The following is a 144,179-nucleotide window of genomic DNA, read 5'->3' as shown; positions in this document are numbered from 1 at the left end:
GTCACCCAATGTACATGTAGGGATCTTCTAGTTTTATCCAGAGCTCAAAATCTCTGTGTAGGAATATGCTGCAATCTCTGCTCATCAATAAAAGTGCTTCTAGACCACAGACTGGAGAAAATGTAGTGCCTTAATATCAAAAATCAGTTGTTTAAATCCTAAAAATATTCTTCAAAAATTTACAGTCCCAAAACACACTCTTAGAGTGACCTGCTTTTAGCTGCTTGGATTTTTGTGTGTATATGTGTACAGTTGTCTGTTTGCCATTCTTGCACAAATACCTGTAGAATACATAAACTAATGCATTATTTTTTCTGCAGTGAAATTCAAAACACACAAAAGATCTACATAAACTTCCCAGAAATCAGCTCTGAAGTTTCAGGCAGTTCTTCCACTTGTAAATGGACTGCCAGTATTCTTCCAGAAAAGCTTTCAAGTTCATCAAAATGTTACAGCCCTTCATCGCTGATTACTACTCGTGTGTTCTGCTGGTGTTAAATTCTGTATATCTACTTCTGTCAGTTCTGCACTAATAATGGCTGATTCAGAAGGTAATGGGATTTTTCTTTTTTTTCCAGGTCAGTAAACATAAACTTAGGATTCAGCATGCACACTAGTGATGCTGAAGGAACAGATTCATGCATACAATGCCAAAACAGAAAAGTCAGGTTCTTATCTAAGTGAGGATGGAAATAGGAGACTGATAGGTAAAGCATTGTCCAAGCTTTTCTTCAAAAACTTTTGAGAAACTCACTTGTATTTTGAGTTTCATAACTGACATTTGGGACATTCCAGATCTCTGCTTTTTCCACTTTCTTGCCATGTTGAACTTCAGAATTAAGATTATAGATACTTCCCATAGACAATGATGCATTTGTTTTGTTCTCTCCTTCTGGAACTTTAAAAATACTGTACTCAGGTGGCTACTGGCCAGTAAATCTTATAGGACGGAGGAATATTTTCATGTATAAACTTAAGCGAATCTTGGAGAAAAAAAAGAAGTACAATCATGTCTCTGAAGGCTTAGACTGCCATCCTAACTACTAGAGCATCATTCCTATGCATAATTAAAGGGATCTTGTTTGAATAAAGCTTCATGAGAAATGCAAATTTGAGAGACATTGCCTGAATTCTGTGATGCTGAGGCTTTCTGTGCAGTAGAACCAGATGCCAAGAAAGAAGCAAGAGGGAAGTGTGAACCCAAACCTGCTTCTCAACAGCAAAGAATGAAAGAGAGCTTGTTTCTCTCTGTTTCATGTGCAGGGGCAGCTTCAGTCCTGGGGTGACTGTGAGGCAAATAAATGTAAATGATTAAAAAATGTGTGACATCCTCATTTTCTGCTCACCACCCAAACCTTCACAGAAACAAAGAGACCACATAAATATCAGGCAGAAAAAAATGGGTATTTCAAAATAATGTGAAAGGTAGAAGAACTATAACTTCTTCCTTACTTCCCTTTTATTGTGAAGGATGCAAGGAAATGGGTTAGGAAAGCTGGAGTTCTCCAGGCTGTTTCCTTTCTTAGGCAGCTCTTGATGCTGTTCTAAGCGGCCCCTTCTGAGCTATTAGCTTCCTAATTTGGCCATTCATTTTGTTGACAACATGCATAGATGCACTTACAAGGAGCAACACTGAGAACCAGGGAACAGGTGGACAGAATGGAGGAAAGTATGAGCGGCTGAAGAAAGCGTAATCTCTTCCCAGGTGATTACTGCCATGGCAGGGGGTGTTTGGAGGAGAATTTATAGTCTGGCATCTTTCCTTTCTTTATATGTAAGGATCATCAGGGGAACATGCTGAGGAACTCAGAGCAGGCACAGGAGCTGCAGGACCTGGTTCTGAGCTTCTGACTGGGTAAGCACTGAGAGCAAAGCCCTGTGAAAGCAAGGAAAGGAAACCAAACATGGGTGAAGCTGGGAGCACTAAGTGGGGAAGATGAGCAGAGGAAGGGCAGCTTACATGTGCTTAAAGGAGAAAGGATCAGTACAGCAAAAATATTATTCAAGTTGTTTACAGACACAAAAGGAAACATTATTTTTACCTCTCTGCATCTTCATAATGATTGATAATTGGCTGCAATTTGGAATTATAAAGCAGAGAAGAGAGAAAAGTGAAGTTCGGGTGTGCTTGAGGACACCTATTTTTAAAGTTACTTGCTTAAAATCCTGTAGGAGTATTTGGAATTCATGTTTTTACATTTCCAGGAGTGGCTTTTTTTTTTTTTTTTTTTTTTTTTTTTTTTTTTCCATTTAAACCATGTATTTTAACAAGACATCCCAACAAAATCTACATGGACAGTATGGGTGTATGATACATTGTTTATTACCCTGCATTAGTAAGATGTGATATCAGTAGCTTCAGGCCAAAAAGATAAACACCTCCCAAAACAAAGGGATAGAACCCATTATTAGCAGATACTGTAAAACATTCACGATGGACACTTCCCTGAGCATCATGAAGTCAGCTACAGTGCTAAGGAGGTTACAGCAGGGCAGAAGATATTTCTCTGATTATTGTATATTGTAGAGCAGTGGATGCAAGGATGGCATCCTTGCAATACAAGAAGCTTAAGATATATGCTAATGAATTATTATTATTACTCGTGAATATTTTTTTATTACAGACCTTGTATAATAGTCGTTAGTAATAATGAATTGATACTGCCTCAAGGAGCATACTTGCTTCAAGGAACTTCTCTTTGCTCCTCATCTAATAGAAGCATACTCTCCTGCCATACATAAATATGTTTGGTGAACTGCAGGCTTTGCCTGCAGACATGACACACAAAATTAATGTCAAAACTGATAGAAAGATACAAAACTTGTTAATTCTCCATCCCAACTTATTTCTTTAATTGTAATCCAAAATCAGAATACTAACTGTGCCTAATATGATTACAGGAAATCCTTTCCATCAGTCCTTCATTTCGGTATGAAATGCAACTCAGGGCTGACACAAGATCATGTCCTTAAATTCCATTCACTAATGTCATATATGGATGCATACTTCTGCTTACTCTGACTTACTGAAAGTACATGATTTGCTGTACTTTTTAAAATATCCTCGAGTTCTCACCAAGTTGTACCTCATGGAGAATTTGGTATCGGGAATGTAGAGCTGAGTCAACTCACTAGTGAGTCTGGGAAGTGCTCCCAAATAGCAGAGACAGGAGGAGGGCCCCATTGAAGTATAAGGAGCTTCACACAAATGACCTATTTTGATTTGAAACAATTTAAGATCACGTTTGGACTTTTTTCTATTTAAATCGTAAGGGAAAGAGCCTATCAAAGGAAAAAAAACATGAATCTGAAAATGGATGTGCATTCAGTTGAGGGAAGAAAGGGCTTACATTTCACATACTCTCTATTTTCAGTGTGAGGAATACATCCTGAATAACCAGAAATATCTGTTTTTTGAGTGTGTTCGTAATTCAGCATTTTGACATTGAGAACAACCCATGACTGTTGGCAGATTGTGTTACTTATTGCTTGAAAGTTTTTATACAGAGGTTGGAATTTAGTAAGGAAAAATATGACAAAATACACATTGATAGAAAATTCAGCTTTTTTTTTTTTTTTCAAAACAAGATTTTAATTTTTACTGTGAATTGTTGAATAGTTATTATCAAATCTATTTTGGGAAAATTATTCCATAATGAAATACTATAATGTGATAATATGTATGATAACATATATCATGACAAATTATTGTGTATTTTCTAAGCATCTCAGATTTCGGTTCTTTTGAAAGTAGTTGTATTTACAGTTTCTCTATTACACAGTTAGAGGCAAAAACTTGCTAATTAAAACTGGCTTTTTTTCTCCCCCAAAAAACCTACGCATATACTTTTGACTTTTAATGCTGAATTGCCTATGTGGTAGAACTGCAGTGATTTGTATGAACAGTAAAATTGCTCCATAAGGATGCATCATTACCTTATTGCATTTATTGAACTGTATAAAAAAAATGTTTAGATCAAAATAAAACCTCTCAAAGCATGATGTATGTGACCTGAAAAAGATAAATGATTAAACTAAATCATAGAACTATGAAAATAGTCTTTGAATTTCATGTGTAGTGATGGTAGTTGCAATGCTTTCTTATTAATGTAGGAAAATCATAGAATCATAGAATTGCTCAGGTTGGAAAAGACCTTCAAGATCATCAAGTCCAATAGCAAAAAGAAAGTCTTATATCTGTAAAGACTTATTTCTGCCTATTGGTCATACCCTACTGCCACAATTTAATAGAAATAGGGCTGTAATTCCAACCCACTGTGAATATATTTGCAGAGTCTTAACAAGAAAAATAAAGAACAACTATATCTTTTTTAAATGGTTGATTTAAAGAGTAATGTTTTGATATTTTATCATTCGCTATTTCATCTTTGCAAGGGTTTTACACACTGTAAAAAAGTTGAGGAATACAGCTGAAGTTATAATTTCTTTATCTTATATTCTGAAATATTTTAAATTGTATGATAAGGAAAACTAAGCTTCTGTTCCATCAAAGTTCTGATAAAAAGACCCACAAGATTTTCAGGTAGAATTCTAAAAAGAACTTAAATAATTGTGGTATTTTTTCTTGTTGGCTAGAAAAACATGCTGCAAAAAAACAAATAAATAAATAAATAAATAAACTCAGCAGCGCTCTCAGAAGTTGTTCTGCAATATAGTTTATATATATTTTTCTTCAGAGGTTACCAATTCATTCTTTTCTTCAGAAGCTCCAATTCTTTAACCACTTAAACTAGTAATGCGAATAATTTCAGGCTCAGGGTTTTAAATGCTTCTGAAAGGGAATTAATGGTTGAGTCTGACCTGCAAGCAGAAATATGAGGGTGTAAAATTCGGGATCAAATACTTCATTCTTTTATGATTGCAAATTGTATTTGGGTTCTATAAACTTGACTAAAAGTAAAGTCTCGGGTAATTAATTTGGTTCAGTTAGAGCTATCAGACTATTTTTTATAGAATATTTTTTAAAGAATAAAAGATGGATGTTTTCTTCCTTCCTTCCTTCCTTTCTTCCTTCCTTCCTTCCTTCCTTCCTTCCTTCCTTCCTTCCTTCCTTCCTTCCTTCCTTCCTTCCTTCCAGGCTGAACATACGACAAAATACCGCATAAGAATAAAATCATTTAACTTCTTGTAAATCAATTCTGTAATGGAAATTCTTATAACAAACCTTCCACAATAGATAAGAAATAAATTCTAGTAACATATTGTAATAGAATTTTCGTAGATGTCGTTGTGGTTTTGATTATTAAAAAGAACTGCTGTAGAAGAATGAAGCCATCCAAAACACAGTAACAGATTAATAAATACCTACATGTTGAAAAAAAGAAATCTGATGTGACAAGCCTATCCCAAGCCCGACTTTATTTAAAAAAGAAGGAAGTATACTTCTCATACATTCAATCAAATGTCAGGCATCTGTTCTCCATGGGGTTTGTTGTATGGACTTCTGCATTTTCAGCTTCTTAAAATGCAGCTTGATTTGCATCTCTTGAGGAGGGTGTTTCTTTTATTCATCAGCCAGCCTTGCAAATCTCCTTCACTTTTTTTGGCTTGTTGGTTTATTTTTTTGTTTGCTTTTTTTTTTTCCTTCTGTTTTTACTAAATTTCTACTACTTCTCAGGCTTTCGGTCTTTTGGGCAAGAAAGTGATGAAATAATAGCTTTAAACTAATTTCTCAAAACCCCAGTGAAATTCTCCTGCTTTCAGTCCCCAGCTGCCCAGGTCTCAGACCTCTGACTCCAGGAGGCAGTGGCACGTCCCATTTTCCATCAGCATGGCCAGCACTGTTAGCTTTTGGCTTAACTGATCCATCAACATTTCATGGTGTTGCATTTGTGTTATCGGCCTGGTGCAAACCCTGTCTCATCTGCACTTCTCTTTCACCCTGGAATGCATCAGAATTTTCTTTCTTTTTTCCTTGTTTATTTTAAATGAAAATGGCTAAAGGTTCTTCCTGACCTTTTTATTTTATTTTATTTTATTTTATTTTATTTTATTTTATTTTATTTTATTTTATTTTATTTTATTTTATTTTAATTTATTTTATTTTAATTTATTTTTTGTTTTTTTTAATCTCATCAGCAACGCCACTACTTTTATATTAATAACAGGCTTTGGGGAGTGTTTTGTCTGCACTGGCAGCAGAACTGTTATTTCTTACTCAGTTTGGTGTCTGCAATAACAGTACTTTTCTGAAGTGCAGAAGATGTCTATAAAAATCAAATCCATTTCCCTGCTTAAAATCAGACACAGTGCAGCAACTCACTGCTGCTTCTAGCTAGCATTATGCTTTCCGTCCTTTTGTTGAAGCCCTGCCTGCAGTGATTGTCGGCAAGCATTTGCCATCAGTGAAGGTGAAGGCCACTCACTGAAGAGGCAAGAATAATGCGCTTTATCAAAGAGTGTGTTAAGCTTGTTTGGCTTGGATGTTTACTGATTTCTTGGGCAAGACCTTCAGCTCCTAACAACATCTCATCGTGCCATGGCAGCTGTGTAGATGGGAACTGTCCTTGAAGGCAACGCTGTGGAAAACCAGAGGAGGGAAGAGAGATATGTAATTTCTTAGGAGAGCTTAACTTCTTCCTTTCAGATGGACAGTGTCAGTGAGGCTGCTTCCATGTGCATTATGCCCGCACGGTCTGTACAGCACCTGAGACAACACTAAAAACCTCTGACTTTCCTAGACAGAATTCATTGTGTCATATTGTTATACTTATGTTAGAAATGACCTATGAGGTCATCAAGTCCAACCACCATATAACACTACAAACCCCTTACTAAATCATGTCGCTACACACCATGTCCACTCATCTCTTAAATACTTCCAGAAATGGGGACTCCACTCTTTCCCTGGACATACCACTCCAATGCTTGGCCACCATGTGTGTAAAGAAATTCTTCCTAATATCCTATATAAACATCCACTATTGACATTTGATGCCATTTCATTGCATCCTATCACTTGCCACCTGATAAATATGTATTAATGAGGTGATTTAAAAAGGAGGAAGTTCCTTTTAGTGCATACATGCGAAAAATTTACACAGACTACGTGGTGCCTTTACAAATTGATTTTGTATGTGGAAGACCATAGTGGTTTCCACAGAAGAATGGAGGTCCTGGCCAGCCAAGTGTCCCTAGGTACAAGCAGGCAGTGTTAACGGGTCCCCAAGCATCTCCAGTACTTCCCAACCCAGTGTTTGACCTGAGAACCTGATGCTTGCTAGGTCCTTCTTACCCCAGTCATGGACCTCTTCTCCCAGCCCTGTCCCTACTGACCACTCTCCCATTGGTCAGGAGCTATATTTGTGGATGTCAGCAAGGTGATAACTTATATGGATAGTTTGTTTTTTATCCCCACTAGTCTTGTGTTTTCTTCCATGAGCCTGCATCACCTCTTGTGTTTCACCTTCCCTGGCAAGTCTGTTTCTCCCCATGAGATGTAACTTTCCCCGCAGGCCAGTTATGTAAGGTATTGCTGATCGGTGTTTATCCAGACCTACATCTCGATCCCCTGTAGAGAGCACATTGTGTATCCTACTGGCAGCAAACAAAAGCTGCTTCCTATACAAAATACACAAGCCCTGCTTCTGTGCTTGCATGTTTAGGCAAACACCCATCTGCCTTTTGGGACACAAAGGAAGAACACAATCCGTGCCCACTTTCCTGGTGACGCGTAGTTCTGAATGGCAGAAAAAAGGAAAGAGTGCTCCTAATAAGGAGAAAAAAGCCTGCTACACTTGTGTGTGCCTTGTATACATCTTTCCCACTTCATGCAGTCACACCATTTTAAATGCAAACAGCTCTTGCAGCCAGCAGCGTCACAGTCGACTCAGAGGCAAACACATTTGTTTTGCCTTTACAGCAGAGGGGCTCCCTCTTTCTCAGGAGGCTCCTTAGGTTTCAGCTGTGGAGATGGAGTAACGCTGTCTCTAAAAGGGGGAAAAACAGACAGAAAATCCCACCCCCCAGAGCCCAGGTTCTGGCTGATAGGAATTTTTGACACTCCTGTTGTGGGCAAGGTGTAGGTGTTCTTGCAGGGAAAAAAAAAGAAGTTATAAATACCCACTTTCCTCATTATCTTTTCCTCTCTGAGCCTGAATGATTTGTTTCTTCCCCTGTTCTGCCATCCCTGTTCACAAGCTGTATTTTACATAGCTGCAGTTTGTTCCTTACAGGCTCCAGACCCAGTAATAGAGCCCAACCTACAGCTATCAGACCCTGACCATCAGATTTGCCTGGGCTGGAGGCTGTCCTGCAAGCTGTCATGACTCAGCACTGGGGGCCACTTGAGAGGCCACCAGCCTCAGAGAAGCCTAGCTGCATCCTCTGGGTAAGGGCATCCCTGATGTCTGCCCCTGCATCAGCTTCTGGCTTATCAGGCTGACCTGATAAATCATGGGCAGAGAGTTTTCTGCTGCTTCCTTCAACCTATGGCCAGCAGCATAAATAAAGTGGTTTCTGAACTTGGTGCAGTGGGTGATGGGAACGGGGGGAGAATTCTGGGTGGCGTACCATAGCAAAGGAAGGTCCAGTCCTGAGGCTGGCTGGCTGGTGGATTTCCCTGGGGAAGGTTAGGAAGAAATGGCCCAGGCTGGTTGGAGGCTTGTTTGCACTCAAATGGGATTCCTAAGTGAGCTGAAGCTGGATTGTACTTGGAAAAGCTCTGAGCACAGGAGGGAAGGCCAGGGCTGGCAAGGATGAGTGCAAAGGAAATAATTAATCTTTAATGAACGTATGAGTGGGAGGCATAAGGGGATGGCTGAGGAGGAATGGAGCAATACCGGAGAGGGAGAGGTTGGGAATTGAATGAAATAGCAAAAGAGTTACACGGAGTAAAAAGCAAAGCAAAACAAACCAAACCAAACCTTCCCTTGCTATTGCTGCAAATTGCTCCATTCTTTCACTGTTCTTTCAAACTGTAATACTTCCTGTATCAGCTCCTCACCTACCTTCCAGTTTCAACCCTGCAGCAATGTTTCCCAGAATGTGAGGAGCACCCCTCCAGAGGAAGAACAGAAGAGTCTATGGAGGGAACAAGAGATGCACAAAGTGTATGAGTGGCTTCTGCCTCCCCATTCAGGCTCCTTGTCCCTGAAACCAGGTTCCTGGCAGAAAAAATTTCCAGCCACTCCCTTTTATTCTTTAGCTAAATCTGAATGACCAACAAATCATATAGATGGCTTTAATGTAGGCAGCTAGAGACCCTTATGGCCAGCCTAGCCACTACACCTACCCACAGCCTGTGCTGTGGACCACCTGATGATGAGCTGTGAGTGCTGGGGGGTGTTCTGGTTCCTCAAGCATGAATCTGTCAACAGGGCTTCACCCCTCTCCATCTGTAGTCCTCAGCAGCTCTGCATCAGGACATCTTCATCTGAGGGTGACATTGGTTGCCCCAGCCACCCCCAAAGTCTCGTTTTCATACATTTGAATTGCATTCCCCCCTCCAGCCCATGTTACGAGCCCAGACATTAGATCAATAATCCCTTCTTCCTTTTCCTACCTTTGTTACAAATGTCTTTCATGTGTCTTTGCGATGGGAGTGTGGGACTGCTAAATTTCTGCGATGCACTGTGAAGCTGTCTTCCTCTCCTGAGAAAAGTGGGAGCTGTTAAACACATCAAAGGTATTAGTTCCTGTTACTGTCAGGAGTGAGATCTGAGTCCTTTCGTACTAGCACTCATTGCTTAAGACTCAAAAAGAAATACGGTTTACATTTTTCCCAGTTGTCTCCCATATTTGAACAGTGTCAGATCTGATGGAGCTTTTAGTCAACCTGTTTTTCCACTTCTTTTTTTTTCCCCCCTCTTCTTTAAACTCAGTTCAGTCCCAATACTGTGAGATATTAAAAGGTTTTTGAGGATCCACAGCCAGAAAGATCATTCTCTCTGCCTACCTCTGCCCAAACCAGCCAAGTTCCATCAGCCCCTCCATAAATGGCACACTTCCAGACATAAAGCCCCACGGAGGGATGGCTCCTCAAGAGCAGCAGGACCTGCAGATCAGGACCAGCAGCAGCCACTGCTGCTTCACCATGCATTGCAGAGGAAGCTGTGATGCTTCCTTCACACAACTGAAATCTGCAGGGTGGAGAAGAAAAAACATAACTTCGCAAAAGCACTGTTGGGAACAACCCAGAATAGGAATCAAGTAGCTCTAATCCATTGCAGACTTTCTTTTTAAAATACATGTAAAATTTCCACAGAACCGTGTGTGATCTCCCACCTGCTAATTACAGATTTCTTATGTGGGCGGGGTGCAGATTCCAGTTATATCAGTACTAATCTGGAGCAACTGCATTGATGAGCTTACAGCAAAGGTTGATCTGCTTTCTTTTTCTTTTTTCCCGTCCATCTTAAATGTCATTTTAGAGGGACATTTTCTTTGTGGATTTAGGATTTTTTCAATACATTTAAGGGAATGCTGACTACCCACTGCAGATAAATGAAATCCAGGAGCTGAACTTATTCAAAAAGATCTGTCAGATTAGCAAAGAAGCTTCTCTGACATTTGCCTCAAGTCACAGGTGAGCTGCTAACACAGTGAGAGCTTGGAGGTGTGAAGTGCGGTAACACCTCCAGGATCAGCTCACCCAAGGTTGGCCCTGATGTCCATCACCTGGTGGTGTTCCCTCCATTTAACAGAGATGCACAGCGATAGGAGCTTGTTGTCCAGTGGATGAAGGATGATTTAAACAAGTGAATTTTTAGGTCTTGAATGTCTGTTTTATTACCTGAAGTAGTTAACCTGCTTAAGCCATCCATGAGTTACTTTCCTATTCAAGTTCAGCTCAGTGGTGAAACACAGTTTTCAGAATTATTAAATTGAAAAGGAGAAGGTTTTTTTCTTGGTAAGATATCATTTATTTGTATTATTATTTTGCTATTTCTCTAAACCATACTGTCATCTGAAATAACTGGCCAGAACAACTATCTTCTGTTTTTATCTCCTTTTGCATTTTTATGCAAGGGGATTCAAAGGGCATCACTAGTTGTAATAACTTGTTTGTGAATTAATTCTTTAGGTGATCTTGTCATCTTTTTTGCACAGCTTGAGACAGAATTGAACTTCTGTTTTAGAAGAGTGTCTGTGGTTATTCAGACTCCATGACTGACCAGGTGATGAGACCTCACCACAGTCATGGAAAGCTTGGATGTAGATCAGGGCTCTAGGTCCACCTATAACAGGCTGCCCAGAGAAGCTGTGGTGCCACGTCCCTGTAGGTGCTCAGGGCCAGATTGGATGGGGCCCTAGGCAGCCTGAGCTGGTGGGGGCAGCCCTGCTCATGACAGGGGACTGAAAATAGATGACCTTTGAGGTCCCTTCCAACCCAAACCATTATGTGATTCTACAGTCCTGTAGCAATGCTTATTTATTTTGGTAACCTAAAATGAGGACCACAGGCTTTCTCTCTTCCATTGGCATCAGCCACCAACAGCTGGACACCTCCAACTTATGCTTGGGTATCTGAGACATTCTCCTTCCTATTTGCCTTGCATTTGGCACATTTCCGCACTTCTTCTGCTCACATGGAAGCTGGATATTAGTATTAGGTTTTTGTGTTTTTTTTTTCTCTCTTAGGCACTGGCAACTTGGGCAAAGATCTAAAGAGGAGAAATCTTCTGAGTGTCCCCTACATAGGCATGCAGATGCAACCTCAGAAATAAATGATGAGCAAAGATTTTGTGTTGAATTTTGACTGACAGTTAGACGTGATTATCTTAATGGCCTTTTCTAACCTTAATGACTCTATCACTCTATGATTGACCAGGATTATTCCTAGTGTTTAGAATGACATTTTATGAAGCTCCAGTTTGAGTGACTCTGTAAGCAAGCGACACACTGAGAGGGAGACTTCTGAAGTAAAACAAATAAAGTGGGATAAAAGAAATACAAAGTAAAATGGCAGTGGATAAACCTCTCCTCACCCCTATCTGCAGAGGTGCATTCTGAGACTGGAAAGCAGTGTCACAGGTCTACTCTGAGTCCCCTTTCTCTGAGAATAAGCTTTCACCCCAACACCACCGAGGTGTTCCAGTGATATACCTAATACGTTACGTGGAAAATCCATTTCATTTATCAGCTGCAAAAATACATAGTCAATGTTCTGGTTTTGCTCATGGGTAGCACCACTGACTTTAGGTATCTCAGTACCCAGAGATAAACCCAGGATCTCATGCACACACAGACACAAAATAAATAAATAAATCTGATTTTCAGTGTACAACAGGCTATATTTTCTTGGATTTCTTTGCGTGGAAACTAAATACTTAATAGTTTTAAAAAGGAGGTGTGGGTAGAGATAATCTCCAAGCTCTGGAGAAAGGGCTGTGAGATGCTGTGAGATGTCCCCTTCAAGGATCATAAGAAACCTCAGAGGTGGCAAGAACACCTCTTTGGTGTGACATCCAGAGGGAGGAGAAAGCAGTTGCCAGGGTGACACTGAACAGGGAGCTTGGCCTACTCCTACCAAAAGAGAGATTCTTGTGGGTTGGATACCCTGGGAGGGGTATATAGTAGAAAATAACACGCTGCTGTTGCATTTGGGAGAGCCCAGATATCATGGAGAATTTCCTTCATATGGAAACTTGCATTTTGGACTTGGAAAGTAACTGGCAGAAAAGCTCTTGTCCTCTCCTGCCACCCAGCACCCACATGCATCCCACACATCCTTGTGGTCTCTGAGCAACAGAAACATTTGTGTTCAAATGTAGAAATGTGTTTCAAGCTTTAAATCTGTGGAAACATTTGGTTAATCGTGTGCAATCTTCAGCAATTCAGTTAGATATATCCCATGAAGATTTTCACTGGAGTCTTTCTCTCGGACAGCCATATTACTAAACATTTTAATACTTTGACTAAAACTAAGAGGATGGCATTTTTCTTGTTTTCTTCTTTTTTACTGAAAAATCTTGATGTATGTTTTCTTCTTGAAAGTTATTCCTTGGCTTTTAGCTCTGCTTTTGTTGAAATTCCTTAGAAAAGAGGCTGCCCTGCCTGCGAGGTGATTTGTGCTGAGAAGAATGTTAAAGAATTACAGATGACTGCTGGTAACATACCTGCGTAACATTACAATCAGGTTAATTGCTTACATTTCACTGGATGTTATGGATTGCTGCAGAGCTTAGGGCTTCAGCAGATACTTGTACAGCAGGAGGGGGGGTTTATTGATAGTTAAATAGCAGTAGAAGTTGTCTGTGCTCGGAAGGGACCTCTTTGAGGGAGGACAGAGCATTTCTCAAAGCTTCATATTTTCCCAAAGGGATTTTTCTAGCAGAACATGCCTGCTGTTCAAAGGAAATATTCACTGTATGAGCAAATGAATGAAAAAGTTCAGTATACAATAGACACCCTATTAAACTTTAAGGGGGCTGAAGTGAAGGAGCCCAGCTCCATGTGTTTTCAGAAAGCTAATAAAAACCAGAAAATTATCTGTAGTGCTTTGCGAGGCAGCGTACGTAGAACTGGCTGCTGCAAAACCTGCAGAGGGGAGCAGGACCGAGGCACTGAAAGAACATAAGCAGCAAGTGATACAGCAAAATCCATAGTAGTGAATCTTTGCAGATTTAATTGACAAATCTAAATGCCAGTTTGCAATACCGTCTCTCTCTCTCTCTCCCACTCATTTTCTTTTCAAGTGAGATCTCAAATGGTTCACAAACCAGGGGACGGGAGTGCTGTGTGTGTATGTGGAGAGGAGGCTGGTGCTATCAAAGCTCTTTGTGAACACTGGGCTCTGGGCCAGGTGGCAGCCCCCTGCTCCTAGCCTGGTGTGGCCATTTGGTGGGGAAGGGAATCTGTTCCTCAGGTTCCATTTCCATTTCTCCCAACAAACCCACCAGCTTTGTGGTGGGTGCTTGGGGAAAATAGAGAGTATGCCTTCAGCTGGGCTGAGGGGGCTGCTTTGGAGCTTCTTCTCAGCCTTCGTGTCTGCTCAAGTTTGCATATGCAGAAGGGTGACTTTGACTTTCTCTGCCCAATCTGTCAGCACCACAGATATCTCATGTTAATTACACAAGACATGCTGACTGGTTTATTGTACCATAATCGCTGCTCTTACAGGACAGCCACCCACTCAACTGTGAGTAGAGGCTCCAGTCTTCTCTCAAAACATCTGAGTTTATCTAAAGATTTAGCATCTGATTTTTACAATATTTCTTAGTGCAGATCAGGAGGGATCAGGTCAGCTTTCCCTGCCCTGCCCCAAACTCATTCTGATTCTGTTAGGAACTGCAGAAAACAGTAAAGAAACCCATGAATACAAAATTGAAGATTGCAATCAGGAAGGGGCCAGCTCTCCTAATGAGGCTTAATTTTACCAGTGATAATAAGCTGATAAAACTAGAGGAAATAGGTCAGCTAAAAAACCTGGTGCTACAAATGCCTACTGTAATTTTTCCCTTCTAAAATGGATTTCCTTCCAAAAGGGCTGGTTCAGCAATGGTCCTCTGAAGCCCTGCAGCTAATTTGTGAGCAGTGGATGACAGTTAGGGCTGAAGACAAGTTATGTGACAGATCCATGGTAAGACGGACTCACACAGCAGAGTTTAATGAGGAGACACCTGAGCTGGCTCAGCAATCAGCAGGGTCAGTACCCTTACCTGTTCCAACACTCACAAACTAGTTAACCCCTCCTTGGTGCCACAATGACATGATTACCTTAAAACTGAAATTAGCCAGGAGAAAGGATGTTCCCTTGTCACAGTGAGTTTTTTGTCTGATGCCACCTCCTTCCTTAAGTAAAAGCAATTGCACAATGAACTGAAGTAGGGCAGTGGACAGATGTAAAATGAAGCATATTTTTGGGTTCCTCTTGAGTTGGTTGCTTCTCCAGCAGTTTTCATACATGGGTGCATGTCAACTCAAGAAAAAGGAGAGTGTGAAGAAGGCAGAGTTTCTGGGGAATGGTAGAACCACTTCATTAATGACAGTGCTACTCTATGTAGGTAGAAGACAATACTGAAATTGTGAGAAAGGACTTCTCTCCTCAGCCCCAGTACTGTATAGCATGGTGCTGTACAGACATGGCTGTACACTTTCCAAGATGTGATCTTGGCAGCTTCACATAGACGTGCATTATATCACTCTCAGAGAAAGATCTACACACCAGATCACTTAAAGCTCTGTTGCTGCTTCAAAATTAATGGTCATTCTTGTGTCTGATCTCAGGTAAAGCTGAGCTATAAGCTCACACCAATGGTTCTCTTGGCATGTTTACATGACATAGAGCTGTTGATGTACAGGTTTTTATACAATGTAAGGATAGTATTAAAGGAAGGATTTTCTCTGAGTTCAGATACTGCTTTTCAAGTACCTAGAGAGTCTGCATCATCACAGTGTATTGCCAAGGATGAGATATCTTACTAATTACTTAATATATGGACCAATAAAAACTTCATCGGACCATCCCCAAGAAATATTTTTATTGTTAAGATGGAGAGGACAAATAAGGGCCTGGTTAAAGGAAGAGTCTCATTTTCTCACCAATTAAGGAATCCTTCTCGGCTACGAAAAAAATCCGAATAAATCTCCAAAGATGGATCTCAGCTATGCATGGAAAACAGAGTGCCCAAAACCGAGAATTCGTGTAGTGCAGATAGAATGAAAACTCATCAGTTTTCATAAAAGAGGTCTTCATCTAGAAAGCCCAGGACAGAAAAGCCTCTAAAGCCTAGATCTCTGTCTGTGCTTTTAGGTGGCTTTGTGTCATGGGCCTGCCTGAGCGTTGATACTTTACTTCAGCTCTTTATAAATACTTCATGGGCACTGCATTGCTCCAATGTATCCAAAGATAATGAAGTTTAACTCCTTTAAGCAGACTACTCGCTCTCTTTGCAGAAGAAGGGTCTCCCATTGACCACTCTGACAGAAAATGCAGACAGCAAAGGAGTGAACAAGATCTGAATGGGTTCCAAAGGATGATTTAATGCGCAGCCTCCAGCATGCCAGGATGCCCAGTGGTTATGTCCTGACATGTGCCAGCACTGGCTGAGACACTGAATCACAGCAGCTAATACAGTAAGAAATACCCTTCTCATCAGATATCACCAAAACAAGGAGCTTAGAAATCAAGGTCTAAAGAAAAGACAGCCTCATTGAAAAGGAGAACCTGACCCTAGCCACTCTACACATTGGATGGCCAGGCTAATGGATCTCTTAGTTATTCAATCAGGTTAATTCACTCTAGGAGGCTACAGACTAAAGTGTGCGGCAGTAGCAACAGATGCTTAGATACCATGGTGATGGGTGCTATAGAAAACCTTGCATAGCTATGGAAACCACATTGCATTTATCCATCAGAACTGAATCTCTGGCAGCCCATGTCTATCCTACATGTTCTGGAAGATCGTGAAAAAAAAGTACTTGTACACAGCGTTATATTTCACAGCTTTCTTTTCACTTGGCAACGCACACTTATATCTATTTGATAATAATAATGGTACATATATTTTTAGACTAACATTATGTGATGGTAATTCTGCTCTTGTCCAATGTAATACAGGCTGGAAAGAAACCTTTACAAAGAAGAACTGAGGAAATCAAACCATATTTAACCTGGTGGCAGATGGGCAGGATTTATCTTTGAGTTTAAATAAACACTTTTTTTCATTAAAAAAATCATATTAAACAACAACAACAACAACAGCCAGCCATGCCTGGGTTATTCAGCCCTCACTTTTCATGTTCAAAGAGTCTTCTTAATTGTCTGATTTTTCTGTGCTGGGTGTAAGAACATAATATGCACTATATCTGTCATATCTTTGTAACCCAGGGGAATGAGAATAAGACTAAGAGCAAGGTATTTGGAGCCCCCCTCATGGATTTGACAATAGATGGATCATCAGAGACAAGTGACATTTCTTCCCTGCTCTGCTTTCTCGTTGCCAAAATTAAAAGGATAACATGAAGCTGCAGATACCTGCATTAGAAGAAAAGTTGAATGGGGGTGATAAAGTTACTTTTCATTAGCAGTAACTAGCTTTATCCAAAACTAAAAAATCTGGAACAAACAGTGTTAGTATCACAGTGTCTTTTGTTTAACCTGTCCTATTTTCACACGTCAGCAGGTCAGGCTGCATTACCAGGGAGTCACGAAGGCTGAGCTGGTGGCAGCATCCCCTTGGCTGGACAAACATGTTCCAAAAACACCAAGTCCACCAGCAAAAGAAAGCATGACTGACCATGCTGGTTCCAAGTGAAATCTGTGGTTAACCTTCTATAGATTTGGGCAGATTCCTTTCTGACCTATTGGCTTTCTGGGTTAGCAGAGTGTCACTAGAAAATATTCTCCCTCTCTTCTTCTTGTGCTGTCAGCTCTGAATCTCACTTCAGAAGCAGAGCCATTTGAAGCAGAAACTTTAGGCATGGCAGAGAAACATACAGAGGTGTTGGTTCTTTGTATGGGTGCTCCAAAAACACAGTGAGAATTTCTACATGCCTTTGTTAATTATTTATCTGGAAATTAACTTTGATCTGAAGTTCAGTAAAGATATATTTTGTTGAAAGAAATCTGGATCAGGTAACAAGAATTACAAAGGTTTACAAAGAAGTGGATAACAGGCAAATAAAAGGAAATTGCATTTGTTTTCTTCCAAGGAACTCACAAGGCCTTCCTGGCAAAGCATGCTAACCTTTATTTGCACTGCGTTCCTCTGGTGCCTCCTACAGTTTTCTTTCAAATTTCAACCTTCTTGCCCCCTCCCCAAAGGCTGTTAATCTCTAACTTAATTTAAGAGGTGGTTTCAACACCTTCCCACAGAGAATTGACAGCTCTCTTTTCTCCATAAATGGCATTAGCACTTCAGTTCACCTAGAGTTCTGTGATGGAGTTGGCTGGACAATTAGCAAAACGTTCATATGGCAAGGAGCAGAGCTTCTCCTTTCTCCATCTTGCCAACTTCTGACAAACCAGCAGGTCTCATCAGGAGGCTGCTTGGTACTTAAATTTCATCATCTCTCCACACGAAAATGGAAGTATCTCTTGCTACAGGCATGTGAAAGAGATTCACAGGAATCTTGTTTCTGGCCCCTGACTGAGACCAAGCGTAGCAAGAATGGGGTTGAGCCCATTGCACCTCAGTCCCCGGTTTCAAAGGATGCTATGACAATGAGAATGGCAGGAAAAAAAAAAGAGAAAGAGTTCTATCTCTTCCTTTATATTTTTATTTGAAAAATGATCATCGTCCAAGTCAGTTCCTGAGGGTAAGGAGTAACATATTCCTTTTGATAAACTCTATCTGAGGTTACTGCTTCCAAACTCAGCCCCTAATAGCAATTTAACTCAGAATCTACCATGGCTTCTGGCAGAGGTAGAAAAAAATACTAAAATAAAATGGCACAGCTACCTATTCATCTTTGTTGGGGAAAATCTTCAGGTATAGGCTGGAGCTCTGGAGATCATGTGTCTTTCACAGCTTGAAACTCTGGCAAAAAGGAACTTGAGGAATTCCAGCTATTCCACATGACACCAGGCTTGCCTTGTTACTTCCTTCAGAGTAACCTGCTCCCCGAAAGAAATGCAGGATGGCATTTGTACAGAGAGAACTTTTTGCAGCTGAGAGTTGCTCCTTGCTTACAGCACAGTACACAGTGCCTTTTTCCAGCCAAGCAGGACAGCACACAGTCTGCAGGAGAAAAGCAATAGCCTAGCATGACTGTTTTTGCTGGGAAAACAGCATACCCAAGATCTTCACTACTTTTATTCTCTTCACAGATACATCTGCCTCCATCAAAGTGGACACTCTGGTCCAAATCCAACAGGCTTGGCTTGCAATGTGGACAGAAAATGTCTCACAGCTTGAAGCATTTCATTTTGCTGCTTCCCCCCGCACACACCAGAGACCCATCCGGGAGGGAGTGCAGCCAGAGGTGAGAAGGCCCTGGCTCAGGGCCTGTGTCTGTTTTCTCCTGGAAAGTTCAGAAATTCACCTGCCAAGCAGCAGTCAAGGAGGATGCCCATTGGGAGCTGCCTGGTGGGCTGCATGGATGTGGCCATGCCACAGGCCTAAGCCAGCTCAATGTGGAGGATGACACCTGTCTTTGCACTGTGCAGCCAGGTGCCATCTCAAAGCCACCAAAATGAGCAAATCCACACTTGTCCTTCTCCTTGATGTTTCCAGCATGCGGCTTATGGCAGGAAGGGGCTTAATGGTGGTGATTCCTATTGGGGACATGGCATTCCAATGGATACATGTTGGCTTTTTTCAGATCTCACCCACAGGCTGATGCTTTTCACTTCAGCCACCCCAGTCTGGCTTTCCAGACCGGAAAGGTCAAAGTCAGGCTGGACAGGGTTCTAAGCAACCTGTTGTAGCTGTAGGTGTCCCTGTTCATTGCAGGGGAGTTGGACTAGATGGCCTTTAAAGGTCTAAGACATACAATTCCATGACATATTCACTTTGGTGATTTGAGTTATCCACTGAGCGCCTTGGAGTGACCAGAACCTGTGGGCTGATACCTGAGAATTTCTGTGCCCTCCTCTCTGCAGCTCCTCAGTTTTTCAGTCAGTGGCTGAGCACTCACGCAGGTTGTAAGGCACTAGGTCTCCTTTTTAATAGCAGTTTTCAAACACAGAGGTGGGATATTTCAGCTGAAAATGGCCTTTCCTCTCTCTCCTTAAGGTTTTCTTTGTCTTCATGGAAAGACATTCTGTGGCCAGTCCCATCTCTGGGGGGATGGAGATACTTATTTTACCAAGGTGTAAAACAAGAGCTGTTGAGGTTTTATTGGATTCTTTACTGAGCACTCTATAATTTGTCTTGGATACGGTTGTTATCAGAGCTGAGCTGTTCCCTGTGTCAAGGAAGGTGCCTGGGTAAATATAACACAGCAGAAAAACAAGCTCTTAAGTAAGAAAGAGATGCTTGACCCCAGTAGAAGTCTGGTTCAAGGATTCTAATGCTGGAAAAGCTTCATCCTCACTCCCTGCCCTTCCCTTCCTCCTCAAAACACCCAAAAGGATTTTTCAGCCTTCTGGTTTTCAAACGGAAGGCACATGTCCAAAAATGTGTCCAGGTGTAACATGAGTGAAGTTTCATATGGAGATGACTTCAGAGTACATGAACATCTCAGCTTTTGTTATCTAGGCTTCCTCTAAGCCAGTAGAGGCTCCTCCAGAGAGTGAAGGAAACACAACCCAGCCCAGATGCATAGGTTACGTGGGGCTCAGAGATGTTTCCCCTGAACCACCAAAGACATACAGGACTGAACACGGAGTTTTTCTGTGATTCTCATCAGCACAGCACAGAGAGCTTCTCTTCCTTTCTCTTCCCACTAGTTTCTCTGTTACATGTAAGCCAAATGAATCCCTGTATGACCTGATGGTTTGAACTGATTTTGAAAACTAGACTTTTAATGATGCTCTTTCAGTCACAGGCCTTTTTGTCTTAGGAAACGTCATTTGCTTCAGTCTTGCCACATTCACTTGCTGTTACCCAAAATACCAAATTAATGATTTTTTTCTTTTCTTTTTTTTTTTTTTCTTTTCCTTTATTTATTTTCCTCTATTAAGAGGAACAAAAAGTTACATCATGTCAAGGTTTTCAGAAGGTAAGGTCCATAACTAGGACTAGATTTTTAGGGGTAACTATGTTTTGGTTTGCTCTGTATTTCAAAGCTTCAGTGATCTAGTCACTTTCCAGAAGTGATACACACCTGCAGCAGCAGTCTCAGGGAAAATCACTTCTGCTTTCTTCAGCTGAGCTGAGCACTTCTGACCTATTTCTAGAATCCTAGGCTTTAATTCATCAAGACAAACAATTACATACTTATCTCCAAGTGAGGTGCAGCCCATCTGAAGCCAATGAAACTAAGTGCCTGCTTTGGTTCTCTGCTGAGCCAACATCAGGGCACAACTACATCTCCCGTGCCAGCAGTCAAAGCAAACATGGCCTGACTGTCTCAGGTAACAATTATCTAAAAGAGCCTTTCAGTCTGCTGTAAGAAAAATTTAACAGTGAATCTATTCTCTCCTTTAAAAAGAACCAACACACAAAATACACATTTTTGAAAGAATGCTGGATAACCCTGTGAGGCTCTTACAGTCAATTTTCCTCCTCTTGTGCTGTTTGGAGTCTTAATTGCCTCTTTGGGGAGGTTCTAGTAGCTGCAGGAAAGTACAGTCAGAATTTAGCAATTTGGCACACGTGACAGCTCCAAATATGGGAGCAATTAGCAAAGCGCGATATGGTGAATGGTAGTATAAGCACTGGCTTCTGAACAGCATTCAGACAAGAAATCTAAACCAGAGAGCAGAGCAGACGGAAATCCAAACAAGCCTTCCCAGAAATAAAACGCATCAGCTATACTTAGACGATGAGAATTTCACATGAGAAGAGCCACCATCGTGCTCCAAAACCTCACTGACTGAACAGGCTGTGGCATGCAGTACAAGGTCACAAAGCAGCTTGTGAGAAAGAAAATATCCTCAATGTTGAGCATAAGTAGCTTTCAAGACTTCAGGGAGAACTAAACAAGCCCAGATTGGGTAAGGAGCACACCAGCTCTCAATAGAACAAATTGTGTTCTAGGCATTATTTATTTATTTAAGATTGTAAAGATTTGGGTATACCCATAGGATCTAATTTCCCAGATCATTTTTGCTGTATTGTGCAGATAGCATTGTTTTCAGCAACCTGCAGGAAGGGCATGAAGTGTGGATGGCAGTTTGAAGACTGCAGCCAATTAAGCAAACAAGAGGAGGAGTGAAAATTGGGAAGATATGAAAAGAGCTGGTACAAATAGAGTAGAGAATAAACATGGCAGCCAGAAAAGCAAGAGAAGACGCAAGCAGCTGATCAATGCAAGGGATAACTAATTAGCGAGAAAATCAGGAGGACAATGAAATTAAATAATTAATTGTGCAATGGAGCAAACAAAGAGCAAATCAATTAAATGTATGGGGATCTACCAGATACTCTGATTAGTTTAGGCAGAACATGGTTAGTGAAACTATTTATTCTTTGGTATTTCAATTATTCATGGTATCTCTGGCCACAGAGATTACTGCCTGCTTAAATGCAAGGTCTGACCATGTGCCTTTAAAAAGCATTTATCTTGGTAGTGTAAGTGAGAGGGGCAAAACACTGGTGGAAAAGCAGTAGGAATCACAACTGCTTTGAATAAAACGCCTTAAGAGAAGATGCTACAAAAAGATAAGATGTACAATGTAGCATTCTTTATTTTTGTGAATACTTGGTTTGAGTTATTGCAGCTGAGAATGGAAGACAGCAGCGTTAGGCTCTTGCTACAGGAGACAACAGAGGATCTGCTGTGTCAGAAGCAAGGTAATTTGGATATATTCAGATACTTTTTCTTTAATTAAACTTCTGGAGGAAGTCAGGACTTTCAAAAATTAATAGTTAACAAAGCTACAATAATTTCTACTTCTTAAAATATTTCCTATTCTGCTTATAAGCACTGATATCCTCTCTCTGGTAATGGTGACGGGGCCTGCGGGAACGGGATGGAGCTGTGTCAGGGGAGGGGCAGCTGGGGGTCAGGAAAAGGGTCCGCACTAGAGGGCGGTGGGCATGGAACGGGATGCACAGGACTGTGGGCACGGCCCCCATTGCAAGAGTTCTGGGAGCATCTGGACAGTGCTTTCAGTCATAGGGTTTGACTTTTGGGTGGTCCTGTGTGGAAGCAGGAGCTGGACTTGATGATCCTTATGGGTCCTTACCAACTTGGGATGTTCTATGATGATTCTACAGATGAAGTCTTTCTTCATAAACACATTGTACCTTCTCTATTTGGGTTAGTTTGTAATTTCACTTTTCAGGCATGGCAACGCCCTCCTATGGTCCAATCCACTTTCACTGCCTGTTTTTTGTTGGTTTTATTTTTTTTTTCACTGGGAGCTTTCTATTTATTTCTAGATTTTTAATTCTGTAATTATTTTCTCACTTTCTCTCTGTGAAGTAGGCTCAGGTATGATGATCTCAGGTATGATGACATTAAACTGAAGTGATTCCTTTCTTCTTATTAAATATGCTTGATGATCGTAATCAGTCTATGATCATTCCTGAAAACATTTTTATGAGCAATGAAAGTTTTATTTGCATGAAGATCCAATGGCAGATACTCTGAATACTCTGAGGACTTAATCAGGTGCTCATCATGCTATTTAATGGCAGTTTTCAGAGCTAGAAGTTAAGGGGCAGCACTTGTAAGTGTTTGGAAAGAAGTAACAAATGTACAATTGCATGGATCACTCATTCATTCTAGTGACTTGAGCATAAAAGTCCTCCTCACCTAATTATTGATTTTGAGGACACATTTATCATTACACTTGAAAGCTACAGCAGGATAGAGGCTTAAGTAAACCACTGCTATGAAAAAAATCCAACTATCAACTTCATACTAAACACCAAGAAATGTAAAAAGACACTTGTCAGAGCTGGAAGGAGTAGTTTGATTAAGTCAGCCCAGACATGTTGGGCCTTATCCTCCTCTCCCACCAGATGACTCATGCGAAGCGTGGGCAAGTGTGCTGCTGCAAGACTGGTGGGGTGGCACTTGGACTCCAGAGCTCTAATTATGTCTGTCTGACACCACAGAGCTAAAATGTGCAGCTAAACAGATTTATGGTGCCGCACTCATCTGAGGTGAACTGCTGCTCCTACTCATGGTTTGGGGTCAATAAATTAAAGCAAAGAGAATTTTAGTGGCCAACATTGCTCCAGTGCCCACGCTACTGGTGAGACAGAAAACAAGAGATGGATCCTTTCTAAATGGTGTTTTTCTTACTGCCAGCTGCAGGGAGTTGCCAGTGTGGATCATATGCGAGGTACTGCAGTTGGAAACACTGTGGCCATCAAATTTTATGGTCCTAGCCTCTGCTTTCTGGTGCCTGTCCCCACCTCACATCTCCTCCTGGCTCACAGAAGCTCCAGGAACACATACCTCCTGCCTGTATCCCCCTCACCCCTTTGTTCCCTTAGGGGAGAGAAGGTAATGACAGCTGCATTAGGTAAGTCAAGTATGTGCTCCGGTGAGCAGGCTGACAGCCTCTTCCTTCCCCTTAGAGGCATCTTTTAAAGACCGTGACAAAGGAGGATGACCAATGCAACAGTGCTTTTCATCCCTATCTTCTTCGCCTGGCTGGAGAAAGCTGCACTGCTGCTCAGTAGGAGAAGCATGACCAGGAGATGCAGGAAAAGAAGTGGGTTTTGTTTGCTTGTTTTTAAGTCTGAAATGCACAATTGCAATACTACTAACTTCTCTGAAACATGTCAGTATGAAAATGTAGCGTGGCATTACTTTGAGTGCTACTGAGAAAAGTGTTAGACGTTGGGCTGTGCCACATTAGTGAAAGCCACATGATTCACTTTGTTCTTAAGCTGATATTAATGTACTTAAAACAGACAATTTGCAAATGACTTGCTGTTTTATAAAAGCCTATGTATTCGGATTCACAGCAGGTACTAATATTGTGTGCATCTGCTTAGTTGTGCATGGCATCAACCTGTTTTTAATTAAACCTGAATGCCAGACTCAGAATATATCTGTGAACAGGAAAGATGAAAAGTAGGCAGAACGGGATGTTACGTATTTCCCATCACCTTCCATTGGCTGGCTGCCCACAGAAGCAAGAAGAAATTCCACTCTTCCATAGTGAAAATGCAAAGATTTACTAAGCTCAGCACTGGCAACAATAAGGTGTAATCACCACTTCCATACGGAAGCACACACGTGTTAACAGGGGTGAGCAGGGAGCTGTGAATATCTTTCCACACCTTCTTCATCACTGATCAGCAAGAGGCCACAAGTTAGCTCTTGCTTTGTTATATTTTATTTGCACTGAAATGCAGGAGTTGGTCAATGCAATATCCCCATTACACTGTAAAATAAAATCTGTGGAAGTGAGAGTGAGCAGGTTGCTTTTCTTTTTTGAAGCCAGGAATAATAAAGGCAAAGTTGAACAATGCTCCTGTCTTTCATCATTTCAACCAAGAATAAAATAAATGAATAAAATTACACAGTTATACAAATAGGATAATTCAAACTACAGCTAGGAATGTCCATGAGGCTTGAAATTCTGGACGGTGGTTCACAGGTTCTTTGAAAGTTAGAAGAAATGTTTTTCCTTGGTATGTGCCTGTGGATGAAAAGTAATAAGGTGTTGGTAGTTGTACCCTTAAGCCTTTCCTTTAGTTTATTCCTGTCATTTGAATTTTGTTTCTTTTTCTAATTGCATTAAAATTTGTGTACTGTAAAAATGGCTGTATGTGCCTAGAATCTGTTTGTGTGGTCAGCATATAACATGAGGACAGAGGCATGCCTGCCCAGAGAGAACAAGAAAGGAATCCCTGAGCCCATTCTACTCTACACTACGTAAAATCTGTTGAAACATTCAGATTCTTGGTATTTTATAGAGTTGTGTATTTCTATCACATTTTGCAGATTTTTGGAGTCTTTCAGCAGGACCTAGGCAAATTAGCCAGTGATAACTCATGAAATCAGCTCTCCTGGCAGGAATTTGTGCACAGGTTGTCCTGAACCCCTGGCACAGGTAACCCGTCCTGTGCCCTGCATATTGCAGATCAGTGCAGGCCAGCAGCCCAAGGCTGAGGGCACTCCCTGGCCTTTGCCAGAGCTCAAGGGGCTGAGGGGATGATGGCCAGCACACCTCACTGCTTAATGTTTCTGTCCAAGCTTTAATGAGTTTAGTCAGAGGCCTTGGAGACCGTGGTGCTGAACTTCTGCTTTCCTCAGCTGGGCACTGATCCAGCAGAAGCTGTGGTTGTAGCTGCCCTGGCACTATCTTTGGTCTCCTGGATTGTGATACAAAAAATGCAAAAAAGACTCTTGTGAAGTAGAGTGAAGGGCCATTTGGTTTAGTTCAGCCTTGAGGAAAAGAAAAATAAACCAGAAGTAAGGTTGAGATAGGTGTCCCTGTTTATGGGGAGTTGGACTAAATGACCTTTAAGAAACCCTTACAACTCAAATGATTCTGTGATTTTAGGACTCCTGAATGCCCTTGAGATTTCCTTCCTTTGTAGCCCCTTGAACCAAATATTCCTTTAATTTTTTTACATGCCCGTTAAATTTAAGCCATCAGCAGGAATTTAGGTTTCATGAGCATCATCTTGCTCCTTTGAGCCAAGCCCTGCCAGCCTCTGGTCATGAGACCTGAAGGGTCCAGAGGTGGCACCTTTACATCTGCCAGTATATGCAGATGCATTTGCTTCTGAAGGTTAAATGTATATTGCTGTTTTTTGAGTTTTATTCTATTTACATACTCATTTTGTCAGTGGATATGTCCTATGTAACACTTCTTTTTTTCCTATTTAAATGAGCACTTTCATATAGCTGTTTCTTTGTCACCTGAATACACTTTAGTACACTTTTGTTCAGGCAGCGGGAATCCAGACAAACTAGAGTTAATTCCCCATGATGTTTTCCAGCTGACAGGCCTAATTGATTTGATTTCCACTGTTTTCACAAGTGACCCCCCTCAACCCGTCATCACCACTTCTTTTTGATACCTGAGCTTTACTTTCTGTTCTCACATTCCACTTCAACAAGTAATAAAGAGCTGATTAGGAAGGAAGAACCTCATTACTTGTTTTCTAAAATACGCTCCATGCGCAGCATATTCGTCAGGTCATGGCTGTGCCTTGTTAATCAATAAAAACATGTGCTTCTATTAGGTTACCAGTGCCTTTTATCATCAGAATGAAGTTAGGAACCTGTTACTTTGTGTTCTGCTACCCACGCTCCAGCTAGGCTAGACAGAGATAAAAGACAGCTGAGTAATATTTTCCTGAGATCCCTGATGATGCACACAGATGGTCTGTAACAAATGAAATATGCAAGGTGACGGCTGGAGTTCTCCTCACACCGAGTTCAACTTTTACGGCTTAAAGAGTGTCTCAGTCCTCATGCCACAGTTGTGTCATCGGGTGAGTTTTATTTTCTTATTGGCAAAAGGATTTGTGAAACTTTGCCTATCAGAGCTATTAATGGTTGTAATCAGAAGGAGCTTAGTAGTCTCACAGTGCTTCTTCCTTCATTCATTAAAAACAACAACAACAACAACAAAACCCCAACAGAACAGTTGGAAAAATGATATTTTAATAAGGGCAAGAAGGCCACGTGTGACTTTATAAAATCTTCAAAGAGAAACTGGGGATATTTGTTGTCAGCAGGAAATGAGCGACAGGACTGAAGAATCCCATTAAGGCTTTTAGCATATGTAAAAACAAACAAACAAACAAACAAAATCCACACACTTATTAAGTCAAGTGAAAGATTACATGTTGATAGCACAGGAAAACAAAAACAAAAACACTTTGGAGCAGAGTAAACACAGATCTGTTTACACTTACAGAAAGAAATGAGTATATTTGTTCTGCCCTATTACTGTGTCCTCTCTGAGACAGCTTTATCAGATCACAGTCCAGCTGGTGACTGTATCCATCAAATTCACTTTTGCTAATGTACTAAATAATCTGTCCATAATGCCTGGCTGTGGATCGTTGTCTGGTGAGCAGGAATTCATCCAATTTGAAATGAGCATAGGTTTGAACATCAGAATCCTAGCCTTCGTAACCCCTGGTCTCTCAGCCTGGTGATGAAACATCTTGTAACAATCCATTTATCTTCTGCAAGAAGATACAGAGTCAAAAAGTAACTCCGATCCGTGCTGTATTGGTGAAGCAGAGGGTCCTAAGTTCTTAAGCTGCCCCTCCAGAACACTGGGAGCAGCTCACCATCATGCCTACATCCACATACTTTGGAAACCGTATATGCAAATAGAAAAAAAACAACACAAATTTGAGCTGCCACCTGGGTAGTGTCAGCCTCCCAAGAAAGTGAATTTTTGTGCTCCTTCACTGGGAAAAGTGTGCCCATGAACAACATGTAGCCCTGTAGAAGAAGGCTCTGCTATGGAGATGCTCCCGAGAAATGCAGGGGAGGTTTCTTCAGATCCTAGGAGTGAAGAGGCCAGTGGCATTCCCATATAGAAGGAATGTGAGACAGCTGAGGTGAATGAGACCAAGGACTTTCACAGTTCTAAGGTAAATCTGATCCTGGATTCAGTCCCACTGATTGCAGTACCAATAAGAATGGAGCACTGGTGACCCGTGAGGAGCTGAGGAATAGAATCATTAAGGTTGGAAAGACAACTAAGATCACATAGTCCACCCACCAGCCCATCACACCATGCCCATTGCCCTCATCCCTTAGTACCACATCCACCCAGCTCTTGAACACCTCCCTGGGCAGCCCATGCCAATGCCTCACTTCTTTCTGAGGAGGTTTCCTAATGTCCAACCTGAACCTTCCCTGGTGCAATTTTAGGCCATTACCTCTTGTTACCAGGGAGAAGAGGCCAACACCACCTCAGTACGACCTCATTTCGTACCTTTGAGGAGATCTTGTCAAAACCAGGTGGGACCATATGCTATGACTTGCAGATGCTGAGCAGAGAAGATCCGTTTGCTCTGAGTGACTGCTGAGAGGTATATGACTCCCATGCCTTCCATGCCACACCCTGTGATGACCTTCATGCCACATTTTCTGATGGGAAGAGATCTCCCTTAAAGTTATCAGATTGGTCTTTTCTGGGCTGTATTAAAATATTTACATAGGTGTTTATTAATTTTGCAGCTTCAACCAACTATACAGTCATCGTTTTTAAATAAATCAATCCATAATTATGCGTATAAAATATGCTGTATTTCTATATATAAACCTAAGCCATTTCCTGTCTATATGGAAAGTGTGAGTATTGTCTGCTGTGTAAAAAAAGGATATGTTCCACTTTTTCCATTTATCGTCCAGAACATACCCTCATATCAAATGGTGTCTGATTGAAAACAGCCTCTTAATGCATTACAAGTAAAAATAACCCATTATTGTGTAATATATGATATACCCTTTTCTCCTTAAGGCAAAGCAGTGCTTGCAAATATGTCTAGACAGCATGATGGAAAAGCACAAATTGGCCTCTAACTATTGCCAGCCACTTATCAGGCAAACCTGGAATAAAATTTAAGATACTACAGTCTCACTCTTTGCATGACATCTGTAAGGGGGTGTGTATCTCTGAGACACAAAGGCCTCATTGCTTACTGAACAGTAGAGATGCTGAAAACTTTGTTTATAAGAGCATGACTAACATACCCTCATGACCTGATGAGAATTGCCAAGTGACTGAAGTATGCCAGTGTTTCCTGTGAGCAGTGGTATGTCTTATGTGTGGACATAATTAAAAGGTCTTCTTTCCATGCTGCTGATGAATTAGTCACCTGCCGACTCTCCAGACATGATCAGAACTCAGAATCTATTCGCCACATTTAGAAGGAATGCTTTTAAGTCCCGTCTTCATCCTTCTGTCCTGCACCTGACCATTTTTAAATAACTTAACTCCCTGAGTTTGTGTCTGGTAATAAAATTGTCTTTGACAAGGTTCTTTTTGCAAAGAGATCTTTTTCTTCCTCTACCACACCTCCTTGATACCTTGCCATGACAGAGACATCAACTTAGCTTTTACTTGTGCTGAGGAATCTCAGAATGTAAGATTTTTATTGTACTCCTGTTCTGGTCCTCACCATTAGACAATAATGACAGGGGGAAAATGGTAATGGAACGGAAGAGCGGCAGAAAGATAAGAGAAATCTGTTGTTCAGCTGAGTTATTACCCAACGCCATTAATTTTCCACTTGCAAAATTCTTTGTATCCTTCAGAAAATGTCAGTCTTACTTGTGATGAAAGGAGAAACAGTGAATCAGCAAAGAAGTGGGTGAGTTTTGTTTGAAGGATGTCTCAGATGGTGTATGATTTATATGGTTTCCAAGCATTTGCATATTTGCATCTGTGTATGTATGGGTGTTGGGGAGCAGAAGTGATTGACCCTGATCCTAGACCAGGTACAGAAGCCTTGCCATGTGTTCTGCTCAGACACTGGTGATGAACGGCCGACATGGGTTAGGATGCAAAAACTTTGGGAAGCTGTAATAGAGAGTAACCACATCAATTAACTGTGATCTGTGGGTCAGGGCAGATTTAATTCCCATTCACTTCTGAAGGAAAGTCTCTCCTACACACATGTATCTTCCTCACAGAGAGCGGAGGCAGCTCTGCTCTATGTGACAGCGACAGGGCCCGAGGGAACGGCATGGAGCTGTGCCAGGGGAGGGGCAGCTGGGGGTCAGGGAAAGGGGCTGCACCACAGGGCGGTGGGCATGGAACGGGATGCACAGGGCTGTGGGCACGGCCCCCAGTGCTGGAGTTCAAAGGGTGTTCAGACAGTGCTCTCAGAAATACAGTTTGATTTTGGGTGGTGCTTTGAGGAGCCAGAAGTTGACCTCGATGATCCTTGTGGGTCTCTTCCAGCTCAGAATATTGTATGATTGTATGATGTGCACACACATATATATGTACATATACACATGTACAGTTGAGAGGTAACCTAAACAGGATCTTTTTTTCATTCTGTTTTGGAAAGTTAGAATAAAACTGCTTCTAACAAGGAAAATGGCGCATACACAACTCTTGTCTCCTCACATACAAGTAAATCGACAACTGACTTTGAAAACATCACAGTGACTTTAACACAGATGCCCATGTGAATCGAGCTAGAAAGCTGATCACTATGCACCAGAAATGCACTCATGTTTGAGCTCCGAATTCACCCAGTTCTGTAAGTGAGGTTGCAGCTGTTGGGACAGGCAGAAAAACAACCTGAGGAATGATGTGCAAGGCAATCATCAAAAGGAGGAACTTTCCAGTTAAATTTTGAAGTTACATGCAGTCTGCCAATGTGTTTTGGATTTTCTCTTCTATTTTTAAAGCTAGAAGAAATGTCCAAGCTTCTGCCCAGCCCTCCCTCCTTATGTTTGGTGCTGTTATCGTAGTTGGCCTCCTGTCTGAGGCAGAAGATCAGTCAGGAAGTTAACCAGAGGGCCAGATGCTGCTCTTGGAAATGCTCATGCCAGAGCCAGGCTTCCACATTTCAGCTGCCAAATTCCTTCCACACAAATGTCCATGGTTTCTGGCTCTTGCACTGGGGTAGTTAGAAGAAAAGCCTGAAGAAGAACGTTTTCTACTCTACAGTTATCAGGGAGAAGCAGTGCCAAGGGAATAATACTGCTGACATATGCTGGCATGCTCCATGTTACCAGTTACTGCTTTCCAGCCAGATAAAGTTCTTGTCTGATGATGAAGATTTGCACATGTGATAGAACAGGCAGTACAGCTGGCAAGCTATGCCCTGATGAAGGCAATTTGGTTAGGCTGTTTCCCACTTACAGGTAACAGTGAAACATTGATGTCTACACACATTTACGTGTTTATTAGATAAATTCTGCAAACTCTAGCCCTCCTTCCCAGAAAAGACACTGATACTACAGTAACTACTTAAAATGTAGATCTTGGTTGCTACCAATCTAGCAATTTATTTCCCTTCAGGCTCCCATATCTTGAAAAGTTGAAAGCGCTTTGTGACACTGAAAAAATTTTGTATTTGAAAAATCATACGTGTATTTTTAAAGAGGGCCATGATTCTACATAGACTTGACTATGAGGGTCCTGCTGATGTATCTGGTGTGTGTGGAATTACTGCCCTTTGCTGAAAGTCCAGCTCTGCATGTACTGAAATGTTATTCCTTCAGTCACAGTGCTAGAATGTTGGTTTTTTTTCAGTTGAGCATGCACCATAGAACATAGTCATGAAAGGAAAAAGAGCAGTTGAAAGGCCAAATTTGAATATCTGTCTCCTTGAGATGACTTCAAGCTATGGTTCATCATAATGCTTCAACTTATTTGCTCTGAGTTCCCTGACACAAAGGTATCCAAGACTCAGTGTCTACAAACACCATCAGAATGGGGCATTGTTTCCTCAGACAAAACCTAGGAGGCTATCAGGGCACACACATACATTTGCTCTTCTTGGATAAGGAAATCTGAGATTTCAAATCCACAGCTACATTAGCACTTTCTAGAACATCAATATTTTTAACAGTCTGAACTGACTTTTCTTCCAATTCAAGATTACTCACTTGATATCTCTATTACAACTGCAGACTTTGAGCACGTATAAGGTGATGTGGGCAGTGAATCCTGAGAGATCCAGCTGTTACCTGAGGCCTAATTCCTCTAGGGTGTCTAGTTTGTTAGCTCTGAGCTATGCCTGATCTGTATGTCAAATTAGAGCTGAAGGCTATTTGCATAATTAAAAAAAAAAAAAAAAGTTTATTCTATCTAGCATGGTTCTTCTTAATCAGAATCATAGAATCATAGAATTACTCAGGTTGGAAAAGACCTCAAAGATCATCAAGTCCAACCTCAGCCTAACCATAGTACCCTAACTCTTAACAACTCTCTGCTAAAATCATATCCACCACATCCAAATGGCTCTTAAACACATCCAGGGACTCAACCACCTCCCTGGGGAGCCTATTCCAGTGTCTAACAACCCTTTCTGTAAAGAAGTGTTTCCTAATGTCCAACCTAAACTTACCTTGGTGCAACTTGAAGCCATTTCCCCTTGTCCTGTCAATTCCAGCAACTTCTGGTGTAACAGATGATGTGACAAGTTTAATCACAAATGGAATTGTGTCCAGAAGTTCTGAGCAGCTCAATATGTAGTAGCAAGGAGATGAAGGTAGGAACTAGGACAGAAGGTGGAATTCAGCCTTAAATATAACAATATCTACACTACCTTAAGATCTTCTCATCAGAAGTATGTGCTAAAAATCCCAGTGCACATAGGAAATACTGTCCCCCCCTTTAAGTGGCTTTATTTAAAGCCTGTTTCACTCAGTGCACCCATAGGTAAGAAATGGTGGCAGGACCCACTTATTGCTCCTATCTTAATATGCAGTGGCAGCACTTCTTCTAAATGCCAGTAAAGACTAGGGAATTTCATCAAAGATTTTGTCTTTTGTTTAGTGGCATTTTGGCTTTAGTTTCACCATCCTGCTGACAAAATCACTTGAGTGTTTTTATTGATTCAGAAATCTGGGCATTAAGACTCGTCGTTATAGTTCTCCAAACAGTAAATGTTTTGAAATGCAAAACTCACACAGCTTTTAAACTTTATAAGCTGAACACTGAGTGCTGTAAAGTGATCTTATTTATTTATTTATTTATTTATTTTCAATAATGGAAGCAGAAAATGGTAGCAGTTAATTCTACTTGCTAAAATGAAATGAGCAAAATCAGAGCTGCTCTATGGGACTTCAGGATTTGGTCATCGTAATAAAAATACAATATTTTCACATCCTCTGTTTTCAGAAGCTTCATTCTACAGGTTTTATCGTACAGTTATACATTAACAGAGGAGTGATTTCGTGCATGTTAATGTAGTGGGAATGAGAACTAATGTAAGCAGGAATAGGAACAAATGAATGGCACCTTGGAAAATAGATTTTCTCTCTTCTTCCCTGTAGTAGTTATGTATTACCTAGAAGGAATTCACAGGGTTACCTGTGTTGGCATCAGCTACATCCTTGTCCTTCCTGGCTTGTTTTTCTACTCTTATAGGCATCTAGTGCAGGAGACTCCAGAAGTTCTCCTGAAAATCTATTACAGGTCTTAGCAGTCTGACTATAATTAAGGTTGTTGGGTTTTTTTAATTTGTTTTCCCTTGGTCTAACAAGCATCTTCTATCTTTCTGTTTAAGTTTTTTTCCTACCTCTCGAGCTCACCATAGACTGAGCACAAATGTATTCTTTTGCTATTTGCAGTAAATGTTTAGATATTTAAAGGCATTCTTACTATCTCCTCCATCTTTTTTTTTTTTTTCATTACAGAAATTAAATACCATATTTCCAATCTTACCCTTACAGGTAGTTTGCTGTAGCTGTGGTGATAGCTACAATGCTCTGGACCATCCCCAGATGGTCTGCTTTTTTCTTCTGCACTACGATGAAACTAAACCCAGTGGGGTGAGATTCATGGAGAGACAAAATATCACCTAGTGTGTGGCAGCCCCTGAATTTCTTTTCTAGCATTAGTAGTGGGCACATCACAACCCTCAGACTTCATGATCTGTATATAGTACCCGTATGATGCTCAGACATGCTCCAACAGCTTCTAGCACATACATAGCACACCCTTATAAGGGGCTATAGGTATCTGGCCTCTACTTCTTACAATTACAGTGCTTCAGTAAAAAAGCTGTCCCCACACTAATCTTGCTTTCATCTCAACTAGTTCATTTATCTATCATCTTCCCCTTTTTGCTTCCAAGACTCAAAACCATAGAGGACAGGATGTTGCACCCTGTTGTTCATTGAGCTGTCCTTGCCTATACAGAAAAAAATTTTCATGTGAGGGAACTGTATATGGGAGAGAGTGAGAATTCAGCAGTTTCTTTTCTCATAAATCATATAACCTCTCACCCAGCGCCCTTCGATTTCTTGAGAGCTTATTCCCCGTTTTGCTATACTGCATGCAAATTCTGAGGCATTCTTGAGAATCATATCTGTTCCGAACATCTACAGAAGAGCTAGTTGGTCACTTGTTCCCTTCTTTGCAGAGCATTACATCCTCACCGTTTCAAGCAGTTTTGGGGAAACTGGTTTTCAACAGTGGCTTTTTAGCAGACCCAGATCTCATCACAAAAGAGAACGACTTCAAAATTGCACCTGTAAACCAGGCATGTGCAGTTACTAGAGGAAGGGAAAACAGTTGTGCGCTTTCCTCTAATTACTGCTTTCCACATATATCTATCCCACTTTTGTAGCTATACCTACTGCTGACTGGCCTGGACTCGGCCTCTATCTGACAGGCAGGCTGTTCCTCATTTTGTCCAAGACCTGAAGGTATCTCTCATCAGTCCAGACATCCTTTGATTTTGCTTTATCCTGAAGGTTTAAACAATGAGTTGTCCAGAGCAGTCCATGGCTGGCTGAGTATATACATAAACATACAATAGACATCTTCACACTTGTTAGCTAAGCAGTGTTAACCAAAAAGCCACAAAAAGGACAGGGCTGGGGTGGATTGCCTATGGGCTTACTCAGAGTGCTGGCTGGATTTTCAGCCCTTGATGCTATTACTGATGCTCACATAGTTGAGTGTATTGCTAGCTCAGAAATTTCTTCCTGAGCATTATTCACACCTTTGACTGAGCTATGGATATATTTTGGGAGGGAGTAAGCTATTTGATGGGTATCTCCCTCCTGGTCCCTTGGGTTGCACTAGCAGCTTTCCCCATCACTCACCCTTCTAAGATGGAGGTGGTCATTCCAATTCTGCTGCAGGAAAGCAATTCAAAGCCAACAGTTCCCTCAAAAGATAATAAGAGAAAAAGAGGAGTAAGTTACCTTATATCTAAACTCCCTAAAATAAGGGCAACATGAGTTAGAAAGCAACTGCCTGGCCTGTGCATGTCTGCCGAGGTGTGTGGGCTTGTGGGAAAGCTGACTGACACAGATGTGCACCTCCCTTCCTTGCCCACCCTAGAGAGTCACCCCAAGGATCGCCCCCGTCGCCCACTCCCAACAGGATGATATTCTCCTGTGAAGGAGTGATCACATTACCCCGGCCCCTTGTGTAATTCTGGTTCCCAGCGATTGTTTTCTGGTGACCTTTTATTGTTAACAGTTAGTGCTCAGAGCTGGAGCGTTAGTGGTGTAAGCATATTTTACATCCTCCTCAAGCAAACAAAAAAGCTGGGTGGGCACGGGCCCATTTCCTGGTTCACGCCCATGACTCCTTTGTGTCTCGGATCTCCTCCCACCGTGTGTCATAGTCAGCAAACCCACTCCCTTACCTTTTGGCTCACAGAGAGAGTGACGTCTTTGAGGGATGCGTAGGCACGCTCCGTGTATCCCATTCTCCTTTCACATCCTATAGGAACTCCGCCTCCCTCTGATACTCAGCCCTTCCTTATCCACAAAGCCAGAAACACTAAGTCCCTGTGCAACAGAGGGCAAAGGGCAAAGATGAAGGATGGCTTTTAATAATTTAAATGTGCAGGCCATATACACCGCCCTCCAGTACTATGCTCTGGGTGCTTGTGTATACTTCTGTACATTAAATACCTTAACAGCCTGCTCAGCCTCAGTCATATACACGTGCTTCCAGAGATACAGACAAACCAGCCATCTGTAGATCATCACATACAATAACACAGACTTCTTTCTCCCCCCTTACTACTAAATTACCCCTGAGGAGAGAAGGTGTATCTAGCTGCATGCTCCCTTATGGACAGTCCTGCAGACCTGTGGTAGACCGCAACCAGGCTGTTTCCGAGCTGAGGACCTTTCACAGATGTACAGCACATTGCCAGTAAGTCTTCATCTTTCCTGTGGGGGAAAATGGAAAGCAGAGAGGCAAAAGAGCTGGGGAAGATACTCCAGTCTAATCCTGATTTGCAATATGGCATGTGTGTATGAGGGTGTGTGTGTGGGGGGAACAACATTAATCAAATTGTGATCCTTGTAAGGTACAATGGCAATTAAAAGCAGCAGTGCAGATTTGTCCTGCAGCCTGCTGGCAGCTAGTACATAACTCCTCTTTCTGTGGAGAGCTTAACTTAGCAGGTCTGTGCCATGACTAATGGAGCCATCTCTCCGCTAGTGCGCTAATTCCAGACCTTTTGGGAAAGAGCCCAGCTCCGCTCACTGCACGGCCCTCCCTTTGCAGGCTCCTTATGGCCACCCGCAGGTCCCTCCCACTGCCTGCACTGTGCTGGGAAAAAAGTGTGAGAAAATATTTCTCCTTTAAATCTGCTTCAGGGGACTGCTTTGCGATGACATTTAAGAATAGATTTTCTGGGGTTCTTTTCATTTTGCCTGAAATATTTGAAAGCTGTTTCCTTGGCACTCATCTTGCTACCAGAACCTGATCTTGCCGTACCCACTGGGCACGGGGAGAGGCACGAATCTCCCTGGTAAAGTCATAGTTAAACTAAACATTAAACTGTCCAAGAACTGACTTCCTCGACAGCTCTGATTCAGGCTCCCAAAAATGCTCTGCACAGTGAATCATGCTTCCTTCTGGAAATGACAGAACTTCCTCATCATGGTGTTCTAACTTGCCCTCTCCTTGTGTCCGGTGCTATCAGGAAAGGATTGAATTGCATGCCACATTTTTTCCGTGGTCAGTAGGGAGATACATCCTTTTTGAAGAGGAAGAATTTCTATGAGTCAAAGGATGAAGAACTGAATATTAGTACCAGCCCCAAAAGTAAATTACAAATGACAACATAAAACCCCACAGAGGTGGTCATTGGGTGTGTTTTGGATATTCGCCTTTCTGGCAACTTGACTTGCTCATTACAAGGCAAACTTGCTCTTCACCACTGCAAGAAGCAATGAAGTTGCAAATACTAGTATCATCTGTATGTCTTTCTTTCCTGAGCCTGGTTTGAAAAGTCTTGTTTGCTTGCAGTTCAGGCAGGGCAACGTTGTCTGGGCCAGGTTTGAAGGACGATTTCTTTTGCCATCTGTGCAGCAAAGGTGTGAGGAGGGGGCGGAAAAAGGGCAGTGCTTCTGGTGACTTCTTCCAGTAAGACTTACAGATCAGGCAGTTTCACAGCCATTGCAATGACAGCAATTTACAGAGACAGTCTGCAGTACAAACTTTCAAATGAAAACAGTCTCTTTCTTTCTACCCCACCCCCCGCAAAACCTTGTGATTTACTGAACAACATGTAGTTGGGATAAATACCTTACCATATGGTAAAGGATGACTTGCACTGGAAATCAGATTTTAAGCAGCTCTTTTTTCTTCTTTGTGTACAAATTTTTAACTCCCTCAGAGCCGGGGCAGTTGTAAGCCCCAGATGCAAATTGTGTAGTCATTATTAGCTGTCAGACTTTGGGCATCCTTGGGATGACATCCTATTCCTGACCAAATCGGAAGTAAAATCCCCAAAGGAATAGATTTTAACCTCATTTAACTGTAATAAAATAAGAGGAGTTGGATGTCAAAGAAAAATGGAAAGTGTTCGAGTGGAAATGTAGGGGAAACAACTCTGACTTCCATAGGGCAAACTTAATTGCCTTACCTAGCTAAATCCCATCATCAGCAACACACTATGTACTTATTAGGAGACAATTGTAAGTAATACTAAAATCAGTAACTTTTCATGGATTTAAGTTAGATGAAATGCATTGTTTCAAGGCTAGTTTTACAAAACTCCAAGCAGTCAGATTCAAGTTTGTATTTCTGCTCTTTACACTGTCCCTGAGAGCAGGCATTTCTACATTAGCATTTCTGTCTTTCAGACATGGTTCACAGTTGCTGCCCGTAGCAGATGAAGAACTTTGTATGGGACCATGAAGACAAAATGCAAAAAAAAAGAACAAACCCAAACAAACAACTGCAACAACAACAAACAACCAAACAAAAAGAGGTCCAGTCTCTAAAGAGGTAAGGTGATTTGTTGCTTCTTGAAAGACCAGCTCAGATCTTCCCCCTTCAAGTTGTTATCTTCTGATTTCTTTCACAACCTTCTCTGTGGCCAGAACAATGTTTGCAGTATCTGTTTTAAAACACAAGGATCATCAACCTATTACCTAAATTTAATGCTGCTGGGTAGCAGTTGATTTGATCACTGGAGTAATAAATATTCTTAAAAATGATCAACAAGCAGCTCCTAAAATTCATAAATAGGACTGTGCTGGAATAGTATACATAATGCAAAATACCTGCTTATTCCCGTTCCTGAAACAGACTGATCTGGAGCTGCAAGGCATGAGGATAGATACTGAATCACAAGAACTGACAATGCTCAGCAGTTTTGCAATCAGACCAGACCTTGCCAGTCTGCTGACTCATTTCCTCTGGTCCCTCAGATGTAAATATGAAAGGTCTTAATCCCACTGCCACTGTTCAGGGAATGCCTCATCAGTGGTGTCCAAACCAAAGTAATTTGAATCTAACGGGGAGATTCACACATCCGAAGTATGTACAGTCATGGAAATGTAATTGAAACAACACTCAGAAGGAACACTTGTTTTTTTTTTTAGTTTTCTTTTTTTGAAAAGCATACTCTTAATTGAAGGAAGCCTTAATTTAAACTACCAAGAGAGATCTGTGGGAATTAGCAATTATCTGTTTTTAGCAGCAATATCTGTTACTCTTTTATTCATCTGTCTTTCATATGAAAGTTTGAGCCCAATTTTTGTACAGCTGTTGGCAAATCCCCACTTGACTACAGTGGAAGAAACTGATTGTTCATCTTCGGAAGATGCTTCACATGTCTTCTGCCATACAATAGAAACTCATATGAACTTTTGTCACCGCGACTGCAGCCAAAGATTAGGACATGTAGGCAAGCAGCTGTGGCCAGAAGGGGATTTCAAGCTGGGAAAGTGTTGGCTGGAATGAAAAGTGGAGGACATACTCCTGTCACCGAAATGTCTCCTTATAACTGTGATGGGTCATATAAAAATGCTCTGTGTTTAGGTTACGTTTGATTGGTTACATAACACTCAGTACTTATCAATGGTGATATTCATTAATGTAACTGCATACAGTGACTATGGATTTAGAGGGCCTGCTCACTCCTACCTCCCTTAAGATCTGTGAATACCACAACTAGTAGAAAAATACCATTAAAATTCACAGAAAGGTTTTTCTCAGTGTGCTACCTTGGAAAAGAAATAATTCAGCTACTCTGCAAACTGGTTAAGGAGTGAGGTATCTTCAGAAAAAATATTGTTGAAATCAAAATCTCAGAACATTTCTGTCAGTTCTAATGAGCAAGCTGTTCTCTCTCTTCTTCTATGGATCCACACGTAAATAAATATATAGCCATGGTTGGAACTAGATGATCTTTGAGGTCCCTTCTAACCCAAATGATTCTGTGGTTTTAATGGTTATGAAGTCTGTTCTCACCTAGAAATAACCCCTCCCCAGCTCAGTCCCCAGCCAGCTGCTGTCACTCACAGAACACCAGAGCAGAAGTTATGTCAAGTTGTGGCCCTTCCTAGCTAACCTTGTGCTGTTGACCCCATGACTGTGGAACTCATCCGCTGTGATTCCATGGGACCCCACCAGCTATGCAGGGCTCAAGCAGGTCAGCACATGGCTAAGATGCCTCCAGAGCATTAATTGCAGCATGTACTCCTGGTGACTCACTAGGAGTTCACTAAACAACCAGACACCAAGCACTGGGCAGCTCTGTTGGTTGTGTGCAAATGAAATTAAAGGTCCAAACAAAGTGTTGGGTTTTTTTTAATTTTTTTTATTATTATTATTATTAATTTTTAATTTCTATTTTTCATGATGATTAATACCAAGTCCAGAAAGGGCTCCAAGACGAGGAAGCAAAAAAAACACTGCAGGGCTCTCAGGTCTGTGCAGTTCCTCAGCAGCAGCTGCTAGTGCCTGCTTGTCTCTGGAAATTGCTGTCACCCCTGCAGTACTATCATCTCATTATAAAAAAGACACTGAGGCCATGGAGTTCAGAGAAGAGCAAAAGAACTCTGAAGGGTTGGGTGCACAAGTCTTATGGGGAGTGTCTGAGGGAACTGGGATTGTTCAGTCTGGGAAAAAGAAGGCTCAGGGGAGACCTTATTGCTATCTACAACCACCTGAAAGGAGGATGTGGTGAAGTGGGAGTCAGCCTCTTCTCCCAGGTAACAGTGTTAAGATGAGAGGGAATAGCTTCAGGTTGTACCAGAGAAGGTTCAGGTTGGATATTAGGAGATATTTCTACTTGAAAATAGCAGTGAGGCAGTGGCACAAGCTGCCCAGGGAGGCAGTGGAGTCACCATCCTTGGAGGTGTTCAAGAACCATGTGGACATGCACTGAGGGACATGGTTAGTTGGCACAGAATTATGGGAATCATAGAATTGCAAGGGTTGGAAGGGACTTCAAAAGATCATTGAGTACAACCCTCCTGCTAAAGCAGGTACCCTACAATAGGTCACACAGGTAGGCGTCCAAATGGGTCTTGAATATCTTCATAGAAGGAGACTCCACAGTCTCTCTGGGCAGCCTCTTACTGTGCTTCATTACCCTTACTGTAAAGAAGTTCTTCTACATATTAATACAGAACCTCCTGTGTTCAAGTTTTAGGCCATTATTCCTTGTCCTATCACTACACATCACTAAGAACAGACAGGCCTTAGATATTTATAAACATTTATCAGATTCCCTCTCAGTCTTCTTTTCCTCAGGCTGAACAGAACCAGATTACTCAGCCTTTCCTCATACGGGAGATGCGCCAAGCCCTATAACATCTTTGTGGCTCTTTCCTGGACTCCTAGGAGATTCCTGTCTTTTCTGAACTGGGGAGCCCAGAACTGGACACAGTAGTCTAAATACATCCTCCCCAGGGCAGAGTAGAGATGGAGGATAAACTTTCTTGGCCTGCTGGCCAGGCTCTTTTTAATGCACCTTTCTTGGCCACAAAGGCACACCGGTGGCTCATGGCCAATCTGCTGCCCACAGGACCTCCAGGTCCTTCTCTGCAGAGCTCCTCTCCAGCAGGTCATCTCCTAACCTGTACTGATGCGTGTGGTTATTCCTCCCCAGGTGCAAGACTTGCACTTGCTCTTGTTAAGCCTCATCAGGTTCCTCCCTGCCCAGCTCTCCAGTCTGTCCAGGTCTTGTTGAATGGTATCACAGCCTACAGGTGTGTCAGCCAATCCTCTCAGCTTCATATCATCAACAAGCTTGCTGAGGGTAGACTGTATCCCTTCATTCAGGTTGCTGATGATTTTGAACAAGATCAGACCCAGCACCAACCCCTGGGGAACACCAGTGGTTACAGGCCTCCAACCAAACTCTGCACTGCTGATGACTACTCTCTGAGCTCTGTCAGCCAGCCAGTTCTCAATCCACATCACCATCCACTCATTTATCCCACATGTTCTAAGTTTCATAACAAGGATGTTGTGGGAGACAGTGTCAAATGCCGTGCTGGGGTCAAGGCACACAACATCCACTGCTGTCCCCAATCCACCCAGTGAATTATGACATGATAGAAGGCAATTAGGCTGGTCAAGCATGATTTCCCCTGGTGAATCCATGTTGACTACTCCTGGTAATTTCTCTTCAAACTGCTTGGAGATGGCATCCAGAACAAGTTGTTCCATCACCTTTCTAGGGACAGAGGTGAGGCTGACTGGCCTGTAGTTTCCCAGATCCTCCTTGCCCTTTTTGGAGGCTTGGAATGACACTGGCTATCCTCCAGTCTTCTGGCGCCTCTTCTGCTTGCCAGGAATTTTCAAAGGTATAAAGAGTGGTACCTATTATTCTATCAATTAAACAAAAAAGAAAAACAATAAAGTCCCCTAGGGAGCCTTGGAGGAACAATGGGAAATAAAGCCACATGAGATACTATGATGTATTTACTGAAGCAAGATGGCTGGAAGAACATCAGAGAAGGGTGTGAACAGTGGTTAGTGATTGTCTTTACTGCAAGTGAAAGGGTGTCAAAACAGCAGTACAGTGAGACATGAAGAAAAGAGAACAGAGCTGTGCAGAAAGCTACAGTAAGAGCTGGTTCATGATTTTGGATGAACTAAGCAGCATAAGAGAGCACTACCAGTGCCCACCATAATAATGAACATCTGTTACCAGAGGAGAAAGTAAGGACCTAAGCCAGAAGATGAGTCTCAGAAGAACATCTGTTCTGAAGTGCCACTTGGCATACATAAACTGTCTCACCTTGTTCTATGACATGTGAAGAGTAGTTGGGCCAGGCGTTTGCAAAGCAAAATATGATGTGCTTTTCTTTCATCCTGCTCCCTCTTCATCCCACTACTCATTTTCTGGACACTGATGGAGAAGGTCACACTGGGCAGGCCTCTCAAATCTACCATCCATAAGAAATGCCTCCTAGTCAAAGAGGATTATTTAGGTTTTAGATGATTCAGCTGAATGACAGTTTGACTAGATGATCTTGGTGGTTTTTTCCAACCTTAATGATTCTAGGCTGCCTTCAGTGAGCCCCTTCATGGCCATTTGTATTGACACAGTGAAGGCAAGAATGCTGGCCAAAGTTGCTGATCATAGTGTTTCCCAGAACAGCCAGAGCCAAAGCTCAGATAGACTGCAGGTTTTGGTAAATCTGTAGTCCTTCTCTGAGGTAAAGCTGTCAGGTTTTATGCATTAGCATCCAAAAGAAATAAATTTAGGATAGCACGGTAGCACTTCTAATAATGCATGCTGACTGCTTTACTGGAAAAGTGAGCTGTTGCAAAATTACAAATTGTCTACAGCCTGCATAGTTTTTCACATAGGAAGCAAGATACACTGGCATTATATAGGATGTTCAGCAATTCTAATAATAAATCAAATATGTCCCAGAAGTTAGTTTTTGAGATGTTTGCATTTTGGGAAAGAATCCTTTCAAAATATTTCCTTAGGCAACCAGTAGCTTAGGAGGGAGGAATTTATCTTGGTTAATTCTGACTGTTTCAAAAGGAGAAAGACTGTGGGGATCAGATCCTTAGCTGTTGCAAGCTGGCCCCAGTCCACCAACCTATATCAATTTTTGAGTTTGTATACTGAGAATCTGGCCCTATGCTTCACTTAATCCTACAAATTTTCACTGTATTGGCAAATCCAGTTTTATTGAAACAAAAAAAAAGTATTAAATGTTTTCAGCTCTGTCTTACTGTCAAGTTGAGAGCACCAATGTATAGGTCTAAGCACTACTTGTGATCCTGTGTATGATCAGTGTTTCGTCATCTCAATGCAAATAACTGAGACTGATGTAGAAATGATAAATTTTGTGTCTGATATTATGCAAAAAATTGTGAAATTCAAATACCTATTGAATAAATGAATTGCTTTACAACAGCTCACAAGGAGTGATGACTTCTGCTTGGCTCTATCTATATTATCTAGGTATATTATCTTTTGTACATTTTTCAAATCCATTAATAAAGTGAAAACTATATGTCCTTGGCTCCAAAGAATGTGTTGTTTTGACTATGTTTCCTTTCATTGCAAAGGAAAGGAAAAGTGGGATAAAGAGCTGCTAGTAAAACAATTTCCAGGATTGCCTATTTTTCTTGCTTGTAAACGGTTCACTTCAATTTAACGCTAAGTCACTAATGAATGTCTGGCAGAGGGGACTAGTGATTTATGCCTCCTTGTGATGTACTTCTGGCAATTATCCAAACTGCTTTTTCCTTTGTACTTCACTGACTAGTGCAAGGACGCAAACTGGTAAATACTTAGTAGTACTGGGAACTGAGAAATTCTGGTTCTTGCGTATTCAATGTGGATGTGTAAATTTGTCATCCTGAAATCTCTCTTCTTTTTAAAAGTCAGCCCTGCTAAGACTGTATTTACAAATGTTAATGATAATAGAGGCAAAGCTCATAACTTTATAGCTTGGTGCAAATTTAATTCTAAAAACAGGAATCAAACCACTTTGAAGCAAAGATAACAGACTTCCAAAACACTGAAGCATTTACTTATTACATACAGAATGAATTTCCTGAAAATGGATGTGGCAATGTGGGAAATAGTCTGACTTTAAAAGAAATCCAAAAGCACTTACTAAAGACATCTTTTATTATTTTTTTCTACCCGTTAGCCTACAAGATCCCAATTTATCTTAAAATTCAGATTAGAATTCCCATTTAGCTACAACTCTCTAAAAATTCATTAGTCCTCTTATGTGAGTGTTCCTCCTGCAAAAGAGTTAAATATGATATTCCAGGGATTGCCACAAATAACTCTCCTCTTTGCAAATAGCTGTTGCTGCTATTATTATCAATGCCAGCACAGCTTAGGAAAAAATACCCTCTGTCAGAATGATTCCTATTCCCAGTCCAGTGGGAATGAAACCCAAACTGTCCTGTGATGATGCTGTCATCAGGGACCACATTCTTGAAAAGACAAAAATGGTGCACTTTTCTGGAGTTACGCGAAACAAAGACATAGACATCTTATGCATAGTCCAGTATACGTGTGTAAGTGCAGTTGAGGGGACAGCTGGCTGCTTAGGCCAGAAAAGAATTCTGGAATTATGCTGAAAATGACAGTACAATAAGGGCAACAGCAAAGTTACAGGACACTCTTGCATGATGATTTCCTTGGCAATGAGGAATGGGCACAGAAGAGAATGTCTTTGTGAAGTGGGTTACGTGCCCTTAGATGCTTGGACTCTTCATAGTGTTGTTTTTATTTTCAGTTTTTATGCTGTGGCACATATAGAATGATTTTTACATACAACATAAGAATTTTTATTTGTCTGAATTATAATGCACCATATGTGAATGCATCTGTTCTTCAGTGTGTTACATTTATTATTTGTGCTATGGTGGGGCCTCAAGTTTCCACCTCAGATCAGGGTTCCAGCTTGCTAGGCAATGCGCAAATACATAATGGGAAACATTCTCTGCCTTGAGAAAAACATGCTCTAAATTGTCAAAAACAGCTCAGGGTGGGAAAGGAAAACCGAGTCAGAATAACGTTCCATGGTAGCTCAGCCTCTTCCAAACTGAAGCCACCATGGTCCCACACCTCCAATCCAGTCTTCTGATTGCCCAGAGGCGGCTAGGACCAGATCATGGCTTGAGAGATGCATCACAACAAAGAAAAGAGAAAGGTAGATGAGAAACCAACCACCTTTTTGGGTAAGGTTAGTTTAGCAGAGGTTACTCTCAGTGCTGCAATACAAGTGCCAATGCTGGCATGAGGAAAGGGCCATGGCAGGACACTGGGAGCACAATAGCCCTGCCGTAGGCTGGCAAAAACTGCAGTAGAAGCATGTGTGGAGAAGCTGCATCTGTTCCACATCTACAAGCTTAGTGCTGAGCAAGACAAAGCATCACAGCTCCACACAAGCACATCACTCTCCATACTACCCCTCACTCTGCTGTGCTGCAGACCTCACCTGCTCCCGCTGCCCGGTGACAGCAAAATGCACTGGGAAGGACTCTGCCACCAGAATCAGGCCCTTGAATTAATAGGGCTGGAAAGACCACTAAGTTCACCTTGTTCAACTGTCAGCCCATCATCACCACACCCACTAACCACATTCCTCAGTACCACATCTACATGGTTCTTGAAAACCTCCAGGAACAATGACTCCTCCACCTCCCTGGGCAACCTGTTCCATTGTCTCACCTTGCCCAAAACAAGTAGGATATTTGGGCAGCAAAGGCACAGAATAAATGTGTTGACATGCAGTAGCAGTTTGCTCAGGAACACAGTTTGTTCCACTCTTCATCACCTGTATGCACACACACATACACACACGCCCACATGATGGCTGGAGAGTGGCATGGGATGGTCAGCATTTCTGGATCTTCAGAACAGGAGCTAAAGGCTCCTGTTATCAGAGGTTGTGCTCAGTTCACTTGGCCATGGTCAGTAGGTACCACTTACGAAGCCTTTGATGTTACATGCTGCGTTAGTAACGAAACTGTGCATTGCATATATTAATGCCATAAAAAAGGGCCAGAATGGTTTCTATCCTCAGATCTTTCTGTTCTTTCTACTCCTTTCATTTTCAGTTCACACTGTTGTTTTTAAAAGTCCACTGGGGCTTACTCCATCTTAGCATTTGGTTTCTTTGTCCTCCTACTGCAATCTGTTACCTCTTGTTATCTAACATTATCCCCATCATTGCTGCTTTATGTGGTCTTGCACAGTTGCTGCTGCCTCTAGGAAAAGGCTGCCTTCCTCTGAGGGCATATCTTTTTTAGGTTTGTTGTTTTTTTTAATTCTTATTTTAAAACACGTTTTTCCAGCATTTCTGATGCAAAATTGGTCTGTCCTTCTCTGCTATGGGCCATGAAGCATGCTTGCTTTAATTTACCCTACATGCTGTGCCTTTGCATTCTTTTTGTCTGTAATTTATGCCACATACTGTGCACTCCCTTGTTTTATACAACATAAAGTTGCCAGATGGGTGAGTGCAACGCATGCTTTAAAATGAAGGCTTGAAGGCAACTGCTTAGTACGAAGCCATAGAACAAGCCAACACCAAAAAGGAAAGAGCATTTGAAAATATATCTAAATGGGTCAGTAGTTATTATGTGGGGCTAACACTCTCAGAAACACCTCCTAATTAGCAAAACATGCTATTAATTTTTCCTTAAGATTTACTTTTTCCTGCTTGCTTTTCATGTTATACGGTGGTAAATGTTGGAGCCAACAACGGAGCATTAAGAGGAAAGAGGGATATTTGGGCCTAAACAAGGAGCAGTCATTTTGCAGAATGAATTGGTGCCTAATGATGGGAGATTTGTTTGGCTGTGTCTGGTGGGTCAGTTCAGGAATGCGCTATGCTGAGCTGTAGGAGATATCTAGCATATAGAGGATTTCTTGTTATTGATCTCCTCCTTTCCTTTCCTTTCCTAGCAAAGGTCATTTTACATGTTGCCAGGGTTTATTTTACGCTGTGTGGGCTGAATAACTGAGGAGCCCTAGCTCTCAGTTAGCACTGTTTGGTGCACTGCATGCTTCCTTGGGCACATGTCACAGCAGCTGCACAGCCCTCATCTTCCATCACCCCCATCTCACAAACAGGATGGCTACATCCAGCTTTGATGCAACTGCTGATCTGCACCATTTGCTCTGGTGTTGCTGCCCTAAACCATACTATGCAAGATGTGTCTACATTACTGTAGTACATGTAGTCTGCCTTGGGGCTACAGAAAGCAGATGTGGTCACAGAATCCTTCTGCACTAACCAGTCCTTCATTCACTTTGGGGCTTCTGCAGTACTTCCTAGAGGAAGAAGGCAGTAAGCATGGTGGTTGGCTTGGCCACTGCTCCAGCAAAAGGAAAGGCTGGGAATAACCATGCATTTCAGGTTGGCAGTTAGAAACCAGGCTGGGACTGCTAAACAGATGGTGTCACACTAAGCATCAGCACCTTCACTCTGGTATGAGAGTTTTTGAGGAAAAACGTGAAGATGATAGGGAGAAAAAGCATGTGAAAAATCCTACTGCCTTGTGGAAGGGCCAGTGGGAGGAAGAAAGATGAAGAAAGAAATCATCTACATGCAAAATGAAAGGATATCATATCTGTGCTAACGCTGACAAATACTTAGCTCTGAGAGAAGAAGTCAAGATACAAGACTAAGTATTTTGCCTTCTTTTTTTGCCCTCTTTTACCTATCCTCTTTAATACCAAAAATGTAGTTGGTAAATGGTCCTACTGCATCACCCTTAGTTAGACTGGTTTTGGAATGCTCCCTGTTCTCCCATCCACTGTAGTCTTAATTGCTTTAACTCTGAAACCAGCTGATGAAATTTCCTCATCAGAAAGATGAGGAATGAAAAACAATCCTGTTACTCATTGTTAGAGAGTGAGTCTGCAACAATGGGGTAGGGTTGGTGCTATAAAAGCCTTTTGTGCTCTCCTACACTGACTGATATACACAAAGTATCTTCTATGGAAACAGAAGTCATTGGTGATATCTCAAGACCATCTTCATCATCATTAACCTGCAGATGCTTTAATTGTAAGTCATAGACCAGAGTTAGCTAATGCAGGCATTTCGCATTTCAAGTTTCCTTCTCAATTTTTTTCATTTCTTCAGTACCATGAATGGAGATGGATTATGCTTTTGATGGAGATTATGTCAGAAAAACATAAAAGGTTTGTATCTGATAAGATGAATTTCTTCTTGACGTTAAATTGGTGGAGTAATGGGACAGAGAAATATATTTCACACTTAGTTTAATATGCCTTTAAGCAATCAGGTTAAAGGACTGAGAGTAAGTAAGGAAGAATAACATCCAAAATAGCTGCTGATATATTTCCTTTGTTTTCTATAGGGCTGGACTTTTTAATAATCAATCCATTTATCTCATGCATTCTCATATATTTGAGTACATTGGACACAGTCCAGGCATTGATTGACTGTCCTTTGCAGCTCCTACTGTGTTTCTTTTTCTTCTGAAGAAAAAAGAAACTCAAGAAAGAGAAACTTAATGTGACAGTGCCTGAAAAAAATTTTTCTTTCCAGGCCTGAAAATAACTACTATGTTCTTGTTTGTCATGGGTATATTTCCTGTTTCTGTATGACAGCCATTAGAAGAGACATGTCAGTGCATCAGTGTAGAGTAGCTTCTTTTCTAAGAACATCTATGCAAGCACATAGAGATACAGACAACTTCTATTCAGGGCTTGATCTCCATCACCATCTAACTTTCAGTTGCACTTCAACCCTGTAATTCAGGAGGCTGATTTATTAGTGAACCTCTGACCCCAGTCCCATAGAACAGTGTTCTAAGAGTGAGAAATCAGAGCACAATTTGCCAAATCCCAAAATTACAATCTCATTTTCAGGGCTTCTCTCTCTCTCTCTCTTTTTTTTTTACCACCTACCACTGGCAAAAATTCTGCACTGGCTCAGGTACAGCTGAGCTGGTGATTCCCAGAGGGCAACACAGTGAAAGGGCCCAAACTCTCTCACTGGGGTGGGGAGGACAGAGCCTTCTTTTGGGAGTTCTCAGTACCCTTCCTGAGGCCAACTGACATCTCATGTGATGCTCTGCTTCTTTGTTGTAGTGGTTTGAGGACAACGCATCTCTGCCAACTTTTCATTCTTTTGGTTTGAGTGTTTGGATTGTCATCAGAAAAGACTGAGGCTGATACGCTGAATTTCATACCACTAGGATTTAGTTTTCAAGAGAGCAATCTATCAAACGTTGACAGAAGGAAGGACATACTGACTTACTCAAGATGAAAAAAACTTCTGTTTACATGACTAAGATTTAGTCACATACCTGTGACAGGGCTCTGTATTGGCTCTGAAACTGATGTGAAGAGCACATCCCCTCTTTTTGGCAGGGGTGGAAGTTCAGCGCATTTTTCAGGGATGAAACTCAGAAGAACAGAGAAGGTCAGTTTAACCTTGTGGTTGTGGTTATGAATGAGCAAGGAAGTTTAAATTACACTGGAGGACAGCTCCTTTAGTCACAGGAGCCTGTAGTGCACTCTAGGGCTTTTATAAATAAATATAAGCACTTTGTGTTTTTACAGCAATAAGCAAACTGTTAAGGCACAATGACTAGGTTGTTCTTATTTAGCTTTGCTGATGATGAAGTTCCTTATTGGTTGCTCAAGATTACAGCTACAAAGCGGGCTATAAACTGAACAGCCGTGCATTTTTCACAAGTGCAATACAGTAGTTTTTCAGAACTCTTTCTTGCTTCCTTGTTATTTTAAATGATAAGCATCAAGTGGAAGTGCTAATTAAATTTGTGTTTAATCAGTCCAAGAGTTCATTCCAAATCTGATGGATTGTTTCGCACGCTAGGCTGAATATAACAAAAGCATTAGTTTTCTTCCTAGGCACCTCAGCCATTACACATATGGTTGTGTGAACACTCTCAACAGCTTTCCCTTAGAACTCTTCTGTTCCAGACTTGCACTCTCTGATGGTTGAGATCTGCATGGTTCGTTTCACCTTGTGATCAGCTGCCCCTTGGACTGATTACTCATGCTCTTCTCAAAACACCTGTCTTGTGCCACAGGCAACACAGCACTTCTGTCTCACAAAACGTCTCTTCAGAGAAATCTCCCAACGTGGTTCAGGGCCCATCCCTGCCACCCGTTTTGCTGGCAGATGCTGGCTGGGCTTATGCGCTTGCTCAGCAGCTCTGGGTGCAGCCAATCCTCCCCAGGTCCTTCACTCAACTTTGCCCAAATTGTCACAGCAGCGGCAGCTTTTCACTGACTTGCCAAATCCCTATTAACTGAACTACAGAACGTCTCCAACTGTTTTACCTGGCATCTGCCTTCGCTAAGTAATATTGAAGTTTGCATTAATAACGTAATCAGAAGTAAATAAAAGCCTGAAGTCAGTATGCTCCAACTGCTGTGACATCAATCATAAGAAAGATCTGAATCAGACCTTTAGTGTTTATTAGCCAGGTGATTAAATATGAATTGAATTTCTGAGAGTGAGAACAGATGTCCAAGATGCATTTACCAAAACCTAGGTAGAAACTGCACTTGCACTTCAAATGGCATCTCATAATAGGTGGCATTTACAAAACCATGTAACTGTACAGTGCCCGAGTGATGGGGCAGCTCTTTAATAAATCTTGTGCAAAAAGGCCTTTTGTGAAGAGAAGCCGTACTTCACCATATTCTTCTTATTACCTAAGTCTAGAGTCAACTGAGAGGGAAACCTCTCCTTGCCAGCTGTGTCAGCCTTGCAGCACTAACAGGAAGGCTATTTTAATGCTGAACTGAGAACTGAATTACTCAAACAGTAGTTTCCAAACTGCAAAATGATGATCTTGTTCCTTTTGCAGTGTGCTCCTAACAGCATCCCTTGCGCTGACCAATTTCAAAAGACTGCGCCTTTGCCTTACACACACACAGAGCATTTTGCTTTCTGAAATTGTTCTCCCCAGCTGATTTGAGCAGCCACTTTTCCCATACATCTATTTCAGTAACTCTTCAGCAGCTGACAGCCTGACTAGGCTTCAAACCAGCCTCCAGAACAGCTGGGTGGAAAAAAATGCTGTATTTTCAAGCTCCAGGTGGACATGTTTGTCATGAAAGTTACAGTTCATGTTCATACTGCTGCACTCTAGATACCTGCAGTAATTTGTGTGCACTTCGATTTTCACTCTTGTGTGCTGAAGCCTTCAGGAATTCTGTCACTGACTACATAACAAGCGCTTGTACCTTTAACTGTCAGATATCCCTCCTGTTGTAGAGAATGAAAGCATCCAGCCAATGAAGAAGATCCTTTTACTAAAGGAAATAAACGCAAATATATTGCAATAGTACATAAAAAAATCAGTAGGGAGAGGGAGGGGATTCTCCCCCTCTGCTCAGCCCTGAGGAGGTCACAGCTGGAGCGCTGCAAGTCCCTTCCAACCTAAACCACTATGATTCAGTGAATTTAGACTAGGCTTTGAGAGGCAAATGTTAAGAGTGCTTTTGCAATCTGAGCTTCAGCGACCAGAGCTGAAAGGCTACTGAGGTATCTTTTGTGAGGGCAGGGGGCCTGGATCCCCACTGAAAGTCTCAGATAGGAAGGGCAGCCAGCCAGTCCTTCCTGCTGCCAGAGCTGTAGGCCTTCTCTTTCCATAGAGAGGATATATTCTCCCCTATCAGGAGGCAGCTGATTGTGTCCTTAAAGAGTAACAGAGGAATTTCCCCGTGTTTCACAGCATGTTACAGAGAAGGCTAACTGCACGTGAATGTTGGTATCGATAGGTCAGTGAGCCTGGACACTCCTGGTATCATGGAAACCATCTGCTGAGGGGTCCACAGGAGCTTTCCAAAACTCTCGTCAGCTTCCTGCTGCCCTGCCTTGTGACAGCAGGCCTTAGGGAAAACCTCTGCAGCTTCTAAGTGAAACTTGACTTGCACATTACTTGTTCAAACAAGCTATGAGTACATATGACTCATCATTTCCCTACTTTGTTTTGCCTGTTAAGCAGCCATCAGCATTTACATCACAATTGATCATAAAAGAGCAAAAACCGTGTAACAGTTCCAGCCTCACCCCATGTGAGTTACTACAAGAAATCAGCAGTCCTCCCTCAACTCTCCACCTTAACTGATATCATTTTGCTTCTTAGAACTTACTCCCACAGCTTTTTTGGGGGAAAATGAATATGATCTGTTGCGATCTGCAGACTAGTACAAACAAACCAACAAGTTTATGGCCTAAACAACCTGGTTACAAATCTCAGTGTACAGGAACAGAGGCGCTTTCTTGCTCCTTCAGGCTGACCCAACCTGGGATGGTCAGAGCCCTGTCCAGACTGACACCTTGAGCATCCCCAGAGATGGAGCTTCTACCGCCTCTATGGGAAACCTGTTCCAGTGGCTCACCACCCTTACTGCAAAAAAAAAACAACAAAACAACTTTATTATATCCAATCTGAATCTCCCCTCTTTTACTTGAAACTATTTCCCCTTGTCCTATCACAACAGACCATCTAAACAGCCCAACCCCTTTCTTCTTAACAGCCTTCCTTCAGATACTGAAAAGGCAGCTTTCAGGTTGCTCCAGAGCCTTCTGTTCTCCAGGCATATTTGTTCTATACAATTTCAAGGCCTCAAAGCCTATTTTTCTTTACAAGATTCACTTTACGGTGGACTTAATTTTAAGCAGACTATAGGGGGTGGGATTTTAAGGCACACAATATACAGGACTTGAGTGCTAATTATCCTGGGCACATGTGCCACAGCTTCATCTGTCCCAAAGGAGACATGCATTAAGTGATGGATAAAGCACATCTATACAACTGGAGCATTGTACTTGCTTTTCCTGAAAGCATCCAATTTGTCAAAGAACCCAGGGGAAGCAGCCGTAGTGGCAGCATCTTGCTATAAGCAGTGGCTAGGGAGGAAAAGAGAAATTTAAATCATGAATGGGAAATCCCAGCAGCAGCTTTCCTTCCTGATGACAGCAAATTCCTTAAGAGGAACTTATTTCTCTCTCTGCAGGGAAAAAGATTAGACATACAGAAAGCATCAAACCTAGAAGAGAAATAGATATCATGGAAAGCGATGATGTCTGCAAAGCATATGGCTTTATTGTGTTAATTAAAGCAAGCCAAAGGCAGAATTTAGGCTACTAGGCCCTTTTAGTCAATTGATTATGCTGTAGTCCACGCCAGTGTGAGAACCGAGACTTAGAAAAACCCACTTGACGGTCATCTCTTTTTGAGGCACCTGTCTCAGTACACTCCTACAGTTCAAGGTCCATACATGCCATCTCCCTCACCTTGGTCATAACCCAGCACTTCTCCCTCCACACATGGTATCCCCTGAGAGTCCTGAGGGCTATCTTATGTTGGTATAAGAACAAAGTGCGATGGCATAATAGAAACAAAACAGAGGTGCAAACCATCTTTGAAGAACATGCTTTCGATTTCAGTGATCAGCAGAATACAATACTTCTGGTGACATCGCCTTTCTGGTGATGCGTTACAGTATTTTTTTCTTAATTGAACAGAACTAGTTAATTGCCTTCTAATTTACTTAATCAACTCATTTTCCATTGCAAGTTTATCACTGGCTCAAGTGAGTAGCTTTTACATATAAGCCACAAAAGAAAAGAAAAAAAAATGTTTCCGCATGGGGAACATTTTAATATTCCATCCCTGGTTTTGCTTCCTTTTTTTCTGAAGAGCAGAAATTCAGCGTTTTCTTTTTCTTTAAATAATCCTTCTTGCTGTTGGGACAACTCCCTTTTAAGGCCAAGTTTTGCTCAGAGGGAATGTTGACTGCATTTATAAACACCCACTTCCTAGGGTTTATAATAGTAACAGCAACATAACCTGAACTATAGTTTCAGCAACACGAGGCAAACGCATTCAGGCAGCCGACCAGCTTCGTTGGAAAAAAATTTGGAGGTGTTGGCTATGCCACTATGGTTTTAATTTTCTCTGCTCATACAATCGCATCTTTAAAAATCCCCTTCCTTTTTTGTTGCCTCTTTGAAAGCGTAAACTGGTGCTTCCTTGCTGCAATATTCATAGTGAGAGTATTCAGTGCAGCAATCATGGAAGCAGGAAAATGCCACCTTCTTTATAACTCCACATTCTTTATAAATCAGGAATTTTAGTTGGGTGCAAACTGTGATGGTGGACAGAGTTTCCAAGAACTTCAGCGAAGACCAGATTTCACTGTATGCATTATCCAGCTCAAAATATCCCCTTTAACTCTGGAGAAATCTGCCAAAGGAAAACAAACACACACCCTAGTGTGGGCCATTTGTAGTGTAACTTATTGTAATCTGGCTAATTAGCTCAGTACCTTGAAAAAGACCTGATGTAATAGAGCAAGAAGAATTTCCACTTAGTAAGAGTTACACACTTCCCAAAGGATGTGCATACAAACCACAACCTCCAGAAGCAACACTGACTTCTAGATGTATCCTGCACTGACATCATCATCACTGAGCCAGAAAGGGATACTGGTGTCTGGTCTTTAATGCTGTCTGCTACTACAGCTACCTCAGGTTTGGAATTGCTACCTTGTATAAAAGGTATTGCGTATGTGCTTGTGTCACCATAATATTTTGCATCATGCACACTCTTTGCCTGGAGCAGGATGCGTAACTTCAGTGTGGTACTAGGAGAACAGTTCCCAAGGGCCTGGTGCTGAATATGCTCAGGTGACCATAAATTAGGAACAACTCCACTGCTGGTGGTGACATAGAAACATGCAAGCCTGGACTCGGGTTTCTCATACCTGTTGCATGGTTTCTAAATGAATGGCCGGGGGGCTGAAAGTAAAATGATCTGTCTCCACCCTCCTAGAAAAAAAAAATACGATAACACCAAAACACACTAAAACAAAACCCCAACAAATGGAAGCACATCAGAAACATGTAAGGATAGTGGTGGTGGGGAAATTCCTGCTGCAAACATAACAATCCTGAGCCAATGAGTTGTTGTGGCTTATATGTAACATTCCCACGAAGAGGAGCAGAACTTTTCTTTATTGTGAAATCTTAGTTGTGAGCCTTGCTGCTCCTGGGAAAAGTCATATGTCAGAATAGAACAGTGTTTCCAAATATGACTAGTCTGAGCAGATAAACAATGAATGTCAACAGAGCATTCAAGGAAGTCTGTATCTGTGGTTAAATCCCTTTCTGAAGGAGCGTATATTCTTGTTTTGGTAGTGTTACACATCAGAAGTACCTTACCTTTGTGCAAAACACCCCATTGGACTGGGGTCACAGTTATCTGCAGTCAAAGCATCAGCTGTACCGAAGAATACACTATAGCAATACTGTATGCTATGTTCAAAAGTTTCATTACACCATATTTTTTGATGTCATTGTGTGTAAGGCACTGACAAAATGAACACTGTAACTCACTTAGTTCTTTCAGTTGAATCCAAACCAGTCCAAATTTTGAAGGTTCTCTCTCTTGTATCTCCGAAATCTTGGAGATGATCCCACTTTGCTACTTCATGTCCAGAAAGCTCTGAGGACCATAAGGAGGCAGAAGTCCCAGTTCTGACCACTGTATTCTTACAAATACTGTGACCAAGCACATCTTCTCCTTCTACAGAGGTGAAAATGAAGTGTGCTACTAGGAATGAGGGATCCTTTAGAAGCCAAATGCTCTTGCAACTATGCTGCCTCTATGGATCCTAACAATCCTGGGGAAGGTTTCTACCTCAAGTCAACATCCATTTCAATCACATTTACTTTGACCACCAAACCACAGCCAAATTTTTATTCTTTGGATGTATCAATCTCTGTTTTTTAGAGGTAGAGCAACACCACTACATTGAAGTGCCCTGCTACTACCAAGCAGTCTAAAAACTAGAGGTCATGCCAACCTGCAGATAATGCAAAGAGGAAACAATTTGGGTCTCCCACTCCTTCAGGTTGTACCCCAATTTAAACAGGCAGTATGACTGAAGGTAAGAATTCTCTCTTCTGGTCAGCATCCAAAGTCTTCAAGAACTCAGATCCTCTCCTTTTCCTTCCAGCTTCATTATTGACAACAAACTCACTTTCAGTTCTCCAGAAATTTTGTCCAAGCGTTTTGGACAACCCCAGCATTTTACATACTTCCATTTAAAACCGATTTTAATCTGGGGACAGGCTAGCTCTTAATTTCACTAAGCCTCAACATCCCTCTTTTGTGGATGGGGAATTAGAGAGCAGATGGATATAACACACTTAGAACACATTCAAGACAGCAACTTTCTTTTGTGGCCCCACAACACAGCAGAATCTTGGATCCAAGAAAGCACATTAAATCACACTGTCCTTGTTAAGGGAAAGCTGGAGGGAGTTTGGTCACTGGGAGTGTTTTGTTTTTTTAACACCACTAAACACAAAGAAACCCAGAAGCTTGGCAGCCTATCCCACCATGTAAATTCACGTCTTTCTACATTATTAGGAAGTTCAGTTGAGGTGAAAATTCTCTGTGAAAATTTGGATTCTGAAATGCCTTCTAATCACTGCCTGAAATTTTTTTCTTTTTTTTTTTTCCTTTTTAAATCATTATTCACTGCAAGTAAGTTCTAAAAAGTAGGGTACCACTGGCCTTGGGAGAAGACTAGTTTCAGGGGACTGATTACGTGGCCAGTAGGATATATTGTGCATGACTGACATCACACACTGCTCAGGGAACTTCAGTGAATTTCACGTTGCTGTCATGAATAGCACTCTAGGATTTTAGTTGTTCATCTTGTTGCATCACTTAAGCTACATGACGTTAACCAAGTATAGCTGCACATTTGCACTAGTTTGGTTTCACAGCTTCATAGAATGAAACATAGAATGGCCTGGGTTGAAAAGGACCACAATGCTCACCTAGTTTCAACCCCCCTGCTATATGCAGGGTCACCAACCACCAGACCAGGCTGCCCAGAGCCACATTCAGCCTGGCCTTGAATGTCTCCAGGGATGGGGCATCCACAGCCTCCTTGGGTAACCTGTTCCAGTGCATCACCACCCTGTGTGAAAAACTTCCTCCTAATATCTAACCTGAACCTCCCTGTCTCAGTTTAAAACCATTCTTAAAACTTAACATGCCTTGGTCTAAAAGTCAATAGCTCCAGTCAGTAAGAAAGCAAAATCTTAAGATAACCCCCAAAATATATGATACAGCATGGGCATAAAATATGACAATAACTGTTTATGTGCTCTCAGATATTAGCAGAACAGTCACACCCCTCAGGAAGCTGCCAGGCCCAGGACTACCTGGTAGAAAGGACGGAGAGCCTTCTGCAAAGGTGCAGAGATTGGCCTTTCAGCAATTCATACAATTTGCTTTCACACCTCTCTTCCAGTATACATATATAGAAAAGTAAACAAATGGAGACATTAGAAAGAGTTGTCACAACTCCTAGCCTTACAGTTAATGAATCAGCCCTGCAGTAACCATGACAAACCCCACCGCTGTGTGTTGCAGTAGCTGCTGAGGCTAACCACAGACAAAAAGGCAGCACTGGGGCTTGTTTACTTTTACATTCATTCACTTTTTGAATACTGGAAAGGCTGCAGCTACAGAGCGGAGGTATTCTTGGCTGTGCTGCTGTGGTCGTAATGACTTTTACATGGACATTTTGGAAAGACTGCAATTATACACAGCACTGATATAACTCTGGATGAGTCTACAAAACAGCTTCCTCTGAGCATGTACTTCTCTAAGTGAGAATCATGAGACAAAGAAGGCATGCTCAGGGAAAATAACAGCAACTGCTGCTCTCGGTAGAGATGGTACCCTGTTCAGCTTCTTATCCTGCTCTCAAAGCAGCCCCAGCTTATCCATCTATACTATGGGAACAACTAGGGAACAAGCACACACATTCAGAGGAAGCAAATATCCAAAAAGCCTGGTATAAAAAATATGCTTAACTGAACAGTATACCAAGTTTCTAGCTATTTGGAAGGGATTGATCCCTCTTCTGGTAAAGCAAATCTAAATGAAATTTTTATTACAACTACTCTCCACTAACTTGTCCCCTGGCACCTCCTTAGTGCTCAACCTCTCACTAAGAACTGCAGCATCTATAGCAGCATCTATAGCTATGTAAATATTAGTTGGCCAGCCTTGAGATATGTGAGAACTCCCATACTCAGTCATCTATCCCACCATTCTGCAAGTTATTTCAAAGCTGTGCTTTACCTTAGATATGAAGATGAGTAAGCTGATGTTAGAGGTGAGCCCCATTTCTATCCAGAATTAGTGTTTAAGTGTCTCAGAAGATGCTGCTATCTTGTAGCTATAAAGAATCAGATTCACTGTATTAATGATTCTGTAAGTGTCTTCAGATGGGAGAATTAACACCTACTGCAGGCAACATGATTGACTTGAATTGCAGTACCACTACCTTTCAGGATCTTGACAGACACTAATTTTGGAACGGTGTTTTGCATGGAAGACTGGCGTTCAAAGCAAATGGAAGATTCAGTGTGTTCAGGTGTTACTTAGCAACCCGCAGGAAAAAAAACTTTAGTTGCAGATAGATAAAACAATTTTAAAAGGACAACACTGGCTAACTGTTAGGGACAGCAACAATTCAGCAAAGCCTTCTGAAACAAAACTCATACTGCTGTATACACAGACAACAAGCATCACATTAGCCATATTGCATGCCACTTTCTTAAGACGAAGTGCAGTTCTCTTGTCTCCCTTAACTACCACTAGAAGACGCATACTGTTGAAACGACACTCCTGGGGAGAAGTAACAGTGGTATAAGTTGAAGAACTACCTTTTCTTCTACTCAGCCTGAGCAAGCCTGTGCTGAAGGGTTTTCTAACAGAATGTTCCCAAACCCTCATTCTGCCCCTTCTGATCTGCCCTTCCACAGGCACCTCCCTCAGGGGTTTCCTCTGTGTTAAGAAGAGCTTAGAAAAAAGCTACAACACAGTCCCCATCAGCAAACAGCCTCAGAAAGGAGATTTGTACAGGGCATAATTAGCCTGCAATTAAGCTGTAGAAACCTTCCAGATTTCAGAAATCTGCTCAATCCAGTTGGGAACATCTATGCACATTTTTGAGCAACTGAAATAACCCACTCATTTCTGCACACTAAAACAAACGTATTTTCATTTTGTTATTGCAGTATTAGGAGCTTCATGACTCTAGTTTTGCTTGAAGAACATCAGAGAGAATGTATGTGTCACTTACTGTGTATTGATATGGCAGCACGTGCTGGAAGTGCGTCAAGGTCAGACTAGATATGTCCTTTCAGTTCTTTGAAGTTGATTTGTGCAGAAACAGTGTGCATAGGCAAGAAAACAGTGCTTGAAGAGTTCAGAGGTATTCTTTACAGAGCAGAAACAGTAAGCAGTGAGGCCTTCCTAGCAGTTATCTGGAGCCAGAACATAAAAACATTGTTCTTCCTGGTATCAAGATTTAAACAGATATAAAGTCAAATTAAGAGTCAAGACAGGAAGAAGTATCAGTGTGGGAAGGTATTACGTGAACAGAGACAGAAGAAAACACAAGATGAAAGTACCGAGATCTTTCTCCAACCTACTATTCCAGCAAACAGATCCAAGTGGCACAGTTCTAGCTCCCATTATCTGCTTAATGAATTGTGCAGGGGAAAAAAGAGTAAAAAAAAAAAATAAAAAAAATCAAGCTCGAATTCCCAACTCCACACTCTGCCTTCTGGAGAAGGAATATGGCTGAGTAATTCAGTAGTTATCAACACCTACTGCATTGATCTGGCTTCAGAGATGCTGCAATGAGATGGACAGCTCTAGACTGTCTCAGTCCCATATTCCCCTCTTTGGGCACGAGTCATTCTGTTTCTGTGCTGACTGCAAGCCTTGCACTTCTGAAATCTATACAGAATAGGAAAAAGGAGGAGTAACCATTTTTACATGCTTCCATTAGCTATGCTAGACACTGAAAATTACAGAAAAAAAAATTCAGAATAAGGTAATAGTTTTTGTTTTGTTTTAAAAGGTGCATGTATATAAAACAAACAGCATGACAGAAAAAAAAAATAAAATAAGAGGAACCAGAAGTACCTGCCCACAAAGGGGATTTCAACATCATAAGTTTAACTGAAACAGTGGGGAAGTGAAACTGAATAGGAGAGGGGGCTTAATACTGAACACTGCAGTGATGTTTTAATTGCTATACAGCATTTGCTATATAGTCAGTTGGGACAGAATTACCTTATTCTGATATGAAGCCTGAAAAGCTGAACAACTATAGGCACAGGAACAAAGCAACACCAGAAGAACAGCTGTTATCTTAGTTCCAACTAAAGCTACATGAGCCTCAAACACCACATACAGGAATATATTGCCATTTTTATGAATGCCATAAGTATGCTAGTCAAGATTCAGAAGGAGGCTATATGGAAAGAAACATCAGAAACACAACCAAGAAAGTGCCAATTAATTTAAACAATGAACATGATGTCTAAATCTTCAACAATTTCATGCAGAGATATAGATGCTAACAGATTAGCATTGAAGAAATCATGTAAAGGAAAAGACAAACACTTGCTAAACATTAACAAGCAGTTTTCAAAGATATATGGATAAGCCAGTTCCTTCAATGTAGAATCAATGTGCTCCAGATACTGTCAGTATGCAACTGTCCGTACAATTCTACAGAAAACACAAATGCAAAAGGTGAATTGCGGGACTGTCTACATTGGATGTGTTAATTAACATTATGTTCCTTAGTTCCTGCAACACCCTGTGGAAACCTAGTTCAGTACAGTAAACAGAATGACACAGTTCTTTCCGCTAGAAGTTTTATTTGTTTTTAAACAGAAGCAAATTTTTAAATACAAGCACACACTTAGGAACCCTTCTTCTTTAAGTATGCTATTCAAATGAAGTTCTGGATGCCTGCTGATCTGTAACAACCTGTAGATAATCAGAGAACACAGGCTTAACAAAACTACACATTTCCTCATTGTTTGGATGTCATAGCTCTTCCAACATCCATGGTCAAAGTGCATATGATACCAACACTGAAGAGATAACAGTACAGCCACATGCTGTACAAGCTCAAGCTGAGCAAGCTTCCCCATTCACTACTATGGCCACAGTTCAAGTCTGAATGGACAGTCTCCTGCTATTCCAGGCTTAATTTTCTCAAACTGAAACCGCCTGTTTTGTCACAGCTCAGCTAAATTTAGTACACAAGTGAAACATCCTAGTTTTGGTGAAGCTTAAGAGACCCAGCTGGTGCCAGCAACTCAAGACATTAGCTTACTCCTCCCCACTTATTTCTAGGCACTTTGTTTATAAGCCATACAATGTGTAGCACTCCTTTAAAAATACATTTATCAGAACTATCATAGCATTACCTACTGAAGTCTCCCAGTACTCCCTTCTCCAAAAGGATTTCCTAACCATACAGCACACACACAGATCTCTCTGAAGTTTAAAGAAAAACAAGACCATCACCAAGGCAAGGTAATGGCTATGTATGCAGCATGCATTAGCTTCCACGTGAGAGCTGCTCAAGTTCCGATGCCTGCAACACTTTGGACTCTTGTACCACCTTCCTCCTAACTAGCTTCAGATCCACCCTGGCTGCCAGCTCTGCAGACACCAGCTGGATCACTTAAGTTGGAACAAGGAGTGAGGAAGCCCACAGACCTCAATCACATTATTTTCCTTATTTAAGATTGGCAGACAGGCAACTTGACCAAAAAAAAATTGTCGACAACCCTCCACTTTGTATTTCCAGGCAGCTGGAAACCCAGCAGACAATGTAGCTGTTGCTTAACAAACACAGAAATCTACATTGTATGCCAGGTTCATGCCCCAAACCTGGACAGTCTTCCCACACAACTGATTAACAGCAGCTGTGTGCACCGCAGTCCACAGTTCACAGTATATTTCCTCCCATGATATGTAATAGCCACACAATCAGACATTATCTTCCAGCACCTACCCTTTGGTTAGGGTAGGCTGAAGATTCTTCACTGACTAAGTGCTATCAATTTTATAGTTGAAATTTATAGATAGCAGTTAAACTACAGCTCCCAAAACAGGCTATGGAAAACAGTTCTGCTTCCCAATATAAAACATCCAGATATTTAATCTGATTCCCACTGTAAAGTAGATCCAACATCCAATATATCCAATTCTTTACTTGAGGCCACACCTCTGATGTTCGCTTGTTAGCACTGTGAACTTGCTCTGCACTGAATAGAGAACGCTGAAATCCAGTCTAGATGGAAGATATGAGATGTCATCAGAGACCCAGTAGCCAGATGTAGCTGCTGATTGTAAAGACAGAATCTACACTGACTACTGAGCGACTGATGGGCAACTACTAGTTTCTGGGCTGAATGATCCACATCATTTGTCCAACACCACCTGCAGAAACAATTAGAAAAAACATTAGTGTAAGGAACATTTGTGTAGCCGCATTACAGAAAGAATCATCCACAGTTAATGTTCTACAAGAAAAGAGCATTGTCAGAACAATGTCACTTCAGTTACACACTTATTAGTTGTTATAATGAACAGGTATTCACAAGGTGTTCCTGAAAGTTTAATCTGAAATAACCTGTTTTTATTTTCCTGTAGCAGTAAAGAGTCAAAAGTAGCTAATATGAAATGCTCATAAATCTGAAGCATTCTAATATCAGAACAAAAGCCAACTGAAGTCTCCCCTTAATCCTCACTGTAGTTTGAAAAGTTCTCAGCTTCTCATACAACAGGCTATTCTCACACTGTCCAGGCATTAAATCAAATTGAGTGTAAAGGCACAGAGGTAATCCTGAAATGGTGAAACATATCCCGCATCGCAGTGAGAGAAGTACAACCAATGCATTATTTAGTAGGGAAGGAAAGGAGCTGCTTAGTTTGCTATTGGATAACAGCATTGAGTCTTTGCATAAAAAACTCCTGAACACAGTGATCAGAAATACTTTGACTCAGATATCAATTGAAAGAATTTCAATTCATCTCTGCACTGAACCTATAATTCTTCTGTGTAGAACATCCAAGAAAAACATGAATAGACACACATCTAGCTTGTCCTTTCAATGCTGACTTAGTATAACTTCCTGAATTCTTCAAATAGAGCTTAAGTGCTAAGACTTGGATGCTGACTTCTTGCTACATAAAAACAAACAAACAAGGCCAAACTGCTAATATGTCAAATACTGAATTAAAACACTTTGGAACCAATGAGATTTTCAACTTTCACAACAATACTTTCAACACTGACACTGACCTGCAAGTGATTTACTGCTTTTTATTTTTTTCAAACAGAACCTTAACTGACTGTAAGGGTATTTCTACACTTTTTTTTTTTCTTTAATGATTTGTTTACAACAGTTCTATCATTTATGCTTGACAGATTATAGCCATAGCATCAGATTAAGGACAGATCTACTGGAAAGCCAATAACTGTAACAGATTGCTATAAAGCACTTCTGGAAAGGAGCGACTGCTGTTACACCCCCCAGTTTGCCTGAACTTCTCTATAGTGCCATTTCACAAGCAGTATTTAATCAGGAATTGACATTACCTGATCTCTATATAGTATCACTGCTAGCCTGTACTTCTGACAGCACTTCACCAGTATTTAGTGCTACTGGAAGTGCAAGAGCAGCAGAGCTGAAGCTGAGAAACAGATACTAAGATTTCTGCTGGAAAACTGATCTGCACAATTTATTTACCGCAACCCATCCACTTCCCCTCCTTTTGCAGGCAATGCTTTCTTTACACTTCCCTGTCTCCTCAAGACAAATCACCATCCTGCTGTTGCTGCAAGAAAAAAGCCTGCTAACTCTCTACTAGATTACTACCATGTCCCAGTCTAGGGGTGGCAAGTGCACCCAGTACAGAAAGTCAAGCATCCCAAAATTCGCAGTTTAAGTCACTTTCAGCAGGAGCTTGGGCTCTTAAAGGCAAAAAATAATCATAATTCATGGAATGGCCTGGGAAAAGGACCACAACAATCATCCAGTATCAACAACCCTTCTATATGCAGGGTAGCCAGCCACCAGACCAGGCTGCCCAGAGCCACATCCAGCCTGGCCTTGAATGCCTGCAGGGATGGGGCATCCACAGCCTCCTTGGGAAACCTGTTCCAGTGCATCACCACCCGTGACTGAAAAGCTTCCTCCTAATATCCTACCTAAATCTCTCTTGTCTCAGTTTAAAACCCATTCTCCCCTGTCCTATCACTATCCACCCTTGCAAACAGGTGCTCCCCCCGATTTAATACATTCTCTTCAAGTACTGGAAGGCCACAACATGGCCTCCCCAGAGCATTCTCCTCTCCAAGTTAAACAACCCCAGTTCCCTCCAACTTTCTTCACAGGAAAGATGCTCCAGCCCTCTGATCATCTTAGTGGCCCTCCTATGGACCTGCTCCATGTCCTTCTTGTACTACTGGGAGCCCCAGGCCTGGATGCAGTACTCCAAATGGGGCCTCAAATAAAGGTTCACAAAGGTCTGAGATACAGAGAGCTCTTTTCTGTAGCACAGTGGACCTGCTCTGCACATACACAATATGAAGTCTTAAGCTGTACCAATAGCCTCGGTCATCCAACCCTCATTTCAAATCAAGTAGTACACTGGTTTGATATGTTTGTAAAGTAGATTCTCACTGCCATGTGAAAGGAAAACAGATGACGTGTGGTAGGTTCTTTAATATAGACACATGATGCTTTGGCATTGGTGAACTCTAACAGAGATTTATCACCAAAAAAAATGCAAGAGGGATCTGAGCTGTATCACCAGACCAAGATAAAATTGGAAAAGCACTACTGGATGTTGCTATGTACCAAATACAAAGACAGCAGATTAGAACATCTGTGAATCACTGCTTAACATACTCCTACCTTTACTTGCTGAATCAAGACAGGTTTGATGTGTTTTAAAGTTAGGTAGCTCAAAGCAAGAATGACATACACAGATACAGTACCTTTTTCCATATATATGAACAAAGTCAATAACTACTTCTCAGTCAAAATCCTATCTGTTGGATTGACAGGGAACAGAACAGGCAGGTTGCCATCAATCAGTTTTGTAGTGGAAGAGATTCACATCATGGGATATTATGAGAACAGGGATGGCATTGACTTGTTAAATTCTGTCATGAGCAGAGGAAATAGCTATTCAGTATAAAGATCACAGAAGTGAAGGCTACAGGGTGTGGGGGGGAAGTAACATCAACTGTATCAGTTTGAACTGCAGTTTTTCCCATGATGTCACTAAATTTGGGAAGAACACTGTGCTTTGGACAACACTGCCACAGGTGACTGAACAAAAAGCAAGTGCTGCTTTACTAGTTTTACTATCTTGCCTAAGATCCATGTTACAATATTTAAAATTGAGGCAAGGAGTATTTTCAGTACTTCCTAAACAGAAAACAAGCTATTGCCTCGCCAGGTTCAGAGCTGAAAGTTTAAGCAGGTTTTATTAAAATCCTCACCAGGGACAGCCAAAAGCCTCCAAGTCAGTGCACTGGACTGCAAGTTAAGAAACATTTTTCCACACCTAATGCCTAATACAACAGAATTTCAGCACTCACCAAGCATGCCGGGAACTTCTAATTACCTAATATGAACTTAGGCAAATAGCCATTATGTCTCAAGCTCAGAATTCAGTGAAACAGCTCAGCGCATTGTTTCAAATGAGCAGACATATGCTTTACAAAGAGTGTGTGTAATTGTGGAGTTCAGCTATGCACAGCAATTTGCCCTACTTAATGAAAAAGTTAGCCAAGGCACTGACTGTAGAGAACTATTGCACAATTTTTAAAACCCAAGGTAATGATACAGAAGGTGAAACCCACATTAAATACAGGTGTCTAATTAAAAACACATTCTTACGCACAAATTCCTCTGCAGTTACCTAATTACACCAGAGCCAGGATATCTCTGCAGCAAAGCATGTTTCCAGCGATCCCAGATCCTGCATACCTCAGACCCTGTGACTGTATTGGTCAAACTCATTCAGACCAGCTGATGGTCACTTGACTCTCTGCACTATTTATACATCGCTCCATTAACTAAGGCTTCTGATTGGGCTAAGAGCATTTACAAAAACCCTGCCCAAGACATTTTTTGAATTGCTCCACCAGAGAATACTAGTATGAGCAAGCCTAAGGAGGTATAGAGTTGGCACAGTCTCCTAAAACAACTTCCTAGAGGCAAAACCACTTGCATTCTCAGAGGCCAAGTAATGAGCTTGTTTGTAAAGTTGCATTTATCAGCAATTAAAACACGGTTACCCTTAACCAGGACCTATTTCTGAGTTGATTTTCATGGACAGTCTTTGAAATATTTAATATAAATAGACAAACTGGCTTCACTGTAAAACTCAAAGGATACTGTAAAGAGTCTGTGTGTGTATATGTGTGTGTGTGTGTGTGTGTGTGTGTGTGTAAGAAAGATGAACACAAAATATTCAGCCACACACGCATAAACAGAATCAGTTTTATAGGAAATTAAATGTCCGCTGAACTTACCTAAGCCTATACTTTATGAAGAGAAGCCTAAAGCTGCCAGGGGAGCATATAAGAATGAATTAAGGTTCCTAAAAGCTATCTGCATAGCAGAAAGGAATAATCTTCCTTTTCACAGTGTATCAGGACAACACTCACACAAGTAAGCAGCATGCAGTTAACAGCTATAGTTTGTCAATACTTGCACACCAGTACATTATAACTGTCCACTGGATGGTAATAATAGGAAAAAACTGACTACAAAAACTGCAATTTGGTGACTAAGTTATGAGCATTAAGTTAATGTAAAAGCAGCAAACACTGCCCACGAGGGCTCTGTTTCCGCAGAGCATCAGACAGCTTGCCAGAGGATTTCAGCTTGGCTCCTCATGAGAAGTGCAGAAGGCAGCTCTCCACACACCAGCAGCAGATGCAACATCACAGAAGCACCACCAGCTCACTCTGCCTGTGTGGACACAAACCCAGCATCTCACTGCATAAGGCGTGCTCACAGCACAGGAGATTGCCAAAGCAGGAAAACATCAGGATAGGAAAGTGAAATGAAAGCCCCCCCCGTATCCCCCCAAGCTCACATCCCTAAGCCAGACCTACGTAAGGTGTGAGTCAGACTGCATGCAGCCCCCGTGTCTGCTCCATATATTTGCCAGACGCAGCATGTGTGCGTACATCAGGGTGTACTGCTTGTATAGGAGAGGCCAGCCCAGCCATTAAGAGGCAAATAGCTAGTGCTCACAGCACATCACTGTTGTTGTAGCAGAGATACTAAGTGAGATTCAACAATATCAGAGAATTACTTAATCAGATTGTTAGCTCACTTAAATATTTTTTACAGCATGCACCTTGCAACAGCACATCCAACGTGCCATGTATTAATCTAACTAGCAATCCAACTGAAACATGAGTAAAAACTAAACAGGTTAAGCACAACATACCATTTTTAGTGCTGATAGATATGATTCAACTGAAATTTTAAAAGACCAACTAGTAGAGAACTCTGATGGTGACTGAATTTATCCAGACAAGTCTCTCCCCTACAGCACAGTCAGGTTTTTAGAGTCCAGCCATCAATGTTCCCACTATGCAATTCAATTTATGCTACCATGTGGTTCAAGCGTGCCTAGCATGTAGTCCTAAAGGAAAATAGGGGGCTTCATCTTTCATTCCACTGTCATTTATTCAAGGCAGATACCGCTGCACACAGAACACCAGCAGAAGAAAATACCACACTGAAATGGCAACCCAGTGAATTAGTGAAAGCACACCAGGGATGAGACAAGTTTCTGAATGGCAACAATTCCTAAGATTAAATTCCCAGCTCTGACAGTATGATCCCCATGTATAGTCCTTGAGGACCTATTTTAAAGTTAATTACTCTTCCAAGCGCAGTTAGTACTTCAGGAGAACAACACCATTCATGTGTCACTTGAACTTTGCAATAAAGGCACTTGATTATTCAATTATGGAGATGACGTGACAAAGCTCCTGCATCACACCCTAATACGCAATAGGAGGCTGGTGAATATGAATTCTTTACCCACCCTCTCCTCCTAATTACCTTACTGTATGATAAACTCATCTGGAGGAGGTAACTCCTCCAGCATCTCCAGCCAACTGCAATGTGAAGTTTATCACATTTATGCTTTAAACCAACCTAAACTGTTTCCGATCACCTTATTACTCTACAGAAAAACAACTGTCCCCCAAGCAGACCTGGCTCAGCTTTGGAAAGAGAATACAATGACTGCTTAGTTATGAATTCCAGTCCAATTAGTTGTGAGCCTCTAAGATGGGGAAGCTGAACTGCTGGCATAGTTTGGGCACTGTCATGCCTTATGACTCAGACGGACACACTTTCTCCCCAAGACAGTCACCATCCTTTCCCCTACTAAGTGCTAAAACAATCCTACTTGAATGAAAAAGAGAACAAGTCCACACAAAATTTCACACCTGTTATCTTATGCAACAGCAAGCTTGCTTTTTTTTTTCCCCTGGAAATACAGGAGGCAAGTTACACAACACACCAGGAAGGGCTGAATGCTATGTTACCCACATATATGCTTAGAAAATACAAAGTCTGTACTTCAACAAATAGCCCAATTGTCTCAGGTAGACAATGTTAAAGAAAAAGACATGTACAAAGAATACCAAGAAACATTAAAGAACTCAGATGGCTGGAAATCAGAGAGTTGCTCCAGATAACAGCACAGATGTATCCAGTTAAGGTCTCCAGAAATTCTAAAATGAATGTTGTTCTGACCAATACGTGTTCTCAACAGCTCCTGCTCTGAACAGTAAGTACTCTTTGAACTATTTACAACATCAGGCCCATCACAATAATAATAAAAATAATCACGGTTTTTAAGTGTTAATAAAAACTATTATGAAAGAAATGTGAAAGTCAGGGACATACTTTATCTTGCCTAAAGATAATCACATGACAACAGCATGCTACTATGCCTCAAAGACCTTAATGTGCATGTCTACCCCACAGCTCACATGACTGCTTCCTTTAGACCACAGATAGAAGTACACATCACAGAAGAGCAACAGGTACAATGTTTTGAGAAGCTTCTTAGTACAAGGACTGGTTCTGTAGAATAAGTCAATATATTTACCCGTAATAAATCTTCTCTAACTAATACATACAAGCAGGTCACCTCATTCAAACACAAACTTGCACAGCTGTCTATGCACAGCATTCCTTGTTTAACTTGCATGAAGGCATAAGCAGCCATGTGTAAAAAGGGACGTAGCAGTGTCAAAGGCAGTAAGTGAATCTAAAGTTACTAAATTTCTCACCATAAGTTAGTATTCCCAGGCACACTGTGGTAGAAATCCTTGCTCCAGTTCTCAAAGTTAACCAGCAGGGGAGTTTTAAAATACAGACAGAGGCTCCGTAAGGAAAACAGGAAAGCTACATCTTACTGAAACAACCACATAAATGAAGATCTCTCTACATAAATATACACACACTTGCACTGGAGCAATGAGATTAGGTAAACAGATAGATAAGCACACTGGCAGGAGAAAGTGATGGATGTCAGCACTACCCTAGCTTCTCTGTGTAGTTAAACAGAAGGACCTGTTTGGATCTGGGTCTGTACTACATAGGCAATCAGCTGAGTTATTTAATGATGTTATTAACATTTGAGTAACACGTGCAAGTTAAAGCCAGAATGACCTCTCATGCTTGGCATCATAAAAATAATGAAGAGGTCAGCAAATAAGTGGCTGCTTCCATCAGTGCAAAAGCACTCTGTACATACTGATTGCTAATCAGGAAGTTTCTAAAAAGAGTCACAATAATTAAGGTAAAAAGGCAAGAAAGTCCAGAATAGGTCTTAAGGATGCAAGAGATGCTGACAATGCTACTACTACTGCTGTTAAATTAAAGGTTACTTGTGACATGCAACGACAACTCTGGCATAGTTTAGCAACCCAACACTAGGGGAGGGAGCTGAATGGGATACTGAAGAAAAACCATAAAGCCACAAACTTAATAGGTCAAAAAAGTATATATGACCACATTGTAATAAGAGGCAGAGACACCAGGGATTTAACTTTTACTTTATCCCTTTCTCAGAATGGGAAATACAGAACTTAGGAGAAAACAATGAACTTGTGGATACAGTGTTTTGTCTGAGTGATCTAGCTGCCATGAAACAGAAGAGAGACCAGCTGGAGAATCATCTTCTCCCCCAGTAGATGTAATCTCCAGGCTGCTTTATCAATTCAGAGTCTTGCCAAGATTATCTTCCAGTTTTTCCACAGCATGAGCCACTTTTAGACCACCTCCAGCAAAACCAAGAAAAAACTAAAGGCCAGTGTATAAAATATAGCTAGAAAGAACCAAGAAACAGCTCTTGAGAGGACAGACTTCCAGAACTACAGGAATACAGTCCCGAAAGTAACACAGACAAATAGAAAGCAATATATTTTTGGCTGAGGTGATCTTACAATCAAGATAATTAGTTTATTCAGGTTAGACAAAGACGGTGGTGAGGAATTAACAGCACTGAAGAATGAATGAGAACTAGGATAGGCTCTTGAAGTGACATTCTTAGCAGTATAAAATATCAACAATATACAAGATTAAATATGACTCTTGTTAGATTCTGGCATTATCCTCCATTCTGTCATAACCAATCTTAAGTTCTAAACTGCATGACCATGTATTAAGCAATATATATGAATCAAACTCTGAGATTAACACTCTAATACTAGGACGTACGATGGCAGACAATGAGTTAATTCATTCTGCAATATGAAAAGCTGCTTTGGGAATTACTAGAACTATAAGAATAGTTCTTACTGCAGCTTCTCATGAGGACTCCCAGTCTGGTCCAAATAAGCACCACTGTAAGGGTGGGTGTGATGCCCATTATGCGTACATATAACTTCAGTTCTCAACTTGAAACCATCAAGAGCTCTTCTGGGAAGCCATTATTCCTGGTTCCTAACACATACTTAGGAAAAACTCAAAACAGACTGTGACTACAGGCTGCATTACAGAAATGTAGGCTATACCTGACCTACTTCATCCCACCTGAATTACTGCAGTGCACACTCATTAGATATTGAACAGCTGAGTTCAACAGTACTTGCATTTTAAAGTAAGATCTTATTATGAATCCTTACTTCCAAGAATACCATCACAGAGAGCAAGAGCAAGAACAATCTTAGGTGCTCCATCTAGGAGAGGTTTTATGAGTCTTGCAGAATTGTTTGCTTTTTCAAATCCAAGTTTTTTTTGTTTTTTTTTTTTTAAACACATTCAAAGCATATCTGCATTGTCTATGGAAATCTCAAGTAAACAAGAAAAGCCTTTTTTGAGCCAGGCCTGAACTAACTCACTAACTTTCTATCTGAAGGTTTCCTTATTTACTATCCTTGGTAATAGCAAAATAAAGATGATGGCAGAGAACACTCCAGTGATTTAGTGTCCAAATAAAGCAGTAAGTACAATCAAGCAAACATCCCACTGGGAATGCCATAAGCACTTGAAAAGCACAAAAAGCTCAGATGAAGTTTAAGAGCAAATATGGATTCAAAAGCAGAGGATACAGACCAACCACTTAATGGTTGGTTCCTATCAGAATTACTAACAGAGGGTTTTAATCCAGAACAGAGGCATCTCCATGAGTGAGGCCTCCATCTCTACAACTGCAAGACGAACTGACATAGGCATACACACATGCATTTTGTTCTTTTAAAAGTCAGCGATGATCTCTGTATTAAGACAAACAGATTTCCATATTCACTCACAGTGAAGTAGTTAACTAAAAGCAAGGTTATCTGAATAAATAAAGTGAAGTGAAATTCACTGCAAAACAAACCATAGAACAGAAGAATGCATCAGATCCTTTACTGCAATTAAATTTAAGCTCTGAAGCAAACAAAATTAGCGCTAACCTCCTATTATGGGTCAAGATGACAACAAGACAACTTAGACATGGCCATATGAAAATTCAGATCTCACCCTGTACACTTTTATTCTTAATATCAACATGAAGAGAATAAAAAGATGTCTTTGTAGTATAATAGCAGTATACAATTCTAACTATTAAAGCAGAACTAAAAACCACCAAAGCCCAAAAACCAACAATCAAAATAGTCCTGATAACCCACCCAATAAGATTTAGATATACCCGACATTTTGCAATGCATTGCAATAACATGAGTCATTATCAGATTGCCAGTGCCATTAATCCTCAGTTTTCTACAGATGGGGAAAATCCCCAAATAAAAACAAACACATGAATATTTTTGATATGCAGTAAGGAAGTAGAGTACCCTTGACTCTCTATTGTGCCTGTAAACAGCACAATCAACTTCAGCTCAAGACTTATTTCTCCTCTTCATTTCCCCATCCATAACAGATTCACAAGTATTGCTGTGAACATGTGAAATAAGGCATGAAACAATCTCTTTGCTGTAGCCTGTCAAAAAGCACTTCCAGTCCCACAGAGTCATTTGTTTACTGCTTTTCAAGTTATCCATAACACCTTCCAGATACGAGACCAGGGACTCATGCTCCAACACATTTCAAATATTTTCCTATTATCTGCATAGTAGTATTTTCTCTTAAAGGAAGAGTACAGCGGCACTTACAGACCTATTTGATTCACCATGCCACTCCAGTAGCCTTTGAAAGGCTCTTAGAGGAAGGTTCTTTGTTTTGCTGGCAGAATGCTTCATGCAACATCACTGGGTAACTGATGGGGAAAAACACAATCACCTACATGAATACAAACAGCACAAGATAACAACCCAATAATAGATGTATACATGTCAGTCACTGGAATAAGTGTACTGAAAGTCTTTTTTGAGATAACTTTAGAGCCTAGATCACAATGTATTCATATCATGCATGACATACAAGTACTACATGTACAAATATCTACTGCAGTAATCAGACAACAGGAAAATTGTTTAAAATGAAGGCATTCAAAATAAGCAAAGCTTCAGAGTAAAGAACAAGCAGTTCCAGTGAAAATAATCCATATGATACCTCAAAAGAAAAAAATACATTCTAATAATTGGTGCCTTCAGAAGAATTTACACTGTTAAAACTATGTATTAAATCCCGGGAGGTACAGTGGGGAGTGAAGTGTTCCATACTACATCTTGCAATAACAACAGGGAAATAACTCTTTAGATCCTAGTGGGTTTAAGCACTTTTGGCATTATGTAAACATATGCTGAACAATTAGATGTGGCTTCAAATTTGCCAGAAGCTGCTTTTAATTACTTATCTAGCTGACATACCACCACGGAGCACTGAGTCAGTCACATACAGAAGCATCACTGGAAGTTCTTCTGAAAAACTGCTGAGCACATGAGGGCAAGAAGCACAAGCTGTAAGTGAAGGTGTAAACCAAAGCAAAAAAGCAATTCCAACCAGCGCAGCTCTAGGCTTGTTAGTGACAGGACAGGGGAGTTCAAAGTTCACTTTTCAGTTGATGTGAGTTTCCTTTAAGATGCCTGGAAAATGACTACATTGACCACATCCACATTCTGAAATACTTTTTTGAGAACTCCTAACGAAGCTTCAGCCAAAGGAACAGGAACTGACTCATTTGTACAGTACCCATCCACTGCACAGTCACTCTGAAGCGTGTGCCTGAGATGCACGTGGGCAGGAATAAAGCCATCAAAATTCACACTGTATTCAAGAGATTACAGCTAGAGATTTCATACTGATACACCAGCACACAGGTTGTGAGCACACCTTCAGGCTATCTTTGTGGTCACAGACTGTTACTCACCATATAAACTCCACTGCTTCTGAACACAAGCTTATGCACAGGACTCACAACTATGAGCTCTCTGAAATTTATTCTTATTATTTGCAACTCAAATGGGCCATGAACAAAGAGATAAAGACAAAAACTCACACTGCTGTTATTCACAACCTATGGGAAGCATGCAAAAAATAAATAAATCGAGCGTACTACTTCAAACAGAGTGACTGTGAATCAACCCTTTTCTAGGCATGTTTTACGGCAAGCTAAAACTGTTCTGAAACGTAACTTGAGGTATCCAATATTTCAATAAATCCAATTCATTCTTCAATCTTCAACACATGCAAAGATGGCATACACAGAAGGAGGCTCTCTGTAGAAGGACATGAGTACTACCAAGTTTCAGTGTACGGCTGTTAGTTATGTAGAGACTTGCAGAAAACAGGCATCCCATTTAGAAGTTAGCTTTCTACCAAATAGGTGTGCCACTAAGCCATTGTTTAAACCCACCGAAACTGCACTGAATCATTTCCCTGAATAGCATCACAATGAGGTGGGTGTGTTGTTTTTAAATCAAGGTGTCTAAGTGATTTAACTTTTTTTTTTATTACCACATGTGCAAAGCCCCCTTAATACATTCTATAAGATTACACACATACAAAACTGCACAAGAAACAGCCCCGCACCAAAAAAAGCTAGGGAAAATAAAGAGATTCCAGGGAGAAAGACAGCTTTGGGCTGACAGCAGAGCTATGCTATTCAGAATGTCTATTGGCAACTCTGCTACTCCCTTCTAATTGAATTTCTGAATGCAGACCTTGAAAAAGAGCTAACCCAACAGCTCACCAACAGTTTTTCCAATGGTTTCAGCTCTCCAAGGTGTTACAGAGAGAAAAAGCTTAATCTGTAGTCCTCCCCCAGAATATTTGAATAAGTTTTCCTGCTCTTACCCAGGCACTTGATTGATGTGCACCTATGTGGTACCACATACTGCTCCTCTACCATAGAATTCTATGCTCAAGCTCAGCCAAGAAGTCAAAGTTTTAATGTATAAATTTCCAGGCAGCAAAAGGCACACTGAAAATATACAAAGCAATCACACTCTGTTGAGGGACATTCTGGTAACACCACATGACTCACTGGACAGAAGCTTCTGGGGAAAACACAAGCTCTTCTACAAGATAAGTACTTTTTCCCCCTCCCAACCAGATGAGGCAGGTGCAGAACACATCTCCTAGCTTCAACTGAGAGTAAGAACACACCCCGGCACTTGATAGTTGAGAGGCAATTGGTTTCTATTTCAAGTGTAATGCCATAGCCCGCACTCATTTCCTACAGGATGGCCCATGTAACTTCTTCAGGGCAACCTTTAAGACACAGCAGAGCTACTGAAGTACATAACTTAACAACAAAAAAAGAAGCTTTTGCATAGGACAACAGTAGTTCAGCAGGTTTTTTGTTTTTTTCTGTAACAGAAGAAATCCTGCAAGTACACTCACATCAGTTTTATTACATAGTAGTACCTGCAGCAGTAACTTTGCTGCTGCTATTCATGAAGTTACTAGAAGACAAGATGTCACCTTTCATGCATAGAAATGACCCACTTCTTGTCACTTCACCTACCAAAAATGGCCAAACAAAACCCACAAGGCACCCGCAACTGAGCATCACCCTGACATCCATGCACTAAGACTATGCACAGATTTCAGACAGACCCACTGCCAGAAAGTGCTTTGGTTTTCTGAACATGAAGTGAGATTTCACCATCCCCAGTTTCAGCTGCAGTATTACAGAAGTTCTTTGCAAGTCCTGCTTAACAGTCAGTTTCTCAATTAGCAGCTCATGAGTTGTTTCAAGGAGGGAGGTGATCACTCAGGTAGAGTAGTGCCACAATTAGGAGTCACACTGATACTGCACCTGTATGACCAAACGGAGAACTTCTGTGTTCCCTAGATATTAAGGTGGAAATACAGAGCTTGGGTATAGAGTAATCAAGGCTGGAAGACCACTAAGATAACCTTTTAGTCCAACCACCAACCCAACCCCACTAACCACATCCCTCAGTGCCACATCTACATATATCTTGTACATCATTAGGGACAGTAACTCCAGGCCCCGGGCAGCCTGTTCCAATACTCCACCATTCATAATCACTCCAACCTCTCACAAGTCCAAGCAGTGTAAAACCAGGCTAAATTCACAGATGTGACAACAGTGGAGAAGATGGAGCAACTGATGGCTTTTAGTTGAGCAACACCTTTGAAAGAACAACACATCAATCACATACAACCTTCATCAGGCAGCAGATAGCAGCAAGCTGGGAACCTACTTGACTTCCAGCTCCCCACCACAGCCGCAAGGCACACCTTCCTTGATCCCACTAACAATTAATTCCAAGCATTAAGGACACTGCATTGCAGCACAGGTTAGCTGGCACCTACTAATTGAAGGCCAAACAACTTTTTGAAGATGTTCAGAAGCCAGAAGAATAATTCCCTTAACCAAAGATCAGGGCAGTTCCCTAATAAAGCTACTTTTGTGGCCCTTGCGCTTTGATGTGAGAGGAAAAACTGCTTCTCACACCATGCTCTTCCTGCATCCTCTCTGGGCTCTCCCTATTGCAACTGCAAATACAATTATGCAATGTACATGAGAGCTGCGTTTCCTATAGTTGCCGGAAGAAAGAGTAAACATTGGATTTCATCCTCATTCCACAGCTGCTTGCAAGGAGGGAGGCCTCCCATGTGCTCCTTCCTCTCCGAAGAATTCAGTCAGAGGAGCAGAGCCCTGCTGGCCAGATCTCAGCTGCAGCAAATCCAAGAGCAGCACAGCTGCCCACTGTGAAACCTCACCCATCAGACCAGGTACTTTGCTGTCACTCTGTGCCACAGGTAGCTGCTGGCTGAGGGAGCTGGCACCTGGAGGCTGCCTTGGCTATAGATATGAGATGGAAATGCTGCCATTATTGACAATGAACATGATTGTTCTTCCATTCACAGGGGACCACATCACCTGTATTCATCCTTGAAGCTCACTGGTAACCACAAAGCAAAGCACACACAGTGTTCTACCAAGCTCCTAAGGAAATGCCCTCAAGCACTGGAAAACGCATTTTAATTCAACTGATTCAGAAAGAGTAGAGCACTGATAAGTGATTTGTACTACAGACAAGAGCCACCGGAGATGTGTACTTACATGTTACACCTCATTATACGTACATTCATTCAGAAGCTTAATTAAGGTCATAGGTTTGAAGTGTTAAGTACTTGCTGAGGCTGTATAAGGCTCCTTCCCATGCTAAAGTTTTCATCGTGCTAACCCAATGAACTTGGTCAGAAATTGGATCAACTTGCAATATTACCTTGCAGGTTTAATCCTCACTTATTTTAGCTTAAGGAACTAACAAAAAAAAAAACTTGTGTTCTCAGTTCATTCAAAACAATTCTCAGTTCTTGCAACTTCTTCAGATGCCTCCTAAAGTAATTAGGATGGCTAAAATATTTTAACTCATTGCAGAGTTTTCCAGGACCCCCCTTCACCCCCCTTTATTTTTTTTATGTATATTTTTGGCCAATCTAACACCAACTTCCCTATCTTTTCTGTTTGCTACTACTAAATATCTCCCTTCTTGTACAAAGCCAGGAATACCATCATATAATCATATTTCTACAATCACCTCCCATCCAAAGCATTCAAACCCCATCCTGTAAAGCTCACTTTTGAATGACAAACCTTCCCCACCACAGTATCCTAACTCTTAATTAAGCCTCAAATTTTAAACAAGTTACTCTCATAGTTGTCTGTACACAATAATTCTGTTCTTGTAAATAATTTCCAAATGTGTTATTTAGTGTTTTGATTTGCTTAACTTATTTTTCTTGACCCAGTGCAAATGAAGACTATGCCAAACAGGCCCCACAACAGCACAACTACTCCTATAATTTCAATGAAGACAGAGATCATTTGCTAGCAGAAACCATTTCATATTTAGTGCCCAACCACACACTTGTTAAGCAAGGGCAGCAAAAGATTAGTAGAACACAAATATTTAATTATTCACAAGTCATTGAGACCCGTGACGTTTTCCTTAAGGTGTGAACAGCTGGCTGCAAAATTTAGACCAGATGTTGCTCTTAAAATGAACACTGATTTATAAACAGTTTCACCATGACAAGACAGCTCCAAAGCTGAACAGCACCATGCACCTATTTATAGTAGATACTTCTGACAGTAAAGAAAAATGAAACATCTGGCACAAGATGATTGTGAAACACATAAATCTCATCACTTAATAACTACAGAGTGTGACTTTTCAGTAACATAAGCAAACGTGCAAGGAGGAGCCCAGAAGTGAGCAGGAAGATGCCCTTACACGTAGTGGGCAGAGATATTATAAAGATGTAGGGTAGAATTACCATTGAAAAGCCAACATGATTCTTTCCAAGCTGCTGAGTTTTACTTGATGTTTTGTAGAGTATAACTTCAACCTGTAGATTCACCAAGGGAGCTGCATTGCTGTCTTGCATGAAAAGACAGCATGTGCCACTGTAACACAAATAAGCATCCACACATCCACAGTAAAGAGGGTTTGTCCCCTTACCTACAAAGGAGTTTGGAAACACCAAAAACTTACCACTATGAACATGAATAAGAGGTTGGCATGGCTAGACATCAAGACAAAACCATAAGTTTTAAGTGATACTGATATAACATTGGGGTAGGACTATGGCTTCATAGTGCCATCCATGAGATAACAGCAAACACTGTAACAAAACTGCTCTGACCTGGGAATAGAGTAATTTTTTCCCTAAGTGAGCAGTAGGAAAGGACAACTATAATGCAGCCTAACAAACAAATTAAGTGCATCTCACAGGTAGGCAAGAATCTGAACAGTGGCATACAAGTAGGTATTTTCATCTCAGAAAAATATTGCCTGCTCCGTTTTTGTAGGGAATAGTTGTGTCACATCACGTTTATCTGTTGCAATACCCCATGATATAGTGGGCAGTGTAGTATACTTTAAAGAACGGTTATTTTCTTCCCTTAGCATCGATGCTTGTTACTCAGCTGTTCTGCATCTTAGTCACTCATGGGTGACTAAAGTTTTCTTCTTTAAAAACAAAACTCATTCTAGAAACAGAATTACTTCCAGAAGACTGCAGATAGCACCCTCCCCTGAACCCTACCAGACCCATCTTCTCTTGGTGACTGCCACCATCACAGCCGGTTTGGGTCCATCTGAGCTCCATCTAAGCAACCAGATGATTAGATTCAAGACAGAGGTGGGATATAGAGGCATACAAGCCCAACAGTTTAGAAAGAGCGTACAGACCCTTCTCCTTGGGCAAACAGCTGTGGTTCAAACCTATTGCTAGGAATATTTGGGTAAGGCAGTGGCTTTATTGTTTGGAAAGCCTACAGAAGGCAGGCTTTCCTGCAATGGCTATTAGCTGTGTCAGGTATCTTTAAGAGCAGGTTAGAAGTACACTGATCAGGATTCACCTAAAAATAGTTGGCCTAACACTTTGGGCAGGGCGATGGTCCAGAGAACCTCTTGTATGCCACATAGGTCATTTTCATATGTTGTATTCAGGTCTTCATTCCACCATCGGCTTCTAAAAACATGCAGTAATTCTGCACCATTTCTTGAGTGAATTCATCATTTAGCTTTGTTTCACTTGCTTTGAGCCATAAAGTCAGTTTTACCTTCTGACTATTAAACTCACAGCATAGCAATGACTTATATACTTATATACCAATACATCACATATTTAAATTTATACTGCTTATCAACCTTAGGAGCAACACAACATATTAACAGAAATGAGATGGCAATGCTTTGGCATTATAAGCTGAAACAACTATAACTACATTTATCATACATGCAGGAAACAAAAACATTTAGATACACAGTGCACCTCAAAGTACCCATCCAATAGCTTAGGCTTTGCTCTGTTGTGCTGAGAATTTCCAAAAAGATATTTAAAGCAGCATTAGTGGCCTATCACAAGTCTATACATGTGCCATATATACACGTGTTTTGAAAGATGTCCTCTATCTCAAAATCTCCAAGCAAACAAGTAACATCAGTTCTACTTATCACAGCAAGAGCTGGAAAGTTATTTGTAAGAACAAATCAAGGCAGACATAATAGTCCGATCACCCCCCTGGGAGAAATGCTGCAGTCATATTACACTGCATTTCCAACAGTTATAGGTGCAGAAGAACTATCTGCAGTGCTAAAGTTACAGCTGGGTGAACAGAATGTTTCTACCTTTATACAGCACGGCTTTCATACTGAGAGCCCAGTTTCCGAACTTCAGTACAGTCAGAACATCAAGGTGAAAATGTTTCACTGCTCAAAGGACAAGCACACCAAGGGGCAGGTAACTCCTCCTCCCCTTTCACTAAGTAGTAATAAACATAACACATCTTCAGAGATGGAAACAGTGGGCATCCTTGCCTACTAAAAGCTTTCCCCGAATTGCAGGTATTTGGAGATGTAACTACAACCCCAAAAATAATTCCCGGTAAGAAATAAATAAATGAACCATTTTCTAAGAAGTGATAAATCATCGTACTTGTTAAAAGGTACCCACCAGCACCACGCACATGTTTCATGGAAAAAAAAAAACCAACATAAAGTGACTTTATATAATCTAACCCATTCAAGATGTTCTGGGAGTGGGAGGAGTTACACACTATACATTGGAAGTTTCCATAGGTTACTGAAGCTAACAGAAGGATTTCAGACATCCCTCACCCCAAAACTGATCTGGTTGGAAAACCCACCTACAATCCAGTGGGGGTGAACAGGGAGCCATGTAGCATAGAATGGCCTGTGCTGAAAGGGACCACAACGATCATCTATATTGTCAAAAACAAAAAGGAATAAGGAACCCAGAATTTACTCTTATCTGGCAGTTCTCAACACCACGACATCCCACAGCAGGCGCCTCCCAATGCTCGCACCCTCTTGCCATCTGCACCGCTGAAACATTTTACAGACTCCACTGACTCCTGCAGTGCTACCAAAGCAATCTAAACCAGGGCAGGAGCCACTCTGCCACGTAGCCCTTCCAGTACTTGAGATGCCAACTGACGCAAAATATCTGCTGACATACAAGACGCGTTCTGCTCATTTCCCACCCCTGCCTTTCTCTGCATCAGTCATCAAGCACCACTACTTACTTCAATTAACATAAACAGATATTAAAACACATTACAAGACTCACTGGTTATAGGATTTTTTTGTTTGTAAATGTTTTCATTATATACATTCACAAAACTCAGACAGCAACAACATACTAACAGAATTCACGTAAGATATGGTTTTGCATGAGATCATCTACTACAAAAGTTAAGATTTTTTTTTTAATGAATAAACTGGAACAGTCAACAGTATGACACAAACCAAAACACAAGCAATAGACATGATCTAAACAGAATTAGACCAAGACATGCTGATGTTAATTCCAGAAATCTCAGCCTACGTTAAAACCAGTCAGCCCTCACCTCATAGCAGTATTTCAAAACAGGTGAGCAAACCCCGATGAGAGGCTGCTGATCATTTTTATTAACACACAACAACTCTGGTAGGATTCTCCTTTTTTAAGCTTTCCATACTCAAGCAGAGCTGTATGTGCTTTTCATTTTCGGGAGGGTGAAGGGAAGAAGGGGGGGGAACCTCTGGCAAGAATGCTAACCTTATGAATTCTTTCTCTGGAATTTTAATTGGTAAATCTATAAGGAAAAACGTACCCAGCTGTAGAGAGCTGCTCCCCAACCCCAAGATGATCACAGGACCTCAGAGCAGTTAAAAAGAGCCTTTTCCTTAGGTGGCATCGAGCTGCACCTCAGCTAAGAATCACAGAATGGCTTAGGTTGGAGTGGACCTCACAGATCATCTAGTTCTGACCCCCCAAGCTGAGGGCTTCGGTGCATTAGTCAGGTTACGCTCTTCCCCATTCGCTAAGGCACAGTGCTCTTAGAAGGCATGCTTATCTTGAGATCTATTATTTTTATTGTTTTTCTTATTAGGCATTTCCTACTCATTTTCACTATAAATTTAGCTACCCAGCAACCTTGAGCTCTATTTTTACATAAAGCATTGTTCAAAGAACTTCTGAGAATCACTTGAGGAAGGAGAGAAAGGCCTTCCAACAATTAAGACAAGCTTCATAGTAGGAATGTAATACGGTGAATAGCTTCTACTTTTTTATGAGTGCATTTAAAACCGGAGCTTCAAAACCAAGAAAAGCAGCAAAATAAGACACTGAGGAGTGTCACACGGAGCACATCTCTATTAACCCATAACCAAAACGCTTTCTAAACACATCCTGAAGTTACAGCTCGAAAAGAAAGTAAAAAAAAATAAAGTCACGAACTCAACAGATTTAAAGCCGAAGTTACAGTTTCCACGTAATACGTTCGCTATTTATTGTATTTACTTAAAGACACGCCAAACCCACGCTGTACCGCAGGTACTCCCGCTCCTCACCCAACCCAGCTCTTACAGCCCCACTTTACGGTGCTATATTTAAACAGAACCCAACGGCACCGCTTGATGCGCGCTTAACACACGATCTCGCTTTCCAAACTCGTACCGGATTCAGAAGCCCAGCGGATAACACCACGATGCGCAGCGCCCATCCGACTGCTCCCATCCGACTGCTCCCATCCTCGCTTTCCCCACGCTGCTGCCGGCCCAGGGACGTCGGAAGCAGCCGACACACCGACCCCTCGCCGCCCGCAGAGCGTCTATTCGCGCAGCGCTCCTCCCCGGCGGGGCGCAAAAAGCGAGTAGCCACCGCACGCGTGCTCGCCTCGCTTCTCCCCCACCGGGCTTCCTAGAAGCGCTTTATAAACCGCTCCCTCCAACAAAACGAAAGGAAGGCAAGAAGCAGACGCCGCACGCCCCACCGCAGCGCCTACCCCGGGGCCGCACGCAGCGCCCGGCGGATCCCATAGCTGCTCAACGCGGGCCAGACACGCACCCCCCACCAATCGTTCCCTCCGCACTCACCGAGCCGCCCTTCGTGTCGCCGGGCGGCTCCCAAAGCCACTCAGAGATGCAGCCCCCACCCGTCCGCTAATGCACCCCCAGCCCCGGTGCGGTGGGGCCGGGTCGGGAGCGCAGCCGCTGCGCGCACGCCGCCGCACGCCGCTCTTATAGCGACCCGCCAATTAAGGGAAACCAATCAGCGGGCGGCGGCCACGTGATGGGGCAGTTCCAATTACCGCGGAGAATTTTCTGAATTAGCGGGGTTACACAAAGGACACTCATTGAGGGGGAAGGAAAAAAGGGCAGCGAGCGCGAGAGGGAACGCCCAGCCGGAGCCTGCTGGTGATTTAAAGCAGGAAACTCCCTCGCCTCACACAGACACGGCCGCATTCAGGACCAGCCAGCATCTAAATAGGAGGAATGTCTGGCACACATTACGTTAATCCGAGCGCTGCAGCCATCGGCAGCGCTCTCTGCCCCCACCGGGGCGCACGATGGTGAGGGGGGGGAGCCCCTCTTGGTTACGTAGAGATATAGTAATTGTTATTGAATATGTAAGCTGGAATTTGCTTTCAAAGCTAAAGGGTAGAGCGGCGCTGCCGTGAAAAACTTTGTACCCGTACGGGGTGTGAAGCTGTAAAATAAAAAGGGAATTATTTCAATGCCCCATTCAACGCGTTAAATAATCAACAGTAGCTCTCCATGCCAGGAAGGACTCAGGCTGCTTAAAAAGCATGGAATGTGCTGCCGTGCTACCGACCGCTTTCCTTTTTATTTTGCAGAATCGCTTCAAAATAGAGATGAATGGCACATAAGGAACGGCTTCTGCCTTACGTGCAACACTAAAGCCCTCACCTGCCCAGCCCTCACCTGCCCGTATATCCGTACAGCACACAGGTCAAGCTGTGAGCGCTGTGCTTCAGCTTTCTTTTTGCACCCCGAAGACACGCACGTGGCCACGCGAGGCAGCAGGAAACACCATGAGGCACAACCGGAAGGACTGCGGGGCTGCTTGCCACGGCCACACCAATCCCAACTTCTGGGCAGGAAACGTATGCCATGGCAAAGCACTGAAGATGACTCAAATCGCCTCTCCCCCACCCTCCGGTGCCACGGAACAACAGCCCTCTTCAGCCAGGGGAGCGGGACCACGTGGAGGGATGACTCAAAGCTCTGGGGTAGGGGAAAAACCCACAGTGCAGAACACACAGCACCCCATCCCAAGAGGCGCACCACCACTTGATGTTATATTAATTAAACACACAACAACTGTCTTGAGATAATAAACACAATAAAGGCAAAGCCATCGCGTCCTACCGCAAGATAAGTTTACTGAGGTCAAACCCAAGGGAAAACTAATCTAACCACATTTTCGAACTGTTTGGAATATTCCATAGCCCAACGAAACCATAAAATGACAAAAACATCCTATCCTAGAATAGCACAGGGATAACAAAGAATGTTTTGTTTAATTAAAGGCAGATGACCTAATAAAAATTTCACACTCGCAGCACACATATAAATCTTTGTCTTGGTTTTACATCTATTGCAAATTTTTTTTCTTTTATTTTTTTAAGAAAACAATCCTATGTTTATTTCCTTTAGATGGTATATTTTGGCTTTGATTAAAGTTATTTCATTAAATATAGCAGAATACTTTAAAATTGTAGTCTTTATCTTGTCATGAGCTACAAGCAGGTACGCAACTTTAAATTACAAGTAGCCAGATCAACTTATCAACAGTTACATGGTCCAGAGAAGGGCAAGAAGGATTGTGAAGGGTTTGGAGAACATGCCCTACAAGGAGAGACTGAAGGAACTGGGGCTGTTCAGTGTGGGGAAAAGGAGGCTGAGGAAAGTCCTTATTGCTCTCTTCAAATACCCAAAAGATGCTTACAGCAAGAGAGGGGTTGGTCTCTTCTCACTGGTGACAGGTGACAGGACGAGGGGAAACGGCCTCAAGTTGTGCCATAAGTTTAGGTTGGATATCAGGAAAAAAATCCTTACTGAAAGGGTTGTTAAGCACTGGAATAGGCTCCTAAGGGAGGTGGCTGAGTCACCATCGCTGGATGTGTTTAAAAACCATTTGGATGTGGTGCTCAGGGACATGATTTAGCAGAGGGCTGTTAGTTAGGGTAGTATGGTTAGGTTGTGGTTGGACTCAGTGATCTTTAAGGTCTTTTCTAACCTGAGTGATGATTCTATGATTCTACATCTTCCATCTTCTTGAGGGATACTGAATAAATGTCTCAAAATGGCCACGGGTTCCTGTTAATATTACAACTTTGAGATGAGCTGTCCATTCTTTTCAGAAGTGTAACTACAGACAACTGAATTAAAGAAGAGACCTAGGACAACAGGGGTAGCTGAAGATCTTAGGGACTGGGAAGGAAACCAATGAATGCCTCTCTTATTTTCTGACCCTACTGTCATCTCAAAGAGCTGCAGCTTCTCCTCAGCTCCTGCAGTTGAGAGGTTGTTCCAGAAGTTGCTTCTGATGGTTTGGAACTTTATTCTACATTTCCATCCTAAACTTAGCTGGGGCCGGCTGTTGGCACAACATCAGATGATCACCATCATCTCTCTTTGCTTCAAGTCATGTTTCCCTTGTCTTGTTCTATACCCTCAGTCTTCCACTCTCCAACTTGGTAGAAAACAGACATGTATCTGCCATCATCCCTGATAAGTTACATAAGCCTAATGATTTTATCATGCTTTTTTTCTGAATTCTTCCCAAAGCACTTATTATGAGGTTCTTCACAACAATATTTTAGATTAAAACAATCAAATTATTTCAGTATTCTTTTTGAATGGAAACCATGACTCAGATGAGCCAAACACAAAATATTCCAGAGAAGTATTCTATGTATAGCGTTCGTGTGAGCTCGTGTGTCTGAAGCCAGCCAAATCACGTAAGTACTCCATAATGGAAAAGCTGATTAACCATTATAAGTACCTCAGAAGTACATTTTAAGGTAAATCCTCATAATATCCCTGTGAAATGGTAGGCTTAAGTCTCTAGAAAATGAGAAACAGAGGCCAGGAGTATGTAAGTGACTCGACCAACATTACAGAAGTTTCCATCAGGAACTGAGTCGCATCAGGGAACTTTTGGCTCCCCGTCCCACACGCATGTCCTGGAGCACACTGTGTATCTTGTTCCAACCAGTGCTGAGCTGGATGGTCTCCAGCCACCATCTACATGGCTAAAACGTAACACTCAAAAATGATAGCAGCTGGTGCTTAATGGGAAAAGACATGCTTGCATTATTGACTTCAATGTTGAGAAATTATTATTATTATTATTATTATTATTTTTAAGTCAGGATATTTTATGGGACTTTTGTCCTAATAGAACGCAAGAAGGTGCATCACTGCACTGCTGGCAGTGGTGTCTGAATTTCGGTAGCTTGGCTGTGCAAGCGTGACTGAAGTTCAGCTGGATTCTGCCTATTGAACTTGCTGGGAGAGGAATACTTCACTGCAACACAGAAACCCAAATACACCAGGAAGGAGAGGACTGAGGAGTATGAGAAGGCGCTGCTCTCTTCATCCTATTCCATGTACTCTCACAGATGTAAATGCCCAACTCTTCTCTTAGGTTTTTCTTTTCTGTCTGTTTCCTCAGTAGAGTTATCATTCTTCACTGTTCCATCAAAGCCTGTTTCTTGCTATACCAAGCAGTTTTTCTCTCCCATTAGGGAAGCTTCTCTACTTTTCCCTTTTGATTTTCTCACTGTTCTCTCTTTGTCCAAATGTGTGGGGTCAACTAACTCCTTTTGAGATGCTTGTCATTGGCATCAGACACAAGAACTATCTAGTTGACCTGTTTATTTGGAAGTGAAACAGTCCAAGGTAGACAGTTTGCACACTACATAAAGCAACCACACAGGAAGGGGAGAGGAAGAGGCCACACAAAGACCCTTCCCTCTTCAGCTCAAGTTCATTCATGCCAACATTTTGTGGCCAGAACTCAAAATACAGGAGTCACATCAGGGCTGGAGGAACTCCAAAGGAACTGGAGAGCAATCCACCATGCTAATTACAGTGACAGACCTTTCTCATTCAGAAAGGAACATTCCCAGTGTCACTGAGACCATGGACATGCGTGCATGTACCATACTGTTTCTACATGGTACATGCATGGAAGCAGAGGTTGTTAGGGGAATGAAGAAGAAATGAATTTTATCTTTTCACAGAGCTAATGAAACATGCATCATTTAACTAACAAGTTAATCTTTTCTGAGTAAACAAATAATCTGGGCTCTGAGAATTTTTTTTATTTATTTTTTAATTTTTATTTTTATTTTTGGTCCTTATTGATTTCTACTTCAAAGGTATAATATATTTGTCTCTTGCAGTAAGAGTGGAAGGGCTGCATTAGTGAGCTTGGTTAAAAATACTCCTTCCCACCAACTTAAGCAAGCTGTGGTACATACTGCGACTGGTTCAATGCATCACTGTGCATTAAGTCCTCTGTGCTCAGCGTTATATACATAAACACACGTGTCAGCTTTCAGAGGCACTGAGCTGCTCCTAATTTCCACTGGGATTGCTGGGCTGCAGCACCTCTAAATAGCAGATCTCTGTAACCATTTTTTCATATACAAAATATTTCCTTTGAATGATCTTAGCGTCTGACTGCCGAATCTGAGCTGAGTTCAGTGTTCAACTCTTATGAACGACAGCTCATGAGATACAATGGTGAGCAGAATCCTACCACACACTTCCAGTGGGAGGTGAAGGCAGGAGACTGCCAATTATCCATATAAAGAAGTATCTGATAGGCTCTGGGAAACCAGGGACACTATTATAAACTTCTGTAATGAAAGCATATTTTATCTTTTCTTGGGGAAAACCCCACTAACCTCTAAAAAAAAAAAAATAAATGAGGTCATTAACACTAATTAAGAGAAAGACAGAAATAATATTAATTAAGATTGTTCTCCTGGTACTTCACCTCAACAAGAATCCCTATACACAGTTTTCTTAGAAGTCTTTTTTTGGAAAGCCATATTCATGAATCCAACAACCCGTGCAATTTTAGCATCGCTTGCTGTAGCTTTGCTAAACTGCTAAAAAGCAACCACCTCTCAGGACTAACACAGTGTTGTTGTCTATTAAAGTAACATGAAAAACAGAGTACTGTTGCTGCCTCCATACCACTTGTGAAAAGGAAGTCTTATTAGACTCATATCGACATATGTAATACGGCAGCCTAAAGAAGGATTTCATTTGCTCTGCTTTTAAAGAGCTACTCAACTTTTTCAGACTACGGTGACATAAATATACAGTGGGTGAGGGTGGGGGTGGTTTGGGTGGGAGAAGGGGAGGATGGAGGAGGACAGGGTTTTATGCCAAGAGCTGAATCATAACCATGTGAGTAATTTTGAGTTTTTTTTCCTTAAGGGTATGAATCAAATTAAATTTGTTTTGCTGTGGGTGAAGGAAGAGAGAGAATATAATAGCATGAATCAGAGCTATCATCAAATATGTGGCACAGTCTAAAAATTAATTACAATTACTGCCTTCTTCTAAAAAGTTTCTGCCATAAGATGTAGCAATTTTGTTAATCAATATAATGCACTGAAAATATTCTCACGAGTGAAAACCTTTAGATTACCTTCCTCTTTCAGTTTTTTTCCTATTGTAATATGAAAATATTAAAATCTTTAAATAGAATCTAGCTTAATCTGTTAAATGCCCTTTTGCTCCATCTCTAAGCAAACTACTGCCAATAATGAAATGCAGGTATTAGACCCCATGTAATTTTGTCAGTTGGAGCTACCTTGAGGATGAAAGCACATTGAAGACACTCTTCACTGACATAGACACCCGGACATTCTAGTTAAGACAACTTATTTAATGAAAAATGCAAACAGAAAAACACTCAATATTTCTTTAATTGTCCTTTCCTGTGAGAATGAGATGAAGTATTGGAAAACTGTGTGCTAGATGCTGGGGGTTTTGCACTTTGGAATAATCATTCAAATACGTGATATGGAAAAATATGTAAGGGGCTCAGAATAAAAAATCTCTTTCTAAAGAGGTCAGCACAGATACATGGGGGGGAAAAACAACCAAGCATTATTAATTATTAGCTAGACAGATAACAAAGGACATATGTTTCTTTGTACTAAGTAAGAAACCACTGATTCTGGTAACTAAAAAGTTAGAGAGACGTTGCTTCCAAGCCTCTAGTATGGAGAAAATAGTATTTAATTCATTGCCTGAAAAACACCATAAACCTAAAGTAAGACATCATTTGGAATCAATTCCTCCCTCTAAACAACTCCAGATCTTTCCCATAGTAAGTCCCCTGCACGTGCCCAGCAAAAATCTGTGCAGAAAGGACTCGTACCCAGTGTGCTGTGGAAGAAAGCTGACTGGTGTGTCCCAGAGGGACACAACGTTTGTTTCTGATGAGAACTCTGCAGCTGCCGTGACGTTCCAGAGACGCACTGGGGGAAGGAATAAAGCAGAAGATCTCTTGGGTAACCTGAAGTGGGAGTACTTAAGAATCATAGAATCATTAAGGTTGGAAAAGACCTCTAAGATCACCTAGTCCAACTGCCCATCTATCACCAATATTAACCACTAAACCACACCTGTAAGTACCACAACTACATGCCACAGGAACACTTCCAGAGACACCTGTGAACAAAAAGTCAAAGCCCAATCAAGAGCTCCTCCATCAGCTGAAGTTCCCTGTTCCAGCTGGACAGTGTCTGGGGTGACAGGTTCTGGCCTTGTGCCTGCTGCCTCCACCATACCTATGCTCATGCCAACCTGCTTCATTTCTGCCACTGTCTTCTGGAGGTCTTCAAGAACAGCCAAAATATCACAACTGAAAACAACGGTCACTTCAAAGACCTGACAGGCAGACAGAAGGCCCAAAAGTCTCATGGCCAATGCCACGTGACAATTCCTTTGGCTCTCTTCCTGGACGACCCTCTCTGACGTGGTCAAACATTTGGTTTACCAGTAAGACAACTTCCTTGCTACCTTGCCTACCTTTTTCAATTATCACTCCATATTTGGTTTCAACCAAGCCTCAGCCTGCTGCCAGGCAGTAGGAAAGCTGGCCAACTGACTTGCATCTGGTGAGAGAGCCATAATAGAACATGCTCTATTTGGATTATCACAACCTTAGAAGTGTCCCTTCCCTCATATACAGGACATATGCATGGGGGAAACAGAAAACTCTGAAGATACTTTGCAATAAAACACCCAAGACTGAAGAGCTAAATTACTATGGCATCTGCTGGGATCACTCTAAAAACACAGACCCACTACAGGAATGTAACTCAGCAGGAGCCTCCCCAGCCAATAAACAGAAAGCTTTCACATGCAGGTTAACAGAAATTTGTCCTATTTCTAATAACATAATGGCTTTGGTACAGCCATTGCTAAAGCTATGAAATTTTAAATATGTTGTAGAAAAAGAAAGTATCTTAGCTATCTGCTGTTCTCAACTATTCAAAATGGAGTCTACTACCTTAGCCACTTTGGCTACAAAAGTAGATTAAGGGGAGACAGTGATTTTCATTTGGCCTCTTCTCCCATGTAACTAGTGATAGCACTAGAGGGAATGGCCTCAAATTGTGCCAGGAGAGGTTCAGGTTGGATGTTAGGAAAAATGTTGGACTGGGTGATCTTAGAGGCATTTTCCAACCTTGGTGATTCTGAATACAAATTCAGAAAAAAAAACACTAAAGTGCTTCACAAGATTATTAGGGGTTTATTGGAACACTACAGATTTCGGTAGATAAGCTCCTACAGTCAATGGCTTTAATTCAGTAGATAATGTTGCTAATACTTGTTGACTTCATTTGCTTAAGAGATCTTTCTGAAAGTAGTTACTGAAAACTGAAATTCTGTTCTGCTTTCAAAAAAAAAAAAAGTCACACATCCTGTACATTTCTAGAATTGCTGAAATTGTTCAATAAAATGTGATGGGAAATTCCATTTGAAAATGCCAATGCATGCAAATATGATTTGAAGTAGGGGAAGGCTTGATGAAAAAACTAAACACAAACATTTCTCCATGATTATATATTCTGTTTCTCCAATCCTATGAAGGAAAGGTGTGGGAAGGCTGTGGGGGAGGTGGGGTGGCTGAGAGGAAAGTGCAGTTGTAATCAAGAGGATAATATACAACCAAAGTTTTTTTGTTTGTTTGTTTTCCCTTCAGAACGGGAAGATACAGTATAAACTCAGGTATATGTTATTGCATGCCCTCTGCTGCACCACATTTTTTCCTGCCCTTTTGAGTCCAGGACAGTCCAGGACTATGAATTTTTCAGTGAATTCAGAATGGAGGCACATGTGAGCATTTAAATAACCCTATGATTCCTGAAACTTGCTATTTCAGAATTGTTTTAAGGCATGATCCAGAAGAGGTCTTGAGTAGAAGAGAGGCAATTCTGATCTTGTGCCTTATACACAGCTGAACAGAGGAGGAGTTGATTGCATGGATTAGAGAAACCATCACAGGCCAATTCACATGTGTACAACAGCTTCACTATCCCAGAATTACATCCGGAGCAGAGCCACAATAATAATAAACACAAAATTAATTTCCACCTTCTAAATTAGAAGGCAAATTTTATCACTGTTAGCCTGTAAGCTTCCTGGGGCTGGGAAGGTCTTGTCTGTCTCTCTTGTAGAGCATTAATCATGCTGCGGGTGCTTAGAGCTAATAAGATGCATGTAAGTCTATTCTGATGTGGTTTCTGACACTTCAGACTATTGAAGAGTCACACACACGCAGACATACTCTTACCTCCCTACCTAATGATACATTAATGCTCCTAATTTAAAATACAAGTCATGATAGGAACAGAAAGACTTTGTTTTTGTTTTCTGCCACCCAGACAGAGTCTGTGGCTATACATTGCAAATAGTTGGCAAAAACTAAACCGCAAGTATGCAGCAGCACTGTGAGTAATAAAGATAATGTTTGTATTTTGTTTATGAAGAGCCCTAACCAACACACTAAAGCAAGCGTACTGAAACTAAATAATACTCAGAGCTTTAGAAGAACTTTTGAGGATCCAAATTATGCAATTTAAGCACTTTGTTCTTTAACAACCTAAACATCATGTAAAATTTACAAGCATTAACTCTGTGCAAGTTCTCTAGGCTGAAAAATGTGATGTAGCCATTCTTTTCTATCCCAAGTATTAAAGCTCAAACAAATCAAGCTTTATTACTAAGAAAGGGAAAAAATATATCAAATTCTGTTGCCTCAAAGGTTGAGAAATGCTACACTGCTAAGCATGCCAATACAGAATTCTTCACTATGTAGAATCATGTGAAATGTACAGGTGTCCTGTAGTTACTTTGGTATGATAAACGGCCTCCTTATGACTTTGACAGCACATCAGTAATTCTGCATGGACTGCAAGAATAATGGGTAAGAAATATACTTGTTACTTTCATAAAATAATGGTGTTCAAAGGACTTTCAAGCTGAAAAAAAAAACAAAACAAAACCACACAACCATAAAACCAAGAAGGGGAGAATTGCTAAGGTAAGAGTTTTTCCTAAAAGACAAATTTCTCCTTTAGCTCTATATTGCATGTTAGATCAAAACTTTATTATTGACAAGCATGTTGCTTTTATTCAAAACAATTTAAATAAATTCTCTTTCCAGAACTACACAGTGCTCTCACTTGCCAAAAGCTGATGGAAAAGAACATCACAATGCATCAAAAATAATACAGGTTCCCTCTCCTTCTCTTTATCCCTTATTCTTTACAAAGCAGCAGGCAATTCTGGAACCCCTTTGTGCAAGCGGGCTCACTTGAGTCATGAGGAACACTGCTTCTGCTTCATCAGGGAACCCTGAAAGGAACCCTCTTCCTGGATGACCTTTCTAAATTCAGAATTTACAGACTTTAGGAGGCAGAATTATAGTTCTCCCAGAGTAATATATCAGTTCGCTCATCCAGCAGTGCGTTTTGGACTTGCAAATGGATTGTGTTAAAGAGCAACCAGAGGGGATCACCGTATCATGCAGTACAACCAGTTAACTAATAATAGTCACATCCTGCTTAGCAGGGTTGCATTTTCACTGTCCTGTTACCACACTCCCAGCAACTATCAACGCCGAATTTCTTGACCATACACAATCAGAATTTTGAGAATACCCTAACTGGAAGACAGATGGAAAGTCAAGGATCCAACTGGTTCCTCCCCACAGGGCACACAAGAGGCAGTTTGAACAGATGTGCATCACAGAGCATCCCTGAAAAATGTTGACCAAAACTGCCAACACAGATCTCACAAAGCAGTGAAGCAAAGCCAGGTTTATAACACAGCTCTCTTGAAACCCCAGTGTGCCAAATGAGCCTTCAAAAGAACCACCATTATCATCCCTGCAAGAAATTGCCCAAGAAAACGGGGGTGGTCAGGCTGAGAGAACTCCCAACCAGACTTCACCTAGAAGAGAGATGTATTTAGGGTCTTAATCCAAGCCTCAGTCAGCCCTTCCCAGCACAAAACTGAAATGCTTAGCTTTCCCATCTGTGGTCCTCTGCTCTGACAAACAGCCCAGACCCCAAATGCAGATGCTGCCAGCCAGGCATCAAATCCAGAGTTTTCAAGTGACCCAGATCTTCCCAGCAACCAGGCACAATACTGACCCATTCTCATCTGCCTGAACAGCCAGATCTGGGTTGATCTCACCATTTTACACCTTGACTGCTGTAACACATGACCATGGATAAAAATATGCTCTGTAAGAACCTCTTTGCTAACAAAAAATGACCACAAAGGATATCTTAAGATCCACTCCATGTACACTCAGGGAAAACAAACAAACATAAAACCCAGAAATCTTTGTTTCTAAACAAAAAGCTCTCCAGCTAGACCAAATCTTCTCTAAGCCCAAATGAGCTGGCTTGGAAAGGCTTAGAGAAATTGCAGAGTCTGCCTTATCCTCATGCTGTCTGCTCTGCAAAAATGATTTTATGAGAGACTGGGTTCGTTCTGGCTTACTGGTTTTCTCAGGGAAGTTCTGGGCAAGAATGACACTAGGAGATAACTATCACCCCCAGCACACAGGTAAATTGTGAAATGCTCCTGTAGATATCCTGTCAGCCTGCAGATGGAGGAGAACAACCACCATGTGATGTGTCTGCGTGCAATGAGTGTGTGAATGGTAGAGCAGCAACTGAAGATACAAAATAAAGTTCCAGGAATAACTAACTGGTTTGCAGAGAATGAATTCCCTGCTTTCCATCCCTAACCTTTCCTTTCTCTTACGCATCCACCCTCTTTTTAAAGACAGCCATACCACAACCACTGTGTTTCGATTAAATTGACAAACCAGAGCAGTTCCTTAAGGCACTGGGAACTATGTACAATCCTCGAAACATCTGTCTGGCCAGTACTCTCAGAAGTGTCACCTTAGTAACTTTTCATCAAAGCTTTTCAAGATTCCTGTTTGCTCAACTGCCTGAAGGTTTCATTCAGTGACCTCCATTGGGAAATCATGTGCAAACAGTTACTAAACCCTTCAAAAGAAGACAAAGAGCAACAGAAGTATCCTCTCCATGTGAAGGACATCATCACATCTGTCAGTGAGCATCCCCTCCCACCCAATCCCCAAATCAATCCTTTTCAAAAGTGTGATCCTTCGGCTAAGTCCTTCCCAAAGCAAAGCCCAAACGCTGGCAGCTGTCACTGCATGTGCATTATTTACACTTTGCTCCCACCCACATTGGTGCCCATAAGGAGTGTGCTGGTTACAGGTCCAAAATCTATTCCTAAAGAAAGGCTGAGCATTTAGTTAGACCAAGAGATCTGTTTCCACCTTGCTGCCCCTTAACAGTCCTCCAGTGGTTCAGGAACAGCAAAATTTGGCAACAAGCACCCAGTAATTTTTGATTTCCTACAAGCTTCAGCTGTCCTGCATTTAAGTCCAGGACAGCTAACCACTTAATCACCTCCACAAATAAACTTTTCCAGAGCACACATCAGAATAAAAACATACTATAACAAACTTATTTTAAGATGTCTGCTTACTCTAGTCTGAGAGAAAAGTGGTGCTTGCACACTGAAGTACCACATTCATACTATTCACACAGTAGCTTAAAAACAAATAAATTGAATTAGTAGGGAGCTGCCATTCTGCAATACCATGTCTAGAGCAAACGCTGATCACTCTTACTTAGCAAACATTGAACAGGCTGCATGACACGGTTCTCAGAGAAATAAATCTTCATTTTTAGATTCTTTAGTCTTAGCCAAAGAATGAGCGATTAGGTTATTTTCTCATCTTAATAAATGATGCAAAAGCTCCAGACATATGGTAGCATTTGTGTACTTCCAGGCAAGTGATGATAACTTTCAAATGTTACTTCCCCTCCTCCTCCTCCACTACATGAAACAAACACGCTGCAGCCCATTTAAAACTTAGTGACACACACATTTAAGAGAAACTATTTCAGTTCAAGTTACCAAATGTCAGATGCATGCGTTAAGTAATTACATTAGGAAATAACGAGGAGATGAACATCACTATGGGTTGACAAAGTGCCTATGTTTATCAATAAAAATTAAAATGATTTTAAGAGGCAACGTTTCTACTTAAATTAGCAAGGAGCCCATACTTATAACACGTACCATTCATAATAACATCTACAAGACAAGGGGATTGGTACTGACTTAGTCAGTCTTGTAAGTATTAATCCCCAACTGCTTCCCTTCTCTTTTTCTAGCTTAAGATCCACAGCAGGGTTCAATTTCTCAATGAGGCAATGGTTACAAAATGGCTGAAGACGAAGCGTAACATTTTTATTTTTTTTATCAGAAGCAGGAAGCCCACAAATCTGAAAATGGCAAGGTATGGTATTATAAATATTGAGGTACTTAATTAGGAGGAGAAGTCATCTCTTAAGACTTTGCCTCTTGTTTTGCTTGGAAAGACAAAGCTGAATTCCCCCAGCAGCTTTCTGCATTTACAAGATTCATTTCTGTTCTCAAGAAATGCCTATGTCCTCCCTAAAATACATAGCACAGTCGTACTGGAACTACTCAGACATCCTCTCTGACTGAGTGTTGTACTGTCATCCACTATTGCTCAAGACTGGTCATAATGCTCTGTAACATTTACAAAGTTGGACTCTGTTCAGCCTGTCCACCCAGTAGCTGACTAACTAGACATCATTACTTGAGACTAATCTGAAGAAAAAGGGAAAACAAATAACCTGAACACCATAACCCCACTGCGTGCCTGTATTTTCTCAGTCTCAGGGAGTTCTGACACTGAATAAATTGACAAGTACATTATCTGTAGCAACTTCTGAAGTTTTCACTGAGCAAAAAGAATGAATAGCCGGCAATTAATATTATTTTGCATTTTCAGAATGAAAGGAGAAGTTTAAATAGGAAAACATTTTCTACTGGTTAGAGGCAAATTCTTGTTATTCCTTTAAATTAAAAAAATGTTATGTGCTTCAGGGGGAAGTAGGCACCAGTAACAACAAGCTGTTCACCACTTCTGAGCCAAATGCTTGCAAAAATACTGAACACAGAATACATTCATAGCTGCAGCAAGACAGAATAAGAGCTAAGAAAATCAGTAGGGAAAGAAAGACATCTCTCTCCACCTTGGACGAGGCTGAAAAGAACAATTCTTAACCTCAGATGCTACTTACAAGGCTCTGCTTCCAGAAAGTACTTTTATATAAGTTTGTGTGGAATTAATGTGAAATCAGAAGCATTTGACCAAAGAAATGCTTCACCCTTGCATGGGAACTGAGGAGAACATGGAGAAACTTAGGGTCTGCTCAGAACTTACTCCTATTTATACACCGAGGCGAGCTGTAAATTGTCAGATTGAATGCGAGATCACTCTAGCAGCAATTGGCACAAACCCCTAAACAACATCGTGGGCTGTATCTTTAAAAGGTGTCAGAGGAAAAGCAGATGAAATGCTGTAATCTCCACCCACTGCCGTTTAAGAGCCGCTGCCCACGCACTCCACACACCCAGCATCCTGAAATCCGCCCTGCTTGAAAAACCCGCTGCATTAGACGATGGAAACTCGGGCTGTGCTGCTCACAGCCGCCCCTTCGTGCCGCCCCACGGCAGGGCTGACAGCAGGCAAGCTGTGCTTCCCCGGCTCTGGTGCCCACATTGTGCCGTCTTTCCATCAAACGTTTAAAAAAGGAGCACCCAAAACACAGGAGCTGTATGTTTAGGACAGGGGTTTTCTGTTGTTGGCACTTTTTGAAGGAGGGGCTGTCCACGAGGAATGTTTACATCAGCCCCTCTGAGAGGTCTGCCCTGTATTAAGGCAAATATATCCAGCTTCAGCATAAATGTCCCTCCATGGCAAGCAACAGTTTGCACGGACACTGCCCACTGTGCAAAGAAGTTCAGTAAGAGTTTTAGCTCCATGACTCCTTTCTCTTCAGAGGAAGGGGATTTCCTTTATGTATCATGAGTTCTAAGAACAAAACTCAGTAAATCCATCATATAGGACCTTTACATTTAATGAATTTCTTCAGTATTCTTTTTGTAGTCAACAAGCCATTAAGCCACGGCTCAGAATGAACTGAACAGTTTAAGCACATCTAAATTAAAATACAATTTAAAACTATTGTTGCCTATTTGCAAGATATATTAAAGCACTTTAGATCTGGCCTCTATACATGAACTTCTTGTAGCTTTGGAGAGGACAAGACCATACACCTTATTCTAGAGAACAACAGTAGCTCTTAAGCAGGGGAACATTCTTATTTGGAAAAAGGAGATGAATTTGTATCACAAATGAGATGTCGATGCTGAGAGGATTACAATTTCTCTATCATGCAGTGCACACTCAGATATTTAATAATCACATAAATGAGGAGAAAACATTAGGAAAAGTGGCTCGTGAGATACGATTATTATGACAAAACAGAAGATCTGCAACAAAAACAGGCCTTTATTTTAAGGGAAAAAAAAAATCCTTAGGAAAGCAACATCTTGAGCAGTGTCACTGCAGAGTACAAACTATATTATCTTGTCATAATATGTTGTTTTGGTTGGGATGAATTTTAATTGCATAACAAACTAAATTACAGCTTCAGAACACGTGCTAATGCTAAACAGCTTGGAATGTGGCACTTGAGAAAGCACCTTGAATGTGGACGTTCTGATTGTTCTTGTTAAGATGTAAATGATCACCAACCTCAATGGCAGGTCATCATTTGGGGACTTACCCTTATTATACTGTAATAAATGACAAATAGTGACACTATTTAAAGAAATAGACATGCACACACACATCGGTTCCTCAGAGAAGGCAGTCCTCTGTGAGGATAGCTATGATCTGAATAAGCAGGACAAAATCAAATCAAGCTCTCGTTAGCTTTGCATAAATTGCAGCATTGCTTTTTTCATCTCTCACTTATTTTGCTTTCCACAAGCACGTATCAAGTCATGATTATGCTAAAGATTTTGCACATCATTAGCACCGTTTACAAAGTCTTTTCATGCTCCATTGTCTTCGGTAATTTTAAAACACAGGATATTTGCTATGTTTGGTATGGCACCTTCTGCATTCAAGCTTAGAACAACCCCTCTCATCAGAACCACACAACATAATCTGCTGTCACCGGTCAAAGCATTTCATGTGGCAGCAGGTGGAAATGATGGGAAGCTGCAAGGGACAAGTCCCACACAAGCACTTCCATGTATCTAGCTCTTGCACTTTACAGAGTTACTTTCCTCTTAGGGTGCTCCAAAAGTACAGGGGCATTTTAACATCCTGTATGGCTTCTTGTTTACTCCTTTAACAAGGTGAACTTACAGGATATGCAGTAAATGTAACTGAAGTTTAGAGCATGTACTGCAACGACAGCTTTCAATTGGAATATAAGCATGTCGTGGCAGGACTTTCACTTCTGAATAATCATTCCTCATAAATAGTGATTAAGTGTCAGAGCTCATGACTATTTCAGAAGCTTATTACTTCTATCAGCGCATACAGTCACAAGATTTTTTTCTTTCTTCTCAGCTGCTAAGAGGTAAGGCAAAATTGATTTGGAAATAACTCACACATATTGAAATTAAACACTAACATGAAACATTTTATTTGAGAAGCTTTAGGGACTTATAACATTTTGTTATAGTCCTGTATGATCTGGGAAGGTTACAACAGATATTTCTGACAGTACAATTTCACACTGAGGTTAAATTTCATTTGCTAATAGCAATGCCACATTGCAGTTAATATAAAGAGGACTTCTCAAGGGCCTCTTTTCATTATATCAGAACAGATGCCAGTTTACACCGAGGCGGATTCCTTTTAGTATTTTCTCCGTACACAACACATCATCGTTTGCTGCATATTACATTGTGAAAACCGCACTCATCAAGGAAAACAGGGGTGAAACGCCGGCGGAAAACGAGAAACCAGCCAAACGCTCGATGTACCCGAGCTATCCCCAGCAGCCCCGGCTCTCTCCGAAGGAGGAGAAAGGGTCGCTGCGGCCTCCGGCTGCCCGCCTGAGTGCGCAGCCCGCGGGGCGCTGAAGCGGCGGGTGAGCCCGGCAGGGGGCGCCGCGCATTTACCACCGAAGGCTCAGCTCGCCGCAACGGCGTAGGGCTTAAAGGAGCAAAACCCGCGCCTGCTTGAGAATTCAAGCGAGGCAATAAGGTGAGGAGTGATACGTCTAAGACGCGCTTAAAGATACAAGCAAGATTTTAACTAATGGTAGGATTATTTCTCGTGACTGAGCTTTAATATGCAAACGAAGTCTTAAGGGTGTGAATAATGGCAAAGAGGTCTAAGCTCCACAGTTCCTCAAAACTGGAAAATCCTATTCCAGATTTGTCATGTTTGTGCTCAAAAGTCTACTAGGAAAGCAAAACTAGGGGAAAAAAAGAGAAGGGTTTTGTTTTAAAGCGACTACAGCATTGTCCACTGAAACAAAAGTGAGATTCCACTTAATTTTGGGTGTTAAATTAAACCCTGACAAATGTGTATCAATATCCTACTCAAATAAGCAGCAGCAAAGTCTACCTTGTGTCAAGTAAGAGAACTCCCCAAACCTTCACTCTTCATTCTCCAAAATTAATTAAAAACAAAACAAAACTATGAGACACTGAACTGTAAAACACCCCGCAAAATTACTCAGCAGAGCCATTAAACTCTTGACTTTTCTTCCACTACTCTATGGAAAACTACTTCTTTCCTTTATAGTGCCATATACACAGAATCAGTTCCTCATCTGCAGGTGAGTTATTCCTTTTTTCCTACTTAGCTTCAACACAACACTAGATTTAAATAAATGTTACCTGAAGTGATCACAAGTCAGAAATTATTGTGACAGAGATATTCTAACTCCAGTAAGTAGAAACTGAAGGACTGCACCTGAAATATTTCAAACAAACCTCATTCTCCAAATGCAAAATATTAAAAACACAAATGAAAAGGTAGAAATATACTCAAAATATTTCCTATCTCTGAGATGTATTTGAACAAGGTAGGCTACTCGGCCAAAAGTCAAACACGCTAGTGTCACTGACAATTAAGAAGGAACACTCATACATTAAAAAACAAACGAACACACAAATAACAACAGCACAGTCTACAGTAACTATCCAGTTTTAGCTAGATGAAAAAGAAAAAAAAACAGTACTGAAATAGTTTTACCTATTCCAGTTCTGCTCCTCTCTCCTGTTGCTATAGCAGTGCACACATGTAAGATATGAACTGCCTTGTTTATGCACATATACCAGTAGCACCTCTACAGCACACAGTCTCAGACAAGCCCACCTGCCAGGAATTCCCCCAAGGACAGCACCACGAAACATAAGAAAATGTGCATCTATTCATCTTTACTTCAGATGCAGACTATGTGGAATGGTTACACAAGCTTGGGACATTTTCAGACTTGATACCTCATTTCTACAAAATGCCAAGCCTGTGCAACTCCCCGATCTCAGTAAGAAGAGATCACACACTGAAGAGAGAGTGCATCATTGTTGGCCCCCCTGGCAAATAGACCAGCCCGTATAGAGTAGTCTGTGCTAACATTACTGCCTGACACCGTTTCACTTCACTGATCTTTCCACATCTTGTGAAAATTCTACTTCCCTCCATCCCGTAAAAAGAGAAAAATAAGTCCCCAAAACTTTTAGTAGAGAACTATCTCACTTATGATTGCTGCTAGGACCTTACCTATATGAAAACATAGTTCCTCTGGTACATGATGACCATCCTCTTCCTTGTCTGTGTTGCCTGATGCTGTTCAGCTTTCCAGAGACAGAATGCTCCCTGAGCCATGATGCAGCACAAAAGCCAACATTACTTTATTATCCTTTTGTACATACACTATTACCACTACCAACATGTTTGACACTTAACATGCTTCTTGTAATTAGCATCAGATTTGGTCACTTGAAACAGGGTGCTTCCTTAACCTTGCAAACAATTAAGGACCACTAGGGTAACAGAAAGAGTTTTCCGCCTGTATCATTACTCTGTTCTAGGTTCTCCTTTCCTAAACTTCAGTTTACCTGAACAAGAGTAAACTGCTGTAAGGCAATGTCAGTACTGCACAGCCAGCTTACCGTGACTAGAGACATTTTTAACAGTGAGAAAGAGAAACAGCATGAAATGAAATATAATTGCAAAGTCATGTACCTTTATCCCTACTGAATACAGCAAAGCACCTTACGAGACACTGCATATGCTGACAGGAAAAAAGCGTGTTTCATACAGTTTTTGTTTAAATATTGCAGAACAGTAGATGTTAGCAGCAAAACACATGATTTTCTACAACACCTTATCAAAATAAAGTCTTCAACCTCAGATCACAAGGACTTTGTCAGAGCTACAGGTGGGAGCTAGGAACTCTCAGCTGTCTTTTTCACCTTAAAAACTCATGAATGCATCTTTGATTACAAGTCATTCCTGACTTCAGAGAGTATCTGAGATCTTTCAATAAAGAGAAGTAAAGGTAAGGGAGAATGCATGACAGAGTGATGTTGAATAAGTAGGAAATGTGGCACAATAGATAGGCATAAAACCAATACAACCAGCTCAAAATCACTTTGATCTGTACTACCTGCCATGTATTTTTATTCTCCAATTTTTCACTTACTTGCAATAAGCACACTTATTACCACTTGCTTTTCTTTTTTTTCTTTTCCTTTGTCCCCCCCACAAGTATTAACCCCCCCCCCGCCTTCTTTCTAACACATTATACAATGGAATTGGAGAGTTGGAGTGCTCTGAGGCACCCGAAAGACATGAGAAGACTCTTTTCGCAAGGTTTGCTAATAGAAACAATGAAAGAAAACACACATGAAACTGAGAGCATTCTAATAATCTTACCCCCACTCATCTGTTTAGCCTTCACTGTGTATGTTTTGGGTTCTGGTCAGCAATTAGTATTTCTCCAGCTTTTGCACATCTCTGTATTTTTAAGACTACCAGCGCATAAGAAAGCAGCTTCCCACGACTGAGCAGAGTTTTTATCCTAAGCCGTTGTACTGGTCCTTTAACTTTTTATGACTCATAGTTTAAGTATTTGGGAATTCCCCTCTAAATATGAGTTTGACACACTTGCATTACGGAAAGTTATTTTATTCAAAAAGTAACAGAACGCAACATTCATGTAATCCCCAGGTCTATATTTAGCAATGCACAATGTCTTTTTTTTTTTTTTCTTCCAAAAAAGCCTTCGTACTGATTGTAATTAAGACAGATTGAAGGGAAAAAAAAAAAAAAAAGAAAGAAAGAAAAAAAGGAAAAAAAAAAAAGAGGGAGAAGAAAATTGAATAGGAAAAATAGTGGCACTGAGAACAATCATAGTGTTACACACCACAGCAAACCAGGAGCTTTTTTTTTGCTTCTAAACTATTCAAGCAATGCTAGGCTGTTTGAACCCACTGCCCTCCAGTTGCATGTAAAAGCACGCAGCTTATCTCTTACCTGGCTGCTGAGGTACCTTCTTGGTGGGCTGACCGGTCACTGTAGATCACCTGACCAAAGCCTGGAAAAAAAGAAAATAAGATCAGCTGACCATGGTTGCTGGCTAGCTTCAAGCTCAAGCACTGCTCTCCACAGCACTTTGTCATGTGAGTCTGGACAGAACCAGCTGTCATTGCTTCAGAAAAAGGGAAACGGGCCCCTCCACTTCCACCTCCTTCCTTCCTCCTCTCTCACTCTTTCCTATCTCTCTCTGCCTCCAGCCTCCTCCCTTTCTCATTCTCCAGCCCCGCTCATTCACTGCCTGCCTAGTAGGGGTCTCCCAGGGGAAGCCACATTCCACAACATGCAAGCATTTCCCCTACATCTTGAGGTTTCTCAACAGGCTGCCTACACACTTCTGCTGAAAAAAAAAAAAAAAAAAAAAAAAAGAAGAAGAAGAAAAAAAAAAACCAGAGAAACAGAGAAAAGGCACCACATTCCACAGCCCTCAGTCAGCCCTGGCAGGCTATGAGGCATTTTCAGTCACACAGCACAAAATGCATTAGTCAGAGCTGAAAGACCACACACTTTGTACCACTACCATGCTAACAGAGAATGGTCAGAGCAGTGCTACAGGAAAAAGGAAAAGGAGGGGTTCCTATCGGTGTTCCCATTTTACACAGTGCACCCACCCAAACCCAAGGACATTTTGTGGGGAAAGGCCCCCGGGTAACACCCATAGCAGAACCACAGTGGGTGCGAGCAGAGGGGACAGCTCTCCACTCCCAGAGCAGAACCTTCATGGCCACGACTCCCCCTCCAGCAGAATGTGTTATTCCAAAGACTGCAAGACATTATCTAAATCAGAACTTCTATCTCCCCGATGGTTTGTTCGTAGGAAATAGAAGCCTAGAAGAAGCGAAAGTAACACTGCGTGATTCAGATTCCCCTAAACCGCATATACTTTCAATTCAAACTTTTCCCCTCTTCGATACTCCCTATAGTTCTGCCACTATATCCATCTATGGAGTTTTCTTTTCTCTACTGACGCAGTTTCAACCCCGCATGTGTGCAGAGAATCTGATCAGCCAGGAATGAGAAGAGAGCTCAGTGTAAAAAACCCTCATTCCTAATCCAAATGACCTAATCGTTCATCTATCTGCTTGCTGCTTCCGTTCCCCCTCCACACACACACACACACACACACACACACACACACACACACTTATCTATTGCCTGAAGACATTTTATGAGCACATGTATGGCTTAGGAGGAAACACTACTTTTTAAAACACGTTATAGAGAGAGCATGCACTGTGCTTGCACACACTTGTGCCCATTGAAACCAGTACCAAAGTCCCCAGCCCCAAATTCCCCACTCTGCATAGGGACCGTCCCTACCCCTGCCAGACACACCAGCTGAAGTCAGCACAAGAAAAGGGTAGGGAGGTGGGGGACAGGGAGGTGAGAACCCTGAATCATTTGCACTGGAATTTCTGTTTAGGAAAGTCCGTGCTTTAATGAAAGACTGATACTAGATACCACAAAGAAACTTTTATTTCTGTATGCGTATGACTCATATACATTTTCTGTGTGGGTTATGTGGGTTATGTTATGTTTCATCTTTTAAAAAAAAATAATAATAATAATGTTTCAAGGAGATTTTTAAACGTTAGTTTAAATAAAAATGTACTATGTTTATGTGCAATGATTGTTTTTAATCTGCCTTTTATTGCACAGCACTATATAGAGCAAGTTCCCTAATGTGTTATTATTGTACAGTTTGCATTAATAAATACAACGATCAGCAAAAATATTTACCCTAAGTAATTTCCCTGAATAGCTCCCAGAAAAGTTTACTAACTGAGCCTTTCAGTCAAATGTACCTTCTTGGTTATTTGATTATTCTCTTCTCCTTTTCTCACTTTCTTGATTGTGGAAATATATTTTCTCAATACGTTACTGACATAAAGGCTGTATTTTATGAAACAAATGGTAGCTGCTGCTGTGCAGTATTTCAGCAGAGGAAGGCTATCCAGAACAGCCTCCGAGACTGAACACTGTCGCCATTATAACAAAAGCATTAAAATGAATAATTCATGAGCAGAGGGGCCGCTCTACTATTAAAAGGCACCAACTATTTCATGAATTGTCCAATAGCTATCCCTTCTACTGCACAGTTCCTCCAACCACTTTGTTACTCTTCATTATTCTTCACTTTTCTTAAATAGCACAAAGCAGTAATTAGCAGAAACCAAAGGACCCGTGTTAGGAGATTTTCCACAGCAGTAAGACATGAAAGCTGAAAGTGAGCCAGAAGGAAAACGAATGTGTTTATATTTGAGGATGGATCTATTAAAGGGTGGAGGAAACAGGACTTCAACAGACTTCTCTAAACTGCACTTCCCGAACATGAAAAGGAAGAATGCAGCAGTATGTCCTTTGCCTTTATTTGGGACCTTCCTTTTCAGGATCCCAAATCATCACCACAACACACTCATGAATTAAAAGGCCTCATTAGTGAGCACTTGCAGAACTTACTTTTCTTCTGCTTACAGCTGCCGAACATAAAGCCTTAAGAAGACCAAATGATTTTCTCTAGTTCACAGAGGAAAGCTTGGAGAGTGAGCTAAGAACAGAACTTCACCTCCTCCTTAACAGTCCCATGTCCAACAAAAAACTTCCTTGCTCTACACTAATGGGTAGCACAGTGCTGAATAGTTTTGCAGATAGAAACCAGTTTTAGCACCCCCGTAAACAAAACAAAACAACTGTGGTGCACAGGTAATTTCTTCAGGGCTAGTGAAACAATGTGATCCACTAATTCAACTTCACCCCAGAATAATTTACAAACTCAGGCTCGGAACGAAGTTTTAAAAGGAGCTTCAGTTAGACTGGCAAAGTACGTCTGTTCATGTATTATATGCTGCATCAAAAGCACATGCTCTGCCTACAAAGAGATCATTTATAATATATATTTTCAAACTTTTTAAGGCTTACTAGAAACAGGTACACTAACATCGATAAACTTTTATTTCACGTGAACCAAACCTATTTCTTAGAGAAATCCAAGAAATTGTATGCCGAAGTAATTTTGCCAGAGTGATGCCATCCTACAACGTTAAGCAAAATTCATTAAAAATATATCTTTACATACACAGGTCCCATTCTCCTTTTAGGTTTTCCTACTGTCTTACAGTATTGGGATGAAATCAAATCCAAAGTCTCTCATTGCAGTAAGTTTACTGGATACATGACAGCAAGCCTATTGTAGTGGCACACAAAAAAACCCACATCCCCAAGAGAGAACATAATGGGTGGAATGGAAACAGCAGGTGTAGTTTTGCAGGAACCGACACTGTCACCAGTAAACTCCCAATATTTTTATTTGAAATTAGTCAGCTTTCTTGCAGAGCCTTGGTAAGCATTTTCCCGAGTGCTTCTTTCAAAATCCTCATTATCAAAAGGATCTTTTTAAATACCAACAGCATCTACTTGAGAAAGATGCTCTTCTGATCTAGTATTAGATTTCTGTCATGCCAAAAACGTGTCCTTTGGTCAACTGAGAGCTGCTCCCACAGCAAGTCCTTACAGGAGTAAGGAAATGATCTTCAACAATTAGAACAATCTGTAGAGTTAAACATATTTTTAGTTTGCAGTCCCCGAGGAACTGTGGCAAGAACTGAACTACAAAAAAAAAAACCAACAAACAAACAAACAAAAAAAAAACCAAAAAAAAAACCACCCCACACTTGTGTGCTAGATATAATTTATACAGCCCAGCTTACAGCGAGCAGGTTCACTGTAACTAATCAATTATCTCAGCGCTAATGACCATTAATGGCTTGACAACTTGTGGCAAGAAATAGGACAAAAAAATCACAACATGCTTATGAATACAATTCCAAGTTTGTCTTCTTCAAAACAGCTATCTTGAATCAATACACAGGAAAATTTTTCTGTTGATGGATGTAAACATCATGAGTCTGTCCATCGAACTAGCAAACTCCACCAGGGAATTCAGACTACTGCGTCAATATCTAGCCATAGGTGTTTTGGGAATCACATAGAATCAAAAGAATATTTTTAGAGAAAACAATATCAGAAGAGAAAGATTACCACTGTGTCTATCTGGAGACAGGTGGAAAAAACAACCAAGAAGCAAAGCAAAAAGCTTTTTTCAATCTTAACATCCATGATCAGGACAAGAAGGAAGTAAGGAAGTTAACTGGGGGAAATAAGTAAGGAAGTTAATTGGGATCTTGGTGCTTAGACAATCAATGAAAGCAGAATGAGAAGAGAGAGAATTTATTAGTACACTTTGGTACAATAATATTTATCAAATTGGTATACTGGTCACTATGCATGACTGTCTCAAAACCACATTATGGCTCTAAAATAGAATAAATGCAATTACTATTTTACCATTACTTTCATGTATAATCAAGTGCAAAAAAAGAGGTTCAAGAAATCAGAGGGAAAAGAACTGTCCAACAACCAAAGAATACTTTGTCTGATCACAGTAAGCCTTAGAGTCATATTAGACAATATATGCAAGTTTTTATCTAGAAAGTTCTGGTATTTGAATTTTAAACTTGACATAAGGAAGAAGTGCTTTATGATAAGGGTGTTGAGGCACTGGCACAGGCTGCCCAGAGAGGTGGTGGATGCCCCATCCCTGGAGACATCCAAGGTCAGGCTGGACAGGGCTCTGAGCAACCTGATGTAGCTGTAGGTGTCCCTGCTCATTGCAGGGGGGTTAGGCTGGATGATCTTTAATTGTCCCTTCCAACTCAAACCATTCAGTGATTCTATTGGTTACCTCCAACAATCTCATAATTTCTAAGAGTCTATAAGTCGAGTAGACTGATCTTCTGCTGTTGTTCTGGCACACTGTTTGTTGTTAGTATGAGAAAGCGAGCCTGTGAATCACACAGACTTTGCAATGCAGTATAAGCACAGCAAATAAGTCAGAGGCCTTTCAATACTAAAGGGGCACAATACAACAATTATTTAAGGCTCTTAAAAAAAAACTTTAAACACTGATACATAAATCAGTGTTATAAATTACAAAAATAAATAAATAAATAGAATTAGAGGAAATTTCAAGGGTTAAATAAACAGAGTAAACAGTGAAGGACAGCAGAATGGTAATTCCTACCATCTTTATAATAAAAAAATATGGTGGAGGAGGTGTCTCACCACAACAACAAAACCAGAGAATCACAGGATAATTGAGGATGGAAGGAACAGCTGCATCCATCTGGCCCACACACTGATCCAGAATGAATACCCACAGCAAGGTGCCCAGGACCACATTCAAGCAGCTTTTGAAGATCTCCAAGGAGGAGATTCCACAGCCTCTCTGGGAAGCCTGTATCAGTGCTACCTGCAGAGCACGAATTGCTTTCTGATGTTCAGACAGAACCTCCTGTGTTCCAGTTTGTGCCCACTGTCTCTTGTCCTGGCACTGGGCACCACTGAAAAGAGCCTGGCTCCTTCCTCCTTGTACCTTCCTCCCTTCAGGTTTTCATAGACATTGATGAGATCCCTCCCCAAGCCTCCACTTCACCAAGTTGAAGAGTTTCAGCTCTCTGTTTTCTTCCCATTCAAAGTGCTCCCTACTGATTTTTGTGGATCTTTGCCAGGCTCTCCCCAGTATGCCTCTCTTATATGGGGGAGCCCAGAACTGGACCAAGCACTCCAGGGGTGGCCTCATCAATAGTGTGTAGGATCACCTCCCTCCACCTGCTGGCAGCAATCCTCTTAATGCAGCCCAAGATAGTATCAGCTTTCTTGGCAGCAAAAGAGCATTGTTGGCTTTCATTCAAGTCTGCGTCTACCAGGACCCCCCAGATCCTGTTCTGAAAAAGCTGCTTTCCAGCTAGTTGGGCCCCAGTGTGCACTGGTGCCTTGGGTTGTTCTTCTCCAGGTGCAGGTCTTTGCACTTCTCTGTGTAAGTCTTTCAGATACACAGGTTTCCCGAGAAGTTGTGTATTTTGACTAAGGTGCACAATGCTTTCATTAACATCATTATATTTCATTTTTAGCCATCAGGCTGGACTTCATGAACTAGGGCTTACTTTCCCTCCTTGAAAGGAAATCCTAGGTTCAGTACATTTTCCTTCTTCTCAAATACCAAAGCCACTTCTTAGAGTAGGAAAGGTTAGATTTTCATGACAGTTCATTTTTATACTCTTGATGCTGTCTGACACTATCACATTTTTTAAGATTTTGAGAGAGCTGGCCTGGAATAACTCAGTTTAAAGAACAAACAAACAAAGAAGTAAAACTTGTATATACTTAAAAGTAGCAAATTTGTTAGGGTAGGCATCTTTTGATAGTTTTGGGGTGCTTTTAAACAGAATAGAAGCAGCAACTCTGAGTCTGATGAACTTGCAGCATCATATTGCAGTCTCCGAAGTGTCAAATTGCCATTGGAAGTTAAAGGAAGTAGAAAATGTTTTCTTTTGGGCCTCATTATCAAACAATCTGCTGCTAAATGGGCAAGCTAGCCATGAAAGAAAGAATTGCACTGACTGAAAAATTGTAACAACTAATTTTCTTCAGACTTTTCGGATTCAATTCTGTTGCCTCAGTACAGGTCTGAGTTACTGTCTGAAATACCCTGTGTGTCACCAGGCTTCCTGCGGGCAGTTATCCATATCTCAAGAGGCTGAAGCTCTGCACCAGATCTGCATGCCCCATGTGGGTGCTAAAGCACCTCAAAAGAGCTAGACAGTTACATTTACAAAACTCAAACCCATCCTAAACAACACAAATGACAAATGTGAGTCTTGTTCATGCCCATACTTAAATACACTGTGTGCTAAGTGTGTGTAAAGCATCACTTTGTGTTGTGAAACAAGAACAAAACAGATCACAGAAGCCAGAAGCCAAGAGTGACAAGGAGAAGAGCTTAGCACATTCAAGCTCCATGTTCCAAACAACTTCCTTCTGCAGTAATCCTTTCCATCATAAAGGACACTTGAGTGTATACATCTCCTGTACCAAAACAAGAACAATAAACTAGGCACTATAACATGGAAAAGGGGCATATATGGGCCATCTTACTACTACATAAACAAGGAAACAAACAAGGAAACAAACAAGGTAACCTAGTGTTATCTTTGTGTAGCACAAAGTTTACAAAGAACCCTTCAAATATATGGCAAGAAAGTCAGGCAAAACATGACAGGGCCCTACAACTGCAGCTAATTCCAATTATTAGATTCTATAGAACCTGTCCAACAAAAATAATTATGTGATAGTGCCTGCATTTTCCTCTCATCTTAATCAGTATCCTTCAAACGTTCAATTCTGTTTTTTATTCTCTACCTATATTTATGATCTTTCTAGTTAAACATAAGAAAGTGGAAAGGTATCATCAAACACTTCTTTTTTGGGTAACATGCTTTACCATCAACACACTTTTTAAAACAATAAAAAGCAGCTTCAGGCCAATGGGTCTAAAATAAAAAAGACAGACCTGACCACTTGACTCAGACAGGCACAGGGATATTGAAGTTCTGAACTGACTACTCAGGTACTAGAAGCAGGATGAGTACACTGAAATGTACTCAGCTTTCTCAAGAAGACCCATTGGGGAACATGGTGTCACTGATTACTGTTGTTTCTTTTGCAGTGTTATCATGGCACACTGGAGTTTCAGGCTTTTGGTGTTTTGCTCATTCTATTCAATACACGGTACTGTTTATGAGATTGTGGCATGAATGCAGCCTTCTTTGGGGTTTAACAGCTATTATGTCACTTGCCTGCAAATAATTTCATTTTCTTGTAGGTAACCACACAAATGAAATAGGACAAAAAAAATAGAAAGAAAAAAATATCTTTCTCATGTCTGAACTGTTCCTGTGCAAGTCAGTGTTTATTTCCTGTATACAAAAACAGGAAGACTATTTGTCCCCTACCTGTCTGCAGGAACAGCTGCTTGGTATTTCTTACCGTACTAGTGTTTTGTTATGGAATCTCAAGCAATGATAATGTTCAAAACAAAGAAGTTTGCAGTAGTTCCCAGTAGGAGAAGTGAAAAAGGGAGGTTTCAGGGGCTCCTCATGTATTTTCTTTCTCAGTTTTAGCTCACCAGGATTAATCACAGTATCAAAAACTTACAAATATAAGCAAAGAGTGATGACCAGAAACCACCTCTGTCTCTACACTTGATATATGTAGCTTATGGCTATTCTGCACAAGAACTATAATTGCTTTTATTGTTGNACAACAACAACAAACATGTTATACAATATATATAAATATTTTTTTAAAGAAATAAATTAACTCTTGAAGTTCTCTGGTCATGGAGAAACTGCCATAAATTTTTGCCTAAGAGACGTTTCAACAGCTTAATTCAAAAGCTTACCCTCTAGGAATCCGAAGCATTAATTAAAATTCAAATAGTTTGCTCACAGTTTTCATGGCTAGAAGCCGAAGTTTTTCAATAGCACGTCACTAGCTAAATCAAGTCCTGTTTAATTTAAGAATCAGAGAAAAACAAAAGAAAGGGAGGAACCTTAGCAAACTGAATGAAAGCCAACTTTTAAGCAAGGGTGTAGAACAAGAACGGGGCAAGGAGAATGCAAAGGAGTTTTCAGTCCCATGGAATGTAAAACTCGTTTATGCTACTCTTCAAATACAATGTTCATTGCACCTAAACAGTAAGACTGAAGACCACAATTTGTACAGAGATTACCTCAATTACTTTCTATACTTGTCTTTCAGGTTGTTATCAAGATGGAGGTACACATGGATTTGCCAAGTGCCAGCCAGTTTGAACATTTTAAAACAATCTACATCAGGTAAAATTTATCCTAGAATTTGTATTCCTGTTTGGGTTTCTGTTTGTTTGGTTTGGGTTTTGGTGCTGGTTTTTTTTTAAGTCATTATGGAATAATTCACAAGGTAATAGGCATGTAAGTCTGTAAAATTTTGGTACATCTAAAAATGTATGATGTGCAGAAAACTGTCTTAGGCAGTGTGAAACTGAGCACTCAAAAGGCATATGAGGCCAAGCTAAAGGACATCTGTGAAACCATAAGTCCACCTTTCTATATGTTTGCACATAGCAAGACACAGTCTTCAGTAATGATTCAAAACATAGAGCTTTTTCTTTTACAGGTCCATCCCATTCAGTACACAAGATTATTAGCTTATTGCTCAGCAAGCAAAATGATATTTTGGTTTATGCTGCTATTCAGTACATGGCCACAGACTGCTGTATCCTATTTCACTCCAATTCTGAGAGGCAAACTTTTTTATAGGCTTGTAACCACTGTTGGTACAGTGTGAAAATGTCATCCATAATATTAATAAGCACCATCTTCCTATTAAAAAAACAAATTAAGGAATGATCTTCACTTCATACATTGGGAATTGTGGTGTAAAGAGAGCAAGGCTTAGATAGCCACAGTTAGCGGTGCTTACATTTAAACTACAGCAAAGAAAATGAGAAACAGTACTAGGCGACATTAGCAGGCTAAAACTGTAAATTGCATCAGTTCAGCAGCTGATTCAAAAACAACTCAGCTCTCCACACAGCAAGACCCTGCAAAGGCTCTCAGCTCAGAGGTAATCATCTCTGAACAAGCTGTCTCCAGCCAGGAGTCAGAGACCTTCAAAATGCAGCTACTGCTGACCTCAATGAAGGGAAAAGACTGCTGAGCACTACCCATAACCAAGTGCAGTCAAACACTCTCAAAACAGAGTAAAGAAGTAGGGAAACCGCATTTTCAGTAGTGGTGAGGATATCTCTCAGACCTCTATGGCAGAAACAGGAACAGCAACCAGCTCTCCTGTGCAGCAATCCATTGCCTTCTCTGAAGCCATCCTTTCTTAGTGAGCTTCCCTTATTCACTACTTATCTTTTGAGGTCTGTGTCTGTCAAATTTGATTCATCTCCTCACAAATCCACTTGATTTAGGGAGTGGAGAAGGAAGTCTTGTGGAATAAATATTATATGAATATGTAACTAGATTCTCTGCCACACATACATAATCAGAACTGCAACGAACTAAGATAGCACTGCCAAAATTCTGACTGTAGGTAATTTTTTAGCACCTGATTTATCAGCTTATTATTCAACCTACTTTTATTCAGTATATTTTTAAAGCCATACGAAAAAACATAGGATACTTTCATAGGAAAGTGGTCTGATCACAGCATGGACCTCTTTGATACTTATTGTAGACTTCCATCGTTTGTACTAACGGAGGGACTAATTACAGCAGTAAGGTGACCCCTTCTATTTAAGCCACCATTTTGACATCGGGTCAAGCCACAAAAATCAGGTGGCAAATAACAAGAGACAGTAGTCCATGCTCAGAAATCTTTGGCTCTTCCATGGCACAAAACTGTAGTTGGCTTGCACATAACGTCTGATTCATCTCCACAATCTTGATGTTTCTGCTTTCATGTTTGTTTTTGGGTTTTTTTTTCCCCATTTTTGCCTTAGAATAATTGTTCTTCATTTACTCTTAAGCTTTCAAGCATAGACTCTCACCACTGTTACGTTCACCTACCTTCTTCAGTTACTAATTCTATTGCAGTCTCTAGTCCCACAGGTTTCTAAATCCCAGTTCCCATCCCTTTTCCTGGAACTTCTTGTTTACATTTTCCATTTACCTACCCAAGGGACCCCGTCTCATCTCCTCCATATCAGGTCTTTCTGTGTCCTTACACAGAGAAACTCCAGCTCCGGTATACAGCATCCATCTGAAGCACACTGTCCATGCTGTGTAGTTGACACTGCATCTTTTGTATTCCCTGCATACAAGTCTGGAATTTTCTAGCAAAGCTGTAAGATTATTTTAGGAAGGTTCTTTGCTCACAGTTGCAATAGCCAGGGTCTGTACTACTACTAGATGCTGCTGATGATTTCCATGTTCAGGTACTCACCTCTAAATTTCAGATCCCTATCTCACAGCACAGGCAAAAGAGCACTAAAACTATGGAAACCAATAAAAAATAGCTGAACATTTTTTCATGTGGCAATTTAAATCCTCCCTCTTCTTACCTTCAATGAAAAGTGCCCTAAGTAAAATTGTGACATGGTCAATTTGTGTGGTGTGATGGACTTGTGCTCCAGCAGAGAGCAGGTTCCTGTGAGCAGAGATAGTCTGTCCCTCACTCTTTCCATCCTTTAGTTCCCACAGCAATCAGTTCTACTCTGTGCTCTTCAGCATGAAGAAGGAACTAAACTGACACATTAAACAGGGTCAGGTGCAGACCTTCAGTGCCATTGTGTAGCTCATGAGTTTCTTATATGTGTAGTCCCACCAGACAGATTCAGGTGAACTGAAGTAGTGGGCCTATAAATGCAGTTAAACCAGGCTACCCTCTGAGGCTGCGATTTGGATGATGGGACAGAGTGTACTGGGCACAGTTCAGTGCACATAGTCCAGATGTGTCAGACAGCACCTCTTTTTATAAACATCAGAGGGGAAGGAGAGGGTCTTCTCCAAGATTGAATTGGGAACTCAGAACTTTGTTGAGAGGCTCTTCTCCAAGATCAAAATGGGAATGTTGAGCTTTGTTGTGGTTTTCTGCTTCTTTCTTTTCAGTATAAAGCCAAGAGAGCTGATTGCAATTAAGTTCTATAGGGCATCTATAATAAAAAAATGACACCTGCTAGATGAGTTTTGCACTTCATACTTACAGCACTCCTTCAAGCAGATTTTTATTATTTATTACAATTCTTACTGCATTTTGCAATCACTTTGTATTACACATAGTTTTGCAAAATGCACTTATATTACAGTTTTTTAGTACGCTGAAAAGCTGACAAGAGTTTTACATGAATTAAATTAAAGTTTGGTATAATTACACTTTTATTCTTCTTAAAAGAACTCTCAATCGACTTCACCAAAAGAAAAAAAAAAGAAGTCTTTTTGTTTTAAAAACAAAGAGATGGAGCCAAAATATGCAAGATATTGTGCTGGCATTCCACTTAAAAAAAATAAAATAAAAGCTTGGGGTATTTTCGTAACAAAGCTTCCACAAATTATTCCTATGGTAATTAAATCCTTCTTTGCTAGAAACTAACAAAATGCCATTAAGACCACAAGACAATTATTATCTTTCAGTCTTTTTGCTTTCTATAAAATACAGTATTACCTAAGTTTCAGCGATTCTTGCTGCGCTATCCACCTCTCCTTTAAAGAAAATACTCGGTAACCATAGCAATACTTTCCCACCCTGGTATTATTTCCTGCTGGCTTGTTCTAGGCTTTTGCACATAGCAACCACAGCAATCCTTGTTCTAAACTGTCAACTTCTTCTTGGCAACTCTTTGTAAAATTATCGTATCTAAACCATCAAGTATTCAGCCGTACATTTTCAAAACAAAATTAATACATGTGGTCTGAATAAACTGCTTTTCAATTGTAACTACTGCATATTATATTCTAATATCACAAACACTATCATCTGGAATATCAACATCTATCTCATGCCTTTATTATTCTCCACAGAGCAATGCATCAGTCTGTCCTTTGATAAAAAACAATGAGCAGCTTTACAATACTTTGCTATTATTTACTGAACATTCACACTTCAAATCTATCCCACTTGTAGCTGAAACCATGTACAGGAATATCAGCTGTATCTTCTATGCTTGACCAGATGAGCTTTGATATCACAGACCACGCAGGTTCTGCAAGACTTCAGTCATACTCTTTAATCTTGTCACTAAGCACTGGCATAGCCCATAGAAAACCAGATATGCACAGGGTTTGATGACTGTGCTACATATGGATGATCATAATCATGTTCATCACTTCTCAACTCTACATGTGTAAGCAGTCACACTAGCATGACTTACATGTCTAGGTCTTTGTAAAAGAAAGCACATCAGAAGTTCAAGTCACACAGCCTCAGAATCATCATTTTACTTCATTACTCTTCATCCTGTAATACCATTAAACATCTCAGCTTTCAGCTGACTATCAATACCCTTTTTGATCACTACTTTAAAGTAGAAAATACAACTGAAGAGATTTTTTTTCTCCCCACATGACAACAAAATCATACAACCACTTAAGCTAATGGAGATCAATTCAGTTGAATGTCTTTCTAACAGCAATTCAATTTGACACACAATAATTACAACAAGAGCAGTAGTATGCTTTGAGATTTACCTGTGCTTTGATACTAATTGAGTTAGTTTTCATAAGCTGAATAGTAGGGTACAGAAGGTCAATATTAGTGAGGCAGAAAAAAGTAGTCTTGAAGGCAACAGTAGATGAATATATTATCTCTCATCCTCTATCCACCTACATTCCCATACCACTAGAGTCAATATGGCTTTTGTCATTGGTATCTATGTCAAGATTTTATCCCCACTCCTTATTTGTTGATATGAATCACCCAGCAATATTCTCTCAGTAGGTTCTCTGCAGGGGTTGTTCGACAGGAGTTAATACATATGCATGACAAGCACATTTACAGATCACCTACAGTGAGAGGAGCGTTTTGTTACAGTGACAATGGGGGGAATCAACCACAGGATACTGGGTAAGTATATATACACCTCCTATATGCTTCCTGTGTGTGTGTATCCCTCCCTCTATATGTATAATCGGGGGATTATTTGTGCATGTATACACAGATACATGTACATAAACATGAGGTATATGTGTGTATATAATACACTGAATTACATGTGAAAAATGGGACATATATATATGTATATCAAACAAATACTTACATGGTATAGTATAATTAGTAAAGGCTGACTAAAAAACACCCTAATAAATAAGCAATAAGATTATTTAATAAGTCAGCAGCAGCTACCTAGGTTTTTCTGTGTCTGAAAGTTACAAAAGAAAACAACAGTGAAAAATATGTATAAAAAAATTATTCCAGAAGGAAAGGAAAGTGTACAGATTACTAATCCATGCCTAATGTTTTAAATATATTGGGCTAAAGCGTACCCTAGCTAAATAATGCATCAGCTATCTGTAAACATGCAGTTTTTCTACAATTACCAGTCAGCTGGAGTTAAACAGTAGAGAAATATACCCTAACGAGATGGGCTAATATGGGAATATTGGATCACATCATCAACAAGGATTTTTTTACTTCACTGTTGTCTTTTTGTTTGCTTATTTGTTTGTTTTAATGCAAGGAGTTAAGCATCCATAGATGCAGAGAACAACAACAACAAAAAAGTCTGGAGAAGGAAATAAATTATGGTGATATAATTACTTCTATAATAACTGCTAAAAAAAAAAAAGAAAAACAAAAATATACATATTATGTCGTGTTGGTATTTTCCCTAGCAGGGATATGTATTTATAAGTAATCTTCTTAAAATTTACTTAGTTAAGCTCTCATTTTAAAGAAAAGGGGAAAATTTGCAGCTAGTGTTTCCCGTGATTTAGCCATGATCACCAAATGAGCAGCAGAAATACAGAAAAGAAAGAAGCGGTAATTTTGCCTCCAGAAAGTTACAAAATCAAGGGCGCTCTGTTGAGTCTTCAACTGATTTACATAAGAGACTTAAAGGGAATGAGGCCACTGAGATTAATTTTAATTTCTGAAATTATAATTTAGTCCATAATCTAAGGAAAGTGTGCTTTAGCCAAGCCACAATGAAATAACTTTAAAAACCTTCACATAAATTCAATGGCAAAATAAAAAAGGAATTCAATGTATTTCTACTGGAAAGTCAACAAAAAGCAATGTGTCTCATTATTTTGTTTCTCTTCAGGATAGCTCAGGATCATACTAAATTTCAAATAATTTTTGTTACTATTTTATGTACATCACGTGCCTGTTCTATAGTAGGTCCTTAATTACACTCTTTACTCCTTGCATTGATTCCATTTCTTGTCCGTTATTCATGTTTTTGCTTTCATGAATTTTCAAGTTTGTGTCCTCTTTGTAGTGGATAAGTTCCCTGAGGTGCACCATCCTTTGGAAGTCATTAAGGTCTTATCTTCAAAATCTCTGTGTTTTGTTTTGAAACAGCCAAACAGTCTTCTACTTTTGTAATGAGGTGAAGGCCTCATTACAGTGACACTTCAGACACAATTTAAATGCTTCCCCATAAGTTAAGAATGAGTTTTTAACTGTTTTGGCGCCTGTCTACACAAAGGAATTCTTTCCTTTGCAGGTTTCTGGGGTCTCAGAAGACTCTCTCCAGTCTGATGCAACTGGATCTTGCATGCGGACAACAAATGATCCAATAACCACGTAATAAAAAAGTGTCAAAGGAACCAAAACAACTTGAGTTCTGTGACATATCTCAGGTATTCGGGGAAATCAGAGAATATTCTTTGCTTATAAATTCATTCTTTTAAGAATAAATAAACCCTTTGTATCCTTTCCCCCCTCCCACCTTTTTTTCTGGGAATATGTGAACTGCAACTTACCCAGCATCACAAATAAATGAGCTTTGAAGCAATCAAAAAACAAATCTAAGTAGAAGCAAGACACAGTCATGTTTGGGACGCACACATTAACCACTGTGGATTCAACATCCATGTTAGAATGTATTAGAATGTATTATCACACAGTATCCAACTTTATCAATCTTGGCCTCCATTCAAATATGCAGCTAGATGCCTTACTAAGTGTTCAGCTAAATTGAGCCTTTACTACCATTCAGAAGTAACTAAATATAGAAAGGAACTATAGATTAACTGGCGTATCTATTGTCTTTTTGGTTTCAAAAACTTCTATTTAAGCACACTGCTCTTTAGAGCACATATATATATAAATATATATATATTTTTTTCTTGGGGGTGGGGGGGCAGAGGAGTAATTCAAACACTGAACCATTTCAGACCTCAAGCTGTCTGATTTTTCCACTCTCCTGTCATCTATTCAATATTTCAGTTTTGCTGGCTATTACTCTTTAGTAAGGGTTGTGACTTACACTGAATTTCTTACTGCTCATCATCTAAAACTGGCTTTGAAGGACATGTGACTTGATTTGGAAATTCCAAAAATAAGACATAAATCAGCATTTTAGAAGTTGGCCACAGAAATAATAGCTTCATAAAAGAAAACTGTGTTGCAGGCAGCAGCGACAGAACTCAGTTCTCTTTTGTACCACCTGATGTCTTAGCCATGAGACCCTCCTTTGTCCTTGTCCAATGCCCTATGTCATTCACACCTTCCCCCTCTTGTGACAAGAAGAAATTTAGAGATGAGGTGTTCCCAAAGCACAGTGCATGCACCATTAGATAAATGAAAGCTGTCTGCATAGCCCAGCACCTCCTCTGAAATGCATGGGAAACCTGTATGAAAACAGGAACCATCACCATGCTGCTTACAAAAATGTTATAAATCAGGGAAATCCCCACCTCCAGTGTTTTTTTAAGGGATGGCATCAAATATACTTAAGCCCCAGCGGCTGTTGCTGCCATGAGTGCTGCTGCCCAGAGGAAGGGAGCTGCAGATGGAGGCAGCCAGCAGGAGCCCTTGGGAGAAGAGGGTTGCCTAAGACAGCTGAATGACTTTGATAGTTTTGCCCAAGCAAACCAGCTCAGGAATATCTGTGATAATCTCATCTCCTACACATCTCCTACTCATACCATAAACACCATCATTTTACCACAGGCATGTTTATTCTGGGAAAACAACAGAACTTACCATTTAATAGAGGATTTTGCACTAACACATACTTCCAAGAAAGCAGAGCTGCAACCTCAATTTTAGCATTTCCCAGTGCTGGATGCCTGATTCTGCCCCCTTAATATATAATTTATTATTTAATTGCATTCTGTACCTGCAGAATTTCTTCATTTTTCAAGGAAAGAAAATAATCAAACAAGGCAATCAAATTTCTTTTTGTGGCAACCTACTGACAACTGTACAGCTGAGAGACAGTCAGAGCATCAACATTCAGCTCTGTTTCTTGAGACAATTGAATAACAACAGTTTATGGGGTAGATCTTTTCCAGTGCATTGGTGTACCAGTGCACCTCACCTTCAACTAGGTGAGAAAGAATAATCGAGGAATCTGGTGTTCACTCACTGTACTGGAAAGCAACAACGTCCAACAGATAATGACCTCCCCAAGCTGCCCCTCACCTACTTGGCCCCTCACCGGTCATCTTGGCCACATTGCCAATCCATCTTTACTTTTCACTTTCTTGTGATTACAGCAACTCTGACCCTATTTCATGCCTGTTTTGCTTCCTCTAAGCAACACATGCATCAGAACTACAGCCCATCTTCACTTATTCACCTTCTGCTGCACAGTGCTCAGAAGCCTTCCAAGGGCACGGCCTTACTCATGCTTCTCATGCTCCAGTTGAACTTAATGGGATACACTGGTGTATTTATGATTAAATGTGCTAACATGCAATAGCATGCAAAGTACTCTTGCTCTGTCTTTCTGTCCCTGTTTTCCACAATATATACAATAGAGTGATCCCCATTTTTATGAATTTAAACACATAGCTCTGAAAGAGACTTTTTTTTTTTCTCTCCAGGAAAATATCAAAATTGTTACTGTTTTAAAACACATAAGAACCGTCTACAGAATTTTACCTGGAGCACCCTTTCATTCTCTTCTGTTTTTCTTCTTTCAGAGGTTTGAACACTCTTGTAGACAGACCTCACCTCAGTCACAACAGTACCTGAGATTTCATACTCCCACTCTATTTTTAGTTCTGACTTTTAGTATGCTGCACACTCAAGTCTCAAAAACTCAAGGTAGCATAACTCAATGGCAGCATGCATCTTTTTTTTTCTTTTTTTTTTCTTTTCATTTTTTTTTAAAGTTGATTTAAGACCACAGCAGTTCTATATACTCCAAGGTTTGTCATCATCCTTTCCCACTACTTTTTCTAGACATCGAGTGTACCTACAGCTGGTGAATCTATGCAGCCTTTGCAAAGAAATGCAACTTCTCTTCTATTGCACATGACTTGGCCTTCTGCATACAGCACTAAACTAGACAGCACAAGAATATCCACTATACCATGGCAATTCTAAATAATACCAAATGTAAGGTCTTGTGACTTGTTCAGTGCCATCCCATGCCATCTTGTCTGAATACACTCTGCACAATGGACCCTGCTGTTTGTGCCTTCTTGGCTTCATGTGACAAGACCGTTCCTTTGCTTTTCACCTCCACTCCCTCTCCCCAAAGAGCCAAGATAAAGCACAAATAAAACATGTGTGCAGTTTTTCAAGTCCACTATCAACCAGAAAGTAGTTTTCTAGGGCAAGCAATTTGATATTCTAGACGGACAGATAATATGGTCCCACTATTCCCACCATGACTTGATTCTCCAGCGTTCAGCACTTCCTTAAGAACTGGTATTCATGACCACATAACAAACTGGCGTAGTTGAGGAGCACCAACAACTCTCCCAGCCCCTCAAAACTCCACCCCACACTCAAAATAGCTGTAGGGATGAGGCACTGTCAAACATTATGATGCCTCAGCCCGTGTTTGTTCTGTGAGACCCCAAAAAAGTCACCCTTCATTAGTACATAGAGGCTGTACACCTCAAAGACACAAAACTCACATGAGCACAACACAGTCTATTAAAATCCTGCATAAAAGGCTGCCACCTCCACAGCCTGCCTTAAAGAAGCTTTTGGGAAAGAGGATCACATGAGAAGTTCTGTCAAGCCACACGTAGACCTCAGAAGCTGAGCAACCCTAGCCTCGGGGCATTGGATAAGGACAAAGAGTAAGAGACTTGTGTGAATAGAGAGTCTTTAATCTGAAGCTCTACAATCCAGTTTCTGGAAGAACAATCTGTTAAAGGGAACCTCCAGACACCAAGCTTACTTAGTGGATACCAAAGTTAATCACTGTTCCAAAATATAAGGGGCTGAAGTGTTTTAAATGACAGGTGAACAGCTCTCTGATGATCTCCACTTGTCAGTTATCCAAAACAGATCAGTAAATGCAACTATACTCATGCAAAGGGCAACATTGCATCTCACACAGTATGGGAAGAAATGCTGTCTGCATCTTCGCAAAAATTTGAGGCAGTTCTTCTACAACTTTGCAAAGTTAAGGTTTTCCAGTACTTATTTACCTACCATTGCCATTTACACCATCCATGACACAGAGACAGCAGGACATACTGGACTACTTATGCTAGAGAATGAGCTTCAGGAGGCCAGGGTTTAGCCTGCCTAGGTTTAATTACAGACTACCAGACAAAGGCTTCAGAAAGATATGAAAAGTTCAAGATGAAGGACCCGCAGAAAAGGTGTATGCCTGCTTTAATTTAAACTGACATTGTATTTCCAAAGTCATTTCAATAATCCAGATCACTGGAAGAGTTATTTGACTTGAAAGCAGCACTGAGCAGTTGAAAGGCTCAGGAAAATGGTTCTGTAAGTACAGAGCATAACCTGTGAAGCCTTGGTTTCATACGAGACGCCACACACTACAGCATTACTTCATAAGAAATCATCCTCATATATAGATTATACACTGGATGTGAAAAGAAGGTATGAAACATCAAATGGGCAAAGGATCAGGAAATTTGATCTCCCCACTCACACTCAGAAGACCAATTATTATAAGCTAGTAGGCAAAATGGAGCCTAGATGCCAAGCGGAGCATCTCTCATCCCTTCATCTTCTCCAGATGAACCTTGCTTTGCAGTCACCCAGCCAGGCTAGCTCCTGCCCATTAGCCCTAATACACCCCACCCCAGACAAGTAACTGTAGGGGATGAAGGTCACACAAGAAAAGTGACAGCAAACTATATGGGTACCTTCTAGCTTAAGAATAAAACAAATGTAACTTAAAGGCAAGAAAGAAGTTTACTGCAAAGAGGCAAACTAGAAACAGAGATGTTCCCAAGTTCCCAACAGTTTCTAGAGTTTGTTTCAAAAAAAAAAAAAAAAAAAAAAAAAAAGGGTAATTTTTTTCTAGTTTTTTCCCCATATGAAAATACAGCTCACCAACTTAATTGCTAAGCATAATGTTGAATGTAAGTAAGCCTGAAATCAAAAGAAAATATTTAACATTTAAAACAAATCATATATTTCCTATTAAAAAAAAACCACTTTTCAAGACAAAACATTAGGACTGGGAAAGCACAAGCATTTCCAAATGCCAGGTTACGGTGATAAAATTTCTTAGAAATAATTGAATTTTCTATGAAATATTTTGTGCTCATTCTGTCATTGGGGAAAATTCATGTGAACACCAGTCTCACCTCCTACCAATTATGACCAAAATATTGCCTTTTACTTCCCATCAGTGACATACGAGTACTGGCATTTTTATTTCAAAATTTGTATGTGAGGACAAAATGAACATATTAGTAAAAGGTTGTGGTTAGTTAGGTAAACTCCCCGTGGTAAATTTAGTTATTTCCTGATCTCACAACTTAGTAAGACAGGAAAGTCTTTTGCCAGTCTCTGCCTTCTCAATATATGGCAACTCATTTCAAACCAAAAAGAGATACAAAAAGCTCCCTTCTTGCAATGAAGTAATTAATCACTGTCTGTTAACATTCTTTCCTACTCTTGTATCACTTTTTAAAGGAATTCCCCAAGTCCTTTTTCTTTACCTAGACTTTGGGTACAGAATTAAGCAAATTATTAACATTAAATAAACAAGTTAATTCTCAGCCTCACAAAATAACGCTTCTCTGCAAATCTTCATGAACTTCTACCACCCTCAGTCCTCTCCCATTATAAGTAGAAAAACTAACAAAAAAAAAGAAAATACAAAACAAAAAATGAAAGCACATCTGGAAATGTAGAAAAAAAGAGAATGTAAAAAAATACCAAAGTTTCAAAGTGCAAATATTAAACCCACTCAGACTGAAAACTGAAAAATGCTATGAAGTTAATCGGCCTATCATTTGGGTTTCTGTGGGAATCAAATGCAATACAAATAACATGAGAAGTGGTACAAATGCAATCCTGGAATTCAACTTTAAAAAACACAGGCATACAGACTCGAGATAAACTTTCTGAATTAGCAAACCAAGAGAACATAAAGGAGCACACCACAAATGCTTCGTGCATTGTTCAGTATTTCTTATTCTACAATATTCAATTTCAAAGCTGAGATACTAAGTTATACTAAAATTCTCAGAATCTGTGTGTTGTGAAAGACTGTATATAACCTCAGTATCATCAAACCACTGATTCAGTAGTAGCCTGTAAGCAGCCAAGATGAAGGGATGAATCTCTGAGATCTCAGTGGTAGCAATGTTTCAGTAGCATTCTCAACTATTTCCAGAGCAAGAATGAGGATATACTATGAGAATGGATATACTATGAGAATGGAACTAGATTAAAATGAGCTCACTAGCGACAGCATTTTACACACAACATTTTAGCCCCATACCAGCTTCAGGAGACTGCTGAATTCAGGTTAGAAAGAAATACAGTTCTCTACATGTCAAAGCAGGGTGGATTTTTCAGCACTACAATAAAAGGTAACTTCTACATTTTGAAGCCTGTGAAATCAACTACCACCTACTTGCAGAGCAAATATATGATAGTCACACTGAGAAAACTTCTGCTAAACACACGGGGTTCTTCAATTTCCAGCAGTGACTACAAACTGAAACAAAACTCAAGCACTAAAATGCTTGCAGCCTGTGTTTTGTATCAAGTATATGCAGTTTAAACCGACATAAATTCACTCTACAAACCAAGTCATAATTCTCAAGCATCCATTTTATTTCTCCTCTCCTGATACACCTAACTTCCATGGGCAGGGAGATCTACTTCACCAGTGGCCATAAAATCCAGTTTTGCTGCAGCTCTAAGAACAAGAAAGCTGCCTGTTCTCTTCATTTACAGGAATGTGTATACAATATATGGGATTAATTGGGTTGACATCATCTGCAGAAGCTGTGGCTTTCTTTGGAGTGCAATTCAGAAAAAAAAGAAAAAAAAAAAGCCTAACTTGGAAATTCAGAATAGACCTAGAAACCCCAATAATTTTCCACTAGCCAGAGAGGAAACACAGACAGCGTTCCTACTAGACTTACATTAGCAGAATCAATTTTTAGAGGAGGATAACGATGAACACTTCAGCAAAACCACCTTGAGAGAGACTGAACTTTGGTGGCAANNNAAAAAAAAAAAAAAAAAAAAAAAAAAAAGAAGAAAAAAGAAAGAGTAATTAATTTACTGAAATAAAGAAGCTTCCTCATAATAGTCTTGGAATAAATAATACATGCTGGCAATGGAAAAGGTAAAAGGGCATTTGAGACTAGAGTAGGCAACAGAAATACTTACAAATCAGTGCTAACACAGCAGCATTTCATTCATCATATAATCAAGAAAAGACAGAACCATCACCGAAGTTAAGTCCTGTTCTACTTAAAAAACATTCAGTCTAAGGGATGAAACTTTCTACCAGTTCTGTATAAAACCAAACCAAAACAAACAAATGTAAGGTGTGAAAATCCACAGCACTTTCTGTTTAAAAGATTCCCAAGTTAAAATTTGGACAATTAGATGGACATATTTTGACAGAGCATGACCACTGTGGAATAACAGGGGAAAAAAAATCAAAACAGGACAGCAGCTAACAGATTTCAGAAGAAAAACTGGAATCATATAATAAGACTCATTTCACAAAACTTTTTCATATCATGAATATTATATGAAAATATATTATAATATAATAATATAATATATATTATTATTATAAACATATATATAGTAATATATAATAAAATATATATTATATGAAAAATATTTTCAAATAGCAACATTTTTCATATCGAAGTATTTGGTCATCGTACCTTCTTTTCCCTTTTAATTGTATTCCCCAGGTCTTTTGATCAATCTGTGCCACAATCCCAGACTGCATGAACTGTGAAGTACCTAATGAACATGAAATGTGTGGAGGTAAAGAGAACCAAACCTACCACTTAACCTCTACTGGTACCATCTACATTTTTGCCTGAGTACCAGCAATAATCAAGACACCTAATAATTGTGCATTGGATAATGGCTACGTGTTTTTCTTTCTTAAACTTCATTATTTACACCATACCACTCCCCCAAAGTCTCACAGCTAAGTTTGATTTAATTCTAACTCCCTAGGAATTTTTCAGCTTCACCGCTTTCTATCATCCATAGGCTTGATCAGCTCTTCGCTATATTCCAAGATATTACATAATTAATGATAAGTAAATCAAAAGGGAATTTCTATGGGATGCAACTTTTTTTCTAACTTCAATCATTAAAATGAAATCAAAGTAATTACTGAACCAGTCATAGTTCTTGAATAGCTCAGTAAAGTATTTAAGTAATTAAGTAAGCAGTCAATTTGGCTTCATATTCACATAAGCTTTTTAAGATTTGCTGCATCAAGGACCTAGCACCTTCTTGGAATGACTGCTACCTACTAAATGTTCCCAAATTCCTTAGTATCACTACCACTCTCCTCCTGCCCCAGTTATATAAATGCAAAGCAATTCTTTTTCAGGGTGAAGTTTTTCAGAGTCTGCTTGTGACAAAATCAAACAACAGAAAGAAGAAAAAAAGGAGATGGTTCAAACAAACAAAAAAATTAAAGTGCCTCTTTTCCCTGCAAACCATTGTGAAAGATTCGCAAGATCTTTCTGCAAGAAATTCATGACATTATTTTTTGGCTCTGTAGGACAATGCTGAAGCTCAAACTTGAAAGTTAGAATTTTAAATAGAAGAATCTCACAATAACAAAGCTGTGGTTTTCATCCAAAAGAAACTGGTCCTGATTTTACAAGTTTAAGACCTCTGGAAACAAAACATGATAGAACAAATGAAATAGAAATCTTTACAGAAACCACCAGGACTTCAAGCCCTAAAGAGTCTTATTTACATACTTATCTTCTTTCATGTTTATCATGATGTCCCACTTAACTTTATGTGAGAATTGAATACCTCTATGATGGAATTCACAAACTTTCGCATGTTGGAGTCTAATTATGCAGCTAAAAGTGACATTTGGAAGAGTAACAAAAAACACCTCTGATTTCATTTCAATGAGACGAGATCTCAACTGCCCAGCTACTTTGAATTCACAAAATTACATCTAACTAGCAATTTTTCTTTTTCTTTTTCTAATGTTTATATACAGACCAGATTCAAATAAAAAGGGAGGTTACAGTTCTGCTTTTGGTCTCCACATCCTCAGCAGCCATAATCTCTAGTGATGATGTAAAATAAAAAAAATTGAAAAATACTCCTGCAATTGTGGCTGAAACAGACAAGGATTTGCACAAGATCATATGGACAATGCAGCAGATCTCACACTATAGCTGGACACAGCTGTGGATTACTGACAGTCTTTTGGAGTTAAAGTTAGGAACCATATGTCTGATGAAACAGGATGAGAAAACAAACTGCCCCAGCACAGCTGCTGTCCCTGGATGCTGCATTTCCTTGACAGCCCACCTTGTTGGCATTGGTCCCAACAAAGGATGAAATAAAAGTCTCCACTAAAAGATATGCACTACTGTCTCTAGTTGTTGGCAGGTTGATCCCCAACCAATGGAAGCCAGAGTCACAGAGTTTATAGATGATTTCCTTATCTAAGTAATGAGAAGAGCTAGGCATCAGAAGAACAAACTAAAATGTCCATGCAAAGCTGGAAACAATCCAAGCCTATGTGCAGATGCCAACCTTAAATCTCATCATAGAATCATAGCATCTCATCACTAACCCTATGCTATAGTCTAGGGCCTTACTCCCACCTGTCATCCAGAACCCAAAACCATCTCCGGTTGCAGCAAGGAGGAGGGTGGTCTATTTTCCCCGGTGACAAATGATAAGACACAAGGAGACATGCTCAAGATGTGCCAGGCAAAGTTTAGACTAGACATAAGGAAGAATTTCCTCATGTAGGAAAACACAGACCAGCTTGAATTGGAAACGACCGTAAAGGACCTCACCTAGACCTATCCCCCATGCTGTGGGCAGGGCTGTGATCCATCAGCTCAGGCTGCCCAGGGCCCAGCACCTCACCATCCTCTGAGTAAAAAATCTCCTCCTACTATCTATAATCTAGGTGGCAGGTGGCTAAGCATTAGAGTGTGCTGCCCAGTGAAGTGGTAAAGTCCCCACCCTGGAAGATATTGAAGAGATGTGTAGCTATGACACTAAGAGATACAGTTTCATTGGTAGGACTCTCTGTAGGTCAGGCTGGTGGTTGGAACTGATCTTGAAGGTCTTTTCCTACTTAAGTGGTTCTATGAATTGTACCTGTGTTCATTCTTCCCACAGATGAGCTAAACTCTCTTCAAGTGGTCTGAAGGGAAAAACAGGGAAGTAACTCAGCTGCTTCCCCAATGGAACAACCGCTTGCCAGCAGCAGTCACAAAATAAGTTAACATCTATACCTGTGGTAACCTGATCTTCTAATTACCACCTGTGGGGTCAACAATCATGTCTTTCATACACTCAGCAGAAGCTGTACAGCAAAGAACTGGATCACAGAAAAGTGAGAGCAAGTGTAGCCATGACTGACCTCTTGGCTACAGCACTAATACAGAAAAATCAGAAGGTTCTTTTGTCTGCAGGTTTTTCCAGCAGTCTATTCACGGGGTCATTTTGTATTAAACCAAGCGTGCAAGGGAATTTGTAAGTTACTTATGTTATAGTCTGAGAGATCAGGAAGCATTCAACATAGCAATCCTGTTCAAATGCATCTTAACCGTACTTCACAGACACTTTCACCTTCACAAATTCCTAATCCAATATGCAAATACCCACATCAGAAAGTACCTGAGATGACACTGGCAAAGAAGTTGCCAGTACTGGCTTGGTCTCCCTTATCAGTCATATACTTACTTATTTTGAAAGATAAAATATGTTGAACCAAACAACCCGCATAAGGCACTTCTCACCAGAAAACTGATGCAGCACATTATCACTTTACTTAGCCCAACTTTTTCTCACTGAACACATGAAATAAAAACATGTTGAAACTTTCCAAAGCGTCCAGATTTGAGTTAATGTTATGTCTACATCTTTCATACACTACTAAATATTCACTGGAATCAGAATTTACCTATGGGTTGAGAGAAGAAAAGAAGGAGATGGTACTTAAAAATCTCAGAAAAGAATGAGGTAAGTCAAAATAAACGATAAAGCATATCTGGGGATCTGGGTGATGATTAACGGTAAAACTGCAAAATAGGGCTGGGGGAAAAAACAGAGAAACAAAAACGTAAGAGTAGGCACATCTAAAAGGAGAAAAAGTGATCTGCAATGATTTTATCCCCTTAAACTTGCAGACTTGCATTTCAGGAGTCAGCAAGACGCAAGGCCGCAGGAGGTGATGTCAGAAATACATCTATCCCCAGCCACTGGGTTCAGCAGAGACCTGATAAGCAGTTGTTTAGTTTTGCTTTGGGATCTGGCTTCCATTTTATCTACGGTTTCCTAAGAGTTTACAGCTTCATTTGTGAGCAACACAGTCTTTGTATAACTGAAATCTCAGTCAAGGACAGCACATGACTTTCATTTTGACTTCAGAATTATTTTTATTTTAGAGTGCACAACCACTTCAACTATCAGGAACAGCAAGAACCACCCAGACGAAAACTAACAAATAGTATTAACTATTTGCAAAGCATTAAAATATAACTGCAGAGCCGGGCACCATTCCCCAAACAAAAAAGAAGAATAAAAAGAGAAAAAAAAAAGAAGAAAACCAGCAAGCTTAGCTGACATTTAAAAGAAAAGAAAAAAGGTTTAGTGCATATGCAGATTTTTCATCATACTGAATGATGCAGTGTTCTCAGTCTTCTTAGAGGACTTTGCATCAGAAAAATTCAATTGAAGCAGCTTTCAAAGAGCTGTTTTCATGCAATAAAAGATGCACAGAAGCAACCGCTTCCTGAGATAACACTGGAATTAATAAAGAATCACAGATTCACAAGGTTGGAAAGTACCTACAGGATCATGTAGTCCAACCGTCCTCCCATTACTGCTGCCACCACAAGCCACTAAACCATCTCTTGTAGCTCCTCATCCAGATGCCTCTTGCACACTGCCAGGGACAGCGACTCCACCACCACCCTGGGCAGCCATTCCAGTGCCTACTGGAATTAATGCCATTTGTGAGGTGTGCTTGGCTGGTGCATTCTCTTATCTGTTTAAGACCATGCATTACATTTTAAAGTACACTTTTACATTATTTGGAAGTCTAACTCCCAGAGCACAATGCTAATAAAAATCTGTTTTAGAATATCTGGTCTTACTGCTGCATAAATTCTCTTTCAACGTCAGACTGCCACTGGTTCAGCATCATTACTTTATTGCATGAATCAAAAAGAGAGGCAGAACTGAGATTTTTTTTCTTGTATTTTATTTGTTTTTCATTATATTCCGCTGTAGAAAATCAAAACAAACTAAAAAAAATTTTAATAAAGAACACAGTTCGAAGTATGCTTTGCTACTGTTAAGTAGATAGAAAACCCCTAACTAGTGTTTGAGGAGATCATGAGAAAACCGATTCTTCTCCTGTTGTTGAGAAACAAGAGAGTGTTAGGGTATTTGGTGGGAAACATAACTAACTCCCTTATCTAAACATGCTCTATTACCCAGCATTAGTAGCTTAAAAAACTTCATATAATCTCTCTGTGGGATTTAATCTTTTTGTTTCAGAAAATACTCTGATTTTACTTTTTTTTTTTAAGTCAATTTTTCTTATTTCTAACATGGCTCAACTCTGTCATGCAAGTATAGAAAACTGCAGGACAATCTGAATTTTAGGAAGTCTGAAATAACCTTTTCTTCACTAAAGCTTTAAAAATGGGCTTAGCTACTATTATCATCCTATGTATTTTTATTCTAGCATCACTGGAAAAGAAAAATGACCTACTAAAACATCTAGAAAAATCAGGTCTAACACACAGAATGGCTGTATATAAAGGGAAAGTTGAACTCAGTCAGGCCAGCAGCCTGTGTCTCCCTTGTCAAGCTATGGCCCACGTGAACAGAGAAAGGCTCCTTTAGAGGATAATTCAGAGTAGAAACTGGCTTTGGGTGCCCCATATCACTCACTGATGATGCCAATTTGTTGCAACTGCCCAAAGGAATCAAAGACAACTGATTTTCCTTGGCTAAAATCAGACTTTGAATACACTCCAGCGCTCATTCCCTAACTCCTTACAGCTCACAGTACTCTGCTGGTTATACTTACATATGCTCATAGGAAACAGCATCGGAAGACTTTTCTTCCCAGACTCATCATGTTATTCTTTTTCCCCTAGTTCCATTTGTCATTTGAGTTGCATGACTCAATAATTCCTTTGTAACTTCTACATTCTTCAAATATTTAAATGCAATTTTCACATTTAACAGTCAAGTTATCCTTTGTTCTTAATAACCTATTTTCTCCAAGTCCTTATTCACTGTAATGTACCTTTAGCCCTTGAATGTTTGGATAAGGCAAAAACCTAGATGTTATCTCCCTCTATTAATAGGAAATGGGAATTTATCTTCATATTTACCCCTGCCCCTGGAGACTCCCAAGGTAAGGTTGAATAAGGCCCTGGGAAACCTGATCTAGCTGTGGTTTTTCTGTTCATTGCAGGGGAGTTGAACTAGAAAGCCTTCAGAGATCCCTTCCAACTCTAAGTGTTCTATGATTCTATATTTATGATTTAAAAAAATGATTTTTTCCTTGTAATATATTGATAAGGATTTTATTGTGTGGGTAAACCTGTTTCCAGTTCTTCCAACTTGAACTTTATTTTTTTCAGTTACGTTTTTAGTTCCATTGATCTGAAGATAAACTTCAATAAGCATCCAATACACATTAGGCAAGCACTGAATATTGGCACCTCAGAACAAAGATATCACACCCATCGTACAGGCACAAAACTTGAAGTATCAATTTGTTACAATAAGGACAAACAGTCTTAAAAGAAAACCAGTTAAGAAGTTATTAGGCACAATAAAATAAAGAAAATGCCCTCGGTCTATCTGGAGAGGCATGCAGTCAGTGTTTTCTTCAAGGAACTGCTACTAGGCTTTGTTTTACATACTAACTGCCATATTCAGTCAAACCAAAGACGCACTTGTCCCCTATATTGCATCTTTCACAAAGGCTGGGAACACAGGTCCAGGAAAATGCATTTGAGGGAATACACCTCAGGATCCTCCCTGCTCTCAAGAAACTGTGTTCTTTTAAGGACAAGATGGTGCTTTTGCACTGGGTGCCCAAACTCTGCTGAACTTTTAGTGGTTCACAGATAAACTACTCACTGCAAGAAAAATACAACTTCTTGCTTTGTTCTGAATCTGACACTTGATAATTTTATTTTATCCCCCCTGGGTTTCATACTGCAGGAGATGGTTAATGAGCATGCTCTACTCATCTTTTCCATTACACTCCTATATAGATTTTTACCATTTTTACCTTCAGCTGTTTCTTTGTCCAGCTGAGTATTACTAAGCTATTTAATTGCTCTTTATCATCATGCCACCCATTTCTACTTCTACTACCAATCCCCTTTTTTTCTCCCCTTCCTTTAAATACAGGGATCAAAACTACATGCAGAAGTCAAGATAAAGCACGGAGCTTACAAACTGGCAAAGCAGTTTTCTGATCTGTTACTCTGCTACTCCACCTAAATCTCTTAAACAGTTCTGAATAATCAACTGGTGCTTGGATTTACTTAGACAAGCTCTCTACTAAGTCTCTTCCTTTAGTAAGTAATAGTAGGATCGTTGTCCTTCACATTCATTACTTCATTCTATTAGTATCAGCTTGATCTACTGCTTCATCCCTGGTTACCAAGTACCACAAGATTCCTCCTTGATTCTTCATAATTGACTTTTTTTTCACTGTTCTCCCTATGAGAATATATCATTTACTCCTAGTCTATTTTTCAACCAATTGTAAGTCTAGGGGAGGACTTTCCTCTTATGTCATAGCAGTTTCATTTTGCTAATCACTATAGGTGAGTCTTTCTCAAAAAAAAAACAAAAAAAAAAAAAAAAAAACAAAAACAAAAAAACTTTCAGAAACCCAAGCTTACTACATCAGCTAGATCACACTTACTCACAATGTCAGTGTCTTCGGAGAACCCAGTCTGATGAAGCAGCTCTACGAAGACAGTGCTGACTCTTTCCTGATAGATCCATGGGCAAATTTGCTCTATTACACCTCTTCTTTGTCATAATCAGCAGCAAATTGGGCAGCACGAATGTCATACTTGTCCTGTTCTTTCCTGTATGTTTCCTGGTAGCCTTCTTAAAAACTGACATCACATTCAGTGACCTCAGCTTCACTGGTACTACAGCAATACTGTGAGATTAAACACCACAGCCACTAGTTCAGCATTTTACACTGGGAAATCTACAGCTCTTTGGTGAATTCAGTGCCCTTGCACTGCAAATATGAACAACTCACATCAGTAACTCTGGCACAGCACAATCTTCCTTGAACACTACAAATCACAGTCATCTATTGGCCCAATGGCTCTTCCCTTTCTGCTGTTTTTAAAGATGACTTCTGACAAGCTTTTTGACATTTTATAAATCACTCAGACTTTCACAGTTTTTACTGTGTATTTTGCTCTGTGTATTTTACTACATATTTCACCCATGTTTCACATTTATTAATTTTCTCTGGGGAGGCAATGGCAAAAGTGACCGGACAGCACAGGTTTTTGAAGGATATATATTTCTTACAGTCTACTCTATTCTGCTGCCCATCCAAGCTAACTTTTTTTTTTTTTTTTTTAAAAGAATCAGAGAATTTGAGATGGGATATTTACTTGTTCTGGATGTCCGATCAATAACTTTAACTTCTACATTGGCTGCTAGTGTCTTACTCTTTTGGCTTGTCCTCTTACCAGGCTTTTTCAGACATCCTAATGCACATCCTACTAGCTTACCTCTAGTACATCTACAACATCAATAACTTGCTTCATATAAAATAAAATGGAGAGATTAAATACCTGGTTCTAGATTTCTAGGTGCTGCATAGCAACTCCTCTATATTTTAAGCCGACCACCCATCCTTCCCAGCTCTTATCTAAATGGGACTGAATTTGTTCAAGCAGTTCTACAATGTTTCCTATATCATTTTTGTCAGCTTCTGTCCTACACGTAGCAACACTAACAACTTCCAGATCCAGAGGCCACATCTTCTTGACCTGTATGCTTTTTCCACTCATCCTCACATGAGGTATTGAGATAGTCTAGTCTTGATGTTAGTCAGTTTGGCATGAAGTTCAAAGGTTATGATGCTGGAAGGGAGCACATCATAAATCCACTTGCACTCCACTTAACTACACCTTCTTACCACAACAGGAGATCTCCTCCTGTCAGTGCAGATCAGTACCATGGAAGGGCATTCTTAGAGAGAAAGGAAACTTGGCCATCACCTGAGATTAAGATCTCATCTACAGAATATAATTTCAGGACCATTTCTTCTTTAAATTTTTGGTATTCTTCTGCATTAGGACTTACACTTGTATAATAAGCCCAGAGGCATCCAACCTAGAGATGGCTGTAGGACTACATGGCTGGAGCTTTATTTCACACATTTGCCAGCCAAGGATACTTACTGTATACATATACTTAGCATGTTGCAACTTTCACAAGAGCCTCACTCAGTTACAGTAGTCTACAATGGTTATCTTCCAGTGCTGTAATTATACATTTGGTTTAACAGCTGTATTAACATCAACATTAGTAAAATGCTACCCCCTTTAATATCTAGAGAACTTCCATCAGTCTCATTAGTCTGAGTAGCCAAAGTGCCTAAGCACCTAAGCTAATGACCTATGTTAACATTTTCACTAAGAGTCAAGCAATCATGCTTCATAGTCTAAAAGATTATACCCATTATTTTAGTGTGAAATGACTGATTGCACTGAGGGACTTGCACAGTTTTAAGGCACCAAAATGCATAACAAACCACAGCTTTCAATTCAAAGCAACATCTGCAGTACCCTTAATAAGAGCAGCACCTACAAATACATCCTGAATACAATCAGACAGTATTCTATGCTGGCTCTACTGTTTTAGATGTTAAATTCATGTTCCTTACTGAAAACTCTTCTTTTGGTTACAACCAATACAATATAGCAGACTCGACACAATGCACACAATTTTCAAGAACAAAATAAGTCCTGAGAGTTTTAGACACACACTACTGTATTTATGGACAAGATGATTAAACATTTCATTTTATTGTTAATGATAGATTGCACCAGAAAGAGAAAAATAATGAATTCATAAAACAGGCCTCATCTTTCAGTTGATAAAAAATTCTTCCTCTTTCCACCATCAAATCTAATTTTAAAAAAAAGTGTAGTGCAAATACAGTAGATACTTCATAATCTCCAGTAATGGCAGGGAAATTCATCACATCTTGCTGAATGCTATGAATCATCTTATGAACACACAACTGCTATACACTGTAGAAGGCACTTCAACAAGTAGTTTCATTCATTGATGTCAATACTTCCTAATTAGCACAGAGAAGCATCTGTAGATTGAACTCTTGAGCAGCACGTTGCTTAGTTAACAGTTTTATTTAATATTCTGGCAAACACTTGATGTAATGGGAGACCATATTAAAATTATGTATACCCATAACATTTTCATTTTCTGTTCTCAACATGTTGGCACAAACTAATGAACTCAGCAGTGTTTGACAAAGCCATAAGCATATGCTGACCTGTACTACATCTGAGAAGTTTTTTAAAGCCTTTGTGTGCAGCCACATTTAAGTTGGATGAACTGCTCAGCTGTTTTGCTTAATAAGTTATAACAATGAAAACTACATGGCCAAACAGGCCTTAGTGCTGCACACTTCATCTTCCCCAGCTGTGCCTAAGCTGGTCAGTCACCAACCAGAAGTAAGTGATGAGCAACAACGTGATGGTCAGTGAAATAAACAGTCTGCAAATGTGTTCTCACTCTATACAAGGTGACTTGGTCATCTGTGAACATCTGTGGGATCACCATGTTCTCTCAGAAGCAATTTAAAAACTTAGACAAAATGCCTTCCTAGAACTTTAAAAAAAATAAAAGAAAAAGAACAGCCAAACATATTTATAAACACAGTGGTGGTGGCACTCTGTCACTTCTTACCAGGATAATTTCCCAATCACAAGCTCCAAAAACTCCTCAGGCTCCAGCTCTGAGTTCACCCCATCCTCCATGGCTTCCCAGGAATCCTGGAATGCAGACCCATGGACTAATTTCTAAAGGCTGTGTACAACGACATAAGCGTACAAGAAAAGCTTTGCTGTACTCTAATATTCCTAATCAGTGAGAGATTTTTAAATCAGGTAGCCTGGTACTTCCCTTTTCTTGGAAGCATGAGACCTAATCGTGGGCTTTTACATTTTACATACTGCCTTTCCCTCCCACCCCTAACAGAAATGAACACTATAAAACATCACACCCATATGAGTATTTGAAATGACACCTTTATTTACACCTCTAATTCTCTTTGTGTTTCCTATTCAGTGCTCATAAAAAGATACTACAGAGAGGTTTCCGTGCCTATAATATCTGACATTTCTCCATTTCAAGCATATTCAGGGATGTAACTACACTTAACTTTATCAATATAAAATCCAGGTATTTAGAAGGAAATTACCTCAGTCTTCACGCAACTTAATCACACTGATTCTTCATAGTTAACACAAACCATAAGAAGTCTGAAAATCCCACCTCTCATTGCACACTGCACTCAAAGTATTTCATTCTTTTTTTCATTTCAGTAATCAGATATAGCTTTTTCCTTATCAATTAATGTAGCCACAGTAAGAGCTAACATCCAAGAATACCTATTGTGCCAGGAATACTGGGGGCACCATAGGCAGTCGTATGAATCACTTCACATACCTGTGGTTTTCCAGGTTCCTGTGCTTAGTCATGAGTATACTCTTCATTCTCTCGTACACAGAACATAGTTTCTGCCAATTTTTGTTCTTGGCTTCTACACTGCCACCTGTAGTCATACAAGAGAAATTAGCCATATTTAACACTGCAAATCCGATTACCACATTTCAGCTCACTCGCCTTTCCGACACAACCATTCTAAAGTATTCTCCTTTGCAAAAAAAGAAAGAAAAAATACCCAAAAAGTGTTACAATCCTGAAATTGAGTCATTCATAATATTCTCTTTAGTGTTTCAGGAAGGATGAAAAATCCCAATTTAACCCAACAAAACATTCCCAACTCTCCAAGACAATTAAGAGCTGTACAGATCTCTATGTATCCTTTGTTGCCTTATGGACACCCAATCACCTCAATAGAGAGGGGGGGTTTCTGAAGTGGGAACACAAACACACTCGCACTTAATTACTTGGTAAATATGAAAGTTGATTTAATTTGTTCTCCCATCTGAAAAATGCACGCAGTTTTACATAGATATAAGCTTAACACTTGGTTTAGCTGCCTCCACAGAGCTTGTGAAGAATGCATACAATAGAAGCAGATACTCAGAGGAACACAGCACAGAGCTGAAGTGATCTTCAACTTCTTAAAGCGATGAACGACCCCTCGATTCATTCTGCGGTCACCGCAGTTTGAGCAACACGCCACGGATTCAGCCGAATTACACCCCGACACCAAAACCAAACACACAGTTACCCAGAACTCCCACGTTAACCATTTCCTGAAGATAGACGATAAAATATAAAACACAACTCTTCCTGGAAAACAGCGAAGCTTTTAGAACAGGGGTTTCGCGGAATACTGAAGTTTCGGAACGCAAGCTCCGGGGGAACGCTCGCTTTACGTACGCGTGTACTCCCCGATGTTCCAGACAAGGATGGCTCATACGTTTTCTCTGGAAGCCACCGTGTACGCACCGCCCAGCGGGGCTCCGCTTGGGAAAACGCTATTAAGTCCTTCAAGGACAGAAAGTAACTTATCTCCCCTCCCCGCAGCAGCGCATTTATGCGAGTGCCGCCGCCCGCGGACCTGCGCCCATCGGGGAGCGCCCCGCACGCGGCTCTACATCACCCAAAGAAAGAAATGAAATAATAATCAGAAAGCCGCAGACTGGAATAGAAACCGAAATCAAACGCGATTTTCCAAGAACGAGCTCGCAAAGAGCATCTTTAAAGATAATTTAAAGATAAGGTGCTCGTCAATCACCTAAAATTAAATAAACGCATCGATTTAAAATCAGTAAACGTCAAGCACCGTCGTCACCTGTCTGTGTCCCAAAGCCTCGTCCCAGGTTACCCTCCGGCTCCCCCCACCCCCCGCCCTCTCAGGTGCGTGCCGGGCACCGCCCCACGACCCCCCTACCCCCCCAGCGGGCCCGTGTCCCCGCTGCACCCCGCAGCCCGACCGCCGCGCACCCACCTGCGCTCCCCGGGCAGCGCCGGCCGCTGCCGCAGGATGAGGCGGCGGCTGCTCCTCGATGCTCACCCGCCTCCCACTACCGCACAGCCAGGGGGAGCCGCACGTTCCGGCTGCTGCTGCTGCCGCCTGCCCGGGATTCCTGCGGGAGGCGGCTCCTTCGCTCCCTCCCTCCTTCCCAGCCACGCTCCCCCCCAGTGCCGCAACACGCGCCGCCCGCCGCCCAGCCCCTTCCCTTTTATCGCAGGGCCAGGGCTCCCGACGCCACCGCCGCCACCGCTCCGCACACGCTCCGCTGCCTACACACAGCCCCGACCCGCCCCCCGCCAGCCCACCTGTCCGCGCCCCGCCGTCGCAGCCCACGCAGCGCCCGCCCCCGCGCCGCCCACAGCCGCTCCGCAGCGGCTCCGGGAGGGGGGGAGAGCGGGGCGGCCTCGGGAGGTGTGGGTGTTTCGCTCCCACCTGTGCGCGCAGCCCCCACCCCAGCGTCGGAGGTGTCCGCATTTCTCCAGCCTCGTGCGTGTTCGGGAAGATGCTGGAAGCCCGGTTCTTGGCGGCTCTCCGGTGGCTGGTGGTGAGGGATGACCTCGCTGGAGGAGGTCGGCTTTCAGAAGCCAGCACACGGTGCCAAAGCAGCAGGTACACTCACATAAGTGTCGAGAATACGTATCCTAATCGGAACTGCAGCAGTTCAGCTTGTGCGTGCTGTCACAGCTCCGGCACCAAGGGATGCAGTCTATCCTGTGCTGACTGTTCCTTTATTCTCTGGTTTTTGCCTGATGTATTTGGTTGTCAGAAACAAGCCCTGCATTTCAATGATTGGGTTTGCATCTTTCCTTGGTCACATGCCTTTTCACTGTGATGCTGACATTATGAGTGTGATCCAGCAGACCAGCCAACTTTCAAGAGTGCTGGGAGGAATTCAGTGCTTTGATGCAGTCATATGGACCCATATTCTCAAATTTGTCATATAAAAATCTGTTGCATTCGTTCTTTTGAGAGCAGTAGCTTCTGCAGTGGCTAGGGCCGCCTTTACCTTCCCCAAACATTTCACTGCAGTTCTATGTTCAATTCAGCTGTTATACTTCAACTCTTTAGCAGGGTCTGTTGTAATAGGGCAAGAGGAAATAGTCACAAACTGGAAGAAAGGAGATTTAGACTGGATATAAGGAAGAAGTTACAATAGGAGTGGTGAGGCACTGGCACAGGTTGCCCAGAGAGGTGATGAATGCCCCATCCCTGGAGACAATCAAGGTCAGGCTGGATGGGGCTCTGAGTAACCTGATGTAGCTGTAGGTGTCCCTGCCCATTGCAGAGGGGTTGGACTAGATGGCCTTAAAGGGTCCCTTCCAAATCATACGATTCTATGATTCTACTCTGTGATTCTGTATAAGATCTAAACTTTTCAAGCAAACAAAAAAGCCACGCAAATCTCTCACAGATGCTATTATCATGCCGTAGTCTGGTGATATTAAGAAGTGAACTATAAAAATAAAGCCTTGCTTTTGTCTGGTTCTTTGCAGAATTAAGGCTGGTTTCAGTTCCTCTCCTTGTGTCTCACAAGTGAGGTGCCAGACCATCTGAGTGTTTAATGAGTGGCAAACCAGAAGTCTGTAGGTAGCCAAAGTAGCAAATGGAACACACGTTTCTAATAGCAACACAGAAAGGTGATTGTCTGAGGAAAAAAGAAAGTCTAAATGATTTAATTTCACCACATTACTCAACATTCTAGCAGCACAGATGTGCTTGATACAAGAAAGATCAAAATCAAACAAATATTTTGCTAAAAAGGTATTCATAATCCTGGGGAGATGAGAATAGCCATTGGTACATTCCTTCAGTAAAAGCACTTTGACTCTGCTCCAGCCAAGTAAAAGGTCACAGTCACAGAATCACAGAATGGCCCAGGTTGGAAGAGACCTCAAAGATCATGAATCTCCAACCCCTCCCACCACAGGCAGGGCCATCAGCCTCCCCATTTAATACTAAACCAGGCTGCCCAGGGCCCCATCCAACCTAGCTTTGAACACTTCCAGGGATGGGGCATCCGCAACCTCTCTGGGCAGCCTGTGCTAGTACCTCACCACTCTCTTGGTAAACATCCAATCTAAATCTTCCCTCCCTCATCTTAAAACCATTTCCCCTCATACTGTTGTTCTCTACCCTTTCAAAGAGTCGACTCCCCTCCTGTTTATAGGCTCCCTTTAGGTACTGAAAGGCTGCAATAAGGTCACCCCACAGTCTTCTCCTCTCCAGGCTGAACAAGCCCAGCTCCATCAGCCTGTCTTCATAGGTCCTGACACTTCATTCCAGAAATCACAGAATAAATCATAGACTATATCCCAAGTTGGAATGGTCCCACAGGGATCACATACCCATGTGGCAGCATTCTCTTACAATAAGTCAATGTGAGCATTTAAGATTTGTTGTTTGTAGCTTTGCTTACAAAGACTGCTGTTAAACCTACAGCACCATTTACATCTAATAATGACTATGTTAACTTTAGATTGGATGTTTATCCTCCCACTCCTTGACATTATAATACTTGAGATATACTGAAAATGATAGGTTTCCCACTCTTCCCTCTGCAACTAAATTTTGATTAAATTAAATTAGAAGAGTTCCTGGCCAGTAAATGGCACTCTAAAATTCTGTAGTTACCTTCATGAGGTCTGTCAGAGCCTCAGTGATGGGCTTGTTTCACTGTGTCTCTTCAAACAACACATCAGCAGCAGAGACAGTGCCGGCATAGCTCTGGTCTAAAAGAACCACGCCATTTTCCATTAAACCCTCCATAAATACACTGCTCTATCTGCAGGTGTCTTTCCTATAACTGTTACGAATGTATAGAATTTCTATAAGAAAGTTCTGGTCTTCTTCACTGAAGCATGTCCTCTGCATTTGTTCTTTAGAAAAAGAAGTCATCATTCCTCTTGGGTCACACATGAAGCTGATCTGAATGCCAGCCCACCAGAGGAGAAACACTGTTTTTTCTGATTTTCAAATTAAAAGAAAACAAACGTTTGGCCACTTCACAATGAGGATTAATCCAGGTTCTATCCTATTTACTTGCCTGAGTTTGTGAGATGCATAAACTCAGCTCATCTGTGCATTGACTCACTGTTCTTTACTCCTCTGTCCCAGCCACCTCCCAGACAGCTGACATTTTTTCCCTCAGCAACTCAGATTTGGAAGAACAAATTCCATTGTTACCAGAATCCAGAGGCAAACTGAATGCCAAGTGAAATACTGTCCTCTCAAATCTGACAGGAATACTTACAGGATGGAAACATCCAGAAGATAAAACCCCCTTCTTTTATAATATGCTCCAAAAAGCGTTACTTGTCACTTTCCCTTTGCTCCCAGAATATACACAGCAACTGCTGGGTTGTTGTAGCACTCAAACTTTCTAGTTTTCCAGATGATGAGCTGTGACTCAGTACTCCTACTGACACACCTCAACAAACCATCCATTTACTTTATGCGGTGCTAAATCATCTCTCTCTAGAACTAGAACCCATTAAACACCCTCTCATGTCTACTTCACTGTGTCCTACCTAACCCGCCTCCTGCCTGAGACCAAACCACGCAAATGTTTTTCTGCCCTGCTGCTGCTCAAGGGCCCAATGTTGAGACAACCAGCTTGGATATCAGGAACAGATTCTGCACCAGTGGTTGGTGAGCATGGAACAGGTTGCCCAGGGCAGCAATCACAGCCTCAAGAGCCAGAGTTCAAGGAGCATCTGGACAATGCTCCCAGGCATATCATATGAATTTCTGATGGTGCTGTGTCGAGTGAGTAGTTGAACTCAGTGATTCTTATGGGTCCCTTCTAACTTGGGCTATCCTATGATTCTATGATTTTAACTATGAGCAGTGGAGATCACTCTGCATTCCACTTTCTCTTCTGTCCAGCCCGTTCTGCTTCTTGGTAGAACAGGTCTGGCACAGTTCTCTTTCACTTTGTGTTGAAGTAGTTTCTAGAAAATAATTCTGGAAAAAGTATGGATTTTTATGTAAATTCCCTTGGAAAAATTAGTGAGGCGATGAAGCAATTTTTGATGCATTTAGCATCAAAGACGTTACTTCCATCTATACAATGGCAGCCAGAATTTGGCATAACAAAGCCAACAGTGGGTTGAAGAAGATTAGTAGTGTGAGCTCTTTGGTGTTCACAGGTAACACACACAAGTCAAAATTAGGATAGCACGTGATGATTGCAAGCAATATTAAGGAGCTAAAACACCTTCATTTGTACATTTATCAGCTATATATATAGCTGGCATATATATATTTACCACTATATATATATAGTGGGAAAGCCATTATGCTTATTGCCCCTAGTAGCTTCAGAAATAAAACATATAAAACATATAATATGCAAAAATATTATGCTAATGAGAAATCTGTTCTAAATAGACCTCATGAGCTAACTACACAGTGCAAAATATATCATGAGCAGTTAGAAAGTTATCCTAGTTTCAGGCATTTCTCTGCTTTCACGTTGCTATTTACAGTGGAAATCAACACAGCGCTATGAGAGTACTTAAGTATTTCTGAACATCCGTGAAAGCTCTGCAGAACAGGAGAAGTGGAGAAGAGATCGAGTTCCTTGACACAGGATTCAGCAAAGTGAGGGAAATAAGCAGTGGGAAGGAACTCCGGCACAGAGGTAGTGGGAGAAATGTGTCCAGATCTCCACAAAGGAGATCGCACACACTTATGTTTCAGCAAATGATACTAGAAGTGTTGTGCTTCCAGCTATGGCTAGAAAACTCAAGAAAGGCAGCTAATCAGCTCCCCTAGAACAAATTCTCTCTCAAATAATTTTTTTTGTGTGTGTGTGAAATCACTTGGAATACATATTAGTTGCTTGCAACAACAGGCAATATGCCGACATTTCATCTTTCCTTCCAGGTTAAATTATCATCCTTCTATTAATAGGATCCTCAAAAGCCTTCTGCTTTTTTGACAGAGTATCCAAGATGTATTCATAAAGCGTTTTAAAATCTTGGACAATATTTTAAGAGACTTGGCGTGAGTAAAATTGGCTGGTTCAATTTAATGTTGTTATAATCTTTCCAAACTCATTGTTTTGGAGATGCCAACTCTCCACTTATTGATTAAAGAATAAAAGAGATATTTTCCTTCATATCACTTTATTCATTGCTGACTATTTCTGGTGTCTTCACAATGAATATGATCATATTGGTAAAAATCCATCTTGAGCAAAGTAAGGCCAGAGTGTCAATTCCATGGAAACACACTCATTTAGTAAAACTATTTAACTTCATCCGCTACCCTTTAGAAATGTTTCCTTTTCAGCACATGGAACAGGTTTGCAATTACTGCTACTTGTAAATTAAGCTTGTAATAGAATCAGTACTATCACTGCCTTCATATTCAGTTTGCTCAAGCCTTCACCATGCTCTTCTACTGTTGCATTTGAGTAGATTTGAAGTCACTTTTTTTGCACAGACAAATCTATGGGTTTGCTGGAACCACCTCCAAGAAGTCAAAAAGCAATGCACTTTACATGGAGATTCCAATACAGGTTTCCAAAGGTCTGTACTTTTCATTTAAAGTACTCAGTTCCAGCAAACTAGATTGTAGCTAATATCACTGGATCAGAGTGACAAAACTGCAGGGGTTGGAAGCAACCTCAAAAGATCATCAAGTATAACTGATCATAGTTAATGACAGATTTACAAATTAGATGTCCATGACCACATAACTCCCTGGGAACTATGTCCATTTTTATTCACATCAACTGTTGAAGTCATTTTTCTCTCTGCAGTCATTAATCTGTTTTCTAATGCAATCATTTCCCCGACCAGACCTACTTTGAGGCATCATTGCTTATTAAAAGCTGTGGCAGTAAAACTGTATCTCTAAGAACTGCTGTGCAAATCAATATAATTTCTTAATTGGTTGCCACGCTAATGAGTCACTGCAATTCTCTGTA

At 40.8% G+C, this 144,179-nt stretch overlaps 3 long non-coding RNA genes across 9 annotated transcripts; 1 reads left to right on the top strand and 2 right to left on the bottom strand.

The window, feature by feature from the left end:
* Positions 1–27,074: 27,074 nt before the first annotated feature.
* LOC107324203 lies at positions 27,075–38,741 on the bottom strand. Of its 5 annotated transcripts, none has more exons than XR_001559448.2 (7): positions 38,635–38,727; positions 36,145–38,468; positions 35,751–35,895; positions 35,200–35,264; positions 32,490–32,640; positions 28,391–28,594; positions 27,075–28,117 (listed from the first exon to the last, which is right to left on the bottom strand). It is a non-coding gene; the product is annotated as an uncharacterized LOC107324203 (long non-coding RNA). The 5 variants fall into 5 exon arrangements; XR_001559450.2 differs by lacking the exon at positions 32,490–32,640 and having other exon boundaries at positions 36,145–36,285; positions 37,657–38,468; XR_001559449.2 differs by lacking the exon at positions 32,490–32,640 and having other exon boundaries at positions 36,145–36,285; positions 38,635–38,741.
* Positions 38,742–61,078: 22,337 nt separating this feature from the next.
* Positions 61,079–138,465, bottom strand: LOC107324186. 3 transcript variants are annotated; one of them, XR_001559430.2, is made up of 5 exons: positions 138,218–138,465; positions 136,744–136,849; positions 135,982–136,101; positions 102,976–103,036; positions 61,079–62,674 (listed from the first exon to the last, which is right to left on the bottom strand). It is a non-coding gene; the product is annotated as an uncharacterized LOC107324186 (long non-coding RNA). The 3 variants fall into 3 exon arrangements; XR_001559432.2 differs by having other exon boundaries at positions 135,982–136,067; positions 138,218–138,454; XR_004309641.1 differs by lacking the exon at positions 138,218–138,465 and adding an exon at positions 138,005–138,094 and having other exon boundaries at positions 135,982–136,067.
* On the top strand, positions 83,254–84,302 carry LOC107324200. The gene is made up of 2 exons (XR_001559436.2): positions 83,254–83,530; positions 83,816–84,302. It is a non-coding gene; the product is annotated as an uncharacterized LOC107324200 (long non-coding RNA).
* Positions 138,466–144,179: the final 5,714 nt, after the last annotated feature.

Source organism: Coturnix japonica, chromosome 1, assembly GCF_001577835.2.
Source record: "Coturnix japonica isolate 7356 chromosome 1, Coturnix japonica 2.1, whole genome shotgun sequence".
Taxonomy (NCBI): Eukaryota; Metazoa; Chordata; class Aves; order Galliformes; family Phasianidae; genus Coturnix; species Coturnix japonica.
Note: the sequence above shows the minus strand (reverse complement) of the source record. Positions and strands in the feature narration are given on the sequence as shown.